Genomic DNA, 122,855 nt, shown 5'->3' on the forward strand with positions numbered 1-122,855 from the left:
CAGAGTTCAACATGAGCAGGTCTCATACGGCGCCACATTAAAACCTGCAGCTCCTCTCTAACCCTAATGGGATGGCACAAATCCCTTTGATACCCGGGAGTCCTCTGCATCTCAATTGAGATGGTCGATGTTGATGAAGCAGTGGATTGCAGAGCACATGCAGCTATGCATTTTGGAAGAAAATCCCCGCAATAAAACACTTTCTGACTCGCAAAGTTGTTTAAAAAGGAATATTATCTTTATGCTCTTCATTAATTGACGATTTTTGAAGAGGTGAAAAGGTTTGATTCTTTGGTTACAAATGATGAGACCATGAATAAAGTATTATTGCTGGCTTTGATTTCATTCCAGCTCTGATTAAAGTAAACATGGAATATTCTCAGAGAGCATATGAGCTGTGGGAGTGTAGGAGATTTTTTAATTTTTTTTTATTCACATAGATTACATTAAACTTGTGTGCTGCTTAACATGTGTACACCCTGTCTGCAAGGCACAAGAAGATGGTTGCCTTAAAGGTCATCATACATGTTGTTGCCCCTCGAAACAATAGTGATCTTTGAACTGGGTTTCTCAAACAAACACAGATAGTCTACTATCACCAGTCTGTATTTTTCTATAAACAATACAGAATCAGTACCAAAAAACACAACTGGGGAGATTTAAGAACAGAATTTTCCTCTTGATGAGAGGTGGACAACCATTTATGGACGGATCAATATTGGAGCATATGGAATGAAAAGTGGGAAATGTGATAGATAATTCCACTCACTGAGCACCCTGCATTGCACACTTCACACGATCCGCCCACCATTCACTTAACCTCACACAGAGTGACCAAACCAAGTGCAGAAAATGAGTCTGAAAAACCAAATGCAGTTAAAGCCACTGTGGTTAATTGAATCTGCTGCCAGGCCCGCATCTTCCAAATGTACATCAGAGGCAAAACCCCTTCATGGATTAATGTAATGATTTAGATGTGATGTGCAGTTGATATGGATGTAATACCAAGTCAATGCGTGTTCTTTGTGCAACAACGACTGTAAAAAATCAATGATGTGAAGTCACCCTCCTCGAACCCCCATGCAATCACGGAGCATGGGGCGGGTCATGTGCCTTCGCTATATGTCGTCTTGTCAAATCAATCGTGCACGGGTGAGTCCGGGTTTGTACAACACAGTCAAACTATTTTTTGGTATGACTACAACTACATTGTCTGCCCTTGCAAAAGCCACAACACTCATTGCACTGTGATCCATGTAAAGAAATGAAAGAAACTCCCAACATAATCAATATAATATGAGATTTATGAATTTGCTCCCTTACCAAACAGTAAAATAAAAGCACACGTCTCTACTTAAAGCTACATGGGGTTAAAGTGACCGTTTACTCACTTGACTGTGTTATTAATGAGCTTTCATTCAGCAGCATCCCACTGTGATCAATTCAAAGGAGTACCATTAATTATAGGAACATAATGAATTATATAAATGAAAGGCCCATATAACATCTGATTATAAGGAATACCATGAATTATACATTCACTGCATAGCTGACCACCTCTAATACATACATAATTTCATGGGGCGACAATATAAGACTACGAAAGCCAAATCCCTACTTGTGCTAACAGCTGTGCCATTTTTTAAGAGTTTTTTTGAGATTTAGTGCCATGCCAGTGCAAGAGGTGAAGGAAATGTTTTTGCTGCTAAAGCTAGCAGCAATTGTTTAGTTTTTTTTCTTATGTTCAGCATATAGTTGCTAAATGTGTCTGTTTATTGTTTGGTGCTAGGCATACTGCAAAGTGGGTTAATCAGAGTGTTTTAATAGCTGTCCGACGTGTCTGCAATGCCTATCCGACACTGATGAGAGCTGGGAGACTGAACTGAGTGAGTACATTTTGGTTGTCATGGTGGTCTGCATATCTAGCCGTGACATGTAGCCTACAGCCTAGGCTATATTTATAATATCCAATGGTTGAATGCTCTATAATAATAAGAAAATAAAGAAAGCAAATCCATTCACTTCTATTTTACCAAAAGAAGAAACCAAAACTATTTGTGTGGCATAAGGGTAAGGGAAAACATTTTCTGTTGTGTGAAATAAAGTGAATTTCTCTTAAATAAACCTTCGAATTATTGCTAGTCATTCCCACGGGAAAAACCCCAAGATGACCATTTGACCATCATCTTTGCTAACCATGTGAGCAGAAGGTGTGTGTGTGTGTGTGTGTGTGTGTGTGAGTGAGTGAAAGAGCAGGAGGAGGGGGCTTCTTCTTCTTCTTGGTTTATGTCATTGGTTTAAAACGACCCAAGACCCCGCCTTGATAAAAAAACAGGAGAGTTCTGACAGTGTGACTACAGCCAAACAGAGAGAGAGAGAGAGAGAGAGAGAGAGAGAGAGAGAGAGAGAGAGAGAGATGAAAAATAAAGCAGTGAAACAGTTGGAGAGACACCTACCTACTCGGCGTTTACACTCGGCCGATTTTTTTTTCTTCTAATAAAGAAGGACGTGTATCACACACAGACACACCGTAGGCTACTGTATCTAGCCTGTTCCCTGTAAGGTTGTCCAAGAAGCCGCTTTTTTCTTGTAGCGCGCGCGAGGAGGATTAATAAGGTGGAATCTGAATAACTCCAAATTCTTCACATGAAAAACATTTCTACCCCCCGAAGCGGATGATGCTGTCTCCGCTGCCGACGTGTGCTTAGAAAAGAAAAAAAAAGTCGGCTTCACCAACTTGCCATTAGACATCATTCCAGGTCCAGGTAAGAGCTGCATTTCAAACGCTTGTGTTAACATTTACATGTTTTTCTCGAAGTGGGAGTTATTGAGCTGTGTGTGGCAGACTGACGGACGGACGGACGGGGCTTTCAGGTCTGCATACAGTTATCTGACCATGTGGGTCCACCTTTACTGCGCCATGAAAATGGGAAGGGGGAATTGTGTGTAGTAGCCAACAGACGGGGTAGAGGACGTTATTTCTGACCACTTAAACACACTACGGTGGTTAACTGTCAAAATGTGGACACGAAAATAGCCCGCGTTTTCCTCTCCGACGCTGCCTTCAGTGTCCCTCACCTTTTTACAACACTATGGTAGCCTGTTCGTTAAAAATACGTTGGGGTCTTGCAACGATTTAACGGAGTGATATGAGTAGGCTACGTGCGCGTGTGTGTGTGTGTGTTTGTGTGTGTGTGTGTTTGTGTGTGTCGGTCCAAGGAAAATAGGAAGTGCATTATCCGAGTGGGTGTGTGTTGAATGGTTGAGGAGATGTGTGTGCAACTGTTTCTTGTGCTTTCTAGCGAAGCTAATACCTCACACTGAACTCGAATGAGTTTTTTTTGTATGCAAAACCTTGTAAAACGTAATCTTTTGTAATCTTCATCTGATTGCTGCTGCTTAGTCTTTTTTTTTTTTTTTTTTTTTTTAATAAACACAAGTCATCTGCTGTCCAAGCTACATCCTAGTGTCACTGACCCTTTTATATTTTCCCATTTATTGGTTTAGCCCAATTTTAAGACTTCTCTTGCGGAGCTTTAAAGAAGCTGCCATTCATCATACATCACAGAGGGAAAGCTTTTTTTATTCCTTTTTTTTTCTTTAATCACAGGGATCCACACATGATAAAAGCAGTGGATCTAACGGCTGCACTTGATGACACGTTTCGCCCCAAGGCAATCTCACCTGAAAGGATTTTGTGGTGTAGGCTACAGCCTAAAGACAAAGTGTGGAGAGTTGCATATCTTCAGGTGGGCAAAAAAACTAAAAGTGCGGAGATGGAAGAAGTGGTTGTTTGGCAAAAATGGTCAACCTTTTTTCTTATTTTTTCTTCCGGCAACTTGTTGTTGTTGGTCAAATGAATGTAAGTGACTGGCTGAGAAAAGTGGTCTGCTACTTCTAGCTCCCACACTAGGACACCTTGTTATACTCTGGCAAATTTAGCCTATCTTTATAATCACCAAGCTGATATTTGCGATGAGGCTCTCTCTAGCACTGCTGCTTGACTGTGTAACCTAAATATTAGTCAAGTGCTCATCCCATGTTTTTTTTACAGCCACTTGTTAGTTGAAGGCAGTGTATAAATGAGCTGCTAATTGCCTTGTGTTAACTTGTTAATTACACACACTCAAGTATTCCTACACATGATTGGGCCTAATTAATTCAGTGATAACGCTGACAAATATGACAACAGTAGGACATTCACAAAGAACCAGAGTCATGTCTTATCTGTCATCCTTAAAAACGTTATTCTCAAGCCATTTGTTCTTGTCAACAAAGATGATTTATATATCCTCTAGTTGGGTGCCTTCAAACATTATCTCGTGCGATCAGAGTGAACCTTTTAAAGGCTCACTATGCAGTTTCAGACGAGGGAGATTTGTTTACATTTTGCAGAGCCTGCAGTTCATTTAGAAACACTTTTTTTCTCTACATATAATTCTTAGTATTAAATAATTATTTCTCATAAATCAAGACAAACTTTTTTTGAGGCAGCTAGAGAACCAAACCTATGAGACTAGAATATTTTTGTAGACAAACCACTGGGTCCTGCTTCTGTAAACAACAACATGGAAACGGTATCTTTTAAGGTAGCTTTATAACTTCACACAGTGTTCTAGGGATCCAATTTTCTCGTAAGGAAAGTTTGTTCATTCAGTTAAAAGAGTATACCTTAAAACATCTTCACTTCCCTGACACACCCAAAGTTACAGTACATAGTGCACCTTTAAATGACTGAAAAATATGAAGTTGGACTGCTCTATACTAATAGTTAGTCACAACAACACAGCAAAAGTTAACAACAGGGGAATTTGTTTTTGACGCCTGCGAGCTGAATAGGGTGATGATGACCTTGGTAAAGCGTCTCTTTGTCTGTCTTATTGGTGCCCATGTGCATGTATTGGATGAGAAAGGGGGGGGGGAGGGCATGCCCGAAGGAATATAAGGCCACTATACAGACAGATGTGTGCAGCTCGGACATCTGCTCTGTTTGTCGGCCATTGTCAAGGAAGCAGTTAAGATGGTGGCATGGCTCGGCACCACAGAGCTCCCTTGTCAGAAAAAAAAGCTCCATTTAAAAACCGCTCCGGCCACAACTTGTGCAGTATAGTAGGGGAAGTGGCCATAATAATACCAAGCAGTGTCCTTTTTCCTCACATGATGCCAGGTACATTCACACAATCATTACTGGTCCACACACAGACACTGGGAGTTATTTTCTCCTCGGGACAATCCATCCCTTTTTTTTTTCTTAACCAACCAAACTGCCATAAGTTAAGAATGAGATAGAAATATGTTTTTACCCAGAAAGAAAACCCCCCCTTTTTTTAAGCCACTACCTTCCCAGCATTGTGAGACAACAGGCTTATCGTTTTAGAAGTGCGATTGTGGTTCTTCCAGAGGAGGAAATTGAACAGACTCAAGTTAAGTCGACCCCAGGAAGAAAGAGCCTGTCCTCTGCCATCCCGCTCCTGCGTTGCCGAGCAGCGCACTATCACTCAAGGCAATTGAACGTCTCTGAGGGGACCTCTGTTAGCCCCGTGCAATATTTATTACCATCCATCATCTAGGGGACTTTCGCTCTTCTTCAAAGGGGGAATAACAGCCTCTGCTAAGTTCTGTGTTTTAAATTTTTTTTTAAAAAAGCCGGCCACCTTTTTTAGAAGGGATTTCTAAGGGGCCAGCTTCCGTGGAAGTGCTGAGTAAAGTGAGGTGGAGCATGTCACAGAGTCACTGTGTATAGAACCAAATGTGTCATGGGCTAAATTGGTTGATTTGAGCAATTTTTTGAGAATGCTTGTGGTCAAAACACTTAAAGTCAAAATCAGTGAATATCTCCTCATGATCCACTAACTGTACATACTGTGTGTACAGTGGACTGGAAAAAAATCTAGTGTAATACACAGCCAGCCTAGGCTCTGTAAACGGGTTTGCGGGATCATGAGGAGATATTCACTAAATTTTGACAAAGTGATTTTGACAACAAGCGTTCTCCAGAATCACTGACTCCACCTTTGAACTTTCTCCTACAATGGAAGTTTGTCTTCTTCCGAACAGGTTTAAGTGCTCAAGTTAAGTCAAGTAGCGCAAAGTTAATATCCAATTTTGATAACAGAATAATTGTTAACAGCGGAAGCAAACACCTCCCCTGTGCAGTTATTTCCTTTTGTAGCGAGTGTTTCTCACAGCAGCGAGCGATATAGCAACGATAATGATCTAATATTCGCCAAGGTCTTTAATAAGGATCATCCAATCTTAATGTATGCATACTGTGCTACGGAGCGGGTAAATTCTGCCTTCATGTCCTTTTGAATGAGAGTGAGCGAGTGCGTGTTGCGTTGTGTGAAAATTAGTATATCCGTGTGCGCTCGCTCGTTGCTACCTCTCGATACAGTCTTTTGATCCTGCAGAGATGAGAGAGAGATTCACTTTTTTTTCTCCCCGCTATTGTTTGTTTGTTAGAGTTAAAACACAATTGGGATGAGTGAAGCTAGCTATACAGGGACGGGCGGCGGGCGCTGTAAAGGAACGCCAATGGGGTCAATTTGAATATGTGTTTTTAATTGGTCTCTGAAGGCTTTAAGACTTCTTCTCCTTCTCTGCCTTCCTCAAAAGTGTCTGCACGATGTGACTGAGGAGCCCGCGAGCAACGGTGTTCATTTGAAGCCCCGGCGAACATGCTCATTATCTTCCAACTAAAGGCAAGATTGATTTAGCTGAAAGCCGGGGTGATTTTTGAAAAAATAAAAAATAAAGTGAAGAAAAAAAACATGAAGGTTGAGCTGTAAACCGAACAAGATAGTAAATTCTTGCCATGGAATCACTGACAGTCAAAGGGAATACGTTTAAAACAGCACTACAAACTACTCGGTATCTCCTCTACACATGGCAACTAAAGGTGCCATCACTCAGCTATACTCTCATGGCTTTCAGAACTCCTCTAACCTTTAGAAAACGCAGTGTTGAAACGATACCTCAAAGAAACAATTTTTTCTTGTCATTCCAATTTCTTTGCTCCTGTCTTCTCCTGAGGCATTCTGCATGATCTTAATTTTTTCGGAAACACTGAAGAGCATATATACACTGTGTGTGTGTGTGTGTGTGTGTGTGTGTGTGTGTGTGTGTGTGAGTGTGTGTGTGTGTGTGTGTCTGTGTTCACATGTTGGGGGAAGACATGGGCAATCAAATTGTTTCCCCATCATGTCATCCCTTACATTGCTATAATTCCATCGACAGTGGCAGCGATTGTGTTTTCCAGAGCTACACAGGGCTAAAGGATAATTGGTGCAGTGAATGTCTTTTTCTTGGTAACTGGGGAAAGTGGAACCCTGTGCCGGCACTATTCTCCTCGCCGTACAAAGAGACAAGATCCAGCGATAGTGCTCGCATAAGAGATCTACAGTATTCCCTCACACAAACACATGTATTTTATTCAGGCTGCTGGAAGTAAAGTTGGCTAGTAGCAGATACGATTTTTTCTTTCTTTCTTACTTATTGAAATGGATGTAACAGTCACTCTGTGGGCTTTTATCTTGCTCCACTCTACATCTGTATAAGGGGGAGAGTGAGTGGGCCGTGTATATGTCATAAAGTGCAAGTACATTGTCTGGCAGTCAAGTAAAAAGGTCAAGTCACTCTTGTACTTAAGCCACCCTCTGGCGATGTCGAAAACACAGTCCTGTTAGCATTGAGGTATACCATCATGTCATCGGGCAAAGCCGCAGCACCGCAATTAGAGATATTAATTATTTTCTTACAACTTAATACTCTTTCATTTAATGCATATTAATTGATGTGCTCCCCCCGAATCCACGCTTGCATAATCCACCAAGGGTTTCTCAAAGGCGAGCACAAAAGGGCTTTTATTATCTTAAGGAGGAAGTGGTCTTTTGGGACACAAGAGTGCCCCTGCTCAATTGTGTATTACATTATGAAACAGACGTAAGTGAAATGAAATTACAACGTATCATCATAACCATGGATGGTGAAGGATTTCCTGTTGAATAATTACCTTGGTAGAAGAAGGCATTGTTGTAATGTCAGACTTGTTCTTATGGCGGAGTGAAAGCTTTGGGAGGGGGTGGGGGGGGGGGTTATTATGAAGTACTCATGCAAGAGAGTAAAAAGCACTTTCAAGGTTAAACTGCGCGAAGGCCAAATGTTTGGGGAGGGTGGATTAATTTCATGTCCCATAATGTGATTTGCGATATCTCCTCCTACGCTGCCTGCTGCCCTTGGTTTTTCCTTTGGAGATGTGCTGGCCTGATCACAGCTGAGGGCACGGTGGGGATGGGATGGGGGGGTGGGGGGGCTGCCGTAACTACCGCCTGCATTTATAAGTGTTTACAGGGACGACTAAATGGAATTATGGGAGAAGGTGATGATGAATGCTTACAAATTCAACCATCATTCCCCAGACCCCCACGTCTCATTACTGAATACAAATTCAGTGGCTGGCCATCCTTCTGGAGCCCAGTAGAGAGAATTGGCTTGCCTCTGATAAATGCACAAACACAGCCACATACATAAATACATACAAAAGCACAGCACAACACACAGGATGGAAGGGGGTGGTTCCAGAAAAAAAATCGCAGTGCATCGTTAATTGCAGGGCAGGCTATGAGGGAGGGTGAAGGACCACCATGACAACGGCAAAGGAAGATCCCTTTCTGCTGCTTGGATTGGCCCTAAGAACTTTACATCGCATCGCACAGTATCTGCAGCTTATCCTTGGGTATCTTCATATCGGCCCACTTAATGAGTCTGTTGGCTTGTCTCGCTTTCCGGCTTTACAAATGCCTTCATAGGTATGCATGCGTTGCATATAGCACAGCTGGCATAGATACATTTGAACAAGCAGAGGGAAACCGCTGTGTGTGTGTGTGTGTGTGTGTGTGTGTGTGTGTGTGTGTGTGTGTGTGTGTGTGTGTGTGTGTGTGTGTGTGTGTGTGTGTGTGTGTGTGTGTGTGTGTGTGTGTGTGTGTGTGTGTGTGTGTGTGTGTGTGTGTGTGTGTGTGTGTGTGTGTGTGTGTGTGTGTGTGTGTGTGTGTGTGTGTGTGTGTGTGTGTGTGTGTGTGTGTGTGTGTGTGTGTGTGTGTGTGTGTGTGTGTGTGTGTACACACACTATGGAGTGATTTAAAATCACTGATTGTGGAATGCAAAGGTTTCATCGAGGGGACATATTACTGGTAGCATTTCCTCCCCAATCAGTTTGTCAGTCAAAGACCCGCTACAATGTTAGTGATTGAGATAGGAGGGTGAAAAGCAAAAGATAACTACGGGTGCTACATGATGAATTCACAACAACTATTGGCTATATGCTTAAATCATCAACAACAGGCCAGTCTTTTTAAAAGTGTTTTCAATAGGGCTGGGTATCGTCAAGGACTTCGCGATACGATACGTATCACGATACACTGGTCACGATACGATATATCACGATATATTGCGTATCTTGATATATCACGATATATTGCGATATTCCATACCATAAACACGTTGCCTTGTCAAACATAACAGCACAATATAGTGATAATTGTACAGACAAATGAAGTCAAAACTATTTCATTCACAACTTCCTTTACTATTTTTCTTCCTTTTTTTTAGTTTTGGCAAATTATCAAACACTGCTGCAGCTGCCATAACATCAAAATAACAAATCCAATTCATTCTTGTACTAACTGTACAGGACACAATGAAAATGAAAACACATCAGTGTGCTTTTGTGACACAGTGAATCTTAAGTATTTTTATAAACAAAACTGATCTAACTTCAATAGTCAGTATCCTAGAGGCTCAGGCCTGACAGCAGACATGGGTTTGAATCTGACCCGTGGTTGTTTCATTCCCTCTCTGCCCCACATCATATCTGTATCTCTGCACTGTCAATAAAGCCTTGAAAAGCAAAAAAAAAATCATAAAAAATTAATTAAAAAAAAATATCGATATTTTGATATAAAAATCGATACTGATATCGGGAAACTAAGTATCGCGATATATCGATATTTCGATTTTTTGACACAGCCCTAGTTTTCAATATGTTAGAAAGTTATGCGCTTTCAATGACTTACAAAAAGCAAGAATTTATAATCGTATTATAATTTTTTTATTTAATACAGATGAGGATTAACTTCCCTGTATTTGTAATGTTTGAGGATGTAATGTTTCATAGCATCATGTCATGTGACACATGGATATATTTACACAGTAAAGTCACACTGCTTACAGTGCATTCCAAAATAACATTTATCTATTTGTAGGCCATGCCTGCTTTAGTTTCCCAGTGAAATCTCATCTTGTTCCCCTTTGAGTTTCCCATACAAATAATTTCCATGGTTTCCATTGCAATATGACGTAGTGTTTAAGCATACATTCTAAATGTGGTCCACTCAATGCCCCATGCATTAACATTGCAGCTTCAATCTGATGCAGAGTTTAAGTAAGGTTTGATCCACCTCTCAAGGACTTCCCACTTTGGCTTCCTCATTCATGTAATTGAGAACAATCAATGCATGACGAGCAACATTTTACCTTGATGCGATTTCTAAAGGTTAAGGACTTTTAGAAGCCATTGTCTGTATGGTGTTCTGCCAAAAAAAAACATTGTTCCTGGCCACGTGTGCATTGGAACACCATCCCACAACTACAAACTGGGCTTCTTGTTTTGTATTGTATCCTCTACCTGAACCCGATAGCAACACCAACCAACGTAGCCCTGCCCTGCCATTGTCTGCTTGAAAATGTGGTTATCAGGAGAGTGAAAGGACCAGGTCGGCTCTCTCACTCTTTTCTAATCCTGTCTCTCTCTCTCTTGCCTTTTCTCTTCCTTCTCCTCTTCTGCACGTATCCATCTCCATTTCCCCCTGTCCACCCTAGTGAAGGTCTCATTGCTTATGTAATGTCTCTAAACATTTGTGCAGCATTAGGGGCAGTCAGGCATGCCAAAACTGCAAAATGTCCCTCTGTGCGCCCCATAGAGGTGGGACAGATGGCAACCCTCGTTCCCAGTCTTGTAAAACTGCCTGTGACAGGAGAGATGGCACACACACACACACACACACACACACACACACACACACACACACACACACACACACACACACACACACACAGCCCCGAACTAGGGCAACGCTAACTAAGGCTTTTACAGACAGTGGTTGGACACAGTTGCATGCACACTCATCAGTGAGACGCTTATTATACAAAGCCGTGAAGCATCTAAGTTTGTGGTTTGTCACCCCATTGTTTTTGTCTGTTAATTACAGCATAGTGTTGTTGTTTATTGATTGCATCTTCATATAGAGAAAATAGATAATCAGTGTATATATGTGTAGCATTGCTCCACCTGTGGGCCAGGTTGTGGCTCACCTATAACAAGGCCATCAGATTCTGGCATTAGATCATCCATCACAATGTTGAGGAAGGTGACCTGGAGTTGCTTTTCTTAATTCAGTCGTTAATCACTGCCGCAGCACAGCATCGGGGCATTTTTCCACTAGTTTGTCCCCCCCCCCCCCCCACCTCACCCCTTTAACAACTCTCTGGGCAGACTCTATTACTGGGTAAACAGACAGTGAAACAGAGAAGAAATGAATGGAGATGGTCCAGCACAGCACCCCCAGAGGTGAGATCAAATGGCCGTGGCTGGTGATTATGAGGGATGTTTATGGCCCGCACTCTATTAAGAAGAGGCTCTTCCCTGCTGGCACATAATGAACATCTACCTCGTCAAACGCTTGTTCTGAAGCTTTTTTCCTAACACGGAAATTACCGGGGCCATTTTCATCAAAAAGTGCCCTAATTGCTCACAGGGGCGAAATTTTTTTTGGGGGAGGGGAACGGCCACTGATAGAGATAATTAGTTTTTTGGCTAACTTGGCAAGGTGATTGGTTTACATGACAACATTAGCCATGTTGATATTAATACATTTCCCAAATTTCACCCGCCTTTTCTATGCTAATGAAAGCTAGTTATGTCCTTCAAGGATGATATTTCAGGACTGAAGTCTTCCTTCTTCTTTTTTTTTTTTTTCCCCGTCTGTGTACACACACGGTAACGCCTCCTCCAGATGTCCTCCACTGTGGGAGGCTGTGAGGCACATGCAAAAGACTCACCGCCAAACACACACACACACACACACACACACACACAATAATTCCTGGGGGGGGGGGGCACTTCAGCTGACCTGTTACGAAATGAGCAAACAGCAAATGATAGCAGATATAAGACTGTAAGTTGTTTCAATCAAGCAGAGAGTTAAAAATTGCTGACAGAAATAGCAGTGAGTGTGTTGTGTAGTTCTGGGAAAACATTGTGAAAATGAGAATGTTTTCGGAAACCACAGACAATGTACCATCTGCACACGGCGGGGTGTATGAGCGACACGACTGGACTACTGCTGTGAGGAACTATTGCATTGTTATTAAATGGCTGTTGCCTCGCTGGCAGCCATATTCAAGCCTCAGATCCTGTGCCTGATGCAAGCCGACGAGGAAGAGAGAGAAAAAGAGAGTGGGGAAAAAAAAAACGTAAAAATTAAAAACAAACTTTAAAGAAAAAAATTCCCAAAGCAGTCTGGCCTTGTGGACACACGGTGACAGGATGTGCGGCTGTGATGGCACAGATTAAAAGTGGGGTAGTGAAAACTTCTTCAAAATGAAAATGCAGGCTCTTTTTTTCTCTCTCTCTTTTTCTCTCTCTCTCTCCTCTAACCTCTCTAGCTCCCTCTCCCCCGCCTACCACCTCTAATGGCTCAACATCTTATACAAGGTGCAGCGAAAGGACAGCTTTTTTTCTTTTTTTTTTTGCACTCCCGAGTTGTGTCTTAAGAAATGCACATTTTTTTGCAGCTCAGTCCATGCCAGGTCTGAGATTTTTTTCTTTTTTTCCCGTGAACCTTTTTTCTGTATGGATACCAAGACACTCGGTATCCCTTTTTAAACAGCTCATCATCTGCTAAATGAATTTTCATTTTGCACCTGCCAAAAAAGCTGTGTCTGTCTTTGCATGGCCGAGGAGTCTTGATCCACTCCTGCCCCGTATCCGCCTCGTGTTGACTTATTGATGCTGGGTGCCCTTTGTGCACACTGAACCAAGTACCAGACAGTGTATGCAATGCCACTGAGGAGCAAGGAGTTGATTAGCTACTCTCTTGCTCTCTCTCCCTCATCTCATTCCCTCACTCACTCAGGGCAGTAAAATGACTCTTGAGATTGCGCACTCTGCTAACAGTTTCTCGTTCACTTTTTCTTTGTGCCAGAGGTTATTAAAATGACGTAGAATATGAAGGCATAGGCAGACGCTGAATTGTTGTCTCCGACTCCTGCCTAGATTTTCTATGTGGTTTCCAGCTGTATTAAAGGAGGAAATATGCATTGAGAGCTTTTCTTTGCTTTCTTCCAAATGTTTTCGACCCTGAACAAACTGCAGGCTTTAACGATGATGGTTCTAAAAATGTACCTGTAAAACTGTCAAATAACTCTATTAGACGAGTCAGTCCTTTTCCTTCTCAAACACCTGTGTGAGGAATGAACTCCCAACGCCCATAAATCTGCATGTGTGCCCCGTACTCCTCTGTTTTCCTGACAAAGTCTCCATTTTAATTTATTTTTATGGAGGCCGTCATCCAGCTTGACGGAAGCTGACATTTGGAAAAAAACCTCCTGTGAGGAGCATTTGTTTGTGACTGCTTCAGATGACAGTGGCACAGAGGGAGCGAGGAGAAAGGGGAAGGGATGGCTGCTGGATCGGGGGAAGAGTCTGGCTCCTGCTTATTTAAATGTCACTTCTACACGGTGAATGCCTAAACTCTTCTATTTTTTTCTCTCCCTTAAGCATTGCAGGGGCATTTCTCACAATGGAGAAAGAAAAAAACATTTCTGGCCATCGTTTTCTTCTGTGTTGTCTCTTTCCGTCTTTCTCTGTTTGGCTCAGGCTGCCTTATTGACATCAGGCTTTAAGCCCTTTGTGAAGCCTGGCCAACATCTTGACAGTCTGTACAAACCATTTAGTTTGTTTTGTGTAAGTAGTGAAGTGACTGAAGGACCAGTCACTCAGGTCCATATTTTGATTGGAGGTTTGTGCTAGAAATATATGCATCTGTATAAAATACACATTCATTTTCCTAGGCTCTCCTACTTTGCATCCAAATGCAGCCAGGGAACAAGGCAAGTAAGAAAGAAAAATCCCTTTAAGTACAATATGGGGGTGGAAAGCAGCAGACAAGGAAAATAAACGATACGTGAGCTGCAATTTGTGTACGTTGCTCGATTTTTATCTTATGTAACAACAACAACAGTTGTTTTTTTCTACACAGCCTTTTATTTCTTGTCAGCACTCAACAACTACACCACTAATGAGTGCAAAGGGGGGGCCAGCCTGTCACTGACCTTCTTAACAAGGATGTGATGACCAAAATACACACTGTCCCTCGGTGATGATAGTCAAATGTCACTCAAGCTAAAGCACTGCAGCCCCAGCCTTTCTCACACTGAGCGTCCAACAATAGTCGGATGGAGGAGGAGGAGGTGGTGTTGTAGAAGGGCCCCTCTATCTCTTTCCCTTTGACAAATGGCTGATGACACCGTTGGATTAAGTCCTCACATGTCATGCCAGCTGCTGGAATCAGATGACAAGTACCTCCGTGATGTGTCTACGTGTCTTAATCTTCCTTCAGACGCTTCCAGACTTCACATAATACTGTACAACTGGAATATTTATCACGCCGACACTGCCTGCAAAATGTCAATAAATTATAGGTCTTAAGTGACTGAGCTTGACAACTGGTTACCTTAGAGGCACTTGCCCTTTTGCCTGCTTTTTCATTTTGCCCTATACTGCAGTGACATATTTTTTTTGCTGAGAAGCTGTCTACGAGCTAGGACTGGGAATAGGGATGTTGGTATCAGCTCTTGTATGGCTGCAATTCCATTTTCAGTTTAATTGGGTTCCAATGCATTTACACCTTTTTTAGAATATTTTTTGCTTTATTAAAATAGAATTGCCGTGTTGCTTAAGCCTTTATAACGTGATACATAATATCACCACTAACAAAACAAAAAATGTACAACAATGATGATATCGTACAGTATCGGCAATGGCATTGGCCGATATCCAAAACCCAGATATCGGAACAGAACTGAAAAATAGTGGATCGGTAAATATCTAAATGGGAAGGTGCTATATGCATTACCAAGCCGCTTCTTAAAAAAACTGAAGTCTACTACGCAACAAGTTTCCCGCGGTACCAAACACAGACCTCTAAACTCTTACTACTGCAAACAGAGCATATATTTTAACAGAGGCATTTCCCCATAATTAAACCAATGCATAGGAGAGTATGCCGGGGTGGTTCTCCCCTGATTAATGGAGCAATTACATAATCCATTACTCTGAATTATGAATGTGCTAATGATGAGCTTGTGTTGGGGTAATGATTCCTGGAGTTTGCTTGTGTAAAATATGAACAGAAAAGAGTGGAGTACTGTTTATGTGTGTGTGTGTGTGTGTGTGTATATGCATGCAGATGTTCCTCTAATCACTGGGAGGTAAGGGCTGAGGAGGGGAACAAAAGACATGTGGGACTTCCCGTGGAGAGTGGCACTTCCACCATCACAGGTCATTGCTTCCTGTCGTAGAGAGGAACGCCTCCCACTGTTCCCACGGAGACAGGATGTCGTAGATTTAAGGATCTCCCGCCATCAAAATACTAAAGGCCATTCAAAACTCAATGAATGTTTTCTGTGATTTTTCTTTCATGGGAACATAAAGTACGCCATTAGGAAAGGCAAGACGACAACATAAAGGATGACAGTTGGCGACTGAGCCCTGTCATAATATTTTCCGTGGCCAAAAACCATCATTGGCTGGCTGTAAAGCAATCATATCTTGTTTACATTCTTGTCTATTTGTTCTTGGACCAGTTGAACAGCAGACGTCTAGAAATAGCTCATATCTTTTTAGTGAAGATTAGATATCTTAGAAAAACAATCGTTTGTCTTGGAGTTCAGTCACAGTAGGTTGTAGGCTTATTCAAATTAAGGATTGATCCATTGGTTTTCTTTTAAATCATTTTATTTATCATTCACTTTGTATGTAATGTGGAAACATTTCGGACAGCTCTTTAACATCATCATGTAGCTTGTTTTGTACCAATTTTGACCAACAGTCCAAAAGTCCTTTAATGGCAATGACATCGTTAACATACTGAGCAGGTAATATTCAACACATTCACCGTCTTAGCTTTGCAGGTTAGCACGATAGCATTAGGAACGTAGCACTGAGTACAACTGCTGCTATAGCTTGGCTAACCATTTGCACTTGGTGATGTATATTTTTGGCTTCGATCTGCTTTGCACTGGAATAGTCAGCTTGTTGTAGACGTTAAGATAGCTAGAGATACCACACCAACATGGTGGGATTCCCGATCATTAACCAATCAGACAGCTTCCATGTCTGTGCATGTTTCTGCCAAATACTTTCCCATTATGCTGTTACTTGTGGATGGATGGACATGATCTGAGGATGGAACCTGTCTCTTATGATTTGAGCCATGTAGTTGTACACATATGTTTACAATTCTCTTAGCCTTTTCCTGCTATGTATATGTACTTTATATTCTCTTTTGTCGGCATTGTTTGGCAGAGTTGTATGTTATATTATTTATGGACTGAGATAGAGGTCAGCTAACACCTCAGACCCTATTACTGACTGCCACCTTTTGAATTCATGAATGTTTATATGGCATCTCTGGAGAACAACAGTTAATTGCAAAAACAAGTTTTAATTGGGGCCCTGTTTACAAAATGTTGCTTTCATGGCCCAGTTACACACACACAGGATAAATGGGTTTCTTTAGAGATATTTTTTTCCCCTCTTAAGTGCATTCTATATGAGTTGTTGTATATGAATAACAGAATATCTCTTTGTCTTGATGCAGCTCGGTTTGCATCAATAATGTCTTTTTAGTATATGTGCGCTTGGCTGGCTGGACCTCTTTAGCAGCGATGATTGACGTCCATTATTTTCAGCCCACGGTGTCTGCATTAAGCTCGCCGCAGTTTTGGTTCATTTGAAGTTCAGCGTGTGTGGGTCTGTCTTCTTAGGTAAACAAACCAACCAGGCACTATCGGCTTATCCCTGATAGAAAATCGTCTTCTCTTTCTTTTCCATAGTGTGAGCTTCCTCCGTGCTTTCTCAAGGGTTGTGATTTGTCAGGTAAGTGCTTGCCAACTTTGAAAAGCGGGGTCTTACGTGTTCTACCTAGTGAAAGGATAAAATCATCAGCTTTTTTAAGCTTGTAAATGGATTTTGTTGGTGTAGAATTGCTACAAGTGAGTAGTAAAATCCCTATTTAGTTTTAAGCAAAGCAGTAAAAGCTTGTAAATGTTGGAAAAGTGTATCTAGGTAGAGAGGGAGCATTGTTTATTACGTCAGAATTGCAAACATTATGAGTTTTTTTATGATGACTTTTGTTAGTTTTATGTAGGAGTCCATCCAAGCATCTGTATGCTATTTTGTTCTTATGTTTGTGTGTGTGCAGACCCACAGTCCCGATTTCTGTTCTGTTTTTTTTCCGTAAAAGTCACAATGGCAGTCTGACTAGCTAGCAGCTCCAGTCCAAATTGAATAACATGACGTTTTTGAAAGAAAGTACAGCCTGCCCAAGGTCAAATATATGTGGTCAGAGAGATCTTAAATGGGCATCTTATTCTGCTTTCCGAGAAGCACTCTACCGTACATTTGTCATTTTTTTGTGCACACTGAACAAAAAAATCAGTTTAATGCACCACAGCATTTTGTGATTATGAGCCATTTCAGATGTTCAGAACAGATTCTTCTGTGTCACATCAGTCTATGAAAAAAGTGTTTTCATTGATTTCCCCCCCCCCCCCCCCCCCCCCCCCACCGCTCGCAGTGCAGAGCAAAAGAGGATTAGAAAAACACAGAAAACCACATTAATCATCAGTCCTTCAGTATACTCCTCCCCCATAACGTGCAACTTTTCAGTCATGCCAACTTCTTACAGTATGAATTCAACTCCAGTTCTGCTTCTGGGGTGAAAAGGAAAAACCTTCCAAATGTTGAATGTTGGTCGTATTATGTTCAAGCAGAGCCATCGTGGATCATTTCTGTGACATGGACTTACGCTTTGAAAGCCAAGAAGCCATTACTTAAGCAGATACGTCTAAAAGAAGTGTATGTGTAGTGAAGGTTCCTCCCTGCTTATCCTTACACCACATTGTGCTTTGGTCTTTTTGGTGGGCCTCTCTGGGCTGTGGGCCACCAACTCAGCCCTGTTCTGCTCTGCTGGCTTCACTAGCCCCCCATGTGAAATGTGATCATCAGTCAGCTCCATTAGGGCTTGGACTGGGGTGGTGTTGTCGACGGAGACCAAATGGCCCAATTTGTTGCTGTACCGCCCAGAACTTGATCTCCTGTGATTGGTCAGATGCTAGCAGCGTCTGATGCCTTGCTACTTGGAATGCGGCCATGCTGCCTCGGTGCTGTTGTGGGATCACAGTCTTGTTTACCAGGTTCTCGACCCAGCTTATATTGTACATTGAACAAATTTGACATGTTGGATCGTTGTGGATTATGTAATTGCCGATGCAGCACACTGTTATGCCTCTGCAATTTTTTCTTTCATTTCACTCACTTTTTTTCTATGAATAATTTGAGCGAAATCAGTCTCCTCTTTTTATTTCCAAGTGCATTAACAGCCTTTAATGGGAGTGATGAGGAAACGGCTCTCCACCTCTAATTTACAAACCACTGCAGTTCATGAACTTAGGTCGGATAGACAGAAGCGATAGATTATGGATTGTTCTGCAGATGTGGTAAAAGACGTATCTATGGAGGATATAATACCTTTTGGTGCAACACTGGGCTGCCATTGTTGGAGTCCATTGTAAGACACTCGACAAACTCTTCAAGTCTATAGTGAGTATTTGATACTCAAAGATATATATTTTTAGCAGCATATCTCTTTAAGCCTTCATGCGACCCCTCTTTGCATCTCACTGTGAGCAAAAACTCTGCAGCTTTGAAGGGTTCTGGACTGTCAATGGCGATCTCCAATGACATAGATGAAGTTTATTTTACAGAAAAAAAATATAAAATCTGAGTTCTGATGTCTAAAACCACTCTCACGTCTTTGAGGTTTAGCTAATCTGACCGTGATATTTATTCCATCAGGGTTTTTGAATAGTGTGCATTTATTCAGTTTACAGATTTGAATTTTTTGTTGTGCCTTTTTTTCTTGTGAGTTTGATGTGGACCTACTTAGAGATTAATACCACTCAAACGTCCCCAATGCATCTGCAGGTAATCCTCTCATGCTGCTACCGGTACCCATCTCGCAAGTTGTTTATCCTCATCAATTTACCATTACGTTTTTTTATTTTTTGGGATGCAAGGGTCCGTTCAGGAAAAATGGATAAATGTCAGCTTAGTTGTCTACTGTAACGATTGGGACATACAAGGAAGCAGTTAGTGACTCCTGGGCAAAACCGTCTTTTTGTTTGTCAGAGAGAGAGGGAGAGAGGGAGAGGTGAGGCGACTGTAAAAGATAGCAGCCGTCAACACAGTTGAGATGCACGGATGAAATCTGCCACCGAAGGTTGTTTGCCCTGGTTTAGACACTCTGGTGCTGCCTGTGACCACTGTGAAGGATACAGTTCTTTGTGGTGGCTAACAACCGTGCCTTTGCCGCAGCACAAGTGTTTCTCTAACCTGCCTGCTTTGCATAAAAATCAACTTGGCCGGCCTGTCAGTGTGTTGCTCTGTAATTAACCTGCGGAGGCCCACATCGGGTGCCCTCTGAAAGGCTTCATTAACCTGTGCCTAGGAGGAAGCCATTGTCCTCTGGCTCCCTTGACCCGTACTAAGCGACCACACTACCCAATATTTTCTACTCTCGCAGAAAGCTATAATGGGAGAGACAAACCCCAGTCTTTTTCAGCTAAATTGAAGTTTGCTGTTGCTGTAATAACTGCTAGTGCTGAAATGATTAGTTGATTAAGGAATAATGATCATTTGGATGATTGATTAGTTGATTTTGTTCATTTCTATTCCTCCAGATCCTCCAATGGAAGGCTTTTCCTGTGTTCTTTATCGTACCATGGTAGATTTGATATCTTTGGGTTCTGAATCTGGCTCTTTGTCAGGGGGAAACAAAGGATTTGTAGATGTCAGCTCTGGGCACTAAGGTTATTATACAAATTTTTTTTTTTAACTATTTTGTGACATTTTCTATGATGCATAACATTGCTATAATATAATCCGCTGCAGACAATACAGTTTACTTCACTGCTTTGGACTTGAGGTAGAAAACAAAAGTCGGGCTCTGTCAGGTACGGACCTGTAACTTCATGGCATCACCCTCATGCCGCACCTCAACCCATCTGGTACGAAATAAAGCCATCTTCATGTTTAGCCTGACGTTTGAGCTGTATTTTTCACAACATCAGCACTGTGACCCCCAGAGACCATGTAGGTGTGTGTGTGTGTGTGTGTGTGTGTGTGTGTGTGTGTGTGTCTGTGAAAGAGAGAGAGAGAAGGGAGATACTGCAAGGCTTGTCTCCCGATGGTTGGAGTAGCCTGTATATGTGTGTCATCCCCCTGAGTGCAACACCAGCATGGCCCACTTCCGCCTGACCGACTAGACTCTACACAGCTCATCTGGGCTCTTCCCTCCTGTCTCTTTGTGTTTCATTTGCTCTCTCTCTCTCTCTCTCTGTCTCTCTGTCTCTCTCTCTCCCCCTCTTCTCATGTCTTTCCTCTAGACAGTATATGAACAGAACAACCTAAGCTTGCGGAGATGCCCCAGGTGAATCAGGCAAAAGGTATTGGCTCTTTGCCAGAACCGACAAAAAAAAAACAGACTGGACCACCCAGACGCACATTCACACGGTTCACAATCACATCATCCACACAGTCAGCGCTACTCAGTACGCACACACAAGTAGGTCACAGAGTAGGCTAGGGGAACCTTTAACCTACATTGTGGCCGGCCGTTCTGTTTTCTCTAGCTACAGGGGCTCTGAGGGCCCTGGGCTACACAATACGGCCCATCTTGTCTATAACTTAAAAAACACAGTCGCAGGTGATGCATGGAGCCTGACAAGCTGCGACGGCTGTCAAACCTTTCAAGCCTTTCGTCACTGACTGCATTCTCGCGTATACTGCCAAGGATGGAGATTGCACCAGCATTGCAGAGCGCTTCAGAGTAAACATGCTGTCAAACGTCAGGTAACCGAGCGTTGACAATCAAAATCTCACAGACTGGTGTGAGATTTTTTTTAGAGGCCTGAGCCTGAGTAGATAACACAAATAAATATTGATAAAATACATGTTGGTTTAATTTGAACTGTTGAATCCTTAGCATATTGAGGCAGCAGGAACAATTTGTAAACACGAAGATTGTCAGAGAATAGTTGGTTTAGGGAACTTGTTATCAAACATTTCCCTATCCACGCATCTGTCGGTAATGAAGCAACATTGTCATCCATTTGGAGTCATGTTTGTGGCCACCTGATGAATTCAAGTCAAGTATTCACTCTTCTTTTAGCTCTGTGTACGCAGCTACATACGGTATGTCTTTTCTTCAGTTTCAGTTTCCCAGTTTGACAATTCGAAGGTTACAGCGGTGATGAAAGCGTAGCAGGAGGTGTGTTGGATCAGGTGGAGGAAGGGTCTGTGTCGATGTGTCAGACAGCACGTGTCAGTCATTCGACGCCTTGACGTAGAGCCGAGTTGAGAGTGAAGCTGGTATCAAGGAAATGCCTGACGGAGCCCTGACAGACCATATTTAACAAAGCAAAATGTATTGCCTTTGCAAGACTATAGTGCCAGTCTTTCGCTGCCTAGAGTCAGGCTGTGTATGAAACGTCAGTACTTCTTCTTTAGTACTGACACAGCTATGTAGTGAACAATATAGTGAAACATGTAATAGAACATTTATTTTTAATACTGAACAATATTGAATAAACAGTTGGGGTATCATAAATATTATTGCAAAAATGTCATGTCTGGAGATGGTGTTAGCAGGCAGGCAGCTCACACATCACTAGTTAACAAGGATACAGTGTCGGAATGATGGACACTATGGTCACATTATCCTCATGCTTTGTGTGTGTATGTATGTATGTATGTATGAATGTATGTGTGTGTGTGTGTGTGTGTGTGTGTGTGTGTGTGTGTGTACGTACATTGCCTCCGTACAGAGCCTTACCCGTGCCCGTGGCCAAGAATGTCACTCCAGGCTGCCCGTGGGCTCATTATACCATTAGCCGCCTCATGCTTCACTCCATTTGCTGGGCAGGGAGTGTGACTGAGCCTTTTCACAGGGTCACCACTCCTGCATGAGGCCGGTCAGCTGAGGGGTGTGTGTGTGTGTCTTTGTCTGTGTGTGTTTCTGTATGGGTGTGTGTGAGAATAAAGCCAGTGTTCACTCCAAACTCAGAGTATCTATCTATATGACACTTATCATGATTTAGCACAGGATCCGATCTGTGTTACGTATTCTAACCACTCCAGTTATATGATTTGCACAGCTCCACATTGTCTGTTGTAATATCCCTCGCAGACAATGTACCAATCAAGAAGATGGATTTATTGTTTGCTCTGCCCGTGAGCAGTAAAAGCAGTAATTTTATATATTCAAAACATAGCTCTCCAAACCTCCTAAATCAAGTCTTACTCTTAAGTGGTATATCTATCTGTCATTTGAAGATGCACGTGCAGAGTGTCAGTGAGGTGATGTTTACCACTACATAAATCGGTGCAGAAGGGGTTAATCCATCAGAAGCTAGTGTTCGTGTGTAGGCGAACAGTATTCCCCAGGCTTATTTTTTAACTGCATATTAAAAAATAACGCCTTGAGAGGTGGCAGGCAGGCAGGCAGGGCCGCGGGATGATGGCGAAAAAGGAAGAAAAAAAAACAGTAAGACAGAAATTGGAGGGCAGAGGAAGGGTGAGGTCTTTTAATTTTTTTTTTCTCCAAATAAATGATTAACTAAATACATCCCCCCCATTCCTGTCCATTTGGAAGGAAGGGGCCAGCTTTGATCTCCTGGGCCCTTTGAAATGATCTGAGGAAGAGAGAAAGGGAGAGAGACAGGGACAGGAAAGGCCACACCTCCCTGTCGAGTTGAAACATCGCAGGTATACAGGCAGAGAGAGCAGACAGAGGGAGGGTGAAGTTTGCGCAGTTAAAGCCCCAGTAAACTCAAATCCACAAAACCCTTCTTATTATGTCATTTGGGGAGTTAAGTTGCGTGATGGGGAGCATCTGAAAAGAGTTAGGCAGTCCAACTTAATGATATTGTCATTTAAGTTTGATAGACTTTTTACAGAAATTCAGTTTAGATGAGGCTATGCTCTGGTTCTTATAACACAATATGTATTTTGAACCAATTACGGCAGTTCTCGACCCAAACATTCTATAAAGTCAAACGGTCTAAAAGCAGTTTTTGTAACTAAGTTTTGTAATATTTGGGAATAAATATTCCCAATCAGATTTTTGTAAAGGCTTATTACAACACTCAACTTTTATATCATATATTGATTTCTAGCATTTCAGATCAGTTTCCAGAGGCTTTAAGCTTGTGGATGAAAGCTGAGGTGCTACCAGGAGTTGCGTTGCGTCAGCGGCCTTGCGGTAAAGTGAGCTGTTCAGGAGGCCATCGTCGGCGTCGATATGCCTGGGGACAGATTATCTTCCCCTTAGCCCCCAGAAATCAATGGGGTAGCAGATGTCTCTTTTCCCCCCACTCCAGTAGCAAATTGGGCTTCCCTTTTTCTCATTGCAGCGGCGTCAAGTACTACTGTTGCAATGTAAAATCCCATATCTCGCTGGCTCTGCCATGCTCGGTGGCCCCTGTAAAGAGCATGTTGCCGGCATGAGGGGAGAAGGCACTCTACTATAAGACTGTCTTCTCTGCATATTTAAGTATTTTCCTCTTCCTCGCAGCATCTAGGTTTTCTTTACTTTACCGGCTGTGCCCAATGACTAGCCCCAGAGACATTCTTGGAATGTTTGCTGTAATTGGTAAACTTATTATTATTGAATTTTTTTTGTTCTAAACCTCTGTTTCATTCAATGCCGATTCAGAGTGTGTGTCTAGCTGCGACTGGCATCACTGAACTTAACAGTGACTTCCTCACCTTCTCCTGAATGTACTCACTCAGTGTTTAGCAGACTGTAGATTGCATTCAAGGACTTGGTTGTAAAATAATAGCACAAGGACATATCCATGTTTTTCCAACAATTGAGTACATTAAAAACTGGAATGTGTATATATCTACAGTATCTATAGGCATATGTGTGTTGCGCTGTAATGGTGGTAATCGTAATCCCATGCAGTTAGCGGTCCCCCTCCCTCGTCCCTACGTCACCACATTAATGCACTGCGGTCTTCAAACAGCGAGTTATCTAGCATCATCTCAGATAAGTAAGTATGATAAACCATGATACAAACTACCAAAACAGACATTGGGAAGGATTTTTACCTGCTCTGCCATTGTAGGCACGTAAACATTCACCCATCTGTCGCTCTGCGCATGCACCGGCAGTGAAACGGGTGCCGGTTTGTAGCGTTCTCTCTTGTGATTGCATATCAGTTTCGGGATCCCCGAAAAGTTTATTTGACGATTAGATGCAGAGCGGGTGACTGAGAGATCAGCTTTATTAAACGCGCACACTATTTTAGTGATCGCTGTAGGAATAAAGAGCGATTTAACTCTTATATTGACATAAATAAATCGCTTACTTCACCTTTTAACATGGGAATGCTGGGGAATGAGGGGTTTGTTGGTGCGAGTGTGTGAGTGTGATAGAGTAAACGAGAGAGAAGTATTGGAACATGCTGTGATAATATCACGTTATTATGCTTGTAATATTTCAGATTAATCTTAGTATAGCTGTGCAAAATAGCCATCAGCCACCTCCGTTGCAACACTGGTGTTAAAAGCAGTAACATTTTTCAACAACAAGGATTGACTTTCATTACCTCATCTAGAGACGATCATTTATTATGCAGTCGACGTCTTAAACTCTATAAACAAAACTCCTGCTTATCAGATGCAACAAAGAATGACACTGTGTCCTTTTTGTTTTTGTGTGAGCCGGGAAAAACTTGGGTACTTTACACAGAAGTCACCTGATACTTTTAATTTGGATTCGGTTACTCTGTCGGAACGTCGGCTTAGCGCATTTTGCTCCCACGAGGGACCCGTCGGATTCTCACTTTCATTAGAGTTGTTTGCAGAGTCTCTCAGCATTTGGTGCCTCATAAAACAAACTGCTATGATGAAAATAACTTAAAACCACACACACAACAACCCCGGTGCTGCTCCTCTGTTTTATTAGCCACACACATGCACACGGAGACAGACAGACACACACGCACGCACACACATACACACACACACACACACACACACACACACACACACACACACACACACACACACACACACACACACACACACACACACACACACACACACAACAAAATGCTTGTGTTTGTTGAGGTTTCTAATGAGTCCCCAGTAGTAGCAGCGGTTTGATTTACTTTTCCCTTTTCCTAATTTGACATGCTTCACTTGGGCTGAGTCTCTCTCTCTCTCTCTCTCTCTCTCTCTCTCTCTCGCTCCGCAGACCTCAAATCCTCAAATCCTCCACGCAGACAGATAGGCCTAATGAATCTTCTCCCATGTACAAAAAAACAAAAACAAAGGACAAAACAAAACAAAAGCAAGAGGAGACACTGGCTTCCTTCTGGTTTTTAATTGTCCCAAACATGTCAATCATACAATCGCCACTACGGCTTTGCACGGCGCATCCACACTGATAAAAGAGTTATTATAGCCCGTCCATGAGAACATATCAATCTTCACACGTATTGGGTTACGTCTATCTCAACTGACAGTTTTTTTCCTTTCACTTTTACTCCGGCGGCGTGAGAACACTTAACCGTTCTAACTGTCTGCTTAGCAAGGTGACATGAAGAACAATGAGTCAAACCACGGGCCTGGCGGTCTCTTAGGGCTCTCCTCCATGTTGAGTTTCAGCAGTTAATTGAATTGGGGGGGGGGGGGGGGGGGGGGGCTTTCGCTGGCCCACAGAAGAAGAAGGGTTTGAGTGTATTGTTCCGAGATAGTTTATAGGGTAATAAAAGTCCCCTCGGCATCGACACCTGCCAGCTGCTCTCAGCTTTGACCAAAACAGTCTTTGTTAACACCTCCCAGCCCTGTGCACCTGCAGCCCAAACCCCTAACGGTCTGCCCCGCGCGGTTCAATCACACCATCGACAAGACGTTATGATTATGTTATGATACGGGGTAATTAAAATCCCAGCTCAATTAGCCCTGTAGAGTTGACCTTGACTGCAGGTTAGGAGGACGCTGTATCTTGAGGCCAAATTCAATAACCCCAGGCAGCCATTTTGTCTTATCGGATCGCCTCTCATTTGTAAATACCGAAAATTGCTTTTTCCTGGACTTCCTCTTCTCTTCAAACACAATCCCCCGTCTCTGTTGAAAAGAAGGGTTGATTGGGAGTAGGCAAGTGGGTGCAGCCGCGATCTAATCTGACGAATGTATTTGTAGCGAACAGAGGCAGACGACTATCCATCAGGCAAAGGTTGGCAATAGCCAAAGGGCCCCAAGCTACCAAGTGGCCCCATAAAACACCTCATTAACTTATGGGTATGATAGTTTTGTTTTCGTTTGTTGGGTCTTCTGTTTCCATCTTGTTTCTAAAGCGAGAAAAAAATCGCACAAGCAATTAAGAGATTGATGATTGAGATGCAAAAATAATACAGATTGTAGTTGAATTAAATGCATGAATTTTTATTTAATTTTAATATGTTTAATGTGTATTTAACAACACAGGTTTTGAAACGTTCATGCTAAAGAAAATAATTTACTTGGTGTTTCTGAGATCAATAAGGGATGAAAAAGGGGGAGAGAACAAAGGACATGGAGGGCTTGTGTTTGCCTTTGGCCCCAAAACCACTAAGTCATCATAAAAGAGTCTTTCATACATTACAGTGCATGTTTACATTGGCCAGGTGTCAGCTTTTAGCTTAAGTCGGGGCTTCTGTAATGTCCCAACGTGAAAAATGTCACTGCGAATAATGTTAATTACATCTCACTGGCCAAACCCTGTGCGCTCTTTTAAAACGCTATCATCGGCCGAGTATGCATCTTTTTCCTCTGCTCTCGCCGGCCAGCTTTTTTTCGGTTTATTATTAAGGAATCGTGCATTAACGGGAGTCAGCACTTTCCGTTGCTGCAATCTCATTACATTTACAGGGAAGGGATGGAGAGCAACAAAAAAAAAATTAATTGGAGGCATGCGACAGTTAGGACAGGAGCTTGGGCAAGGGCAGTATAAATCAGAGGTCAGTTTGACAGCTTTATGGCTCGAGAGAGAGAGAGAAGTGGTTAACTTTAATGGGAGGAGATAGAAATGTTGAGTTACTTTATTTTTCCCTCTCCCCCCCAGCTGCGAACAAGCTCTCATGCCCCTTCCCCCCTCGTCAGCTGAGGCACACACAGCCCCTCACCCCTGAACTATTTAGACCCGCCTTGATATATAGAGTTAATTCAGCGCCCCCTCTGCGCAATAATTCATGCGATTCATGCATTTAATGTCGTGCAGACGCTGCACGAGGTGGAATTGTTAATTTTCTGCGCAGAGATTGCAGCCTCTCTCTCTCTCTCAAACACACACACACACACACACACACACACACACACACCTCTGCCACCTACTCTTCCCATCCCCCTTATCCTCCAACCGTCTTGTATTCCCCCCCATTCCTTTGAAAAATTATTTGGCTGAAAGAGTGTCCACTCACAGCAGTTTTTCTTTCTTTCCTGCAGCCTCAGGTTTCTTCTTCTTTAAAAAAAAAACTCAAAAACAGCAACACACAAAAACAACAACACTTGGTTTGCTGCTTCCACCACAGCCTAATCTTTCTCCCCATCCCCTAAACTGGACTCTCACCTCTTGGCCTTTTTGGTCACGTCGGGCCCTGACCCCCCCATTCTCCAAGTTCACTAAGGTCACCCTAACAAGGGGCCAACCGACCCCTCCCCCCCATCTCAACGCTGACTTTTATAATTGGGGGGGAAACACTGGCTAGTAAAGCAACCAGTGAAGTGGTTTTTCTCCAGGGTAATGGGGCCAGGGCTCTCCACGCACTTGATTTAATCCATGCGGACCTCTGTGTGTGGTGAGTGGGGGGTGTTCTAAGTGTGTGTGTGTGTGTGTGTGTTCTGGGGGGATTGTTATACGCTTGCTTGTAGGAGCAGATGGATGGGGTCACACCTCAGAAGACATTATGAGTTCCTGTTGGCGTATTATAGCCAAATAGTTTACACAAAAGTGACTGAAATATAGGTTCTTGCAACGATGACTTTTGTTACTGATTTGATCTGCCAGGCTGTTTTTTAATTTTTTCGTTTAATGTTCACTCAATAAATGTCACTATGTCCCACCCACGTTTACAGTGATCAAGGTAATGGCTTCAACTTGTATGTTTAAGTCCGACCAACACTAAATATATTTGTGCTTTATTGTTGGGACTCAACAATAAAGCGCAACTATATCTATTCTGTAAGAAAAAAAAGAGAAAATTCTCACATTTGCTTTTTGTCGGTTCACTGAGTAATTAAGCACATCCGAAGTCCTTTCATTTCAAGTGTATACAACTGAAAATAAAATGTAGTTACACATACATCTTTTGCTCTGACATTTCAATCTAGTCAAAAGGAATTACAAGTGTTGTAGCAGGAGCAGGAAAGTCTAATTAACCTCAATCTAGTGCAATTACCCTCTTTTTTTATCACGTTTGTAACTTGTAATTTAAAGAGACAATGCATCACTTTGAAAGAAGTACTACTTTCTTTCTCTGCTGGGGTTTGAGCAGATGCTGCGTTGGGTTTCTGCAGTGTTTTTTTTCTTGGCATTGGCTCTGAACAGCCAGCCAAAGATAAACAGTGAAAGAAAAGCACTTTCCCCGCAGGCCTTGAACACAACACGTATATAAAGTTGAAGCCGTCACCTTAACTATAACATGGAAACTATCTCAAGCAGAAGCAGATTTTTATTTATTTTTTATAGGCAGTATACTTCTGTTCCTGGCTTGGCAGAGTTGCCGAGCACATTGTTTTCATTTATTCATTTTATTTCGGTTGGCAAAGGTAGAGGTGATTTCATTTTTTCTTTTTTTTCTTCTTCTTTTCTCTTTTAGCCGTTGGAAGGGAGGGAAAAAAAGGAGGTCACATTTTTTGGCAGTGCTGCTGTGGGAGTGCGTTGATAGGAGTGCGAGGGCTTTGTTTGAGGAGACATTTTGTGGCAGGCGGGAGAGAGAGAACCTAGCGCTGTGACAGGGGGGCTTTTCTCTTCTTTTAAAAAAGGCGTGGCGACCCCCCGTGACCCGGACGAGTTGAAATGGAGGCCACTGCCGATCCTCAAGCCCTGACTTTTTTTTAACTAATACAAACAAAAACAAAACAAAGGACGATATCGGATTTTTAAGAAACTGCACACACTTTGTTTGGGTGTTTTTGGGTGTGTGCTGTTTCTGTCGTGAGTGTGTCAGTCACCGCTGTTCAGACAACACAGCTGACCAAAACCCTAAGGCCGTCAGTGTGTCATCAGTGTTAGGGGTACAATCCCATGATTCATTCCTTTTTTCATGGCATTTTTTTCCATCGTTGTGCACTGTAAGGGCCTGGGAGGAGATCTCATTGAGCTGTTTCGCACGCACACGCACACACACACCTTCATGTAACCCTATTCACAAATGACCGTGGACTTTAATGCATTTAAATGGCCTATCTAGTGGAGCGCTGATATCATACGGCACTTAGAGCAGTTTCGGGGGGGGGGGGGGGAGAAAGCTGATGACATTATATTCATATTAATGCTTTTTATTGGCCTCCTTCGATGTTGAGATTGTTGATAAAATTGTGCTTTGATTGGTCATTAAAAGGGAAGACACTAAACTTAAACAGATGGCAGCCTGTAGAGCAAGGGTTGCAGAGCTTCCATTCAGTATGTCGAAGCAGCAACGAGAAGTAGATTAACTTAATTGATAACCAATTAATTATTCGTCACTCATCACCAAGATGCCTGAAAAATTTGATTCCCAACTTTATTTAAAAAAAGGTACATTTCATTAAAGATCATATATACAGTATGTGTTGGGTTTGAACAAGTCATTTGGAATTTGTGAGTGGCATTTTTCCTTATTTTCTTCAACAGCGATTAAATTACGAGTTGGTAAGGCTGAAGAAATAATCCGCTAATGACAACCACCATTATTCGCAGCCCTAGCCCGTGTAGTCGTTTTGCAGATGCTTGCACACACTCAGGAGTGCTGCATGATAAATTCAAGCAATTACCATCCTCTCATGATGACAATGCCTCTGCCTTGATTTGAAATATGAAAACGACGCTGAAAAAAATGCTACGGCTATACGAGTTCAGATACTGTCTTTTGGCGAGGATGTCTTGAAGCCATTGCAGTGCAAAATCTTAATAGCAGCACGTAAAGCTAATGGTGTGAAAAAAAGATTTAAGTTTTCGATAGATGGCTCCCAATTTGTTTCCCCCCCAGGTTTTTTGGAGAAATGCAGGGGACAGCAGAAAATGCAGCGACTGGCGCAGCAGAGATCGCATTTGTTTGAGAAAACTGCAGTGGCTACTTGCTTGATGATCCAAAAAAAAAGGGAGGGGAAGGGGGAATCTTAGGCTTGTTGTTAAATACATTTTAAACGGATTTCCTCCCCTTGAGCACTGAGGAGATGCAGATATGTCTTAGGAAAAAAAGAGAGGACGCATATCCCAGCGCTCTAATCAATTCAGGTATAGGGCAGCAGCACTATCTGTGGAGCTGCCACCAGAGCCACACCGCACAATAACTCAAGGAGGGCATCTGAGAAGTGTGTGAGTTTGATCCTGTGCCAGGGTGATGAGTGTGTGTGTGTGTGTGTGTGTGTGTGTGTGTGTGTGTGTGTGTGTGTGTGTGTGTGTGTGTGTGTGTGTGTGTGTGTGTGTGTGTGTGTGTGTGTGTGTGTGTGTGTGTGCGTGCGCGCGTGCGTGCGTCCGCATCTTGCCGTCAATTGGAAGCTGCTCTCGCTCTCATACGAACACCTGCATCCTCCCCACCCCGCCCTGCACTGCCCGTCACTGGAGGCTGATTTAAAGGTGTGTGTGTGTGCGCGTGTGCTGACAGGATTGACATCTTGTGAAAAGTTAGCGAGTGAGAGTGGAGAGCCGGCTTGTATATAACATGTCAGGGGAGACGCTTGTTACCGGGGAGACGCCTGTTACCGGGGTGTGTCAGGTGTTAAAAGGATTGTCATGTTGTTGCAGATAATGCAGTTTAGCCACTTGATTTACTACATTGATGGAGGTGAGGCTTTACCGCTGCCTTGCTTGGACCTCCTATACGGCTGAAACCATGTCCACATTGAGCCGGTTCAATATGAAGACCTGTCTGTTGTTACTTGCGTTCACACTAAATTGCTCTTTCTCTGCAATTTGATTAACTTTAAAGATATCAGCTTTGCACTTTCTGTGGATCGATGACATAATCCGGCTCTGACCAACCATACAATGCTGTTTTGATTGACACAGTACAGCAGGAATTTGATAGCTTTTTACTTTTTTTCAGTTAAAAAAAACAATTAAAACTTACATTAAAGCAATAGTGCATAACTTATGTTAACCCCATGAGGAACTGAGTAATATGCTTAATCAAGTTTGTGTCAACTCGTTTAGAAATTGCTCGAATGTAACCATCATTCATTCAAATGAAAAAGATACGCACTATAGCTTTAAAATACATTGTTTTTACACAAAGGGCATTGTAATATCCAGTCGACCGACACAATCTCAACGTCGTCTACATTACGCTCCCCCCCCCCCCCTCCCAGGAATCATCCTGGCGGCTTGGATTAGATCTCTTACAGCAGACAGGTTACAGCTCGACTGCACAAACAAATGGTTAACGAGGCATAAGTGGAATGACCTGAAATTCTGTACACGGCTTTAACACCCCCGACAGAACGTCCCCACCTCTCTTCCCCTCTCCTCCTTTCCTCCTCCCCTTGTTTTCTCAGGACAGCTCTGATTAGGGAGTGTGTGTGTGTGGGTCTGTCTGTGTGTGTGTGTGTGTGTGTGTGTGTGTGTGTGTGTGGGGGGAGTGGGTCCTCGTGGTCATATTTTTAATACAAACCCGAGCACTCTGGAGCCCCTCCTTAGCCTGGCCACGTCTCTCTGCGCGGTGGAGGGGCTAACATTCCTCCAGAGAGCTGTTCTACATACGGCGGGCAAGGAGCACAGCTTCGCTCAAAAGCCTGCTGAGACTCCACACCATTTATCTCTCAGCTGCAAGGTTGGGCCCAGGACTAATTGACTGAGCTCTATACTGTACTGTGCTGTGTGTGTGTGTGTGTGTGTACGTGTGTCAGTCCCAGTCCCCTCGAAGCACGGCGCATTAGTAGAGCCCGAGATGATAGCACTTGGTAAAGGGAGAGAGGGGACAGTCTTGTGTTGGGAGCACATCAGACGGCACTAAGACAATCCACAAAGCCAATGCTTCATTTAAAAGGTGGAGTCAGCAAACTCTTGAGAAAGTGTTTTTTTTGTCGAAACCAATTTTTGGTCAAAATCAGTGCGCTGAAAAAAATCTGGTGTTGATACACAGCCTAGGCTCTGTAAATAAACAGGCATGTTGCTAGCTACGGTGGGCCCCCTTTGTTATCATACCAGTTTACACAGAGCTTATGCTATTTATTAACATCCAATTTTTCCCCCAGCGCACACACAGTAGACGGATAGGGGATATATATATATATTTAAGATATTTTTTTTTTTGCATTTTTATGCTTTATTAATAGTGTAGAGAGTAGACATAGTTGAAATTGAGCAGGGAGTGACATGCAGAGAACGGCCGCGGGCTGGAATCGAACCCGGGTCTGGTGCTGGCCGAGGCCCATGGGGGGGGGAGGACGCTCTACCAAGGTAGGGGATTTTTGACAACAAGCATCCTCCAGAATCGCTGGACTCCACCTTTTTGGGACTTTTTTCTTTTTTTTCCGCCATCATTGATCACTTATGAAAACATTGCTTTCATCAGAGCAATCACTTTAGATCTGGAAACATGTTGTCATCTCTACAATGACGTCTGATGGAACAAGGAAAACACAAAGGCCCCTCAATAACACAACTACCATCTGTAATCAGTCCTATGCATCATTGTATCATTTGCAGCCTTTTCTTCTCCTTCCAAATGAGTGTGACCAATTTGTAGGTTTGTTTTAAATTCTGATTGTGTGACCGTTCGTTGTTCTCTGCAGCCTGCCGCCTGCCTTCTCTCCAGCGATGTTGTCATGTTCCCAGAACTCGACTGCGATTAACTTGGGAGTGTACAATGTTTTTGTTCCCCACGATAGGACTGATGACCAAAACAACCAGATTAGACAAAGTGAAATTATTAGATTTAAGTGTTTCGGCATGTTTGAAAGTCCTTGTCCTCGTGTGGTGCTGCACACAGACCTTGTGCTTTCTCTCTCTCTCTCTCTCTCTCTCTCTCTCTCTCTCTCTCTCTCTCTCTCTCTACCGTGTTTCTCTCACCACTCTGCTCGGCTCTGGACTTTATCAACACATTGTTTAACTTGGCCTCCCACCAATGTAAGCCCCAAGTACAGCGCGGAGTTGGCTCTCTCATGGTCCACCGGGAGTGGGCTGAACGGTGTGTGTGTGTGTGTGTGTGTGTGTGTTCGTTCGTGTGTGTGTGTGTTTGTGGGCACCTCATTCTCCTGGACCAGGAAGCTTTGAATCATGCCTGCTCTTCCTGGAAGGACCCAGAGGGAGCCCGGGCCGAGCCAGGCTGGACTCGAGGCAGGCAGTCTGAGCTGGAGCCCTGGCCTCTCGCTGACACCAAGCTGGTGGCCAGCACAGTTCTCTCTCTCTCTCTCTCTCTCTCTCTCTCTCTCTCTCTCTCTCTCTACCTCCTCACCCCTTTAGCAGAGCAGGCCACACCTTCCCTATTACGCTCTCCAGGTTGGCACAATGCATGCAGGTGTTTTTTCCTGTACTAGGGAAGTGTTTTCAGCTTTGGCTTCCACTGATAACCTCAGCCTCTGGAACTTTTTGCGAAACAAGCGTTTATTGATCGGACGTAAATAGCACAAGAAGGTGTGGGCAACAGTGGCTTGGATTTCAAAGTGCTTCCCCAGTTTGGAATGTATATTTAAAGCTATAGTGAGTAGGTTTTTCATAACAAATTATGTCTGTTACATTCAAGCCATTGCACAATGAATTGACACAAAGTTAATTAAGCCTTTCAGCTCCACAAAACTATCTCTGTATTTCTCAGTATAGCAGCATTTACAAACAAGTGTCGCCCCAACCGACACTGGCGCAGGAGCTCAAGAAGCGACCAAGAAAAATGATTCTACTGCTTGATAAAAAGCCTGGACGTACAGCAGAAGGTATAAAATCCAAGCGTGATCACCGAAGGCTTACCTCAAGTAGATGGTGCACCGACATTGCTGTTGTAATTACTCACAATTCCTCAAGGGGGACAACAGAAGTTATGCATTGTAACTTTAAAAACTATACATGTACATTTTCCGTTACTAATTCTTCCAACGGTTCAACAATTGCAAGTAGTGTGAGGGCGTTCACTTGGGCGTGCTTCAACGGGGCTAAATATAATGGTGTCAAGCTGTCACCTGCCCACGCTGTCACAGGCTTTTCGTTTAGTTCGTGGGAAATCACACTCGATCCTCAGCCTGAGGTGCCGAGGATCCGGGCCATGTAAGTTGATATTAATAGTAAAGAGCCGGGGGCCGGTGTCTGCAGGGTGTCCACACACACACACACACACACACACACACACACACACACACACACACACACACACACACACACACACACACACACACACACACACACACACACACACACACACACACACACACACACACACACACACACACACACCTCTTCCTGTTTTCCCTTTTCTTTCGTATTGGTCCAGCGCTACTGACAGATTTACCTCTGGAGGAACTCTGGCATCAGGGAGAAATGGCCTCCATTGTTCTAATGGGGCTCTGGTGGAAAGAAATCAGGGGCGTTTTTCGAAGAAAATAACAAGGGCGAGAATAATGGATTCTAATATCAATACTGTAAACAAGCCTGTCATTGAGACTGGTGTTTGTTATTTCTAAAGGGGCATTTAGAGGAAATAAGTATTTATTTCCCGTCCTTTTTACCTGTTTTTTTGCTGACTTGCTGACATTTGGCTTTTTGATAGGAATGGGCTGTAAGAGGGGGATGGATGGATGGATGGATTTTGCTTGCTGGGCCTTCTTTTTACACACTGTCGGATAACTTTTTAACAGTTGTCTCTCTCCACACTTTTTATCCCTGTCAAACTCTGTTGGGAAATGAAGTCAGGAGAAGTAACGGCTGAAGTTATCCAACTCTATCTTAAAGCAACGGTTGCGTGCTTTTTAGAGTCTTTGGCAAGGCTTTCCCCCCCTCAACAAAAAAAAACTCCCATTGACACATTAGATGGAGGATTCAAAGAGGTCGTAAGCTTCAGCTGGGAACGATATATACACAGACTTCAGATGATCTGCAGTGCATTTGACAACGCATTGAAAGATTTCTTGAACAGCTTTCCTGAATGAGATATGGTTTAACATCTTACTCAATTAAACCAGTTAGATCATCGTAATGTGTCCATCCAATACAGATTAAAAATGTCCTGCCTCTGCTCTGACACTGTCTGTACTTGAACTAGACATTCCATTTCAGCACAATGAGGAAAAAGCGGTATGTTTTCCAACAAAAAGACGCAACACCGTCCAAATAGTTTTGGACTTTGTTCCCTTCTGATGATTGATAAAAAGTCCTCAATGGTTTCAGTGTGGTTGCTGTACTTTCAGCACCTACTAAAAATGTGGTTAGATTGGCTGTTAAAAAAAAATACTGTTTGAGAGAAAGATTTATGATTACATAATGCAGTTCAAACAGATCTTAATCACAAAAAGTCTTCCCATCTAATCCTTCCTCATTTTTAGTCTTTGAAGATTTATTACCGTGTCATATTATTTTGAGTGTGAACCATTTAAAAAAAAAAAAAAAACACAGCAGCTGTTTCATCATAATTACTAGACAAACGTTGAAATCAGCTCAGAAACTAGAAAGTGCTAATAGCTCATACCTGTGCCAAGCCTCAACATAATAATATGTCTAATAAATAATTGTGGGAGACGTGTGCCAGATTTATGCTTTTTTTTTTTTTTTTTTTACTCATCATGAGGTAATCAAAACAAATGGTTTCTTAAAGGGAAAATTCGCCGATTTTCAACCTTAACTCATCTACCATAATATCCTTTGGGTTGCATTATATCCCCGTGTATTTTTTCAACATCGTCCGTTTCGCGGGGGCCGAGCTTCAAAAATCCATTCACCGGTGACGTTTCTGTGACGTTTCCGTGTCAAGGAAGAGCTCGTGCAGACTACAGACTCTTGGAGCCGAGCTCACCAACCCCCCTCCCTGTGAATCCAGGGGGCGGGCTCTAAAAGCACGTGCGAACCAAAACAAACCGTCTGTCCATGCCCATGGTCCGTGACAGTTTACTTGTATCATTTCCTGCATTGAAAATTGCATCTTTTCACACGGGCACAGACGATATGGATGAGGATACTTTAAAAAGTGTGTTGGCTGACTGGAATGAACCAGCAGGGTATTTAGTTGGGCCAGAGAAGCCTACACTGCTGAAGAAATTCAGCGAGGAAATACAGTATGCAGAGAGGCCGAGGCTGCAGCTGTTTCAGCCTTGGTTAGGGTTAGCCTTGTAAGACAATACAACTGGACCACCATTAGAAACCGAGAGACATTTTCAATATCCCAAAAATAATTTGGAAAAGACAACAAATACCAGCAAGACCGGGAGGGCAGATGATCATTGAGTGAGTAACATTATTTTTTTCTAGCATGTTGTAACGTTATCTTTGTCACATTGTGTTGTCTGAGCCATTGCACTGATGTTGCACTTAGCATGTCTATAGCACTTTTCAGAAGAACCCTTTACAACAGGTCAAATAAAATGACCAGTCTTTTGTTCTTACATTGGCTGCTATTGTTACATTATAGCTTTGTGGAGAGTAACCACTTGTTTTGTGTTTTAATTCCTTTAGACATAATCGACTTGTCACACGTCGGTTCTTGATTGAGTGGGTGCTCCAAAGGGGAGATACTTGGCAAGGGGACCGCATCGTCTTACCTGATTGTGTCATACAGCGCATCAGAGCCAAATATCCATCTCCAAATGGTCACTACAGGCGACAGGCTGAAGAAGACGCTACGTAGAAGCTACGGATGAGCTATGATCAAATATTTTGACCTGTAAATACTGCTGCTAACTATGGACACTGATTGAGATTTAATCATGTGAAAATGTGTCAATTCTCCTTGACTGTATTTACAAATAAAAATAATTTTGTATAAACATGATTGTTTTTTGTCATTGCATAGGTAACCATTTTAATACATAGGTTTGACTTATCAACTAAAAGTGAAATAGTTTCAGAGAATCAAACACATTATAAGGCATAGATAGAGTTTAATATAACAAGCAAGTAAAACAGTGTGCATTATTCTACACACAACTGTAAAGTATGTACATATACAAATGTAAAAAAGAAAAATAACATTTTCAAAAGCTTTGAGTTTCCAGTGTGTTGGGAAAAACAATTGTAGCATAATGCTTCCTTCGTCAAGTTACTGTTGAAATATTGAGTGATGTTTAGCAGCAGCTTCTTCTGTAGTTGGTTTTGGACATGTTGTGAGGGAGGGCAGGCTGAGGGAGCTGTAGTGATGATGACAGCACTTTGCAGGCAGCAGTCTCTTCTTCATGTGATGACGAGTTCTACGAGGGATGCTCTGAAGTGGTGCGTGTGTGCGGGATGTAAACAGTCTTCACAACAGAGTGCGTGGTCCTCGGACAATACACCATCTTCCTTTGGACCTCACCTGAAATGACAAATTATGATTGTATCACAAGGCCAGCACTGAAGAGATGACAAAAGAAAAATCAAGGTGTTATACTGTAAAGATAATGTTGCTGTTGCAATAAATATATAAAACAGACAAACCACTATGTAACCATAGATAGGTCAGTCAGTTAGTGCACTAACACAATAGTAGTCTTTTGTCTAAGAAGACATCATGTTTATATTAGCAGCCAAGCATACTGTATGCCAGGGTGTGGCTATGCATTTGCATTAGGAAGAGCCAAGACGACACAAGACTAGGGACATCAGTGCTAATCACCCAGCCATCACCATCAGCATAGCAATTGTTTATGGTTTTGGAAAGCTGATCATTTTAACGACATCGCTAATAACCATGCACATGGAAAACAAACACACAGTCACACACAAACAGTCTTGCAAATGCAACTAAATCTTCCTCAAGGATACACAGAGGGGCCTACTGCCCCCCTCACGAGTTCACTTCTAACTGTAGCTTAGCGGCTAAGGTAACTTGGCTACAGCTACAACCGGTAGACTAATTCCTCCTTGCCCCATCTATCAGCCTTACACCGGGACACAATATTCAACAGCGGTGTGGGCAGCACAGTTATTAATGTAGGGGAAACACTGATACTAACTACAGTAGGCTACTATGCAATTTAGCTCACGTTAGCTTACCTTTATTCGGATTCTTTTTCCCGGGGCTGGGGCTATGCATCACGCCGGTGAATAGGCAACAGGTAGGGCCTAGTATCTTCAGCTTACGCTTACTCCTGCTTCTTTTCTGTTTCCTAAAGTTGGCGCATCTAGGCACATTATAGGACGGCATGTTTTCTTTGTGGTAGTAGTCCAACAGTGAAATAATACGAAGCGCGCTATTACTGTACTGCTTACACGGGTCAGGTCCGTGCTGTGTTCGTCACCATGGTAACGCGAGCAGCTCGGAATCTGGGCAGGCTGGCTGCAGAGCGTACCCCCCCGCGCAATGCATCCTGGGGCCTGTAGGAACTGTAAAAACGGCTACGTCAGCCCCGCGTCATCAGTTTAAATCCGAAATCATTGTGCTCTCTGCCAATTCGGATAAATTTTTGGGGGGCTTTTTTCAATAGACTACTAATATACTCGGCCCTGATATACCATTCACATGAAAATGGGCGAATTTTCCCTTTAACAGATACGTTATTTAAGAAGAATCATGGTTTATGCTCCAAAAAACTAATCACAGATTGGTTGGTCTATCGCCGTATACCTTGCACGCAAAATTTCACTTAAATCTCTTAAGTTTTTCGACATGGAACCACACATGTTTTCACCCCAAATGTAGACTTCCGTGTGGCACTTTGTAGTTTAGTTTATTTGAAGCTATTGTACTTAGGTGTTTCCTGTTGTTCTGAGTTTGTACCTTCATGGTTGAATGCACTTAATGGAAGTCGCTTTGCATAAAAGCGTCAGCTAAATAAAATGTAATGTAATGTAGACATTTGTGGATGAACACACCATAGGGTCAATCTGCCTCAATATATCAACAAGCCCTAAATGTCTCCCCCATCACCTGAAAACTCTCTCTGTGATATCTCTTAGCATTGATATTTCTCTTCCCTGAGGATAGCAGTATAGCCAGGTGTAGAATCCTAAACCAGTAATACAACCTTACAGCCCTGTTATGGCTTTGATGTGGATTGACAACGTGTCGAGTATCGATTCATCTGTCACTAAAATGTTTTACTGTGTAAAAAAATAAATAATCTAGGCCTTCATTAAACTATTCCCTGGGAGTGAATTGACATGTGTGAGGAAACGTATTGCTGTTAGATATCTCTCTAAATGTCAGACCCTGCACTGTGGAACGTCGTCAAGAGCAAGAGACAGTCTCCCCTTCAGCAGCGAGCCCCAGGCTTTCACTAGCACTCGCTCGCATCCTTAGAAAGTGGTAAGAGTCTTAGTGGAGCAGACCCGAAGGCTTAATGTCAGCAAATTAATTATGGATTCACCCAATTAGTTCACAAACTACACTGTGTTCGAGGGAAAGCGATCATTCCCCCCAAATGACTTGTCTCGCCCGGTCTTTTCCCCAGTGTGCTTTGTGCCTGTTTCTCAGTGTCGAGTATATGTGCATTCAGTGCAAGCTTGCCTGCATGTGTGAATCAACACACAGCAGGCAGGTAGCATGACCTTTTTAATTATTTAATCCCTTTAACTCATCTACTGATGCTCTCTCTTCGCCGGCTCTCGCTCTGTTTCCAGTTTGGCTTTTCAACAACAATGTCCCCTCCTCCTGTCCAAACATATTTCTGATTTCTGGAGAATGCTCCTTTGTCAAAATCACTTTTTAGTCAAAATCAGTGAATATCTCCTGTTGATCTGCTACCTGTACGTACTGTGTTTGTGCATCTACACATAATGCAGCATAGGCTATGTAAACAGGCATGTTGTTAGTAGCTACAGTGGACCCCCTTTATTCACAAACCTGTTTACAGATCACGCACTGTACGGACATGTAGCGGATACTGCTGAGAATTTCACTGATTAAGAATTATATCCAGAATTGCTGACTGCACCTTTTAATTGCCTCAGATCACCCCCCCCCCACCCACCACCAATTGTCTATTAAAGTAAGTAATCACTGCTTTCTAATGAGAGCCTGTCAGGGGCTGGTATCTGTTTACCAAAGCAAATAATTTTCATATCCAGAAAAGTCAATTAATCACATCGGAGACAATTCTGTTTGTGTTTGCCTCTCAATAGGATGAAGGATCGCAACAATGTCATCATTAAATATCAACACATTACAAGAATATGCTGTCAGCAATTAATTCAATTTGACATTAGGGTGTGCACACTCTCTCTAACGGTTAAATTCCTAATGAATGTACACTAGTGATTCTTTCAATCTTTAAATTTTTCTTATGAATTGATGAAATTAAGTTAAATATAATGTAAAGTGCCCATCACAAAATATAGCCCAGAGTGGATTGTTTGTTTTTGTTTCTAGAAGAGTTGAAATGTTCAATATTTTGTGACATAAAACTGAGGAAAACAGCACTCATTGAAATGATGTAATCAAACTAAGAATGAAAACAATGAGAAAATTACAAATCTCTTATAGAATTTATTGTTCCACAAAAAAATTAATCAATTATTTTGGAAAATGACCTCCTCCATACCAGCTACTGTATGTAACCTTTCATATACAGGTTACCTCCCATTAGATTGACCCTGTCCGTGTGCGTAGCTAACCTAGCTTCATATCTAATGTACTTACTGTATGAGGGTGCTTCATCTAACTCTTGGCAAAAGATCATCGATCATCTGACTTTTAATGCCTCTTAAATATTAAGATTCATGTGTGTGACCTTTTGTGTTTGGATTGGGAGTGCCAAATAATCCCATGCCTAAATACCCTCTCTCAAGGCCCTGCTCGCTGCTGCACTGCCGGCTTTGTTTTAGGTTTTTTTCTAAGGAACCGTGGAGAAATGTGTGTGTGTGTGTGTGTGTTTTTATACAGTATATAAAAGCATGGAAGTTATGCTTGGTAGAAGGTCATGGCGGGAGATTTTTTTCCCTAGGTTTTGGGACCACATCTGTCCTTGTAGCTGTCGGAGGAAATGAGTGCAGCGGAACTAGAGAGAGAATGGGTTAAGAATAGGGTATGGTTTGTCCTCCGTGTGGGTCTCCTCCATGAGTGCTTTTTCTCTCCACTTCCCGCCCTCTGTCACTCTCACTCTTTATGACACACACACACACACACACACACACACACACACACACACACACACACACAGTGGACAGTCCTGGAGGAGTGCCCAGTGATTGATGACTCTGTGTGAGAGACCTCAGAGGCAGCAGCACTACAGAGAGATGGACAGATGAAAAAGGAAGGAGGAGCGATGGAGAGAAGAAGAAGTGGAATGAATCAAGTAACAGGGCGAGGCCTTTCTTCCAGCAGCTCAATAACATACTGGAGGAGCCAGCGGGCTGCCTTTTCTGGAAAGACACCATAGGAAGTGATCTGGTCTGTGTAGCTTCACGCATGTCAAAAGTTTGCTTTTTCAGACTATGGAAAAAATGTGAGTTTTTTATTTTTTCATGAAAAGGCAATTTAATGAACTCTACTGTTCTTTGGCAAGAAGTTAATCTTTTAACCATTTCCTTATGGACCAGACATACATTTTAAAACACATTTCCACACCTTTTGAAAGTGTCAAATGTCTAAACAAATACATTTGCAGTCTGATGAAATTGCTCGACGCGACAGAAAATGTATAACAAATAACCGTCTCGAAAAGTCAGATTGTAAATGTCAGGATTTCAGTGTCAAGAGTAAAGGCTTCGTCTCTTAACATTTTGTTATGATTCCCAACAAGAGAATAGACTAAGACCATTTTAAACAACAGTCCATTTGAAATGCTTAATATTACAAGCTTTTGAGTAACATTTTAGCCTGCTCAAATTCCTAGCCTTTACAATTTACAGTCATGTCAAAAAAATTTAAATCCCTCGCTAGAAATATATAATTTGTCCTTGCTTTAGAAGTTGTATTTTTGAAGTTTGCAAAGTTGTAAGCTCAGTGGAGAAATAGGAAGGTGGTGAATTGGCACTATATTGTATGAGGTGTAAGTGAGATATTGTGCTCATTTCCAAGTAGATTTTAACTACCCTCTATTGGCCTGTATGTGTCATTACATGGCAGTCTGTCGGCCCTCAGGTGCAGCACATTAGCCCAACAAGCTGCATTTTGTCAGACGCCGAATCTCTCCTCACAAAGTCCCATATGCTTCTATCACATTATGATCAACTTTTGAAATGGATGAAAAGGGAATTCCTGTGCTTGCTTTGTTTCGAATGGCTTTGAGAGGCACACAACTGGATTGCTCTGATTGAAACACTTCCAATGGCACCGCGATCAATAAGGAATGTGACAAGTGACAAGTGAGATTGAGCTTCAGATGAGTGTTTGTCTCATAAGAAAACACACTTTAAACAGGCGGAAAGTGGAGCTTTTAGAGCAAGGAGGATTTGTCACTTTTCAAGAGGAAATATGGTACTTTGTCACCTACAGTAGCTGTGTGTGTGTGTGTGTGTGTGTGTGTGTGTGTGTGTGTGTGTGTGTGTGTGTGTGTGTGTGTGTGTGTGTGTGTGTGTGTGTGTGTGTGTGTGTGTGTGTGTGTGTGTGTGTGTGTGTGTGTGTGTGTGTGTGTGTGTGTGTGTGTGTGTGTGTGATTCAGATTGGTTTGTATCTATTGCCTGCAGCTTCCAAGGCTCTTTGTAAGCAAGATGCTGAGTGACTTTGTAGTCAAGGATTCTTTAATGCCTTCCCGTGTCACAAGTCTTTTTTTGTGCTTGTACATCAATAATGTGTGTAAATTCAGCGTGTGCGTGTTTGTGTGTGTGCCAGTGTTGTGTTTAACCAATTTTTTTTTCTTTCATTCTTGTAGGTGTATGTGCCGAGGCGGTATGCCTTGGGGAATAGTGCTGACAGTGCACTAGGATTGTGAAACCTTGTCAGTATTAGTGGTCGAGGAAGGAGAGGTGCCGTGCCGTGCCGTCCTGTGCCGTGCTGTGTTTGACGCTATGTCCCTGACTGACAAACACAAAGTGAAGAGGCAGAGGCTGGACCGGATCTGCGAAGGTAAAGTGACAAGTACGTCTCTATCCTGAACTTTTTTTCTCTTCTTTCTTCTGTGATCATTTCCGCCTAAGTAGCAATTGTTTTTTCTTTCGCACTTTCCCGACAACACACACTTAAAATTCCAAGTGCTCCTTTTTTTCTCTCAGTACAAGCAGGGCTGCAATTGCAAAGTGTTGATAACAGCAATAATCTACCGTCGCAACTCCTGGATTTTACAGTTAATTAAACCTGATCTGGGCGTTTAGATATCGATGCTTTGTGTTTTTCGAGCTCCAGTGCATCTAATCAAGTGCTCATCTTCACAGCTCAATCAGTCTGATAAACTGCTGGATTACAATGCATGGAGGAAGTAATTGTAGTTGTTTTTTGTTGCATGTTAATAAAAGTCCAAGTGTAAAATCTATTTTTGGCCCCCAAAGACGGGAGAAAAATTTCAATAAATAGACATGGTCTTAGAAGTGAGCAGAATCATTTTCATTATCATTTGAGCTGTAATCCAGTTAAGCACTGATTTAAGTGCACTGATTTAAGTGCTTAACTTGGTTAAAACTAATTAAAAAATGTTTTTAACCATTACATAGCCTACAAAAAAAATTGTTAGATGCTTTTCAAAGACTGTATTCTATTTAATATATTTCTAATGTCAAAAAGGTGGACATTTCCATTCAACAAAAGTTCAACCCAGTTGTAACCTAGAGATCTACATGTCTTTTATTTTTACCTGCAAAATACTAAAACCATCCTTTCTTTAACTATACAAGTGATGTCTTGCATTATAGCCCTTGTAGCCAACCATCTCTATTGTTAGTAGCACAACCCTAAGACCTATCGGTGATCAATACCCATTGATTGCTATAATTTTCTCCTGGCACACAGCACATGTCCGATAGAACAGTTACCAGTGTATAAAAGTCGACCTCAGCACGGCAAACGGTCATCTGGCGGATGTCAATAAGATTATCACTCCACTCTGGGCCTGTCTGTCTGTTTGCCGCTGTTTGTTTGTGTGTTTGTGTGTGTGTGTGTGTGTGTGCGCGCGAGTGTGTCTGCTATGTGAATTATGGTCATGGAGAATCTCTAAACATCTCAACTGGAGTTAGATTACCTCAGGGGATTGGATGTTTTTCTATCCTGCGTTCGTGTGGCTGTGTCTGGAAGCAGCCAATTTTACACCATGAACTGCAGTGATTATTAGGGCTTAAGGTTGTGGATTATGGAGCGTTGGTGTTGCATTGAAGGGGCCTTAGCATAGAAGAGAGAGGGGCCCCCCGTTGCGCACATAGCTACAAAGTCGGCCCCGGCAACAAGGAATATGAGCCGTGTGTGGGTGTATAAAACTGTGTCTGAAGCCTTGTGGATGTGCATTTTTTAAACCCACTTGTTTGCCTTTGCCCAGCGTTTGTGTGCGTGTGCGTGTGTGTGTGTGTGTGTGTGTGTGTGTGTGTGTGTGTGTGCATGCAAACGTTATGTGTGTGTGTATCCGTCAGACTGTGTCCTGAGGTAAAAATCATCTCCTCTCCGGCTGCCTGGGTCCCCGAGAGGCTTGTTAAAGCTGCTAGGCCCTCCTGGAGCCAGCGCAAGGGGGGGGTGGGGGGGAGGAGAGGAGAGGAGAGAGAGGCAGACATGACTGCTGGAAAATGAAGCTAGACGCACCATTACACACAGTGCCAGCATATTTGTTTTGCAGGCATGATGTAAGCACCTCAGTGTTGTGCACATGAAAAAGAAGGACATATCCTGTTAATAGCCCCATCGTTATAGGGCCGAAGAAAAACCCACTCCTAGTTTATGGTCCTTGCTACTGCCATGGCGGAGAATAATGTAGTCGCAGCTTGTAGCAATTAGAGATGCATTAGGAGAAGAAATTACAATACAGTGAAATAGTGCAAAAACTGAAATGATCAGAAATGTTTGACTAGCAGACTTCCTCTACATATTTGTTCCCCCATAATTTATGTATTCAGTTGCCTTCTAATGATATCGTCTACTACACATTTGTTCTCCCTACATACTGTATAAATGTTCATTCAAGTCATCTGTGCTCCCACCTTTATACTGGTGAAGAATACTAAATACATTTTTTTTTTTTTTACATTTGGATAGGCTCATTTATTTATCTTCCAGAAATGGTAAAATTACAAGCAGTTTAGTCCAAAGAAGTAGGCCAACCGGAGTCAACCTTAAAAAAGCCCCCAACATGTATAGTGAGACTGTAGCAGAATGTTAACCATCTTCAGGAATGCCATAAATGCAGGAGAGAAATGAATCAAATATGTATGGAACTCTATTAACTATGTTCCACTTCTGCTTTGCATCTGACCAAATTAGTCACACGTGTAAAACAACTTAAATTCATATTTTGACATATTTTGTTTGGTTGACGACCTCATTCAACGACTTTGCCGAGCGTCTGTTTCATGTCTTGTAATGTAAGCTAGCAGCAGCTGTTTCACTTAGCACAAAGACTGGAAACAGCTAGCCTGGCTCTGTCCAGAGATCAGCCTGCCCCCACCTCTAAAGCTCATGGACATGTTTTTGACTATAAACCCAGACCAGTTGCCAGGCAACCAGCGGAGACTTCAGGAAGTGGTCTCGGCCAAGAAATGTTCATTACATAACCCCTGTAATATGCTGAATTGTGTTTTTTACACCTTTTTTGTGGATTCAATAAACAAGATACCACATGTTAATTGGTTAGCTTCGGAGGGGCTGGTATGGGGGGATTTAGTTACCTCAGTGCAGAGCCAAGCTAGCTGCTTCCCCGTTTCCAGTAGCCTATGCTAAGCTAAGTTAAACAACTGCTGGTGGAAGCGTTCCATTTAGACATGTAAGTGGAATCAATTGTTTTATCAAACTCTTCGCAAGAAAATGTATTTTCAAAAAGCCATGAAGCTTTACCTATAATATGATTCAGTTTTGTTTTATCAGTTTATGATTAGAAATGACAGGATTTTGTGAAATAATAATATTAACATTCTGGAAATCCATAAACACTAATATTGAATTATCGCCCATCACTAAATGCGGGGGTCTTATTTCACATCACAGGTGGGTCGTTCATTGGTGGAAATCCTCCCTGATTAGGGTTGCGGTCCACATCCAGCTGTTGCATCCGTGTGAATCAGACAGCTGAGGTAGTTAGTCATCCCTGAGGGAACAACAGTTAGTCTGCTCTGCTGGGCCCGAGCTCAAAGCCAGCAAGAGACACAGAGAGAGACAGTAACAGGTGTTGCTGTGATGCATGTAGAGTCTGCCTCGTGGTGAGCCGTACCTGCAGACCTTCCTTAGGCCTATATCTCACACACACACACACACACACACACACACACACACACACACACACACACACACACACACACGCGCGCTTTCCAGATGGCCATCATACAGGATCAGTGAATCAGTCCTCTCTGGCGGCCATTGTGAGGGCGAAAAAAAAAAAACAGCTTGTGATTTGTCCATGAGCCAATGACCAGGCAAAGTTGTCCGGCTGATTGCATGTAGCGGCGCGATAAGGCTGTCATGGTTATTGTCTCTGCCGCGCAAAGGAGGAAAACACCCACAAAGCAATGCTCTGCTGTCTCACACACACTCGCAGGTTAAATCCTCACAGGCTTTATTTGGCTGCTGTCGGTAGTTACTCATCTTAATCCAGGTTCACACTTCAACCAGGCCCACAATTGTTGGCAAAGGGATACAGACCAGATGAAGCCGTGATTCGTGCCGTCTCCCCTCAATCTCTTTCAATGGAAAATGTGGAGCGCTTCCTCTCAAAACCGTCTGCTGAGACCACACTCTCTCTGCACCGTCCAAAACACAGCCTTGTGCCTTTGTTTCCATTGTTTTCCACGACAACTTTAAACACAACTCTTGTCTTCCAAGACAGTTCCCAATGCCATGCAAGGTGTACATTGTATTTAAAAAATGTTTTTTAGATTATACTAAAAATATTATATATATTTTAGATTTTAGATTGTTCATTGAATTTTTTGTTCTTGCTGCTTTAACATTGGGATTTACGGCAGGTGGATAAGACATGCCAAATCTAAGGAAACCCAGTGGGGAGATGACAAGGCTGATTAAACCATAACAGACCTTGATGTGTGTTTAGCATAATCTGGCCTGTCTGCAAACAAGGTGGCAGGGAGCGGGTTGCGACTGTTTTCATCAAAAGCTGCTAGTTAGCTCAATCAAAGCAGCTGCTGGGAAGCATCAGCTTTAATTCAGCGTTATGAAGAATAGAGAGACGCTCTCTCTCTCTCTTTCTCTCTCTCTTCAGCTTAATTTTAGCTGAACCAATGTTTATCATTCTGCGACAACTGGGCCGAGTGGCTCGGAGAGAACCTGTTCTTCTCTCTCTCTCTCTCTCTCTCTCTCCCTCTCTCTCTCTGTGTTTTTTTTTAAATTTATGTTATTGTTGTTGAATAGATTTCTGTTTTGCTCGTAAACAGCAATACTGTTTTCCCTCTGGGTTACATTAGAGCCGTTGTAATCTAGTCGGATAATGTTTTAATCAACATCTTCATTTCATTAATGTGATACATGATAACAATAATTATGGTTGCATAATGAATCTAACATAACAAAATTAGTTGGTGAATAAATGACACCACTAGTTCAGTTCTGGTGATGATTACATTAGCTTATAGCCAATATATGAGTACAACAGGGGTTAACCTTTATAAACCATGCCCACCACAGGATAAGTAGGCTACATACAATAAGTAGCCTATAGTTGCCCTTAGATTTTTCAGTATACTATATCTCTGATTAGAACACGGCTTTGTTGAGCACGTTGTAAAAGTGTTCTCTCGTTTAACTAGACCCTGTATCTTTTCATCAGTGATTAGAAGGCAAATTACATTTCCTTTTCTATCCTTTCTTCTCTCTCTCTCTCTCGCTCTCTCTCTCGCTCCTTCCCTCCCTCTTCTCTCACTCAGCTGCACACCCCTTTGCCTCTCCAAAAAGCAAGCGGGCTGTCGTCTCTCCCTTCTGTCTGTCCCATCTGTGGTGCAGTATGGGCCACTGGCTTGGTAATGATAGGCAGGCAGGCAGGCAGAGCGCGTGGGGCTGAGAGAGTATAGGGAAAAAACCAACCTGCTAAAATGGAAGACAAAACTCCACAATCATGTTTCCCTCACCAAGTCTAGCAGAGTTCTCGCATCGCTGATAAAAAGGTCATGCAGTGGTGGCTCTCGCTCTGCCCCAAGTTCCACGGCACCCACCCATGCAAAATATGTGAGATGCTGTGTCATACACTGTGGAGATGCGAGGTATTGAAGAGGCGGTGGAGAGAGTGTCTTTGTAACACAGCAGATGTAAACCCATCCGAAAGCCAACGGAGCAGAATTGGTGCCATGTGTTTTTTTCATCTTTCCTCATTGCCCCTCCAGCATAGGGGAGGAGGAACCCTGTACTTGTGTTGGACTGAGGGAAAGGCCCAGAGGCTCGTTAAAACTTTTAATATACTGTACAATCACAGTAATTGAGTGGGATTTTCAAGTTCCCCCAGTCATGGCTTTAATTTATGAAGTCCCCTATGAAAGTTTAATGGATCAGCAGTTGTAGAGTTGCAGCGATCTAAATCATTCCGCGGCTATCTTTGCCCCGCGCTTGCCTGCCAAGTCCCGCCGTTAGCGTCCTGTGCCCTAGAAAGATGGCCAGATTGCTCCAAAGGCATGACTGCTACTGGACGTCTGTTCAACACATTGTACCTAGAGGTGTTCCACAGAGCCGTGCGATTGGCTGCGAGCTATATAGCAAACCGAGTGTTGGCATTCATTCTGACGCTGTTCACCAAATCTCCACTGTGTGAGTTTGGGGGTTGCTTTTCTTCTATTGTATTATTCATGCTAGCAAGTACAGGGTCCCTGTAGCTTGATGAGTGTAGTATAGCATGCTCACTTAATTATGGAGCGGCTCTCATGAGAGGCATATCAGAGAGAGATGTAGACAAGATGAATATGGTACCCCAGCTTCCCTTGCTTATGGAATAGTGGGGGACGAGCAATTTGCATGCAGGAGATATGATTCGCTCTGTCCTTGTTTCAGTTTTAGCAACAGCAGCCTGACCGTGCTTGAGATGTTTATTATTGTTATTAATATTTTGTCAGGAAGCGGGGGATCTGAGTGACACACAGCCCTGGAAGGGGCTTATTAAAATAAGTTATTGTCAACGATTGCCCCAGAGAGATACAACACAGTGATTAATGGTGTGTTTTACAGCTGACAAGAAGAAAAAAAACAGCCCAGGAAGACTCAGACCTTGTTGGACAGCGCTGAGAAATCACAGCAAGGAAATTGCTAGGTATGCTGTACCTCTAATGAAAGAAACCATCCTTCAGATGTGCATTATCCTGGTCCGCTAAGGGGCCATGGGGAAAATAAAGCTCTTCTGAGTGATTTATTTTTGTTTTGACCTACTTAATCTCCTCCCATCAGGATGTTTCATCATGAAACAATTACATTTTTGTTTTTGATATTATATCATGATTTCATCATCCTAGCTCTAAAATGAAAAGAAGCTCGTTATAGTATTTTCCTCAGTGACTTGACGGATATTCGGGACAACATGTAAAGCAATAGCGGTCTGTTGTCACCTCTAAACAGTACTAAAGATAGCACATCTCAGTCATGCTATGTGAGACTATTTCCATTAAAGAACGGATTTAATTGTCATTATTTGAATATCTGTAAGAGCTCATAAATAAGATGGTAAATTCATAGTATAGCAGTTTTTATGTGAGTTGATATAAATGTACCAGGTTGTGTTGAATAGGCATATGATATTGTATCATACCAATCGGCCCATGAAGTTGTGTTGTGGCAGACTTTGTGATATCAGGAAATATTGTATCGTGAATCAATGAATTGAAACCAGCGAAATTGACCACTAAGGTTCCCTTTTTCAAACAGACATAAAGCATACAGCAGAAAAGAGGCCTTGAAAACAGGCTTGTAGCTATTTAGTTGTCAGTGCATTTCAATCATACCCCCGTGCTTTCCTGTCTTCTCCGATCCCACACTGTCTGTCTTGGTGGTGAAGTCAAAACTGGCACCCCTCATGGCTTATCAGCTTTTTTCCCAGCAGACACTTATGAAAGCGCCCCTTTCTTCTCCTCCTGTCCCTGTTTTGTGTTTACATTGCTCCTGTCACAGCACGTAAACGCCGGTAGTTTATCTCTCTGATGCCAACGTTTCAGATAAGCAACATCTGCTCTGTTGTATTTCTGCCGTATGCAGTGTGAAATAAGAGTCGTCTGAAAAGGTGCAGTTCATGCTCAATCATTTTGTCAATCAAAGTGTTGTAAAGGAAACATAGCATGGTCTTCTTATGACGAGTAATACAGGACAGTTGTCAAGATATAAGATATATATTTTAATTTTGCAACATTTGAATCCTGCTGATTTGAAATGATAAGTCGATAAAATGCCTAGTTGATTTGAATGGAAAAGGAGCAATGATATAATTATTCATTAATATATATATTATTTTTTTTACTAATTTTGAATCAAAAATGTAAATCTCTCAAACATTATGATATAAAAGGATTAATAACAAAAACACTGCATGGTTCTACTATTTGTAGCATGCATGCAGTTGTCTGTATGTGGGTATTTGTATGTGCATTGCATTCATATATGTGAATCTGTAGTTGCCCAGTAGGGGAGGCTGTGCTGTCTCCATGATTTGAGTTGAGCATCTCCTGGCCTTCTTCTAGTAGCTGCATGATTAAATCTGACCCTCTATAATACTTGAGCTTACGGCCTTTACAATCGACCCCCTCCCCCTCTCTCCAGGGACAAACTATAGCAATCATGTCAGTCCCCAACCTCCCGGGTCCCTCTGGGAAGATCCATTCATGTGCAGAGGGATGCCGGTTGTAGGTCATCGAAAGGGGTCAGTAGTAGTAACCTCTGAGCAGCGTAAACATTGTAGCTTCACTATCTGTGAACACATCTATAGGGGCCTCAGCAGCATGCTGGCTCTGCACACTATCTGGTTCAAGTGATGTCACAGGGGCCTGTGGATTTAAGCAGGTTTTAGTTCGACACTAATCCCCTTGTGGCAAACGCTGTAGAGTAGAGGACTGTCCCTGCCAATGGCGTGCATCAACCCCATTGGATTAGTGTGTCGTCCCCTCCTCCATTCTGTCGGCATTGTCCGGCATGTGTTTTTACCCCAATTTCTTTACCCTCAGTCTTAGTTTGGAATGTGAGCGTGATGCCCAGCACAAGCATGATCCCTGCTGTAGAATGGAGTAGAGCCTCGCCCTAAAGGTGTGTTTATTTTTGTCTGCATGTGTGTGTGTGTGTGTGTGTGTGTGTGTGTGTTTACTCTGTATCTACGTGGTTGTCATGTTGTGCCTCTATCCTTATCGATTTCTAATGTTTCCAGGGCTGAATTATTTAGATAGGCTGCCAGCAGGGAGCTACATGATAGCACAGACTTAAGAATGAGGGGATGTAAGGAGGGGGAGGTGGGGGGCTCCACAGCTGCAGATCAGGTAAAAAGGATCCCCATGCTTCACCTTTTCTCCTCTCTCCTCCCTTTTGATTGGAGGGTGAGTGTAACTGGAGAGTTGAAAACCAATACCCAGCTCTATTTTCCGCTTGTATACCTGTCCCCTTTTTTGTCTTCACTGATGCCTAACTCAAGTGAGCAGTCGCATTTTGGTGGCTCTCTGGGCCAGCGTGGTCTTGAATGGACAGAAGGCCAGAACGACAGGGCTGCAGGTCTCTGTCACTACTGTGGCACCATTGCAGGTCATAGGAATTCTTTGCCACTGGGTGCGGAAAACGGTGGAGTGTGGTTTCACCAAGACCTAGACCTTGGTGAGAAACAGGATCCACTCTTCGAGCCTTCCTGTTACAGGCATATCCATCAGGACCGGCATGCGCAGCAGCTACAAAGGAAGAAGTCCATACCCGATCTGAGCAGCAGCCTTTACCTTAGACAAATGATGGCAGGCCGGACTTCTGCACCACCTCAGGATTACTACCTGGCAGAAGCTACCTTATCTGGTCAGGCACCTGGGGAGTCTGGGTTTTATAGGGATAACCAGCACCTGCTCACCAGATCATCCTCGCCTTATGGGCCCAACGTTGGGGGGGTGAGGCCTACCTGGGATCAAGGACATGCGAGGGCCACACCTTCCGTTCTAGCTTCTGCCTCTACACCTACCCCCGCGCCTCCTCCCCTTCCCCCTCCTCCCCCGCCTCCCCCGCCACCTCCTCCCCTACCTGTTCATGAGCTGAGCCGTTTGTACAGGGAAACTCTGGCCTCTAAGATGATCCCAGACATCCAGCGTATTGGCGGCAGATCTCCCTCTCCCGCAGTCTACGGGCTTCAGCCCCCTTATCCCATATACGCTACTGATCCACCGTCTTTCTCTGCGTGCCAAGGGTATAACAATATCAACAGCTTGTCCCTGGACCACTGCCTGTCAGCTGCCCACAGTTCAATTGTGGACCCAGCTTCTCAGGGAATGGACGGAGCTCAACCCCGGGGTTATGGAGCTTTAGCCTCCCAGAGGATGCCTTATGACCCAAACTATGACCCCAGCTCAGCTATGGTGGCTTCCACAGCTGGAATGTCCGGGGGCCTGCCTCTTTACCATCCCAGTGCTGCAGACCCGAAGAGGATGGTGGACCCTTCCTTCTTAGGTTTCCTGCGAGCTGAAGGCTTGGCCGAAAGCACTATCACACTGCTGCTACAAAATGGTTTTGATTCGACTGGCACGCTGGGAATGATGGAGGACCATGATGTCCGCTCTGTGGCCCCTAATCTGGCCCAGTCACGCGCTCTGTCCCGTGTGGTCCTTGGTTGCAAGACAGGCGCACCGGCGACACGTGCCCGATCCAACAGCTTTAGCCACCGCACCGACCTCTACATGCAGCCCCAGGGTTTGACCATGGATCCCAATCTGATGCAGCAACCTCCCATTGCCATGTCCCCTAGAATGGGAGAGTTTCTTGGTAGAAGACCCAGCAGTGCACCCTCCCAACACCTTCTGGAGACCGCTACCTACCAAGGAGCAAGGTCCATGGCAACTGGAGCTTTTCCAGGAAGCTCTGGAGGATATAGCAGTACTATGGCCCAGGGAAGACCACTTTCGTTGTACAATGCCCACACCGGTCTTGCTATGTCTGCTCTTGGACAACAGCCTTCACCTGTTCCAGGCATGCCTGGGGCTGCACCCAAAACCTTCTCTGGCTCCTTTTCCCCCATGGAGCTGATGAAAAGACCCCATAACCTTCCCCCAGCATCACCAGTGCTAGCGCAAAGCCCCCTTCACAGCCCCCAACTTCTCCGGAAAGGGATGAATGCTGCCACTGAGAGCAACGCTGTTCCTGTAAATTCTAACTCCAATCTCCAAGCTCAAAACTTTATCAATAACAAGATTGTAGGACGTCGCACTGGTCCACCTGTCATAGTCTCAACCATGGCCACCACACCTGACTCAAGTAATGTCAAACTTTACCTTTTCCACTTACTTCTTCAAACCCTCTCCTCTCTGTACTTTGTTGCTAATACCTAAGGTTTTCCCTAGGTATGGTAATAATTACATGGTAATAATTACATATGTGTGATTGTGTTCGTCATAGATTAGATGCATTGAGCTTTAATTCTGTATATATTTTGGAACACTAAAAAAAGTGACAGTCAGTGAATGCAGGACTAGCATGAAGGATGCATCTGACAAGTTAAGCAGCTTTGCTCCAGGAGAGATAGGTTTTGTATTATGCAACTATTTATACATGTATTGCAACATAGTTGTGTCATTTGCCGGAGGGGATCCTGTCTCGTCACCGAGATGAAATATTTCTTTGGAGAAACACTCTAGTTATTGAGGTCAACATTTTTCTGTCTTTTTCTTTCACCAAGTTTAATGGCCAGGGACATTTTAAAAGCAACAATGTGCTTTTGGATTTGCTTTGTAGCTACACCTTACGATTCTAAGGTTTTTTTGTATCCTTTGTTATTTTTTTGTGGTGGGAATTGACCAATAAACATTGGTGAACCCGTTTATCAAGCAATATGGCCAAACATCACTTAAATACAGGATAGTGTGTACCAGATGTTCTCTTCATATATCAACCTCTTTTTAAGAGAGTTAGAAAATGTCAAAAACACATAAAACATCCAGCTTGTGTTTAGTATGTGAAAGTTTATTTCCTTGTATGCAGAGTATCTGTCATTCTATTTTACATAGTACTCTCTCCTAATCAGGGGCTTACGTGCCTCAAATCCAATTACAGTAATTGGATGTATTTTTTGTGTGGACTATAATAGATGCATGTTTTTTAGACACCCTGTGTTCCCTTTGGAACTGTGCTTGCTCTGCAATGCCACTTAAATGTTTTCCTTTATTTATTTGTTTGCTACTACAAACTTAATTGTTCTCGCCTCGGACAGTAGGTATGTGGAAAGGAGATTTGCCCCTGATCGGTTCAAACTGAAAAGTGATTTGAAAGTAGTATTTTAGCTAACTTGCCAACGTCTTTGCCTTGATTGTGAATTGTCCAGAATTGATTTGCATTTGTATAGAGTGACGAAAGTTAACAAATAAATATTTCCCTTTTTGAAGGTATTGTAACCAAGATGTTGCATGCATTATGGAACTACCAAAAGTACTTGTCTCATTTGACTTTAATACAAGTAGTTTGGGAGCGATTCCTGCCCTGTTTACTATGATAGTCAAATCTCTAGCAAGTCATCATCTCATCTTATTCATATAAAGGCCTTAATTTCCCCCCTTTACAAGTTGATATATTCCCCTGCTGACGAGAGCTGAAGAGCTTGGGGAAGAATAAAGTAATTTAACCTTGCTTTTGACCAAGTAACCCTGTATCTTGCCTGCCTCTCTAATGAGTCTGTGGGCTGCTGCACTAGTTATCAAGTATTGACTTTTATGACGTGCCTTCTCTTTATGTGCCTTCCCTTCATGTGCTCATGCGGAGGAGGAGGTAGGGGTGGGAAGACCCTTTTCGAGTTTCATGCAAATATATACGCTGCCTGTACACACCCCACCCCCTGCACCTTAAGCACAACAAACTAATTTGCATGTAGCTGACATTTGTTGCTTCAGTAACTTCATCTGTTAACGGGCAGCCCTTGCTGCTGATCGAAAAGCATACTTCTTAATTGTGTGTTGCTAGGCAACCTAGGTTTCAGTTGTAATCAGAGATAGATAATCTTCACATTTCAGGAATTGGAAGAAAGTGGAACCCTGCGTGCCGTATTGCACACTTATTTTGAGCACTTGTTACTCTTTTTTAAAAGCCTCAAGGAGCAAATTGAGTAAAAAAAAGAAGATGTTACAAGGCACTTAATGAAAACATTTCTCTTTCCCTCTCTCCGTCTCTCTCTCTCTTTCTCTGAACAGTGTATATCTCAAGAGATTGCTTCTCATATTTGTGCGAGGGCTCTAGCACACCAGTGAAGAGCCTCTCTTATTACATGCGTGGTGTTTTATGTTCAAACATGCATACTGATGAAAAGTTGACAGATTATTCCTTTTGCACCTACTGGATAAATTGGTTGTTCTTCAGTCTTCTCTTTATCGTCTCGCATCAAAGTGTAAATTTACACATAGCCACTGAGGCAACCACATTTCCATATACGTAGTTGAATTCTAATTTATTCTCAAAGCTGGGAGATTCTAAAGCAAAGATGTGAACAGCAATGTATCAGTGGCTCCATCAATATATATATTTTTTTATAAAGGGTGCAGGTGGGAGGGCCCTGCCTGTGTACTCCTCTCCAGAGCCTTGGTTGGCTAAAGCCGTAAGTAGTGTTAGTAATGGCATTAAACGGTTGAGTCGAGCTTAGTTGCAACAGTTCCCTTCCACTCAAAGTCGGGAGAGCGCCTTGCAGGACTCGCATTGGCCATGGAGTTGTCCGTCAGTGGCATCACACAGAGCAGCACAGGTGGGTTGAACTAACTTCAATGTCACGTGAGGCAGGCTAGCCAACCCGCTAGCTAGAGATACGATTGGTGAGTTGCCACCATTGTGTACGTGCTGCTTAGTAGATTAGTGTAACTAAGGTGGACACTTGCATGTTGTCCACAAATGCCAGCACGTGGTTTTCCTTGGGGAGATAATCCACAGAAGATCTTCGGCTGTGCTTTTCTGGGCTGGAGACTTAGGAGATGATGCGTTGGAGGGGCAGGGCTTGTAGCTTACGGGAAAGGAAAGATATACCAGAACTTGGCAACAGTCACTCATAGCCATATGGGTATGTGTCAGCTGATGTCTTCACCTGCATACTTGTTTCCAATTTGCCCAGGTGGTATCATGGTAGTGTTTAATCAGATGGCAGATCCCCTTACCCCTCTGTTTGACAGGAAGCCATCCACTATTGCGACTGACAGTTATGTAACCTTCCAGTGCATGGCTCCCATGGGGATCAGAATGGGATTTTAATGTCCCTGACTGTATTTGGAAGGACATCCACGAGGATGCACGCTTAATGTGCTCTCTCAGCTGTCCTTGGCTAAACTGCTTTGTTTGGGTGTCTGACATTGATTTAGCTGTGCACTCCTGTTTTTTGTCAGGGAAAAAAAACATTCCCTGTGTGGCAGCGTGGCCTTAAGCTTTGATTCTACCTACACCTGTATTTCCGTGCCTGTTTTAGAGGCAAGTTAGTGTCTGCATGAGTGCTTTTGCTTTTGAATTTGTTTTTTATATTGCCTCAAATACATAACAGCCAAATAATTTGAGTGTGTGATATTTGGGCGTGTGTGTGTGAGTTTGTGAAACACACAATGCAGGTGCTGCAGCCCCCGCTATCCTGCTGCACAACACATGCACACACACACACACACACACTGACAACAGATGTCCCTCTCTCAGCAGCAGGATGTGTTTGTCCGCATCTTAGACCGGCTGGATGTGACAGCAGGACATGGGGACAGGACCTGAAGTTTCCTCTAGCGTTCTCTTTCTTCCCTCAACGAGTACTATATTTAATGTGCATATACTGTAGATAAAGTGCAGTCAAAAGGTGTTAGGACAGTCATATGATTGTACTGTATGTGGATTGTATTTGAAACTAACAGTGGCTAAAAGGCCTTAGGGCGCGCTGACATCCACATTGAGTGAACACTTGCCATTTGTTATACGTAGGCCAATTCCACCAATTTTTAGATCAATGCATTAGCGCATTTATCTAAGTTATGGAGAGAGGAAGAAGAGAGTCCATCTCTACCTCATTAACTTGACCTCAGTCTGGTGAATTGTGTGTTTTAATTTGCGGAAGTCCTCAGTGAAGACCCTGAAACAAGCAAGTCCTGAAGATGGCTGCTGTTCAGGCATGTCAGTAGGTTTGGAATGTCGCACATTTTTCATTCACTGCTCAAATCAAATATTACATTTAATGACTTGAAATGTATTTTAAATAGCCCAATAACTTTTTGTACCCTAAGATGAGGTTTCAATGAATGTGTTCTCATAGTCCTTATATTGGGTCATATTGTATTCTGATTTTAATTCAAATATCTTGCAGTGCAGACATTACACAACAAAACTGTATCGCTGTCCTAATACTTCCTGGCTGCACTGCATATGACCCCTTCCTTACTTGTTGGTGATGCGGTAATGGGTTAGGGGCTCTTATGGTGGAGGGCTAATGGCTTACGTTATACCTGTCTAGGAATAGGCTGAGAATCAGGGTGGGGGAAATCCTACTGACCATCTGTGTGTGTTTGTGCTCGCTCGCATGGATATTTTTGTGCATGTGTTTGTTTGTGCCGATGCTACTACTATACAGGCATCACGTGACGGGGGGAGTGTGTCATCCCTACTAATCCCTATGATATGAATGAGTGGAGAGACAGACCAGGGGGGGTTTCGGATCACATGGTATCTGTCAGGGGTCATGTAGCCATAATATTAATCCGGCTAACTCTGCTCTTGTATCCTTATTGTACAAGAGCACGTGTATGCATTAATGCACTATGCAAATTCCATTCCTGTTGAAACATCATGTTCAATCATGTATTTATAGAGTAACAGGGACTCCTATTTTCTCGTGGTTTAACTGCTATGTTGCCATCAATAATTGTCTGAATCCACAGATATCAGCAGATACTTGTTTTGGGTGCTGTTTGCCCTTCATTGTGGTCATCAGCATGTAGAACAAATGGCCAGTTGGAATGGGATCATTAGACTATCTTGCAAGCACACCCCTCGGTTTACGCCACCAAAAAAAACGTAGGCTGGCACGTCTGCATCATTCTCCTTTATTGCCTTAAATGTGGGGACTACGTATACAAAGGGCTAGAAGCTATACACTGTTAATGTTCACCCCTTCAAGTTAAAAGTTGAACGTGAGCACTCAACCCTATCGACATTGCTTGGTTTCAAAGTGAATGTGCTTAATGTGTAGTGCAAAAATCAACTGAAAATAGTTCTCTTACTTCACTGTATATAAACCTATGATATGATGACTGTGCTGTTAAAGGCCACTGTTCACCCAATGATGCTTAAACGCTTATCTGTCGCGCAGTCCTTCTGTCATGTGTCTCCAGTTTCCCGAGAACCTGGTAAATGTTACATGAACTATCTGCTGCTCCATCTCCCCTCGCTCTCTGTATTGTTTGTGTCCCCGGGGAAATATGGCCAGGAAAATCTATTTTTCCACTGCAGTTGTGTGTGTGTGTGTTTTTCCGAGTGAAAAAACAAAAAGAAAAAGTGTTGTCAAGCCCCTTCCTCTCTCTTTCCCTTGCCACCCCTCCCCTAACACCTCCCTTGGCTGTTTTCCCATGGTCCATCTTTCCAAACCATCGCTTGCGTTTCACATAGGGATTAATGGTTTCTGCAAAGCCAGCCAACCACGTAGAGGGAGCGGAGCCCTTCGAGCGAATGAGGAACAGCTGGTCTACCCCTGCTTGTGACAGCTTGAGTGTTTTGAGAGTGTGTGTGTGTGTGTGTGTGTGTGTGTGTGTGTTTTGTGTATGTGTGCTTGCGCGATGGCAGCAGCTGACATCCGCACAGGGTCAGAAGTCAGTCCCATCCCTGGTCACAAAGTAGGCCACAAGTCTTAGGTTTTCTTAGGTGTGTTTGTGTGTGTGTGTGCGCCATTTCTGAGCCATGTCAACTTTCCCTCAGTTTGTGATGGTCAAAATAGTTTTCCCGAAATTACATTTCTGAGCTGCTGTGTTATCATACTTAAGAATGCTGTAAGAGTTCATTTTTTTTGTTGATGCACTTTCTAATGGAGCATTTTTGGATGAAGATTACAGCGATTCGGCCCTAAATTAGATTTGAAATGACCAACACATCCACTAAAGGAGTATGAATTCCAACTGAAAGAGGCAGTTACATCATTTCCATTTGTTTCATGTTGCGTTGCGATGACTGGAGTTCAGCCGATCGGATATGAGCTGCTGTCAAACTTGCCCCTTGCATCTTGCTCCTCCACAGGCCTAAAGGTAACTGTTAAAGTGCTAATGATGACAAGATGTGGGTTTGGATTGGTGTGTGAATGTGCATATCTGTGTTGATGTGCTTGTGTGTGTGTTCATCTTGTGTGATTGGTGACCGGCTAATTCGGGAGGGAGATCGCACTGTCATGTTTATTCTTCTAGTCTCTCTCTCTCTCTCTCTCTCTATCCCACGGCTGTTTAGTTTACAAGATAGTGACGATGTGTGCTCACTGCTCGCGCTGTAAGTATGGCAGCTCTTTGATATAATCTTCCCAATTATCCGTCGTCAATTTCTGCCGTATATTACTCCCATCTCCAACGCAGCTGAGGGGAAGAGATTGGTTTTTGTGCATGTCGAACTACAACAGCTGCATCCACTAAAAACAGACAACTACCTCTGCACACCTCCCCGGTTTATTTTTTTGTGTGTGTGTGTGTGTCTCCCTCCCCCTTATTTCTCTCTCTCTCTTTCTCTCTCTCTCACTCAGTGGTGGGCAGGTCACCCTGAATTATTCATCAGTGTGAAATGAAAAAGCTCATGGATATTGAATATCCCCTCTGAAGTAGTGGCCAACCTTGTGTGTGTGTGTGTGTGTGTGTGTGTGTGTGTGTGTGTGTGTGTGTGTGTGTGTGTGTGTGTGTGTGTGTGTGTGTGTGTGTGTGTGTGTGTGTGTGTGTGTGTGTGTGTGTGTGTGTGTGTGTGTGTGTGTGTGTGTGTGTGTGTGTGTGTGTGTGTGTGTGTGTGTGTGTGTGTGTGTGTGTGTGTGTGTGTGTCCCTTCCTTTTTTTTGCGACTGAAATGAGTAAAGAGTAGCGGATCCCAATGCCAGGGTATTTGAAAAGGTTAACCGATTTGCTTTACCCTTGTGCACATATTTACTTTCATCATGGTCTGTGTGGCTGAAATGGAGAGGATTGAAGAAGAAGAAGATGATGATGGAGGGAAAGTAAGGAGATGAAAAGGTAGCATGGGTAATCTCTATCTCCTGGAAGTATGGTCATTCCTATCATCGCCACGGTGGGCCCACCTCGCAGCTGATTGGCTAATCTTTTGTTGGTTGAATGTTTTGAGGCCTAAGTCCTTTTCCTGGAACGAGTGCATACACTGTGGTCGGTTGCGGTTCGCTCGGAAATCGACCGGTTGTCATTCGCTTTCCCCGTTGCGGCCCCCACTGTGTGTTCCTCCCATTGTCCTCCTGCCCAGTCTTTTGTCCCGCGGTTTGATCTGCGGCCCACACTGCAAATCAATGCTACCGGTCGGCCATTCATTCAGTTATGCGGCCAGCGAAACACAGCAGGGACCTCTTAGAACACATCTCCCATGTGGGAACATACAGAGAAAAACGGGCAACGAGAATGATGGGGGGAAAATAATCCTTCAAGCTTCAGAGCTCTGTTTTTATGTTGTTTTTTCTTACAACTTAAGAACATTTGAGTCACATCAGTAAGTATTTGTGTGTTTGTCTTAAGTAGCAAGCTGAATACCATTTCCCCAATGGACAAAGACTTTAAAAGAGCCTCCGTCAGAAAGCAAATGCTTAAGGAAATTGAATAAATAAAAAGTACTCAAGTGCCTAGCCCCCTTTCTTCTCCATTTCGTATGTCGTTCATGCTAATAGAGAGTTTTATTCGTTCAATAATATCGACGAATAAAACTCTATAATATAAGGGAACAGTACAGCATTAACCCTGCGTTGCTCTCATCGGCCATTAAGTTGCTACTACTACCTCGTACCCTTTCAGTCATTACAGTCCATTTTCCTCCATTCCCAATTTGTACTGCAGCATAGACAATCACTCAGGAATCCTTTTAAGAGTATTCCCAAGCCGTGCACAAAGGCCTTGAATGTGCCGGCAGGGAAGCAGCCAGGGGTTTAAATGGCTAACCTTTACCAAAAGTAGTCTAAACAGAGACGTAATGACTGACAATTGGAAAGCTATTTTATTTTCCGTCTGAATTGGAACAAGTCGAATGATTTGTCTTTCCAGGAAAAGGGGGCTTTTGAGGCATATTTCAGACTGGTTAGGTGGAGGCATTGGCACTTCAGCTTAACAAGTGGACTAGGTGATTCTCAAGAATGCTTTTTGTTAGCAAAATCTATTTTTATCCAAATCAGTGAATATCACTTCACGATATGCTACCTGTGTGTGCGCTGAAAATAATCTGCTGTTAATACACAGCTCTGTCACCTGGCATGTAAACAAAACGGGGTCCACCGTATATCAACATGTCTGTTTACAGAGCCTAGGCTGTGTATTAAGTCACTGGATTTTTTTCAGCACACACACAGTACGGATAGGTTGCGGATCATGAGGAAATATTAACTGATTTTGAAAAAAAGACTGGACTACAAGCATTCTCCACAATCTCCACCTTTTTAAAATGCACCGCCTCATCGGCTGACCTGCATACAGGAATTGGGGCTAGCGCTATATGGTGGCTTTGGGAGGTGTCAGGTTGTCCAGGTGTAATATCATGTGACTGAAATGCTCACGTTACGAAGGGAAGGGGGAAGTGTGAAATATCATCTGCCAATGTGCAGGGATGGAGGGAGGGAGGGAGGGAGATGGATGGATAGATAAGTAGGTGGGCAGGAGTTTGTTTTCCAGAGGGGTGATGGAGGGAGACGGAAGGCGAGGGCGTGTGTGATTCGTGATGATGAAAATGGCTGTAACTCTTTAGCAAAGTGAGCTTTAAAAGGCTGTAAGTGGACACCTCAATAGTATCTGAGGGCTGACTCCTGGTTTCAACAACACCCCACGACCCTGGTGTATTTATCATAATGGAGCACAGCTGGGCCACGGCTTCTATGGGCTAATAGCCATGTGACAGCTTTGGGGGGTTGAAAGTGGGGATGTGTGTGTGTGTGTGGGTCTCTGCATGCATTTTATTTACTTGTGCACTCTGCTGAGTGGTACGCAGGGGACACACTTGGGGAGGGTGGGGACTCTCTGCTGTGTCTCTCCGATCTCTCTGCCAGGCCAGATGGCTCCTGTCACTGAGAGGGAGAGAGAGAGGAGGAGGAGGAGGAGGAGAAGAAGGAGGAGCGATGGACGGAAGGAAAAAAAGGAGAAGAGAGAGGGAGTTTTGAGTTGCCCTAAACAGCGCCAGAGTGGCCCGTCCCCAGAGGCCCTTACATCTGGAGACCACCTGCAGCTGGCTCACCTCGCTTCCTCCGTCCCTCTTTCTCTCTCTATCGCTCTCTCTCCCCCCCCCCCTCTCTCTCTCTCTCTCTCTCTCTCTCTCTCTCTCTCTCTCACACTTTGTTTTTCCAGATGGGGGAGGTGGCGGTGAGCAGCGGTGGTGTGTTTGGTCAGGCTGTGATTTGTGCCCATATTGCAGCAACTTTAGTGCTTCGCTGGAGGAGGGAGGGAGTGAGTGAGTGAAGGAGGGATGGGAGGAGGCGGGGTGTAGTCGGCAAAGTGAAAGCGAAGCGTAGCAAAAAAATATCATTTTACTTTATGACTGCGCCTGCCTCCGAGAGAGTTGTGGGTTTTGTACTTGTTATACTGTGCGTCTCTCTTTTTTATTTCTCCCCAAGTCAAAAGGCATGAGGGTATTATAAGAGTGTTCGCTTTTCTTCCCTTTCGCTGTTGCTGCAACTGATCCAGAGGCCACGGGGGGGCTGTTCCATGCCCTGGAAAATAAAGCCTGCTTGCTTGCCCTCCTTGGCGAGTCCCCCCACCCCAATGAAATACACTGTAATTTGCATTCCAATGCTGTAATTTAGCTCTCCTCTCTCTCTCTTTCTCTTTCTCTCTCTCTTCCTCTCTCTCTCTCCATCTATTTCCCTCTGTATTTCTCTTTCACTATCTCTCCGTCCCCTCATCCCTACGTCCTGGCGTTTTCCGCAGGGATTGGAACGTGGGAGGGGAAGAGAGGCAGAGAAAACAAAAGCAGAGAGGCAGTGTTGACTCAGGGTTGTTATCTGGACTGCTGGTGGGCCCCCCCCGTGTGTGTGTGTGTGTGTGTGTGTGTGTGTGTGTACATACATGCCTAGTTGGGGGGGGCTGGATTATTTACCCTGGCTGCAGGTGCCTCTCAGTGGATAAACCTGGGCCTCCTTTATAAATATTCACCGTGGGGAAATTAGACTTGCGTCACCAAAAAAACTACATTACCAAGGCCTCCCTTTTTTTCCTCCCTTTCTCCACCTCTTGTCACACCATTTTGTCCAGCTCAAAAGAAGATCAGCCCTCTTACCCCCACATTGTCACACACTGAGCATAAAGGACAAAGAAAAAATCCCAGAGGACTTTTGGAAGTTTCTGTGAAGCCAAGAGGATAAACTGTTATCAGCGTGTATCTGGTGTTGTAACAATGTGTCTGTGTCATCAGGAGCGACTCCCCTGATGTTTTGGTTGGATGCCGTTTTGCAGTTTGTCTCCGTAGAGGTTTAGGCTGTTAAACCCTCCCAAGTTTGTTTTGAATCAACAAAATATGACCTTTGGCTAAGATGATGTTGCACTATTCATGTGCCATGTGCATTTGATGTGGAGCTGAAAAAGAGATACATAGGGTTAGTTAGGGTTGAAGAAGGGTATGTGTCTGTATTTAATTTGCACTGGTCAGAATCAGTGGAGGAAATTGCTGCTTTTTCCCCTTGGTTATAGGTTTCTTTTCACACTGAAAAAAATGTAAGCAAACCAGAAATCTTCAAAGGCAACGTGAAAACGCCGACTCCGCTCATTGGTAAGATGTGTCTAGGCACGGGAGGGGCTAAACGATTCATCAATTTCGAATCAAATCTCATTACTCCATAGAAAACACAGTCAACAGTTTTTTGTAGACTACTATTTCTTTGGTAGAAATGCATGAAAATGAAAACTGTTCACAGCGAGGTCTGAACATTTTTCTGGGGCAGGGTATATTCAAACTTGAGCAGATCTAACCAAATCCATCCATATATTGATATCACTAGCTGTAATGGAGAACATGTCTTTTGTTATGTGGGTGAACTTGACACTTTTAATTACAAATGTACTTAAAACTTAAAATATGAGACGGTTCATAATCCTGATACCAATTCAAAATATTTGAAACATCAAAGCAGTGAGTAATACACCACAAGATAGAGTTCATAAGAACAACGGTGGGGTGGGAAATGAATAGCAAGAAAAAAACTATTATAGAATCTGGTAGGGTTAACACACAACATCTCAGCTGACCCAGGTTCAGTGATCTGAAATGGACGTCCTCAAAACCTCTGGGTCGCGATGTGGTCTGCTGAATACTTGTCTCACTCATAGCGGCAGCAGGTTGGCATGGCGTTCTAACCATTCGCTTTTCCTTAAAATCCCTTTAAGTGCTTTAGGGGGATTTAACAGGCCTCTACATCCAGCCTTGCTCTCGGCAGCCAAGTTCCAGCGCTTACAGTATAATTAGGCCTGGTTAAAGAAGAGAGCTCTCCTCTCAGCACTAAATCCACACGGACTTTAAGGAGGTTCGGGGGCCATTCAGCCTGGGTCTTCTAGAGCGTGGCATGGCTGGCTGGCTGCTGCCTCTTGATGTCTCACTGTGCTAAAGGTCAGGCCTGTAAGAAGTCATGCATTAGGAGGTAGACTCTGAACTTTCGATTATTTTACTGTGAATTTAAAATAGAAGAAAAGTGAAAATGTGTTTTATGAAAAAAAAATAGGCATTTCTGCTCTTTTGTCAGCTGTATCAGTGTTAAGGTTAACGTCATAATCATTCATTGAACCGTCCCAAGTCCTTGTGCACACCAAAGCACCCATAAAAAGGCTGTGTAAACAATCACCATGGTTTACACAGTGACTGCTCAGAATATCTTCATGTAATAGCAAATGAATGAAATGAAATGCAACAATTATGAAAAAGGTCAGCAGTACTGTAAATTGTACTTTTTAGGATTTCAGCTTTTATTTTCCAATTCAAATAAACAGTTATTAATAAAATATGAATTAGTTTTTTCTATGATCATAAATGCACTTTCACGTTTGTGTAGAAATCACCGGGTCTGTGTGCGTTCTCTCAAGCTTGTGCTCTAAGGTGTGGTTGTGGTGGCTTTGCTTTACGGGGGCAAACAGATGTAACCTTCAGTATCGGTTTAGACCCAAGTCTGGCTGCTCTACATCTGAAAGTGTGTGTGTGTGTGTGTGTGTGTGTGTGTGTGTGTGTGTGTGTGTGTGTGTGTGTGTGTGTGTGTGTGTGTGTGTGTGTGTGTGTGTGTGTGTGTGTGTGTGTGTGTGTGTGTGTGGGTAGAGGGGGGGGCCTGCTGTGCCAATCTGTTCTCATTAGTGTTTACTCGCCCCCTCCAAACATGTAACGACATGCGCCATCGTCAACGAGCGGAGTCAGGAGTGTATATTAGCTGTTTGTTCGCATCAGGCCTGTGGCTGCATGTTATCCATGATCCTCTCTGCCCCGGCTTACCTTTTCCCACTGAGACCTGCATCTTTCTGGATACATCAGCGATCACAAGCCTTCCTTCAAGTCCCTTTCAGGAATTTAAGAACATGTGATCACCAGAATTGATACTAATTCAAACAGGTCTTGTGGAATTTGAAACATTTAGCAAGTAAAGTTAACAAATGAATGTAACGAATCTGATAATGTTGCTGTTTCGTGCACATAAATCCGGGCTGGAACTCCTTTCATGAGCCAAGGATAGATTAAAGTCAAGCCTAAACCTACACTACAGTGAAAATGGCCGTTACTTTTTTTAGCCTTGAATTTCTCTTTTAAGGTGGCGCTCGTTATTCATAATGCTCAGAAGAACAGTCTTTTGATTGACCTTATTATAGGTCGCAAACATCTTAACCTTCTCTTGTCAGATACCCAAAACTCATTGCCTGCTGACAGCTCTAAATGGCGTTCTCAGAAGGTTACTGACTGTAGACCACACTATACTAGGTATGAAGTGTGTGTGACCACTGCTTTAGCTATTTGTACAGGATAGCAGCAACTAAGATCCTTCAAAATCCCTTAAATAGTTTTTACTCTCACTGGAACTTACTGCATCATTTGCTCATTAACAAGCTAAGCTGAGATTTATTGCAAAAATAAAACCAAAGTGGTTACACGTTTTTGAAACAGTTTTATGGAAAAACTGTTGAAAGTCTGCCATTCTGAGCCAAGTATAATCCCCACAGAAAAAAAAGGTGTGCAGAGACTGAGCCTAAACAATACCTGTAGTGGTTCATAAAAACTTGATGAACGGGCAAAGGTTAGAGCTCAATTACTTATTTGACCTTTTGACCTGTGGAGCTGGCATTTATCAGAGGCCATCTACAATAACTTTATCCTCTTTATTCTCCTTCTCCTTCTTGAATGTCTCTGTCTTTTCAGAACCTGTGATCCGCCACGTTCTATATTAACATATCTCTTGTCAGTCAGCGGCCCCCCTCCTCCCGCACGTCCTCTTATGTTATTGAAGAAAGAAAGATCAGAGGGGCAGGCGTATCCCCACACTCCATCAAGTGTGTGTGTGTGTGTGTGTGTGTGTGTGTGTGTGTGTGTGTTTGTGTGTGTGTGTGTGTGTGTGTGTGTGTGTGTGTGTGTGTGTCTGTGTGGCCAACTGGCAGGAAGTGCGGGCTGCTGCCTTTGATGGTCACACTCCCTCAGATGTGTCATTGCTACAGACTGCGGCTCTCCTGACACGTCTGGTTGGGCCCTCGCCGCTGACGAACAACAGCCATGATGGTCACCTAAACACACACACACACACTCGCACACACCAACACACATAAAAACACACTTAAGGTGAATGGATAGTATACACACAGTTATTCTGCCCATAAAAAGAAGAAAAGTGGCATCACACAGGGATGGACACGTCCACCATACAAAAGTGCTCGGGCCGTTCCACCTTTCCAGTTTACTGTCAGTGATAATCGGTTGTGGCGTGTGACCGCGCCGGGCTCTTTGTCTATTGGTTGCGCCTGTCACCCAGCCGGTGAGGTGTGTGTGCGCATGGCATAATGTGTGTGTGTGTGTATATATTTGTGTGTGTTCGTATATTCATGTGTATGTGCGTCGCCATGCTCTGGCCGTGCGGCAGAATTGCAGGGAGGCTCCGGTTACATTGTTATTCTAAACGGGGTGTTTTCAGCCCACTCGTCCTCGCAGTCATTCAGCGGCGCGATCTGTCAGCTCTCTCTACCCCCCCCCCCCCCCCCCTCCCTCCAGGGACCAGACTGTGAACTTAACACACTCCATTCTGATGACTTCCCTGATGGTGCGAAAAAAACTGCCCGACCCTCTGCAGCTGTAATGTAATGTTATTGCTGGATTGCCTTGAATGTTGCATTGTTCTTCTGGTTTAAAAGTGTGTGTGTGTGTGTGTGTGTGTGTGTGTGTGTGTGTGTGTGTGTGTGTGTGTGTGTGTGTGTGTGTGTGTGTGTGTGTGTGTGTGTGTGTGTGTGTGTGTGTGTGTGTGTGTGTGTGTGTGTGTGTGTGTGTGTGTGTGTGTGTGTGTGTGTGTGTGTTACATATTCCGAGGCACAGGGAGGGGAGTGTGAGCGTATATATGTCACTATTCCCATCTCTTCCCGGTAACCCGCAAAATGCCAGGGTGGGGTGAGATTGTGCTTTTTTCTGTGTAGGGGTGGGGGGGTGTTGAGGTCTAGATGAAAGTGGAAAAGCAGAGGAGGAAACCAAATAATCGAGAGGGTGAGGGAGGTGAGGCTGCGAGCAAACGAAAAGTGTGTGTGTGTGTGAGAGACAGGGGGAAAAAGGGGGCAGGCGTTCTTAAAACACTGTGGAGTCCAGATCAGAAATAAAACATAAAAAAGGGGAGAAGAAGAAGGAGGAGGAGGGAAAGGGGAGGAGGGATTGTGCTGCGAGTGTGTGTTATGTGTGTGCGTGGTGTGGATCCTATGAAGTGAAACGCAGCCGGGGAGTGAATTTTAGCGAGCCTAGCAGAGAGGCTCAACTCTGGCGTGTTTCGCGCTGGCACTCTTGATTTAGACCGATTTTTTTTCCACATCTCCTTCTGCTACAATATCTTTTTATTTTCTGCCCCTCCTAGTTTATTATCAGCAAAGACAAAGGCAGGAGAAGAGAGAGAGTGAGAGAGACAGAGAGAGAGAGACGCGCAGTGGATAGATGTTGCGCAGCTGACAGCAGAGTAAGCGGCAGTGAGACTTTCCAGCCATCGCTCTCTCCGAACCGACCGCAGCATTTTTTTTTCTTCCTGGGGAGATTAAGAAAAAAAAGGACAAAAGCGTCTCCCTCCCCTCTAACCCCCCCCCCCCCCATCCCCACCTCCCGCCTTCTCCGAATCCGCTACCATCCGAAAGCACCAGCCTGCACGTCGCTGTGTGTGTGGTTGTGTGTGTGCGTGTGTGTGGACATAAGGACGCCAAAGGGGGTGTATGGTGCCTTTTCTCCCAGCCCCTCAAAGGCATGGACTGAAGATGATGATGATGATGATGATGCGGCCGGGGGCTTAGACCAACAGGGGCAAGACCAAGAGGAGCAAGTCCAGAGGGGTGGAAAGGGGGCAGGGGGGGCTGAAGGAGTGAAGGAGGAGGAGAAGAAGAAGAACAGAGAGAAGGGTGGGGGGGATTGCTCTCATTGGATTATTGCTGAGGGTCTTCCTCATCCCAATTTTTTTTTCCTGTATATTTTTTCCTTCTTTTTTTTCTCAATCATCTCCTTCTTTTTTTTTTTTGCTGCTGCCGCGATGCGTCGTTTTTAAAAAGCCCAAGAATGTGGAGACAACATTTTCCAGGCAAGGAGCATGTTTCCTGTTTTCTTTTCTGGATGTCTAATAAAGTCTGGCATGTGGGAGGTGGTAGGGGGAGGGAGAGAGGGAGGGAGGGATGGGGAGAGGTGGGGGAGTGTGGATAAGAGGAGGGGAGAATGAGAGAGAGAGAGAGAGAGAGAGTGAGAGTGAGTGTGTGGGTGTGTTGTTTGGTGTAGTGGGTAAGGTAGGCGAGTAGTAGTCCCAACTGCGATGTGGTTTTCTAGGTCCGCCCGTCCTGCACTGCTGCTGCTTGCTCTTGGCTCTGTGTTTTTTGCGCTTCCTCTGCGGTCTTTTGGGGGTTCTGAGTGTGTTTCGTAGCTCGGGGCAATGCCGAAGAATAAAAGAGCGGGAAAAAGAGAGGGGAGGGTAGGGGAGGGGTGGGGATGGGATGGGATGGGATGGGAGGTCCGGTTTGGTTGTGCTATAGATGCTGCTGTTGACACCCGCTTTTGTCCCGTGCTGGAGTGTGAGCCCCGGGCCCGCCCAACTGCACACAGAGGGTGCCATTTAAAAAAAACAAAAAAAAACAGGCGTGTGCTCATTTTCTTGGCAGGGGATGGATTGGTGTGGCAGGGCAGCCGGGTGGTGACAGGGGTGGGGCACTGGGATGGCAGGACAAGAGTAGCCTTTGTGTGCTACTTTTGGGGGAAGTGAAGAGAGGGAAGGGCAAAGGGAGGTGGCTGCCAACAAAGGGGGCTTATACCCCCCTACCTACCCCTACACCACCACTACATCTCAGCCAGTGACCTCGTGCTGTCACCAGCAGATGAAGGGTCTGTGTGTATTTTTGGCAGGTTTTTGTGTGTGTTTGTGTGTGTGTGTGTGAGAGAGAGAGAGGGAGGAAAGTAGTAAATGAGTAATTCAGCCTCAGTTAAATCAGAAGTACAACATACCCTGGCAGAGTTCCATACAAAAGGGAGGAAACTCCAGCGTTGAAAACAAAGTGTTGTTTGACCCAATGGCACATCTGTGCATTATGCCAAGCCTCTCCGTAACTCCACAGTCAGGCTACTGGCAGTCCGCCAAGGTGCTTGCCACATCCATGCATGCAAGTGCATTCCTGCTCGCAACTTGTGCCTCCAAAAGAACACTTATTTATTGCTGTCGTTGCACATAATCAGGGTTAACATTTGATAGCATTTTTCTTGAATATGAATATATTTTAGAATCTTCTCATCAAATACATTCGTAAGTTACTGAAGTTGGACTAGCTCAACTACTTATGCACACTATATTTCCTCGTGCTACAAGCTGCAAATGCTACTGAAAGTTACAGGGTGATGCCATCGTGATCGCTTCAATAGATACAACTCAGATGTATGTTGGTCTTGCTGTAGAGTTATGCTAACTTTTTTCTTCTCCTTTTTGTTAACACATTATCTTTAGTACAGCACAGATGCCAAATTGCAGAGAGCACATTAGCCAGACAACAGCTACGTTTGAGTTTGGCCATTGTGCAAGTTCCTTGTTGGAGAATAAGCATTAATTAGCCACAGATGATATAACTGCCACTGCTGGTTTTGATTTCTAACGGAAAGAAAAAAATCTGCATTCAATGAACGTTATGATCATTCATAACTGTTCAGTGATTATTATGAGAAGACTGTGACATGGATGTTGGTGATTTATTAGAGAATTGATCCATCGTGGAACAGCATCCAAGGTGGAACCGGGTATTGGAAGGAAAACCCCCACACAATGCAAAGGCATTTTACCTTATTCTCAGAGCAAGTCTGAAATTTGCTCAATTTACAACACAGAACACAAAACAGAAAAGACAAATAAACAAGAGAAGACAAGCATAAGAGAAGACAATCATAAAGACATCAAGACAAGACCCCCAAATTACATACTTATAAAATGACATTCCAATAACATAGCACAACGTTTAGGCCCATCAGCATGCATTTGATTTGATTGATAAGTGCCTTTGGATTGACTGGTGCACAAAACTTCACTTCTATCTAACAGTCACACCCTATCTCTCCGGTTTGGTGGCTAACACATTGTATTCACTGTTCAGGACATGGTTGTGGTTCAGTCAGAGGAAATGTTGTTGGCCATCCTCAGCAGGTTTTTATGGTAGGCTGATTCATACAATTTGTGAACACACACATGTCCATTTTACAACCCCGCTCTCCCCCTCCGTGGGCACGTTCCTTCAAACAGGCCTCCTCCTGTTTGACTGGCGGCCTGTGTTAACCAGAGGGCTTGTGGCTCATATTTCAGCACAGTGCAGCTCACAGTGGCACACAGTAAATGGCTGTAACTGTTGGCGGTCAGCAGCAATAGCAGCAGCAGCAGCATCACCCCTACCCACCTTGCCCTGCCCTACCCAGCCAGCCAGCCTTGTTGTCAAGAAGGAGCCACCTGCAAACAGCAGCTTGGGGTTGCTAGGTTACTGGTGGGGGTTGTGGCAGATGAAGATAGTATTGTTGAGGGCTTGTATGGTCTCTCCCATTACCACCAAAGTGACTCCTGTTGACATTTTTCCATTCGTATTTTACTTGCCCACAACACTACTGCGTTCCCCAGCGGTCCCTCTTTTCCCTGGCGGAGGCAACATAACACCAGCAGTGGAGGCCAGCCAGCGCGGGAGGAAGAAAAACTCCCAGCTCTCATTTTCCCACATAATGGAAACTCTGGCCTCAGCTCTCCCGGTGTGGCGCTCTACTGCGTTCCTGTTTGCCAGACTCTGACTAAGTGTTGCTGGCTCGAGGAAACAACGGCAGCAGCATCCAGTTTTAAGTTCCAGAAGTATTTGTTCGACAGGAATGATTAGAATTGAAATACTGATGGGAAATTTGGGGGGAAAAAAGTGAAAAATACTGATCTTATAAATGCTAGAAATCAAATGGTTTTTAATCCCTTTTTTTCTTTCTTTTTTTTTTTACCTGAGACCTAGATTTCCAAAATAATTTTCATTGTGACCCAGTTTCCTTCTACTTTTTTTTTGCTGACTGTTGTTGCTCTAATTGAGAAAAGATGTTCGGTTTTTGAAGAAGGCTAACTGATACATTTTCCTTATTTCTTTTGCAGGGACTTGATGAGATTTTCGGAACATAATATCTAGCAGTAATAGACACCGATTTGAAAAGTAGTTTCCATGCCCCATTTCCATCATCCTTAAACCCAGATGATAAATCTTTCTGATCTTTTTTTGGATGTAGAGAGGATTCTTTTGAAATTACCTTACGTGGTACATTTATTCCTTGGCATAGGTGTAATGAACATATGCTTTAAGATAGGATTTATTGCTTGTTTTTTGGGGTGTCTCAATGTTATTGTTTCTATAGTGTACATTCATTGAACAGTGGAGGAGGCAGAGGAAATTTTGCCTTGTGGCTGATTCAAGATGTGGAACCCACCAGTCCTCAAACACCTATTTAATTAATCAATCAATAAATCAGTAGAAAATTATTCATCTCACGTCACGGTAAATGAAATGCTTTTGGATTAGCCGTCAGATTAAATAAGCAAATGTCACTTTGAGCTCGGGCTGATTTGTCGCAATCATCTGACATTTCATAATCCATGTAATTAAATAATTAGGAAAAAAAATTATATAAAGATTAATTGCTAATGAAGAAAACCATTAGTTGCAGCCCCACATCTGACAGGGTGTATCATTACAACAGACAACACCCAGCAGGAGGGGGGTGTGTGGAAGTGTGTGTACGTGTGTTACATGCATTCATTCCTTTTGGCAGGTAAATCCACAACAGCTGCCTCCCTCGGTGAAAACACACTCGTCCAAAATCCACACACACACACACACGCAAACGCACATACAAACACGCTTGCAGCCTGGCAACAGTTTAGCAACAAGCAGAGGAAGCGAGAACACGGAGGCAAGGAAATGAGGGGGATTAATTAATTGAGGAGTGAAATTAAGAGCACTCTGCCTCCTGCAGTTCTGGTTTTGACGTGAACCCCCCCACCCATCACAACACTCCACAGCCCCCCCCCCCCCCCCTGCCCCACATCATGAGCATTTGTTGAGATATGACACTCTGTCTCTCTTACTCTCATCTCTGCACTATTCAAGGCCCAGTTTGGATCCCAGTGAGTATTGATTTGGTGATTTTGCTGGTGAAGAAATATCTTTTTTCACCACTTTGGAAAGATCAATGAACCTTGATTGGGACTTATTTTCTTTTTAAGCTATTTATTTATTTATTTTTATCAGCCACATTTTGCAGGTCTACAAGTATTCACATCCAAGTTAAAACATGGCTTTTGGACGGTTATATGTATATAGTTTACAAAGTAAGCTTTAAGATGTGCATATCAACATATAGGTACAGGACCTTTATCATGGTGGCATATTTTGCTATTGTTGCTTTCGAAATTGAATATGTAACTTAAACGTCTAATACATTTTGCCCAATTTGAAACTAGATTTACTGAGTTTGTTTTTGCATTTTTGCGTTTTTTTGTGGTTGAAATTAGACAAAAGCTCAGAGAATATCACTTCCAGTCTTGGGAAATCATCGTCAGTAAAGGCAATTGAAAGTGCAAAATCCAACAGTAGAATAGCAACCGACCACAGGGTGTCACAATAAATCCATCTGAACCGGTGTGTGTGATGGTGGTATATTGTTCAGCTGTCAGAGCCGTTGGTTCTGTTTTACGATTGCTATGATGTACATTTGCTGTCGATGTCGCCCGTCACCTCCCTGCTTTTCCCCCTGTCTGAATACATCATCTGCTCTCCGTCAAAATCAGCAGAGTGAGAATCAATCTGTCACACGGGGAGGAAGAGGACACAAAATACACACTCAGGCAAAACGGAGTGAGACAGACGGAAAAAAAACGATAGACTAGGATAGAGAGGAAAGGAATGGATGGGAAGAGGAGGAAAAGGAAAGGGCTGCGATTTACTGAAAGACAGCTGAGGAATGATGGTGGCAAATTTCCGTGAAAAGGGAGATAAAGGAGAGTGGGAGTAGCAGATACATGGTGAGCAAACAAGAGATAGCAGCGCTTCGACATTGTCAGAAAAGCAGGAGCTGTCAGGAGAGAAAGATGCTATCACACAGGCAGAGATCTGGGAGGGGGAAGAAAAAATAAGGACTATATGCCGACGATAACGGGGAAACGGAACGGGAGAAGAGTGGCTGAGAGGGAGAGATGGAAAGAGGAAGAGACTGAAAGGTCAGAGAGACGGAGAGAAAAACCGGCTGGGTGATTCATGGAGTTCAGCTTGTCTAACTTCTTCTGCCCCGTGGGTTCTGCCATGTCTGCCAGCGTTCTGACACACACACACACACATGCACACACACACAGCGTCTCTCTCTCACCTGCTAACACCCACTCCTGTCCATAATCTGTGTAAGCCAGTAACTAGTGGCTTAAATGAAGCAGTGAGAAGGTTGCAGGTGTTGTTGTGCGTCTTTCCTCTAAGTCAAGGACACCCTTGCTAGAATGCAGCAAACCCTTCAATAGATATTTGCATCGAATGACTTTTTGGGATGGTTGTTGCTTGTAGTGCTGAAACCTGGCAACTCTGGAGACCTACTTTAGCCTCTTTTAGCTCATTGCTTTGGCTTTATTGCGCATTTTTGATTGAGCTTAAGATAATTATTTAGCATTTATAATAAGTGCATTACTTTTAATACGAATGGTTTAGTATATGAGACGTGGGAAATAGTAGCGAAAGCCCATTGCAATAGATCAAAGCTCAGTGTGATTTGAATGTTTTTAGTTCAATAGATAGTCCAAAACCTAAAGGAAACCTAATCCATCTATTACCAGAATTTTTTTCAATGGAATTGATCAGGACCTGTGTGCAAGTGTGCACGGTGGCAGATATGGTCGGGTCAAACACAGTATGGCATAATGTACTCAGTCTGTCCTGGCCAGCTGCTTCCATTAATATTCAACGGGCTGTCAGTTGCAGATGTGTGGCACAGACAGCCGAGTCGCTCCGCCTAACCCTTCCCGCCACTATGTCACCCGTCTTGAGCGTGTGGGGTGATAAGTAGGCACAGAGGCGGAGACGGTGGTTGGTGGTGCGCTGCTGTTGAGGAAGTGTGTGTGTGTGTGTGTGTGTGTGTGTGTGTGTGTGTGTGTGTGTGTGTGTGTGTGTGTGTGTGTGTGTGTGTGTGTGTGTGTGTGTGTGTGTGTGTGTGTGTGTGTGTGTGTGTGTGTGTGTGTGTGTGTGTGTGTGTGTGTGTGTGTGTGTGTTGGGGGGGATGGGGGCAGCTGTCTGTCTGTCAGGAGAGAGAACATGTCCTCTGCCCTTTGCACCCAGAGTGCGAGGAGGATTCAGGCGTTTGTAGCTCAGCTCTTGGCACTGCCAAAAATAAAGTGCATTAAAACTGGCAGCCACTGCCTGGTAAGTGATCACCATGACAATAGGCGGGAAGGCATGGGGGAGATGACACCTCGGCTCAGATTCCCCTCATGCCCTGAGAGTCTGCACTGTTGGACTGCTCACTGTCTGTATGCTAGGCTTCTTCTGTGTGTGTGTGCGTGGGTGTGTGTGTGTGTGTGTCTCTCTCTCTCCCTAGTCTTTTTTGTTTGTCCATGCACATTTTACATTTTAAAGCTATTGTCTGTAACCTCTGTTGTCCCCATGAGGAATTATGAGTAATTACAACAACACTGAATGGATTGTATACCTATTGCTGTAAGTCCAGGTTTTTTCTTAGCAGTAGAATCAACAACTGAAACATTTCTTGAGATGCGCCAGTGTTGGGGGGGGGGGGGGATGGGCGTTTGTAAATGCTGACATCCTGAGAAATACAGATATAGTTGTGAAGCTGATAGGCTTAATCAAATTAGTGTCAACTCGTTGGCCGATGGCTTGAAAGTAACCAACATTCATTTATATGAAAAAGTTACGCACTGTAGCTTTAACTTCAACCTTCTGTCTCGCAGTTTTTCTTCCCCTCCTTTCCACCACCTGTTTGTTTCCCTCCTCCCTCCTTGCGTTTCAGCCTGTTTACAGCCCCCCCCCCCCCCCACACACACACACACATACACACACAAACTACTTTCTCAATCCTAAAACAGTCCTAATCTCACCTTCATCTGGCCTAATCAGCCTCCTCTACAGCTGTAATCCCTCGGAGCATGTCCCTTATGAGCCCTTCCTCCAACGCGCTCCTTATCTCAACCCCCGGCGTATGACGTCAGCGTAATCTTCGGGGACAACTTTAACAGCACACACACACACTTACACACATGCACACGAGTGAGGTCACGCTAAAGCATCCAGATGCCGATCTTTTTGCAGCATAGGCCTAGTAGAGGGGAGCAGCTAAAACATTAGATAAGGGAAGTGATGTCATTAAAAACACACAGAAAGCATGCACAGGGGTATTGCTGTGCTTTAGTTCTCTTCTGCAGTGACTTTTGGCCTGTTTAGTAATATGTACAGATCAATAGCTGGCGACTGTGAGAGTGAAGGTCATGACCTGTGCAGTGTAAGAGCGCTGATACTGTATGTACTCAGCTGCGTTGATCGCTCCACCGATGCACTGGGCTCAGAAGGCAGCATGAATATTGATGCCTCTCACGTCGCGTCTTAACATTTTATAAAGCAGGGGGGACTCGCAATGGCTTGTCTTCTTGGCCCTAACACCTCGTCTGTGGTGGGATGTGCGAGTAAGGTCAGCCCACAGGGGATCACGCTAGCAGCATGGTTTTTTCACGGCTTTCTTCATTTTAAGTGAGAAGAAAGTGGCAAAGGGGGGTGGGGGGGGATAGCAAGACAACAAGAGCAGGACTGCTAACACAGACTTTGTCGGGTGCACGCTAAAGTGCATATGTGATTTGGCTATAGGTTTGTTTCAGGCTTTGTAGCGTTGTACAATTCTTATTTTTTTCCTTAGTTTTGGTACAACAGCAATTTTTTTACAACTAAGTTTTTTTTACCAACTAAAAATTATTTTATTTATTTTTAACAAAGTCATGTCCATTCAGCATATCACCTATTTGGCTTAGGACAGGCTGTCTTAAGAACTTTTGCTTTCCTTCTGCATTGTGAAGTCAAACACCTCTGGTCCATTGATTGAGATCCACATAAGATGTCTAGTAGCAGCATAGCTAATGTTAGCATCCTCGTCCACACTTCACAAAACAGAGCAGAGTGGTAATAAACACTACGATGTGCACATTAATTACATAAATATTACAAGTGTTTAAATAGAACCTGATATATGAAAATAGACTGTAGCTAGATGAATTCTGTTGTAATTTTGCACAAAAATTGCACACAAAAAAAAAGAAAATATAGGCGTAGCTTGCAGTTTTGTACCCCTTTTTTTCCTGGTTCCATCTTTTCACATCGAGGCAAATGTAGGATCCTCTCCCTTGAACTGAGTAATGAGTTCAAGCAAAGAGTGTGCACGTTCGGTGTCATACATACTGTACAAGGGAATGTATTCCTCCTGGTATGATGGAGTGCATGCGTGAGTGCACCTGCAATACAGTGTATGCTGTATTCTAATCCTCTTCTATTCCTGTGTTTATGTATGGGAGGAAGGAAGCCTTCCTGTATGTGATACTGTGTGAGTGTGTTTCGGAGCAGTGAGACCGTGAGGGGATTCCTGTAAAGTAAAGGCTGCGGTCTAATCCAGTCTTGAGTAGGCACATTGATTTATCGAGCAACGCTTGGTAGTAGTTGGTAGAAGGCCTGCTCCCTGTTACATCCTAATCACCACATATGCATGGACACACACACACACACACACACGCGCGCACACACACACACACACACATGCAGGTTATAAGCATCAATCAATAATTTACTTTTCAAGGAAATAGTCATGCATAGACTCCAGTGTGTTTGCCTTTTTAATGTTGCGAGCGCAACATGGTTAGACACACTATGAGTAAGTGGAACAACATAGTATGTCTGTCTGTAAGTCGACCGAATGAACCCTTTAGTGATAATAGCTCAAAGGCTACAAGCAACCGCTTCAGGTGAAAACAAATGAATGCTTCTGTATTTTAAAATAATCTTCCCTCCTCCTTTTCTCCACCTCTCCAGGTATTCGGCCCCAAATCATGAACGGGCCCATGCACCCGCGCCCCCTGGTGGCCCTGCTGGACGGGCGCGACTGCACCGTGGAGATGCCCATCCTCAAAGACCTGGCTACTGTCGCCTTCTGTGACGCTCAGTCCACACAGGAGATACACGAGAAGGTAGGGGGGAAAACACACACACACACACACACACACACACACACAAACTGTCTCAGTCACACACACACACACACACACACACACACACACACACACACACACACACACTTCAGAGCAGCAGCATCAGCAGCAAGTTGATGGAAAGATTGAGCCTGTCACTCAGTCTCATGTCTTTTCTTTCCCTATCACAGCGATGATCTGTGAAGCGCGTCTTATTGGCCCCCCATATAAGCAGTCGCCAGTCGGAATACAGTGGCTTCATTATGATTTAATGTCAATTTGTTGGCACTGAGTGAAATGCCTATATCGGTGCCCATTGTTCTAATAGAAAAGTCTTGTATGGCGGGGGGGGGGGGGGGGATGCGGTGTAATTACATTGGCTTGTAGAGAGTCTTTATTGCTTTTTATGCAGCGCTGTAGCCACGGAAAAAACAATATATGGCCGCCGAGATGGGTATCGCCCAAGTGCTATCTCTCCCATCTGCAGACGGTGCGAGAGCCGCTACTACATCTTTCCCTCTCTGTGTTTTTATGAAAATGGGACATATTAAAAAACCAAGCATTTGCATAGAGATCAATTCAATCAAAGACCTTGGGCGGTGAGACTAGGGGGTGGGGGGGGGGTAGCTTTTTGTTTGTTTTAACACTGCCTTATCAGAGACAAACATGATTGTAATGTTCACCTTGTCGGCATATTCAGCAGTTCACGGTAATAACTTTGGCAGTCTGGATACCCAGAGGGGGCGGCGTAGATTGAAAAAATGTCCAATCTCTTCTTCTTTTTTGTGTGGATGCGGAGATGTGCAGTGCTTGCTGATATTTCGGGGGGAAGTTTCACTATGATTCTGTTGTTGTCAAGGCCGGGGCACCAGCTGCTACACTCTCAAATACTCTCAATACAAAAAGCTCACGGGGAAAGGGCTTGTCTTGTCAAGGCTGCAATATTAATATGGCCCGGGGTTGTGTTAGTTCTACTTCTAATCCCTGTATTTCTCTAGTGATATGGGGGGGGGGGGCATGAAGTAACACACACACACACACACACACACACACACACACACACACACACACACACACACACACACAGGCCAATACTGATCGAGATCCAGTTACAATAGCACTTCAGGCCTCACCTGTGCTCCGACATCATCATCCAAGGTTGAGTCTTTCCCACAGTCTCATAGTAACATGTGGCTTGATAAAAGTTGGATGATAGCCCATATGGCATGGAGACAACATTGGCCTTTCACATTGTCCACTGCCTTGGTTCATCCAATAGTGCTGTCAAGATTAGGGCTGAAACTTCTGATCTATTGATTTTTTTTTTTTACCATTAACTATTAACTATTGAGTTTTAGGACACTGCAAGGTTAGCTGTGTCCTCATAAGCAACCGTAATTGATTTTTCTTTATAACATACTCCACATTATTGTGTAATGGTGTTCTGCAGTGGTTCATGCTTTGTCTGTGTTGTTTAATGCTGTTCTCAGGGCCATGTCACCCTTTTAGTGTCGCTAAATGCTAAAAAGTAAACATTTACTTTCAACAGCCCGTTTTCCTTGCCAGGTGTAGAAAGTCTGTTTTCTCAACTCTCATCCACTCTATATTTGCACGGCTCACTTGCAGTGCCATGACCTCATAGCCATGAAATCCCTCCCCAGTAAGCCATAGAGTTAGATATATACACACACACAAGCTACACGGTACATGCATCGTCTCTCACGCTCGCCCAGGCCAAAAGGGGAGCCCAGTCATCATCGGAAATGACAGACGTCCGCAGCAATAACGCCTTGGTTACTTTGTGGAAAGGGGGATATGGATTGGGTCAGAGTTTCCATTTAAACAAACCACATTCAGAGTAAATTTCTGCTTTTCAAAAAAAGCTCCACTGCGCACTCAAAACAGACTCCTTCTCCAGCTGAAAAACAACACAAGACCTTAAGGTTCAGCCCAGAGTGAGGGAAGAAGAGTGTGTGTGCATGTTTTGATTGGTCATGTACGCATATGTGCACGGAGTGTTATAACCTTGAGCCAGTCTCTGGGAGGCCTGTCCCTGACACGGCTCTAATAAAAGCAGTATGGAAATTCAGAGCTAATCTGCTAATCACAGGAAAGCTAATGTAGTTTGGCTGGAGGTGAGCGCAGAGCTGTTATTTAGACGCTGACAAGGGCTGATACTAGTGTGTGTGGGGGGGGGGGGGTAGTTTAGATCTACATCAGAGTGAATCACAGGCCAGGTCACCTTGTACATGTCAAGTAACAGCGTTTCACACTGGGAAGCAGTTTTTTTATTTTTTTTTCTACCTGCGGTGAATGTTTGACTCAAGTACATTATGCGATTAGGGGAAACTTGTAAAGCCAAGGAAAACAGTGAGAAAAAATGTGCAACAGAAGAGGAAGATGGACAGGCAAGCAATTGTAGCAAGTACAGATATTACAGTAATAGATTTATAATGTAGAGAAACAGAAATACAGTATACTAGCAAAAACTGCAAAGCATCAACACTATGCTGCATGATTTTCATTTCATTCTGGCACAAATTATAATTTTTTTGTTTTGTCTTTTGTTGAAAGGCGTGTTTTCATTATTATTTTGTCATTTAAGGATGACAGGTTAAGGTTTCATTCTTTATTTATTCAGGTACATGTTGTCATCTTAAGGGGGTATGTCCTGCAATAAGCCTTGACCTCTCCATCCAGTCAATTGCCCAGATCCTTTTCTCATGAACATCCTTGGGACATTTGTGTACATTTGTGATGACCATGCAAAAGCCCAGTACCCTCCCAAGTCAATATAATGGCTCAGGTCTGTACAAAGAACAGTGTGCACTGTGTCAATGCTACTGGTGGTGGTGACCATGTGATGTCAATAGTTAACCCTCGCCGTTATGACGCTCATGAAACTTACCCCACTTATTAACATCAGTCATGCAAATATACCCACCAAAGGATTTGATTCTCGGATGAAGAGAAATCAATTTTGAGAGGGGGTGCATTTCACAACAAGCCAGTCCATTTTTGGGCTATTCACATTGAATTCCATTCATTTTCTGTAGGTTTGGGGTTGCTATCTCCCACATGGAAAGTCTGACGCTCATGAAACTTACTCCACTTATTAACATCAGTCATGCAAAGATACCCACCAAAGGATTTGATTCTCGGATGAAGATAAATCAATTTTGAGAGGGGGTGCTTTTCACAGCAAGCCAGTCCATTTTGTGGCTATTTGCATTGAATTCCACTCATTTTCTGTAGGATTAGGGTTGAGCTAGGGTTGCTATCTCCCACAAGGAAAGTCTGACTCAAAATGTAACAAAACATTCTGTGCTCAATCTTGTCAAATGTCTGTCTGCAGGTTCTGAATGAAGCAGTTGGAGCCATGATGTACCACACCATCACCCTGACCAGAGAAGACCTGGAGAAGTTCAAAGCTCTACGCATCATCATCCGCATCGGCAGTGGATATGACAACATAGACATCAAGGCTGCCGGAGAACTGGGTACGAACTCCCTTAACATCAAAATATAACGAGTAGCAAAGTCATATATCAAGTAATAGAATGATAGGAATCAAGGGCTTACATTTTGTTCCAACACTTCATTTCCTGCATTTTGGGGGTTGTGTCTCGTATTTTCTTGAAGGGGACAAATTTACCTCTTCTGAATATTGAGGGGGTCATGCACCTAAAATGTACGCCTATAATAGAAAAGGTATGCGAGTAAGTTAAAGCGTAAAAAATGTATTGTGCCTAGCAGAGTATGTGCATTTTTTCCTGTTCCTGTTTAATAACACAAGGATTTTCCTGTTCCATGTCTGAGCGAGATCTTAGTAGATTAGCTTTGCTTTGAAGTTTACCTTCTCCCATGTTGCATTGATTTCTTCATAGGGAGAGGTGTGGATCATTGTCTGCTGATACGCTCGTTTGATGGTTTGTTTGTTCATTAATCACACATGACGCCTCGGGCTGGCGCCAGCATTCCAATTTAAGTGAATCTTGATTAATCACGCCATTGCATCGTGGCACGGCCAAACATTTCAGTGATTGGGCAAGTGTCTTTAGAGGTCAAAACAAGATCGCACACTAGATGATTTTGCCGAAAGCGTGACTGCTTCATGTTTACTGTATCCATTTTATTGTATTTTTAATTTTTTTTACGTTATGGATTTTCACAATGCTATCAAAGGCTTAATTAAGCACCGACATATGAATGGCGGACATCCCACTGTGAGGCAGAATGTTCAAAGGGACACACACGCACACACACACACACACACACACACACACACACAAACACACGCGCACACACACACACACACACACACACACACACACACACACACACACACACACACACACACACAGAAAGAGGAGAGTTCAGTCTTCTCTCTGAACTACCACCCAGGCTTTATATCAGCAGGCTGGTGGCTCAAACAGCCCTTTACAGTTGACAAAGCTGCCATTTCCCTGCCAATACCAGATACTGTGTCTTACCGCCGCCCACTCACCGTTAGGCGCTCTCTGCCTCGCAACGCAGGAGTCAAAAAGCTATCGTGCCTGGAGAAGGCAGCACTGATATGACGGCTGTTCTCGGGGAGAAGAAAAAAGGGTCCATTGATTGAGAACGCTTTGCTCTGGCTATTTTATGTTTTTGCCGTACCACAGACAGAGACGTCTGCTGGGCTGTTAGACTGAGATACAGAGTGGGGTGAGGACATTACAGGAGAGCTGAGGTCAGGCACAAGTGCTTAAGTGTCTATAATGGAAATCTTTGAGTTGTTGTTGGAGGTTAGGCAAGGTAATACCACAAAGGTCAAGGCTTTGAATTCCTGAAGGCAACAAAATTGTGAAGAGAAGATCTTGACAGAAAGTTCCTGAAACTTACATTAATATGCTTCAATGATAAAATAACGGTTGCCACTAGTGGAACACAGTTCATTACAGTGATCACCAATTTTTCAGTTAGACAGCTGGACAATAAACCGAATAAATTTTTTTAGTATTAGCAATTTTATTAGCACCTTTTTCGAATCTCTTAATAGCCTGAATTTAGTCATGTCTCAATTTTCACGATGATATGTATTCAATGAAAGCAAACAATCAGTCAAAACTCCGGTATCTTTAACTAGTCATACTGTTGTCAAGCAGGTCAACTCATATTGTAAAAAAGATTTGAATTAGATGATATCATAAAACAGTTTTTAGGGGGGATGGGGGGGGGGGGGGGGGGCTCGTGGTGTAGTGGTAATTAGAGCGCCCTGCCCATAGAGGCTCAGTCCTCAGAAGCTGCACCATTTCCACTCTGTCCAACCTGTCTTACCATATAAATAATAATAATATTTTAGCCCTATATTCATTTTGTTCACTGTTTCTTCCCGTAGGCATCGCGGTGTGTAACATTCCCTCGGCGGCGGTGGAGGAGACGGCGGACTCCACTCTGTGTCACGTGCTGAACCTGTACCGGCGGAACACGTGGCTGTACCAGGCTCTCCGGGAGGGCACGCGGGTCCAGAGCGTCGAGCAGATCAGAGAGGTGGCTTCAGGCGCCGCACGCATCCGCGGAGAAACACTGGGCCTCATCGGCTTCGGTAAATACCATTTTGAATTTGTTTATTTACTCTTACCCTGCGTTCCAAATTTGCATACTCTTTGTTTTTGTTTCTATTCTACATACTACATTTGACCATAAAAATAATCTAGTTAGCATGCAGCAAGCAAGCATACATTTGGGACATACTTTTACTTGTTTATTACATCATAACATTGCGCCTTGATCTTGCTGCCTCTTGTTTTTATATATCGTCGTATCCCCGGTTGTTTTCATATGGAGGCTCCGTCATCGTCGATGTGACTTCACTTCCGGTGCACATTTGAATTGTGGGTCAGAATCGCCCCAAATAGCATGCTGTTTTTTAACACTAAAAATCTCGGCCGGATGTAGTAGACATCCTGGTATTTTTAAGCATACTAAATTTGAACACAAGAATTGGGACATCCTAAATCTTTTTTCTACCATACTAAATTGCTCAAAGTATGGGTATTGGAACGCAGGGTTACTTTTCTACTTTCTTCCTCAAACTTTTTTATTTATTTTTTCAATCTCACCTTCCCACCTTACCTCTTATTTCTTTTTTTCTATCTCTCCATTTCCTCTGCCTCCCCTCTGTGTGTTCATATCCTCTCAGCGCTCCGCGTGCCTTCTGTTTCCCTGTCCTGATAAGGTTCTTTTTCTCACTCTGCCCGTACCACGGATTATCTCAAGGTTGTCTCTTTTGCCTCCGTCTGGGCTGCCTTCCTTTGCTCTGCCACACTGTTCTCTCACTCCACCACTCTAATACTCACCATTATATCTTCATTATTCTCTTTCTTTTTTTTCTTCTACCCTTCTTCAGCTCTTGTCACTGTGGTCCCTGCCATTATCCCCCCCCCCCCCCAATGGTCAACCTGTGTGTGTGTGTGTGTGTGTGTGTGTGTGTGTGTGTGTGTGTGTGTGTGTGTGTGTGTGTGTGTGTGTGTGTGTGTGTGTGTGTGTGTGTGTGTGTGTGTGTGTGTGTGTGTGTGTGTGTGCGCGCGCGTGACAGACAATGCGTTTCCCTCTCTGCACCTGGTTTAATGCTGATTGTGTGTGTTATGCATCATTCTGCCCTGTCTCAACATCAGTGAGCTGACAGAGGCTCTGTTCCTCTCACAAACCTTTCCAGAGTGCCACCTTATCTCTTAGTCCACATACGCTCCCCACACACACACACACACACACACACACACACACAAGTGCACAGCGACAGCCTCCTATACTCACCGTGCCCAAACAGCAGGTCTTGGCAGTTACAACCCCCCCTCACCAATCTCTCTCCCTCTCTCTTTCTCTCTAACCCAATCCTCCCTGTCTTTCTGGCTCAAGCTGTTTCCATAACATTGTGCATTGTCAGCGGGAGGTTGGGTACAGCGGAGGCCTCCCTCCTGCTGTTTGTTTGCAGCTGCACAACTCTGGATTGCTGCAAGCACACAATTATGAAGAAAACCTCAGTAGACTCAGTACCATCCATGCCAGCCTTGTTTAGCCCTTTTACATTCTAAGAATTGTTAGGAATGTATTTCTTCGTAACACTATTGATTTGGCTATCACTCTTCTCTCATAAATTAGTTTTACAACATTACCGAAATGGCGCCGTGAACGAGATTATTTCTTCTGTGTGAGTGGTCACAGAATGATACCTTTTAAATGATGCTACCTTTTCACCTGGGCATAGCAACATTTCAACCCGCCTTCCTTTTTTTCATGTTTTTTGTTGGGCAGAGAACAGCTGCAATGGAGCTAATATTCTTTATTGCATTTTTTTTTGTTGCATTTGAGATATCTGCTTAGTGTGACATACAGTATATCAATAATGGGAAAATATTTCAAATAATATCATGTTACTGACACTTACTCTTAATAGCAGGAGAATGAAAAGAAATTCACACAAAAAGCATCAGAACTCAACCAGCAATTTTTTTTTTGAGATGCCAGATGGAGAAAAAAACTGAATGTGCTGTTTGACAAAAGCAACATTCTTTCCTTCATGTCCTTGACCATTCGCCAAAGCACATCTGCCGCACCGCCACTTGGGTTGGAGTGAGTTGATTTCAGGAAGTGGTGTGTGTTGTAGCCTCCCATTTTAAAGTGTGTCTCTCTCTCTCTCTCTCTCTCTCTCTCTCTCTCTCTCTCTCTCTCTCTCTCTCTCTCGGTGGCATTGATTGGTGTGGGAAGGAAAGGGAGAGGGAGGCTTATTACAGACACACAGAGACACAACTGTTTTTGATTCTTGGGTTTCTTTATATTGTGGAGAGAAAAAATCCACACAAAACCACGCTCAATAGTTTTCTTAGTGCAGCTACAGCCGGACAGAATTGGCAATTAGATATATTTTCTGCATACAGGAAAACAACAACTATATAAACATATAGACTTCTTTTTCTTCAAAGTAAATGCCTCATAATCAAAGAGATATCGTTTTTCCTCTCTAAACCCTTTCCACTTTGCAGCAATTTTCCGACAATCACACTGGGCAGAAAATCTTTGCGGAAGAAGCAAAGAGATGCCGATTTCCACACACACACACATCCCGCTAGCAGCCTCACACTCAATCGATTGTGCTGGTCTGTTTAAAAACTGACTGGAAAAACTCATTCCATCGCTGCTTGCTGTCTGCCGTCTTTATCGCTCCTTCAACCTGTACTTATAAACCAGCAGCCGAATGCAACAAGGCTGCGTCTGTGTGTGTCCAAAGGTGTTCTGGGAAATACAGGCAAATTAAGTAACTGAACTAGGGCTATTTGAGGAAAAAGTGGACACGCCAAAACAAATGTTTTTTTTCATTTACCGTAATCAAAGCCGTGGTAATCCATCACCATCATGCTTAAGTTGTCACTGATCCTTTTTTATTCCACTGCCTCTTATTGGCTAAGAATGAAAGAGAGATGGAAAAAAGAGAGAGAGAGAGAGAATGATTCTTCTCGCCCATTGAGTGTGAGAGCAGGAGGACATATTACCGCGCTCCATCACAAAGAGAGGATCTTGAGAGTGTAAAGGACCTCATATCGATCGGTTTCCACGAGCAACAACATCCAACTCTCCATCACTCCGTTTTCTCTCTCTCTCTCTGTCTCTCTCTCTCTCACACACACACACTCTGTCTCGGCCCACACAACAATTGGCTGAGAGACGGAGGGAGAGGATGATATTCTACAGATTCACTTTCCGATTAGCTTTCTCACTGCCTCAACTAACAAAAACAACTCTTATCTCTCAGTTAAAACCTCATGGGAGGAACTTTTCAATGTTTTTTTTCCCCTTTTTTTGTACAACAGCAATGCTGTACAACTAAGTATTTTTTTTTTTAAATACGTTTCTTTATACTTCATATAATTTTACAACGATCTGTCTTTTTTTAACAATTCAAAATCTCACCTATTTTGCTAAGGACGGGCTGTTTTGAGCACTTTTCCAGTAGCCTACTTTCAAGCAGTTTCTTCATCTCATGCATATAAATTAGATTATTACTATTCTATTAAATTAGAATAGCATAAGTGAATATTTATTTAATAAAATAGCACCTGATATATTTGAAAAATGACGGTAGCTAGATGACTCCTGTTGTTGTTTTGTGCAAAATGTTGTGAATCGTGGCACTTTCATCTCTAGTCCCCAGAATGTTCTTGTGGGAATTGTATTCACATTTGCCCAGTTACATAATCTGTCCTTTTCCCCTTTTCATTCAAAGTCATTTGACCTGTCTCCATTCAGAATAAATGATCCAAACACATGATCCAAAAAGGTTGAGAATGCCTGTTTGACATCACAACATCAAGATAATCCCCCAAATGTCAATGTATTATAATCTGCCCCCGTTTGACTGTGACTGTGCCTGTGAAAAACCTAATTTCCTTGTCTGTGTGTGTGTGTTCGTGTGTGTGTGTGCGTGTGTGTGTGTGTGTGTGTTGTCAGGTCGTTCTGGCCAGGCGGTGGCTGTGCGGGCCAAGGTGTTTGGCTTCAACGTGATCTTCTATGACCCGTACCTCCAGGACGGTCTGGAGCGCTCTCTGGGCGTACAGCGGGTCTACACCCTGCAGGACCTGCTCTACCAGAGTGACTGTGTGTCTCTGCACTGCAACCTGAACGAACACAACCACCATCTCATCAACGACTTCACCATCAAACAGGTACGCTGGCACAACGGTGTGTGTGTGTGTGTGTGTGTGTGTGTGTGTGATATCCATGAGTAAGAAATGTTTACCCTATCACCTGCAGTGTCTGGCCCTAACCTAATGCAATGCCACCTAGCAGGTAAATAAGCAGAGCTGTTGCTTTTCTCCTCTGTCAACCTCGAGGGTAAGATCCTAAAGAACATTACGGTGGGTAGAAAAGATAGAGGGGTACAAACAGAAACAGAGAGGGAGAGGGAACGGCACCAGCCTTCCTTCCTGCCTGCTCTTTATCTTAAGCTCCACCAAAGCTGGACACAAATTCATTCCTTTGCTCTGTCAAATGCAATTAGCGCCAGCCCACGGCTACAGCAAATATATCGACTGCGCCGCACAGCAGGCGGGCCGAGAGAGCACTGCTATGGTGGAAGTACTGTTACTGTTGATCATTTATTCTTGGAGTCACCGCCTGGGGTGACACCTACAGGGGAGCCGGGGAACTGCACAGGCCTTTACAAGCGTCTCCCTTCTGTCCATATCTCACCATGTTGCCACTCACTGTTTTTTCCGTCTTTGTCTTTGACTGTGCCTCTCGTGTGAATACACTTCTTACAGTAACAGTGGGTGCAGAGATAAGACTGAAGTGGGTGTAGTAGTGTAATAGCCCTAACCTAGTTAACTGGGGTGTCTCTTTCAAAAAGCTTCTTCTTGGATTCTTTCTCAGCTTGCCTCTTTTTAAGTGCTGCAATGAAAGAGCACTTTCCTCTCTCTTTTCCTCACCCCAAAAATCTTGGCAGTCGCTCGCCTGCTTCTCGAGTGGAAACTTGTGTGTGTGTGTGTGTGTGTGTGTGTGTGTGTGTGTGTGTGTGTGTGTGTGTGTGTGTGTGTGTGTGTGTGTGTGTGTGTGTGTGATTGCGTGCGTGCGTGTTTGAGTGTGTTTCTATGTGTGTCAAAAACCACCAAGGCCCTAATAAAAGACTGCCTGCCAGCGTAAAGGCTTTTCATGCCCCTGGATTTCAGCTTTTTGTCAAGATTAAGGGATTACTTTCTTCTGAGCATATTCATTAGATTTTTTTTCGGTTTTACACTTTTTTTTGTTGTGCCTTTTTTTCTTTTTCTTTTTCCACCACAAGCAGCAAAAGGCTGGTGATGGCACTGCATAATCCTTCATTTCATCTCTGTTTTTTTTTTGGATAATAACGACTGTTCTCTATCCCACATCTGACAGTATTTTTCCACAGCTGCTCTCTGTCTGTCCGTCTCCTAAATCTTTCAGGTGTCAGGCACAACAAAGGTGTCGGCCATTTTCGTTTTATCTCAATTTCTATTGCGTGTAAGATCTTTTAAGAGCCTTTAAATGCAGACATCTGATACAGACTGATGTTCCGCTTGAGATCAAACAGATTAATGTGGCCTGTAAATAACTGGCGGTGTCTCTCTGTCATTCTGTGTTGATGTTGATGTGCTTGTGTTGTCTGTCTATGTGCCACAGATGCGTCAGGGTGCGTTCCTGGTCAACACAGCTCGGGGAGGCCTGGTGGATGAGAAGGCCCTGGCCCAGGCATTAAAGGAGGGCAGGATACGTGGAGCCGCCCTGGATGTTCACGAGACGGAGCCCTTCACGTAAGAGCACTCACTCACTCTCACTCTCTCACACACAAACACACACATACTCATTCACTCTCACACACACACACACACACACGCATAAACAAATCCCTCTCAGGTCCACATAAACACTTACCTTGGAGAGACAGATCGGCTATGGATAAAGAGATCGATGGTGTTGCAGGAAGAGAAAGAAAGTAACAAATTGCGCACAGATAAATAGACAGAGACGCTTTAACAGCTGAAGAGAGAGGCAGTCTGGCAGCCATAGGTGAAACCATGGCAGATATGACCAGTTAAAAGATATCTCATAACCTTCTAAAAGGTTCCTGGTGGAGAGTTTGCTTGATTCCCGCCCGAGGAAAACTAAATGCAAGAAATGGAAAGGTGCAACAAAGAGTGTATCATCATCTTCTTCCTTTAGGCATCGTAGCCCAGTGACTCGACTATATCGGGACAGATTGTTTGTTGGAAACTGTGTAGTTGAAAACCTAATGTAAAATCAGTCACAGTGCGTGAGCTTTCCAATGAATTTCCAGCTGGAAGGACCCATGTAGAAATGACTTTTACTTCCAAAATCAGTAACCAATTCAATTTGTTTGGAAATGCTTGCATTTTTATCACGACCATCCTAACCTTTACCACAAAAAAAAATCACCCTTTTTTCCCAGTTATTCCAGTGTTTGGTTTACTGGATTGCCTCCTTGAGCTATAATCTCCATTTCCTGTTCTCACCAGAGGGCAAAAAAATAAAAAAATAAACTCTCGACACGCCTCCCAGTTTTTCACCTTTCTAGGATCCGTGTTCCACAGTCTCAAGGGGGTAATGTGTTGATGTGTTGTTCACGCATCAGTTAGGGAGTTATGTGGAGGCTGCTGCAGCTTGTTTCTGCCCGGCTGATCAGCTGACTGGCTGCTTGAAAACGACCCGAAACTCAGACCAATGAAGCTGGAAACTCGTGCTCCACTGACCCGATATGTCAACAACTGTGGTCCCTCCATCCCACATGACATGACACTTATTCAGGGCTCTGCTGAGGCGTTACACACCCCATAAACACACATGCGCGTGCACAAACACACTCACACACACACACACACACACACACACACACACACACACACTCACACTCACACTCACACTCACACTCACACTCACACTCACACACAACCAGGCGAGGGGGTGAGGGAGCTGATCCGTTCTTCAGTGCCACATGAGAGGACAGGAATGACAGGAGAGAGCAAGTTTTGCAAATGCAAGATGAAGACTGTAGCACATTGTCATGCAAATTGTACACAACATTTGGCGTCTTAGAGAAAAATTTAATGGGAATTATTAGTCACAATAACAAAACGAGCGGATGCACATGGCCGGACTTTGTGATGTCTCCAATAATGAATAAATAATTGTATGTAATGTAATTTCTATAAAAAAATTATCAATAATTTAGTTAGATATTTCATTGACATCTTCTTCTTCACGCAACACTGTGACGCTCAAACATCCAAATGAATTAACAATAAGCAAACCACATTTCATAAATGAAGACTTTAGGTCATGACAATGTAGATTTCTGATTGTATTCATTGTAAACCACAACAACACAGCCTTAGTTCCCAATCCTTAGCTCCTATGTGCTCTACTAAATGTTATTTTTTTCTATAATATGTCTATCTTACTATTTCTTCTCCTTTGTGTGTGTGTGTGTGTGTGTGTGTGTGTGTGTGTGTGTGTGTGTGTGTGTGTGTGTGTGTGTGTGTGTGTGTGTGTGTTGTGTAGTTTTGCTCAGGGCCCACTGAAAGACGCTCCCAACCTGATCTGCACACCGCACACAGCCTGGTACAGTGAGCAGGCCTCTCTGGAGATGAGGGAGGCAGCCGCCACAGAGATCCGAAGAGCCGTCACCGGTACGCAACTACCGAGCAGAAAGCATCCACTCAATGAACAAAATTTGCATTTGGGTTTCCAAAGCCCGATCCGTTTGTCATGTTGAACTCATTAACACTTTGGTGTTGACCGGTCACTCGTCCCCCCCAACAAGTTATGGCCTTTTAGAGTGTGTGATTTATGCTGGAGTACTAAGATCAACCTCTAACTGCGTGTGTGTGTGTGTGGTGTGTGTGTGTGTGTGTGTGTGTGGTTCAAATGACAGGCCGCATCCCCGACAGCCTAAGAAACTGCGTCAACAAGGAGTTCTTTGTCACCACGGCCCCTTGGGCAGTTATGGATCAACCAGGAGTCCACCATGAGCTCAACGGCGCCGCCTACAGGTAGGTAACTGAACCTGAAGACGGAAATCATCAAATAAATATAATGTTAAAAGCTGCCCTGCCCAGCCCTGCATTGTTTTTTGTTTTTATTTCTGTCTTTTTACATTGGTAGAAATTTAATTTTTTATTTATTAGTATATTGACAAAGATATATTATTGCCTTTGCCCTCCAGATATTATCCTTTTTTTAATATGTGAATGCGCTTATCCAAAAAATGCCATGTTTATTCCCTCTTTCCCCTCAATATTCACTATTTTAAGATGTATTTTCTTAGATTTGAGTAGTAAAGGCGTTTTTTTTTTTTTTAACATACATTTCCTGCAATGAAGTCACTGCCCTGACCCCTGTAGTATTAGTAGTATAACGGCTTCCTGATCTCAGCATGTCCGCCTCCATGTGTTTCTCCCACGCAGCCAAGTCAACCAAACTGTTGCAGTCGGTCTCCCCCAAGACAAAATTATTGCCTAGAATCAGGAACAGGTAAATACGACCATCCGGGGCCCCTGACAGCCTCTTGTCTGAAGGCCCCTGGAGAAAAAACAACTGTGTGTCCCCTTCCTTAATCCTCCCAGTACTCACCTGTTTGACTGAGCACAGAGTAGAGAGACGGATGGCAGCGAATGTGAAAGGTTTTGAATGTCCCCGTGAGCATGACATAAAAGGGCATTCAGATCCTCTTTCATTGATGGGGAGTCATGCCTTCATGGTTTTCATTTCTGTGGGCTTTTTTGGGGCAACATCTGTTTGGATTAAACGTCTGAACTGTATTATCCTTTCCCCCCCCCCCCCATGGCTGAATGGTCTTATTGTACGGTGGCCCAGAGGGGTCATGGTGGAAAGTCTTGCCTGAACTACTTTTGCGTTCCTTTGCGATACTTTTTTGCATTCCCCCTGATCCATAGGAACAGTCAATGTGTTGGTTTAGTCCAGTGACAATAAGCTTTCAGTTTAGGGTAACGCTGTGCAGATACTTCATAAAGAAGAGATAATGCAACACTTTAAATTATTCATTTATTGCTTGTTATTACTCCCTTTGAAAGGCCGAGCTTGGACTGTATACAGCCACCGGCTAGGAGCAAAGCTGGTAGCCGCTCTGCCCAGCTTTGATGTCTGAAGCTGTGACTATGGATATGATTATTACTCCGACCAAAGGCTGCATTTGTGGATGAAGCTATGATGCTATGGATACGGCAACGCTAGCTGAACTCTTTACTGCTCCCATTAACATTAGAAAAGACAGCATCGTTAAGCCCCACAGGGTTTGAACCTTGTGTGCTTCTATCATATATGACAGATGTTTTATACACTGCAGGAGTTCAGTAAAACAGTAGCTTCAATACCAGGCTCAGCCAACACAACAGTTGTTATGTCTGTTCAGCCATTTTGTATGGATCAGAGGAAATGCAAAATGTATTACAAGGTAACGTAAAATATTGCAAGGGAATGCAAAAGTATCTTGGGAAAAATAATCTAATTCAACCATGAACCTTTGGGTGCTCCACATTGTGAAATTTCCTTACCGTATTTCGGCCAAGATATAAGTAACATGATGGCTCTTTTCTACCAAATAGTTCCAGAAACTTAATTGGAAAACTGAAAGGCCCTTTAGTGCATTCCTGTTAGTGTACCATTAAGTGATTAAAAAGATGTAATCTTTTTTTAGCACTGAAATAGCAATTTTTCAAACCACAAATGCCAAACATTTCAAGGTTTCTTAAATGTGAGAATTTTGCAGATATCTCTGGTTTTAGATCATTGTGAGCCGAATGTCTTTGAATTATGAGCTGTGGGTCCGACTAAACAGGCAAATTGAAGTCTTCACCTCGGGCACTTTTGTGACGTTTCTGACAGAACAATTAATCATAAAACAACAGTGGTCAGTAGCTGCAGTCCGACATATTTCACATGGTGGGACTAAGCAATATGTTACGTGATCGTGTGAAATGTTTCTGGGTTTTGAAAAATACCCACCGCGGTTAACATTTCCAGATATCTGATATATTTGTCCAACCAACAGTTCAACACCTTAAGATATTTAGTTTACTCTCATAGAAGAAAACAGAAAAGAGTCACATTTGAGAAGGTGAACTTGATTTTTTTAAATGTATGCTTAAATCACTTACATTCGGTAGTACAGTAAAACTAACTGTGCACCACTTTTAACTGGTTGAAATGCAGCTGTTAAAGGTGGAGTCGGTGACTCTGGACAATGCTTTTTGTAAGAATCAGTGAACATCACCTCACGGTCGGCTACCTGTCTGTGCTGTGAGTGTGTTGAAAATAAATCTGGTGTTAATACATAGCCCAGGCTCTGTAAACTGGTACATAAACAAAGGGTATGTAAACAAACGGGGCCCAACGCAGCTAGCAACATGCCCGTTTACAGAGCTTAGGCTGTGTATTAACTCTAGATGGGGTTTTTTTCAGCACACGCAGGATACTTACAGGTAGCAGATCATGAGGAGAGGTATTTCAGAGAATCCTTTCAAGTCTTTCACAGTGTTGGGAAATGTGTGCTAATAGAAATACCCCTTACAACACCGTCTGCGACACTAACTAACCTCTGATATTCCCCTCTCCCCCTGCAGATACCCGCCGGGCGTAGTTGGAGTGGCTCCGGGCGGACTTCCGGGGGCGTTGGAGGGTATGGTGCCCGGTGGGGTGCCCATCGCCCACACCATGCCCTCTGGTACACACCCGTCCCAGGCCCCGTCGCCCAACCAGCCCTCCAAACACGGAGAGACCAGAGAGCACCTCACCGAGCAATAGCAGCAGCAAGCAAGCAAGCAGAAAAGGGAGATTTCAAAAAACGTCAAAAACATCTCATTCCGAAAAATCCGTCGACATTTCAACCAATTGCGAAAAGCTAAAACCGACCAACTGGGACCAAGAGACAGTGGGGAAAAAAAACAACACAAGCGGAGGGGGGCTGCCTGTTTGAATCAGTCAGCAAACCCGGGGAACTAAAAGAAGTGTTCCCAGGGGATATTTGTACTTTTAACGTTTTAGTTTTTACTCTCTCTCTCTCTCTGTCTCTTTGGGGTTCAGTACCGACTTTACTCTTTGATGATGATTTGTTTTTTTTGTTTTTTTCTTCTTCTTCTTCGGGACATGCCTATGATTGTGGACACCAGAAGTCCAGTGTTTTTAGCGCTCCGGGACTTCCCCCCGATGATGAGACTCTGTCCCCAAACCCGACCCCCACCACCACTCTACACCTCAGAGCTCATGGGAAATGTAGGCCCACACATCTCAACACACACCGATGGGCTGACGAGAGAGAAAAAAAAAACTTTTGCAATCGTGTGCTACTGGACCTTATCTCCTCCTTTCTCCCGATCCTCTCCTCTCCTTCGCCCTGCTCCCACCCTCTCCCTATGTAACTAAAGTGTGTTGTTTAGGCCCCCCCCTCCCCATTATGCCTCAGAAGAGAATTATTATTGTTTTGTTTCCAATCTTCAGTGTGAATGACTAAAATGGATTATTGACTTATATATATTTATCATTCGTCAAGCAAAATGGGAAAAAAAAAGATTGCTCATCAATTATCGTGATCTATAAGAGTGGGTTTTAACCCTTTCCTGGCAATAATACATGACAACTGTCACGGTTGCAGTTACAGGACCTCACCACTTGGGGGCAATTCTACATCATAGTGTGTGATTGTTCAGATCTCTTGGACCTGGGATGACTGAGAACATAAGTTGCTTCAATTTATTTTTGAGTGGTGTTTTTGTTTAGGTTTTTTTTTAGCTGTTGGCAGTAAACACTAAAAGGAAAAAAAACATTACATTTATTAATTTGATTGTAGTTGAATTTTGAGGTCATATCAATTTAGAGGGAGCTGCCAGCTAAGTGATTAACTTCTCTTTATTTTATTTTGTTAGTAAGAGTTTGTGACGTGTCGGTGTAACTGAGCTGTGTGGAAGGAAACTTTTTTTTTTTTAATAATCATAAAAAAAATGAATAACTATGAAGTTAGTGTGACTGCATCCGATTCTCCTGTTGACAAATGGTTGGCCGGTCATATCTTAAATCGGCAGCGGCGCACACATTCCTTTCTTTGAGCACATCTCACACTGAAGACAGGAAAGGGTTAAAGCAAACTTCATTTCTTAATGACTCAGGAAAAACACCTTTTTGCAGATATTGTTTTATTCCCAGAATGTTGTCTTTTGAGGAAACAAAAAAAAACGATGAAAAAAAAAGACTCATCTGGTTAGTCTGGATATTTTCTCTCCTCCCCTCATCCTCTCTCCATTGTGGTATTTTTATATACAAGGCGCATCCCACGTTTTTTGGTGTTAAAAAGAGTTTTGAAGAGTCCTGTTAGATTTGTATTGCCTAGTTAAATGTTCCTATAACCATAGTCCTACGTGATCCGCCCCTCTCTCTCTCTCTTCTCTCCCCTTCTTATATTTTTTCTTTGTCCTATTGAAGGCCAGGTTCTTTGGGGCATCCTGTTCTCTGTAAGAGCAATAGCAGAAACTCCTACTTTTAGTGTCCCGACAATAGCAGAAGAGGCAGCCAGCAGTATGTTTTTTGTTTTTAGTGTGAGTATTTGTATTCGTTTCTTGTACAAGGTGAACATTTAGCATTCAGTGCAGTTCAAATAAAAGATACGATTCTGAGAAACCACCCGTCTGTACTGACGATTCTTGTCCTGCATGTGTCAGAGATGTGTGTGTATTTTTCTTACTAGTTACTTCCCTTTACTGTGACCATTTGATGTGTGGGTCATCTTAGTGTTTCATCCTTTGTCACAGGGGGGCGCCAAACATAAGACAGAAAATGTACTGTCACAAATATGGCAGCAATAAAATAAGATTTATAACATTGAAGCCAAATATTCAACCATCAAAATGTTGGCTCTCAGATGTAAAATATAATCTTATTAGGCTGTGAATTATTTCTCATTGATGAGTTTTTTTGTCAAAGAAAATGGGGTTTTCCCAGAACTTTGAATCTCCAGAGAAAAAGATTTACTCTTGTGAATGGTCTGGATGTTTCCTCATCTTATGCATTTGCTGTTCATTGCATATCCCATTTCTACCACAGTGTAGTTAGTTACAAAATGAGAAAGTAATTGTGTGTTTGATGATGGAAATATAAAAAAGGAGTGGTTTTAATTCTGTCAGGCTTCGACTTCACACTTCAGGAGGTGTCCATCCTGCGTTGATCTTGACTATATTTAGATAGTGTGAGCATTAATGACTTTTTGACAGGAAAATCCTATTCACCATCACCTAGTGTGTATAAACAGTCATTTCAAAAAGGAAGAAAATTGCAAACTAATTTCTAAATTCCAAGTCAAACAATGTTTTTTTTTTTACTCCAACCCAAACATTACAAGAACACGATATTTTGAAAAACACAAATGGCAACAGAAGGGATGCAAGTGAGTCAAATTTAATATTAATTGCACACTCTCGAAAGAGGCAGAAGAGTGTTTGGTTCTCTTTTTCCCCACCAGCGTCACCATCACCCACTCTTCAACATGACAATGAGCCTACTTTAAATCACACGTAAAAATGTCAGTAAACTTGTACGTCCTTTCCCCCCCCCCCTCCCTCCCCCTCACAGAATGTAGGTATAATCTGTGCAAAATAAAATACTTCAAACGGAACACAGATAAAACTGGGGGAAGAACAAAGGAATCGCCTCTGCGCGCTAACGCTCCTAAACAAACAAATAAATAAATCCAAACATCATCGGAAAAGGGGATCAGCAATCGGGAGAAAAAAAAACAGGTGCTCTTTAAACCTTAACACACACGCGCGGTCACACACACACACGAGAAATAGCATCCTCTCACTTTGAAGCAATTCTGTAAATGAAATTTCTTAACTAGTGCAGCTTCAGGATTTCCTTAAATACAGTATATTGTCCTATTATGTCCTAGTATTTTTTTTTCTCTTAGGTTTGAGATAATTATCTTGATAACAAAACAAAAAAAAAAGTTAATCTGTGGGTACAGGAAAGGCAAAAACTAAGTGGACTTGATGTGCTTTCATAGGAGCAGTAATCAGGATTCTGTTTGTTGGTGCTGGTATGTTTTTGTTTTCTATCACAGAGCTCACAGAAAGAACACATGCATTATTACAAGTTAAGATTTTACATTTTGGGAGAAAGAAAGAAAAAAAAAGAAATGTAGATAGTAGCATACTCTCCCAGAGCACTACAATGTCCAGTCTCAAGGGTTTTAAGAGCTCTCCTTCTTTTCCTCCTTTAGCTCACTCACTCACTCGTCTTCATCCTCATCTTCCTCTCCGTCGGACAGAGAGGCACAGGGGCGGATCTGTCGGTATTTGTCCAGCCACTTCTCCACCATCTGGGTGACTAGCGGGTGGTTGCGGCGGCGCGAGCTCTTCTGCATGGCCGCCAGCATGCCTCCCTCTGTCACACAGCAGTCCAGCCATTCCCGCAGCAGCTTCTCCTGCTGCTCCTCGTTGCCCATCTAGGAGTTCACACACAAAATACCCAACGCAGTTAACTCAAATTGGGACATAATAACATTTTAAAAAGGGGAAAATACTAGCGAGCCGCAGTCGTGTATCAATAAAAGTTAACATTCAACTGCATGCTGGGAAAAATGTGTGCTGACCTTACCTGACAATAAGCGGCATATAATGTTCAATGTTTTTATTTGCTCTTTCAAATTATTTGCACTCAAAAGTACCCTCATTTTTGTGAAAGAAACGTGCTGTGTTTTCTTCCACATGAGGACAGATTACTGTATTGAGTAGTGAACAAGGTGACTGAACAAAGCTCAGGAAACATTTGGTATGAAATATCTGGTAAATGGGGAATGTAGCAGTTAATAATGTAAACACAACCGATAATGTAATAAATAAATAAAGTAATCATTTTCGCCAATATGTAATAACTTGCCAATAACGTAATAACCTTTTTGCCCATGATGTAGAGTGGGGGTGTTTATGTGGTTAGGCCTTTAAGCGGGTATATGAAAAGATCCAATGTTTTTTATTATTATTAAATGTTTCAAAATAAACATGCCTATTTTTGAAAATGAAAAACTAAATTGCCCTCCACTAAAGCATCAGTGCGTACCTCTTGTGCAGACAGGAAGTGAACGTGCAGCAGCTTCCTGTCGCTGTCCACCAGAGGCAGGAAGGTGACGGTGACGTCGTCGTCAGTGTTGAGGTTGGCGCCCGCACCGCGATTGTCGTAGCCGTCGTTCTCCATGGCCACCAGGGCCGAGAAGTGGCCCCGCGTGTAACCCAGGGCGATGGGGCTCTTCCAGCAGAAACTCTGCTCCCATAGCAGAGGCAGGTACACACCTAAACAAGGCGCACAGCAATAGACAGAGCCAGTCAGACCAGCTGGGAGCCTTACTACTGTACCATGCAGAGGAGCAGGCCCTGCAGCTGTGCACTCAAATTACAATGTGTGCGAATGTCAGTCGGGGCCAAGCACCGTTCGTCTGACATCACAAGTGGCTGCGTTTCAGCCGACTGAATACAACCGGGGCCATTGTGAGCAGGATGGTTCAGCCTGCCGCCCTAGCTGCTTTTCTCAGGAGAACACACCCCCCCCCCCTCCCTCTGCCCTCTTAACTTCTGCCAGGCCCTACTTCCTGCTCCAAATACACAACCAATCACCAGACACTTAGCTGCAATGTAGACTCCTCTTCAACACCTAATATCTGGTACAGCAAATAACTGGTGAAACCCTGCCGGACTACACAATGATTTAAATGTTTATTTACAGAATCACGGGTCATCATAATCACAGGCAGGTCAACAGACAGAATGAGGTCATATGTAGATACTATTTATTCCCTTTTAAATGCTGCTATTTGGAGTGGTGCTACAAACAAATTTGTTGAGTTTTATATGCAAGTAAAAACCTAAAAAATATGCACCACCACGTTGCAGGCCCCCTGCATTGTGACAAGCAAGATGCCATAAGAGGTAAAAGAAAACATTCATTTATACCTTGTGTGAACCCAGTGCTCAAGCATAATATAATAACTCACCCATAGAGTATATAAATTGGTGTCAAAATAATTCATCCAAATGCTGCCTCACCTTGAAAACGAGTGTATCCTAACGTTTCCCCACGGAAACTTTTGTAGTATTTCACTCCGTAGACTATGATGGGTCTGCGAAGAATGTGTGCCAGAACAAAAATGTGGGTTTGCTCCAGGCTGGCCCCGGGCTGAGGAGAAGAGAGAAGAAAAACATGAACACATCATTCAAGTGTTCATATAGAGTTCCACAATAGTACACAACACATTTACAGAAGTAAAAATAGTGACGAGGGCTCAGAATGTCTAGTGGTGTGATGACGTTGCAAAAACAGAGTGTCCTGCACACTGTGAACTTGGAACACTGCAGCTGCATGCCACCCACTCATCTCTTAAATTGTACCATGCGAGTAAGCACAGAGCAGCAGACTGCATAACTGCTGTTAAATATACTACACCTACAATAACATTTCATGTGGAAAATAAAACATGGCTTCAAAGTCGTCCACATCTATGGGGCGGAATATAAAAAGGCTGATCTTATCCTTTGACAGTTATGGGGAGATGAGGTTATCACATGGTGGCTTTAGCCGTGTTTGTTTATACTGGACGTCCCATGGAGTGGGTTAAATGCCTGTAATCCCGAGGTCACATGGGGAAAAAAAAGAGTGCAGCTTCAGCAGGAGTGCCAGCCAAGCAGATGAGCCGTCTGTCCATCTACAAGTCCATCTTAGGAGGGGAGGGGGGGGGGGGGGGGGGTCTAGAATAATTGCTTATGTCCTCCGTATGTCATTCAAAAAGTCATCCACCTTCGTCAGTGCTTCTCTCCCAATGGGGTCTTCCCTGGGTCTACCCCAAGTTAAATTAAAGACTTTTTTAATGCCGCTTAAAATGAAATGTATGACAACGTCAAGGCCATACTGGCAAAAGTAAGAAGGATATTATGGTCATTTTAAGATTTGTTTTACAATTACTTTTAGTAAAATCTAAAAGTGCTTATTTGTCACATTCGCCCCCTCTCCAAGTACGGTATGTAAAAGGCCAATCAAAACACGTATGACCCCCGTCAAGTAAGTTCTATACTTTGCAGCGGGATTCTATACCTTTAAAATTCAATGCTCTTTAAACGCTTTTAAGACCCTATGGGTACCCTGTTAATCCAACTCCCAAAGCAGAGCTGATACATACTGTGGATTAAATTGCTCTTATGCATTATCATGAATGTGTTTGTGAGTCCATATTTAGCCGTTCTTCCTCACAGTGTGGACTAATAGTTTAAGTAGACAAATGTTTACAGAGATCAAACAGTTCAAACGTGTATCTGGCTCCAAAGGGTTCAGCTTCCAAAACAAACATGGCGTGACATTTTAAAGAATGTCATTCCAAGATGCAAATCGCAGTGAAAAGGACAAGACAGATTTCAATGTGGATATTAATTTACATTTCTGACCTGGTCACAGCTGCTGTGGACTTAGTTAAATGAACCTTGTGGAGTTTTTGACCGCTAGCGGGGCAATGAAACAATGTTTGATTGAGTAGGTACCGCTTTTGCTTCCATGTATGTACAGTACGGACCTGTGCATCCTTATTTGTACAGCAGACATTAATGCAAATGTGAAGTACATGCCAGTCAAGATATTCCACTGATGGACTGGTCAATGACAACACAGTTTTAAAAGAGAAATTACATTTACAGCATGTGTGTGTCTGGCCTTAATATTAAAAAAAATATATGTTTTTGGTTTGAGATAATGAATGTATAAATAACCGCTTGTTTATAAGGAAAATCGACATTTAAAAACAGCAGAAGAAAGGAAATAAGCTAAACTAGAAAACCTAACGGCAATAATGGAAACAGAAAGGGTGGGCCGTGCACACTTTGTTCTTTAAGTGCCACAGATTAGGAGTTGAAGTGAGGAGGCTTAAACTTCCTGCTACTTTCTAAATGTGTGCCAGGCAGTTTAATGATTTTCTAAAACGGTCACTAAATAATTAACTTGGTGTCATTTCTGTCAGTTGTCATTTTCCAACACATTTCCAACAAGCAAACACTGATAATTACCTGGCTGGCCAAAGACAGGATGAAGGCCCAGTCCTCCTGCCACTGCTCCTCTCTCAGGCTGAAATGCAAACCGAAGCTCTGCGAGTACCACGACTCCCACTCCTTCCAGCGCGTGTAAAACCTTAAAAAAAAATGATTTAAAAATATATATTTATAAAGTAAATTAGAAACAAATGACATACTGCTTTCAACCTGCGTGTATAGCATTACATTATTCATAGGCACTGCAGTTTATGTATCCTTAACAGTGTTGCTCAACAACCACATTTTTACAACAGAAAGTTTAAGCTCTTTAAAAAAGGTAGCCTGACAAACCATTTTACAGATAAGGAACACAATCTTTTAACATTCCAACTGCAACACACATTAAAAAGAGAACCTCTCTTCCTTGTTTCACCTTTAATAAGTAATCAAACACCTTGCCTGTGTGAGGAAAGCATGTAAATATCCTGAGGCAATGCTATTACACAAAGTCTCCCAAGTCAAATGATCAAAACCACAGAAAATGCCAGCAGCACGCCACACGGTATGACAGCTGGTTGCAGACAAGCAGGGAAAAGCTTTTCTATACTTTTATACTCATATTGGTATACTGCAATATTTTTTTATTTTATTTATACAGGTGAATCCCATTGAGAAACGGAGACTCTTTTTCAAGGGAGACCTGTTAGTATTCCCACGTTACCATTCACACATATAGCTAGCCAACTATCGGGGGTGATTTGGGGTTCAGTGTCGTGCTCAGGGACACTTCGACATGTGGCGGAGAGGCGGGGGATCGAACCTCTGACCCTGCAGTTGAGTGGACGACCGCCCTACCCACTTCGCCACAGCCACCCCAAGTTACAACATTTCAAATAATAAAAATGTTTCCCCTGGATTTAGTTGATGTGTGTCAGGGCTGGGTGTCTCACCAATGGGAGCAGTCGTGCAGGCTGTCGTGGAGGGTCTTGCGGAGCACTGAGTCCTTGTCATAGATCCCCCATGTGGCCTGGAGAACAGAGTCCAGCAGACAGTCTCCGGCCGTGCGATTCCACAAGGCGTACAGACGACTGTCCAGCCGTGTGCCCAGCTCCAGAGACCAGTTGATGACAGGAGACTCCTCTTCCAACTCTATACACGGAGACAGAGAGAAACGCATGAGTGTGGGAAGGAGAGGCCGCTAATAGGTGGGCAAGAGTCAACAAGCCATGTTGAAAAGCCAATCCGTTTTTTGACAAACTTTACAGTGAAACACTAGAGGAGAACTACCGCCTGGTTATATGCATACACGAGGCATTCAACTGTCGAACGGCGAAAGTACAGTGGTGGTTCTAGTCAATGCTTTAAAAAGTTAAAAGGTCGGAAGAAGCTACAATATGGTACAAGATCACTCATGATATGTCAGTAGCAGTTAACCTCCTCTCCAAAATCTATTCAGTTCATCTTTGAGTCAGAGTCGACATGTGTGCAAACTTTGAAGTCAATCCTTCAAAGCGTTCATGAGATACTGTGTTCATAAAACCCAAGGTCACAGTGACCTTGACCTTTGAATTCCAAAATCATAATCAGTTCATCCCAGAATTACAGTGGACATTTACTGACCAATCAACATTCACCAACTGGAAAAGCTGACAGTGTTTTATCTGTTCACAAGGAAGCAGCGTTGATGCACCTGCTGCAGTCGATAGCAATACATTGTACATTGCATTACATTTCAGCATCTTCCTGTGCTGCTGAAATATTGTTAAACACACCTTCACTGATTACTCAGCCACTTTTACTGCAGAAGCCAAAAAACAAGAGCATGTCTCTGTAGTAACCCAGTTTATAAAGGCTTAAATAGGTCACAAGACTCCTCTGATGCGCTCAATACAACACACACAGACTATAGTGTGTGGGATTGTAATCAGTGAGCTCAATTAACCTAATTACAGGGGTAGAGAAGACGAAGCAGGAGGTGGTGGACAGGTTGAAGAACACAAGAGCAGATGTTGTTTTTTTTAGACAGGCCCTTCCAGGACGCCCAAACTCTCCATGTCATAACATGTGTGCTTGGACTTAGACTTAAGTTAATGCAGACATGGGGATGTGTGTGCAGATACCAGATATGAACATTAATTAAGTATTGGGTACCTTTCTGCACATCTCGATCCAACACCTCATCAAACAGCTTCTCTTGGACAGCGGGCGGCAAGTCCTCTATATCTGCATAGACACACGGGACACATATTATGTTTTCACGCTCATTATAATCTAGTGGCACACAGCACCGAGGGCAACAGAAAAGGCCATAGTAATGACACACAGAGGGGGATGTTCTTTGCCATTCCATTCACCGGCTGACATTTTGTCAATGGCACACTGTAAGCACACACACACACTCTGTACAGCATGTTGGGTTCTCTGTGTGTATTGAACTGTGCACACACAAAAAGCCAGAACACTGGTGGCTATTCTCTGGCTCAATAGTGAATGGCACTGGCTTTGACTGAAAGAGAGAGACACAGAAACAGAAGGAAAAAAGCGTCCTGCAGCCGGCTTCGGGCCAACTTCAGTCTGCATAAGAAATACTTGGCATAACACACAGAGAGAGAAAAAAAGGTCAAATCTAACAGTGGAGCCACGCATAATCTTTCATCCCAGCTCTGAATCACAATACAACTGGTAGTTCTGAGAAGCAGAGTGCACGTCATTTCACCAAAGACATTACACCAATGGCACAGGACACTGTTACTCCGGACAACAAGCCTGGCCGTCATCCCTCCAATTCTCCAGTGAGGGAGAAAAACATTCAAGATCACTCAATGAAATGTGGTAAATCTGTACTGATTCAAGAAAAATATCTGAGATGCACGTACATTCAAGAATGAGTATAAGGCCCCCAAATAAAATAGTAAAATGAATTATGTATCCATTCTAAGTATATTTATCCTGCAGAATTCCACATCAATCTTCATCAAAGTACCTCAGAAAGCTAGTTTTAAAAAAGGTAGATGTTGTTTACATTGAGGGTATATTGATTGAGACTACAGAAGAAAGAAATGCTGTCAGTCGAGTTCAATAGAGCTACATTTTGTGGGCCGATCACCAGAGAAGATGTTAAGTTTCCTCATTTGTGAGGCGCGGTTCCAATAATTAAAGTGCTGTGATGACTAGGGGAGAGGTGGGTTACCAGCAGGCAGGGTAAAGGTGACCAGGTCAGTGAGGAAGTAACAGGCAAAGTCTCCTTTGCGTTGATGTAGCGAGGCGGCGATCTCCCTGCGGATCTGTTCTGTCAGCTCAGGACACACCATGGAGGGGATGCACTTGGCTGCCTGCTGGTTCACCTTAAAAAAACACACAAGATTCATTGAAATTTAGAGGTATATACACACTGAAATTGGCACAAACGGATGCTTTTGATACATGTCAATCATAAAGAATGATTCAATTTCTTTAAAAAAAAGAGAATTTTGGGGGACAATTGTAGAGGATATAAACCGTCATCCCGTTTCATGACCTGCATATTTATAACATAAAATGGACAACGTGGTGTAAATGAAAACTAAAAATATATTTTATTGTATATGCCGTGTGCATTTGGTATATTGCAGACACAATTCTGTGCCTTCCCTAATCGTTGCTTGCCCTCCTTGCAAACCACATCAGCTCTGTGGCATCGCGTCCATTAGGGCCCAGTGTCAGGACTGCAGCCAGGCTAATCCCACTCCCACGTAATCCTCAAAGTGCACTTGTGCTGTAATTATAGGCATTACAGGCCTCGGCTATAGATCGTCTATTGGTGCAGAACAATTAAAAGACTGCCGTGGTTGACAAGGAGAAGCACAGAATAGTTTAAAAATGGACTGCAACACTTTAGACGTTTTCAAAGTCTAATAAATCCATTGTCAGACTTTGTATAATGCACAATGTACAACGTGCTATGAATTAAGTCCCAAGACTATTACCTAGGGGTGGGAAAAAAAAATCGATTTTCCGATTAATATCGATTCTCTCTCGGACGATTCTGAATTGATTCAGAAAAGTTATTTTTAATTATTTATTTTTTTTATATAATTTTTTTTTTTTTTTTTTTCTGTAAATACTAATACTTCCTGCGCCATTGCGCATGCACACCACACATGTGCGAGTTGTTTCCAAAGTGGCTTCAAAAGGGCTGAGAGCAGCAAACCCATGACCTGCACCGGCTTTATCTCTGTTTACGTTTTTGTATGAGAGCTGAATTCCAAGCCATACTTTTTGTACAATGTGTTGAAATGACATAGAAAATAATAGATAATAGAATATAAATCCTATAGAAACATGATTTACGAGATTAGAAATAAAATAAAACTGAATCGGTTTAGTTTTTACATACTTCCATATTGTGTTGAAATGCAAGCTGCATTGATTATTGCACTGTTCATAGAAAGTCATATTTGTGACAAGAAAAGCTTTTCTCTTAATACAATATTAGAGAAGGCAATTCATCTGTTGATTGTCGATTCTCTGAATCGGAATCGAATCGTGAGGTGCCAAGAGATTCCCACCCCTACTATAACCTATTATTTACCTATGAAACTGTATAAATCTTCAAACAAGTCTTGTTACAGGACAATTAACAATCTGACTACACTACCCATCATGCCGTTGGGGTGCTCATTTGCAGAAGTGTGGGTAGAGAGTCCGGTGGGGTGGCGATAAGAATTATGTAGCAAAACCTATCATGTAGCATACCTCCGTTAGCAGGATAGCTAGCATGTCCTGCCTCTGGAAGCGGATGGCCAGGTGGACCAAGGTGAAGCCCACGTCAAAGGCAGAGGAGCGGCTGAGCAGCTGCACCTCGTCAGCCGTCAGCTGCCGGGCGATGTCACCGCCGGACGACTTGTAAGCTTCTACCGCGGCCAGGTCTCCTTCCACCACGCCTGTAGCACAGAGGAGGAAGGAAGGTTTAGAAAAAGAGGACATTTCGGCATTGAAATGTAAAAAAAAAAAGTATTCAATCCATAAGTATTCAATCCATAATATGTATTAGGGCTGCAATTGTTTTGCCAGGTATTTATGTACATACCATACTGAAAGTTACAATAAAAAGGTGAAACACTTGAAATTGCAACAATAAAAAAAAATGTATTGCTAAATATGAAAACAATTTAAATGAGTACAAAATTTACAATGAAACAAATAAGAATTAAAAAAAAATTGGAAAATACCAGTGGAATTTGCAAACAAGGTAGATGTGTGACACATCTATCTTGTTTGCAATGTACGTTTAATGAATGCACCTGATAAAAACAACTCAAATGCCAGCCTGTACACAATCACTCATAAGGCATATACCGGTACTGCCAGTTCATTAGACACCATCAAGAAAGGAAGACACTTTATTATAAAAATGTCATAGTACATACACTCTACTGCACCACATAAAAACTCTGTTTACTCTTAAGTTGAATCAAAGCCTCCGTAAAACTATTTCAACTGAACATGATAACCTTCATGCTGCTACTATTTATTGATCGTCATGTGAATCAAGTGAATTTACCATGCAAGACACTACTGTCTACTGTCCAAATACTACTGCAAAGAAAATAAATTACTGTGGACGGACATGGGAATCCTTTTAAAACAGGCCTATTCTTTGTAAATGGATTAGACTGGGCTGTTGGAGCGGTTCCAAACCCCCCCGTGTCCTTTGCACGTAATAGAAGCAAGACAGCTTGCCACGTCCAATAAAAGAACTACAAAAATATCCATCAAAGTGTGCTAATACATCATCTTGTACATAGATCCAACCAATTAACATTAAAACATTGAGGAATTTAAAAATCCCAAATTCAGCTGCAAGAAGAATTCAGAGTGAACAGGGTCGGTGCTCTAGCGTTTGACGTCATTCTCCCCGGTTCAGATGACCTCTGGATGTAGCCACTAGCTACAGCAGGGTGAGAACAGTTATCACACTGTCGGGGGGGCTACTACATTAGCAGCACAGTACAGAGCAGTGTTAGCTCATTATGCAGTGATATCAGTGAGCTGTATCAGACAGAGGGACAGTCTGTACAGATTAGCGTCCAACCCCCCCTCCCCTTCCTTTGGACCCAGCAGCAGTCTCAACATCTGTTACGAGTGATCTGAGCGATATAGCTGCTAGGTAGTAGCACACTGAACACCAAAAAGGCCGGGCTAATGGAAGACAGTTACCTTGAGAGAACCTGGGCTGGGTTATGCTCAATATTGCTTGCTCTCCTTTTACACATGCTGAGTTTCAATGCAAAACACTGACCTGTAAATAAATGCTAGCAGTGTAAGCTACCGACTAGCCGGACACCTTGTAAATAAAGTGTTTTGCAGCAGCGTGGAATATCAATTTGCTTGGTTTTGGGTCAAGTTGTCATGATAAGAAAAAGACTGGAAACCTGTGTCCCAAATGCATTGGTGAAATGAAAATGATTCTTTCAGTGTTAGTGAGCCAGTGTGAATGCTGACTTGCTCTTTTCCACATTTGGTCCTTTGTTACCCAAACACCTGGTTGGCTGATGAAGTTACGACAGCGAGCGTACACAAAAAGAGAGAGTGTGGTGTTACAGTGCACAATAGAAATGCGTCCCGAAAAGCCTGATGGTTAAGGTGCATGCATACCACATAACCACAGTTCAGTTCCAGCCAAGAACCTTTGTTGTGTGCCACACGTATGTCTCTTACTCATTTCCTCTGTACCTTTAAAAATGGTGGAAAAGCATCTGTGGAAAATATATGACAGAGATGTCAAATAGGAATGTTCCAAATACACTGTTTGATTGACAGTTCTCTTGCCCAGTATTTTCTTCTTTAAGAGCACCGCAATGTTTCTTTAACTAAAGAGAATGTTCAACTGTTTGAGGACTTTGTCTCTGTTTGTATCGTTTTACATGTAGCTCTCATTTGGTGACTGCCACAACAGTATCCTGTGATTAGTGGTACTTTACATATACTTCACAGTATTAAGGGTGTGGAAATGGAACCCTTGCTAAAACCCTGTTATCACCCACTTATACTATCAAGATTATGCTGCGATCTGTCTGTGCAATATCAGTCCCTAAATAGACCAAAGGCCTAGAAATGGGGCATCCTAAACATCAGACATTGCAGAATGTTTTGCTTTCTCTCTCTCTCCAGGTTGGGCGTTCCGGATCCCAAAAGTCTGTCTCCGACCCCACCTGTCCGATCACCTTTGCACAGCATGCGAGTCTGGACCAGTACTAGTCAGGGTTTAGCAAATAGTCTGACAAGTCATGACAAAGTACACGGCAGGACCATTATAACCTATTGTAGCCTTAAATAGAGCACATGGCCATCTTGACACTGACAGACATTATGATGTGTTGTTTGAACTCATCAAATCATTGGTATCGCTAAACATTACGGAATATCTGCTCACGGTCCGCTAACAGTCCGTACACAGTCTAGGCTCTGTAAACTGGAATGTAAACAAAATGTATGTAAACAAAGGGGGCCCACTGTAGTTAGCAACAAAGCTTAGGTTGTGTATTAAAACCAGATCTTTTTTTTAAGTGCACACACACCCAGTACGGACAGGTAGCTGATCAGGAGGAGATATTCACTGATTTAGAAAAAAAAAAAGATTTTTACAACAAGCGTTCTCCAGAATCGCTGACTCTACCTTCAAAAAGGTTTCATTTTAACGTCTTGGGTGGCTGGAGTTTTTCAGACATTCGGATAACAGAAAATGTATATACAATGTATTTTAATAATCATTCTAACTGTACATTACACCGTCCATCATGAGACATTATATGCTAATACAGACAAACGCTATGTGCCTTTCCATGACTCACCTAGGGCTTTCAGTGAAACAAAAAGAATATTACACAAACAGTCTGCTTCCTTTTGTGGGCCATGTAGAGGTAGCCGGATCAACTGATTTTGGCTAAAAAACAAAAGCTCTGAAAAAACATCAGAGCAGAAATGTGTGGGGGGGGGGGAGAAACAGTAGAGCAAAGTGAGATCAAGCTGTGAGACCTGAGGAAGTGCTCGGCGTGGCCATAATGTCCTGCTCCACTCAGGCACTTCCTCCACCGACTGACTAAACCCCTTTGAAGAGTCCAAGCTACACAACTGAAAAAAAAAAGTCAGCTGACAGGGTGTGGATTTAAAAGAATCACAGAAGTGCTCAGAATATAGAGAACTTATGTGTATTCACTATGAGTTTATCAAAACAGACATTCGGCTTCTCTCACCGACGTTATCTTTCCCATGGTGGTTATTTTGGTATTTTGGGTTAGACAAACATTGTCAGTGGACTATGAGGGCAAAAGAACAAAATAGTCGAAGCAAGCTGTTCAAATAATTGTGTAATCTTGTTGCCAAAAATCAGTGAATATCTCCTCATGATCTACCTGTGCATACTGTGTGTGCGCTGAATTTAAAAAAAAACCCGAAAACTAAAATGTGGTGTTAATAAACAGCCATGGCTCTGTAAACAGGCATGTCCCTAGCTACAGTGGGCCCCCCTTTGTTTAAATACCAGTTTACAGAGCCTAGGCCGTATATTCACACCAGATTTTTCTTTCAGGGCACACAGAGTACGGACAGGTAGCAGATCATGAGGTGTAATTTAATTCACTGATTTCGACAACAAGCATTCTCTAGAATCACTGGCTCCACCTTGAAATAAAAAACGGCTAGAAATGTGTTTCAGATGTAGGACAGGGATGAAACATTGACCTGAGGTAGACTGATGTGTTCTATTCCACAACAAGCTGACAACAAGGGGGCAATCAGTGCAAAAGGTCAGAAGGTTTCTAAGGCTAACTGATCATGTACTGCCGTCGTGGTTTTTTTGTGTTGTTGCCGGGTGGTGTCCATGTCTTGTCAAGGCTATTTTTTGCTTCCTGCCCCCCCACCCCCTACCCCACCCCTCTCCTGCTCAGCACATAAGAGCCACTGTTTACACAGAGTGTGTTGACTGGGAGCCAGGAGAGAGTCTCTGAGTCCACAGGCTCCACTGCCCCAGACGGCCCATTCATCGCCAGCGGCTGGGCAGCACTCACACCCTCTCACTTTCTCAAAGACGCTCTCTGAGTGCCACTGCTCAAAAGGCAGCTATGGGCTTCAGCGATGAGTCGGATCAAATTCCTCCGAGCCATTTAGCTACACTTCTTCATTACGCTATACCAGCCTGCATCTTTTATGCTTTGTTGATCTCACTTCACTACAGCCGGATATGTTTCCACCTGAAAGCACATTCTTGTGAAATTCAAGCCTTCTCTCACAAAGCTTGCCAAGCCCGTATCTTGCAAAGAATTCCCGCTGTAGTACTATAACTATGTGTGGAGTCTAAACAACGAGGCATGTTGTCAATCTTTAACAAAACACCAAGAGAATCACAATACTACGCAACCTTGGAGGTGCCATCTGCGTGGTAATAAAATAGAACTGAGCGGAAACTGAATTGTTTTGCCACTGGGACAAAAACAATAAAAACATTCGCCTCTGACTGGAGCGTTTGACTTTGTCATCACTGAGCATGACATCATTGGAAGGAAACAAAAAGCTGCTGTGACAATAGAAGTGTTGTTGTTACAAGGAAGAAAGTGGGACCAGACTGTGGATTTCTCCTTGTTCAGGAGAGCGAGTATTCTACCACATAATTAAGCAGAGCCCAATCAAATTCTATTTATAAGGCTATTTTCTAGCATTATTACAGCATGCACTGGACATTCTAGGAGCCAAAAATGTAATACTAAAAAGGCATACATTTAATAATAAATGTGTTGTTTTAATTATCAGGGCTCCAGAGTGCGCCTAATTTGGGCGCACGTGCGCCCAAAAATCTGGTGAGTGCGCCCAGATATTTTCACTGGTCGCACCAGTGCACCTGAAATTTTTAACGTCATATTATGTAATATTGGGTGCTGTGCTGCACGATTCCTCTAATCACGATGTGAGCTAGAGCGATTACATTCCTCACAAATGGCTGCGATTGCGATTTAATGTAGGATAAATGTGCGCACGTGTGTCTAAACGTTCCAACCGCTCCTCTCGTCTTTATGGTAGCGCGCCGCGGCTCCTCTGACAGTGAGTGTGTGTGTGTAGCTGAGCGCGCACCTACACGGCGTGCAAGACAGATGCAGACTATGGTGCAGACAGCAGAGTAAACAAACAAACATGGACACCGACGCGCATCAGCATCCACGCTGAACTGTGACGGAAATCAAAGCCAACGTCTGCTATATGGAGATTTTTAGGATTCAGTAATGTGACGTTGAACACATTGAACTGCTGTCTAAAACTTGGAAAGTAATAGTTGCTATATGTCGCGTGGCAACCGGTGGCAACTCGCCCAGTCTATCAATTCAGTGCGGAGAAAAGTCGAATGCATGAGAGTGAAGGGCCACGCAAGTTTCAGTAAATTGATAGAGACTATTGCCTTGAGGAATGCCTTTATTTTCATGGGGAAATTATGATAATTTTTTTAATTAAGTGTTTTATTATTTTGAAAACAGTGTAGGTAAGGGGTGTGCACGAGTACACGTGTACTCGTTTGGTAAATCATAAACGTTTAGGAAAAAATCAATAAATGAAAACCGTTTTTTTTTTTTTTTACTTTGGGAAATGATTATATTTCCAGGAGTGGAGGGCGATGTGATTTACTGTACTAAAGCAGATAACACAACACATTATTGTGTTTGGTTACGATATTTATTAATTTAAATATTTAACTGCACGCTCCACCTTCAGTTTCACTTTTGTTTTCATCTCCGTCTCAAACAGCTGGTCCGATCAGCTGTCCGGCTTGCGAGCCCAACGGCCCGACAGCGGGAGTCAGTCTAATGACAGATGATCACTAGGCAGTTATGATCACTTAAGTCAAAAAGCAAAATCATGAAATTACTGCCTCTCTCTGTCTGTCTGTCTGCTTGTCTTTCTCACTGCACACTGTCACTCCAACAGCCTCGGCAAAAAAGTTGACGCTGACCCCCCCCCCCCCCAAAAAAAAATTGCTGACTGTAACCATTTAGACATTTTTGTAAACATTCACACCCCTAGTGTAGGCTGCTAGCCTAGTACAAGCTTTATTTTCTATATATTTTCAATGATTCTTAATATGCGTTTGTTTTAAATTGAGATCAAGTTTCAAAACTATCAATAATCCAAAATTTTCCTTGAAAACCAACAATCATAATACCATTTATTTATTATATTGCATCGCAAATCGCAATATTAGCCACTATAATCGCAATCGCACAATTTCTCCAAAACGTGCAGCACTAATTTGGTGCACCCAAAATATATGCTGGTGCACCTAGATGAAAAAGTTAGGCGCACCGGTGCACCCAATGAAAAAGTTAGTCTGGAGCCCTGATTATGGAGCAATCCATTGATTTCTCACAAATTCCAAGAACCTAAAATGATCCCTAGCTTGTTTTGTCTAATCTAATTTGTAATAATAAATAAATAAATAATTCAAAAACAGAGACAATCGTCAAATCATCACATTTAAGAGGCTGGGATAAGGCATCGATTAGCAAAATTGTTGTCGATACATTTTTCTGTGACTTGACAAATACCTGAATTGCCCTCGTATAGAATGACGGATAATAACAACATATAAAACTCACCAGCACACGCATTGAGGAACAGCCAGTCGGTTTTCCTCATTCGGTTTCTAATCTGCTTCAGTTTCTTGAAGTCGACCACCTGCTCCTCTCTGCTGCTCATGGCTCCAGCTGCCAGCTCTATCCTCTGGAAGTCCATTTGGACATTGTCCTCCCTGTTGGGCATTGGAGGGGACCTTCTCTGGCCCTGACCCCCACTGCAACTGCCCCTCCAGCGGGCCCTGTCCTGCTGGTTGATCACAGGCGTTATCTCCCCAGTGTCTTCCAGCTCTATGGCTTCCAGGTTGTTGGGCTTGGGGTGGGCGCACACCACACACTTTGGAGTCTGGGGCCAGTTCTGGTAAGTGCAAGCCGTGCATGTCCAGTGCTGTTGATGAGTGTTGAGTCTGTTTCGGTCGTTGTACTCCTCACAGGTGTCCACGGGAGAGTGGACGGCGGGCCGGCAGCCTGAGGTGTGGGGGGATTCTGTGGGGCTGCTGGTCCGCGGGCGCTGACACAGGCACTGTGTACAGCGGACTGCCCGGGGCCAGTTCATGTAGGTGCATATGTGGCAGGACCACTTGTTAGCCATCTCTGCCACACCAGCTGGCCTGACTCTGGGCCTAGCACTGGAGTCTGGGCAGATGAGGAGGCTGCTGCCGCTCTCAGTTCTGCAGTTTTCGGAGTCCAGACCAGAGTCCAGACTGGGGCTGCTCATGTAAGGCTCCTCCGTGATGATGGGACCCCTCGACTTATGTGCACGGCACATGGTGCACTTGATGGCGGATGGCCAGTTTTCATAAGTGCAGTAGTCACAGACCCACTTTACCTTCTGTTCCGTCATTGTGGATCACTTTGGATGGCCAAACTGAACTGGGGTGATGAATCTAGTTGAGTGTGAGGCATAAACAAATGTTTTGAGAGTCATAGCAAAGGGAAATGAATATGATTAAATATTATTGTGTTTTAGATGAATTGATCCCCCAAGTATGTCGTTATTCAGTTTGTAAATGTAGATACATTTGGACAAGGTGTCTGCAATAACACTGGCAGACTGAGAATGTAGTGATTGAAAGAATCCACTTTCCTGTCAGCTGTTCATTATCAGTAGACAGTATGGAGCGTGGTTAAGAGTCTGGGTTTGATTCACATGACTGGTGGCTTTTTTTTTTTTGCGTTACCACGTAATTATGTTTCAGTGTTTTGAGTTAGCTTGCTAGCTGAAAAGCTAACCACTTAGCGTACATGGCTATCGTCAATTGTAACAGGAAACGAACATTTAATAAAGTACAACCATTGAACATGTCATTGTCGGGAATATTTGGAGAAAAAAAATGTCAAAGTCTTACCGTTTCGCGGCGGCGCTCGTTCTCTCAAGTGCTGCTGTAAACCACAACAAACCCTTCTTGTACGGTCCCCCCTCCTCCTTCTGCTCTCCAAACCTTTCCCGAACGGAGTTATTTTGACCCCTTTGGTCTCTCACATGTTTACCTCTATGGTCATGTTAACGGTACGCAGAATACCCCATACCTTGGCAAAGCCCCTGTGCTCCCTGAATCATGGTTTAAATCCGCAACCCTCCATGGTTTACATTGCCTCCGTGTTGTTTAATGGCGGCGACACTGAGACAAATGAGTTGCAGAGCCAAAATAAATGCTGGCTTGCCTTCGTCACCAATCATCTGGCTCAGCGCTCAACGCGATTGGATGAAAGGGAACTACTGTGTTGCCTTCAGGGTCTATCGGAAATATCTAACACTTCTATAAACAACAATCGATAAGAAGTTCAAGAGAACAGGGAGTTGAAAATAAGAGGCAGAAGTCATCACAATGTAATTCAAATGTTTTCCTTTATTTACAGACGCTGCATCCCATCATATTAGACCTGTTCACTGAACGTTTTTCATTATGTCATGTAACAAAAAAAATATATATATACAATTACAAAATATCCGAGTTTATTGAAAGTAAGTAAAAGCATCTCCACTCATGATGGTTTTGCATGGACATATAAGTGGTTTTGGGATAAAAGTATAGTTTTTTCATTTTCTAAATAAAACATTATCAAGTTGTTGTATATAGCTAATGCACAATTGTATTTGCCTAAAATGATGTCATAAATATATAAGAAAAAGTAGCCTATATAGGCCTACACACTTAAATTGATAGAGATGAGCTATATTATGTAGCTAAGAAATAATAACATGGTTTCATGTACAGAAAACCACAAATGTAATCTGTTTTTACATTACATAATGTGTAAGCCTATGGTTGTGAATCACCTTTTACTGACCTCTTGGTTACTTGTTTGTTATTTTAAAAAAAAGCAATATTCAATATTCTATTAGGCCTAATCACACAAAATGTAATTAGGCCTGAGTATGCTAAACATAGATCTGTGTAAAATTAATATAAGGCCTACATAGATATGTGTTTTTCTTTTTTTTTTAGTCTATTTCTTCTCAATGTGTGGACACGCCCCCTGTCAAAACGTCACGTTCAAACATGGCAGCTTACTTGAGTCGGTTACACCACATTTCGCTCCACGTTTCCAACGTGGAGAAAATAGCCAACGACCTTGTTTCTAAATTCAAGTTTAGCTTGTTCGCTACGAGACTGACGGACAGATCCAGGCAGCTGGCTTTCAGGAACGGATCGGCAGTTTTAGTCGTGAACGAGAGATCCAACTTGAACAGTGTGAGATTGAATGGAGAGCTGCAGGGCGCCATCACCACAGACAAATATTCACCTGTTCCGCACGGGATCCAGGTAGATAAATACAACCAGGATTACTCTACGACATGTCTCTACGACGTCAGCCCCAACTACTCGGTGGACACTGTGAGCAACGTGTGTTTCGAGGTGGAGGATGTGGAGAGGTCATTCAATGCTCTGCGCCAACTGGGCTGCAATTTCCTGGTGCCTCCCACGACAGTTCGGGACGAGGGTGGGCACGTCACCTACTCGGTGGTTAAATCTGTGGTGGGCAATGTTTGCCACACGCTAATTGACAGGACAAAATATGAGGGAAGCTTCCTGCCTGGGTTTGATGTCATTGAAAAAAACGAACCCAGCTTGGAAGAGGAGGGTGACATGTCTTGTCAAATCACACACTTCGATCACATCACTTATGCCTGTCCCAGGAAAAGTACCCACCAGGTCATGAGGTGGTACGAGAAGCTCTTTGGTTTTCAGAGGTTTTTCATTGAAAGGTGAGCAAAACTATTGGGAATTTTACTAGTGGTATGGTATGCATCATGCATGGTCTATTTCGCTTACTTGATGTCAGTATTAAAAGTGTCAGTTTCGTCCTATAGCAATGAAGATGTGGACGAAGGTTTTGTGGTAAACCAGGAGGGCATTGGGCTACGTCTCACTGCCATGGAGTACTGGAAATGCAGCAAAGCAGGCATCACTCTTCCTTCTGCGGATAAAAAAGAACCGGACTGCAAGTTTGTCATTGCAGAATCGTTGCCCGAACAAGGTAACAGCAGCCACACACACTCCACCTTCCAAGATATTTTGTTTATTCCATGACTGATGATGATTGGAACTCCTGCATCACTCTATGTAATTATAACTATCTGCAATTATTTTCAGGGAGGAATCAGGTTGACACCTTCTTGGAGATGCACGGGGCCGCAGGGATCCAGCACATCGGGCTGTACACAAAGAACATCGTCTCTACGGCACACGTGATGGCTGAAGCTGGTGTCCAGTTTTTCTCCCCTCCTTCTGCCTACTACACTGAGGTTAGTCTTACCTGTATAGAACCACACACACACTGAACATATCTTCTAATCTAGTACATGTGTCATACGATGCCAAAATGATCACACTGATTGGTTTGACAAAGCTACGGTTCAAACATGACACAGGTTTACGCCAGACTTACACCCCAGAGCAAATAACGGTTATTCTTTCAAATTTGAAGTTGTAGCTTCACCATGTAAAATATACACACAGACTGTCCAATTCATAGTGAATCACCAGGCACCAAAGATCAGTCCATATCAAACACTTAAAGGCCTACTTCACCGGTTTGAATATGAAGGTGTATTGAATTCTGAGATCCTATGTAGTATAAATGTGCAAAAAAAATTGAAATCGGTTCATCCTAGCCTGAGAAAAGGCAGAAAGAGTGTTTTTTTAACCCTATATTTCTCTTTCTCGTGACATCACAGAAAGAGATTTCACAGAAACCGATTTCAATTTTTTTCGCACATTTATACTACATAGGATCTCAGAATTCAATACACCTTCATATTCAAACCGGTGAAGTAGGCCTTTAACAATCGCTGATTTTGGATAAAAAAAAAAAAAAAAAAGGTTATGTTGCTGATTGTTACATTATTATTTTGCATTTTACTGATGCTTTTGTTATTTGCACCATCCTCTTTTTTCTGCTGTAACACTGAAAATGCCCCCACTGTGGGACTAATAAAGGGATTATCTTATTTTATCTTATCTTGGAGTATAACAGGCATACTGGTCATATGTGTGTCCCCTTCTGTCGTGCTTATCATCTCCCTCACCTATCCTGTGTGTGTTTGTGACAGGTGGGGAAACAGCAGGAGATAGAGGAGTCGGGACACGACCCACAGACGCTGGCGCAGCATGGCATTCTCCTGGACACAGACCTGCACCAGGATCCCTCATCGCTGATAGCATCCAGTAAAAACAGGAGGTGAGAGGCAATTGAGAACTGTAATCAAGACAGTGTATTTTCTTTATAATGTTTATTTTGTTACTTTAAAACTATAGTACATAACTATGTAACAGGAATTGTTGGTCTCTGCCATGTCTAAATATAATCACAAGCATAGTTATCCAAGCGTGATAAGTAAGTCGCTACTATAATAATAATACATTCCAGATTTCACGTTACTTCCTGAGTGCCTGCGTTATTCTGGCGCAAACATAGGGGGCAGACAGGAGAGACTCAAAATAGTATTTGGAGAAGAAGTAAAGTCTAGTCGCAGTCAACATTGAAATGGAATGGTTATTGTGGACAAAATAATAAATGCAAAAAATATATACTACAGCTTTAACACAACACTAAACAAAACAAATGTTAGCTGCAAAAAAAATGACTTTTTCCATTAATATTGTTGAGTTGTAGAATCACTATGTTCTTACCTTGTCTCAATTGTCTTTTTTCCAGATACCTCCTCCAGGTGTTCACTAAGCCTATCTTCTCAGAGGACACCTTCTTCCTAGAGCTGATAGAGAGAAGAGGGGCCACGGGGTTTGGCGAGGGCAACATCAGGGCTCTGTGGAGGTCGGTGCAGGCGCACATGGAGAACCAGAGGGGGGAGGATTCACATGCAGAGGGATCCCCAAAAACTGTGCAAACTGCTCAATATTAGCCACTCCAAACTCCATTTTTAACTGAGGTTGTTTCATGTCATGTTTCTTGTATATTAATGTGAAAGCACTTATGAGTAATATCAAATATGTCAAATGTAAAGAAAAAAAAGAGAAGAAAAAGATATAATATACTGTATTTATGGAAGAGTTTTCCACTGGTGCTCTCTGTTTCAGAAGTGGATTTTTAGTCGTAAATCTTGAGCTACATGTTGCACTGCTGACAAATTACATATTGTATTAATATCTAGCTTTGAACTTGACTGATCAGATTAAAGACCTTAAAAGTGCACTGAGAACCGCATGGTGCATACAAACAGATGTTGCTTACTGCGCTTGAATGTTACAACCCGAAAATGCACTTATAGCAGTAAGAGAATGTCCTTGTTTTTCACTGTGTCATCATAGCAAAGCAACTGACCGACTCCAGAGCAACTGTTCCTCAATAAATCTGTTACTCACAGCACACCGTGAAGACCGATTACTTTCCTGGAAGTAATGTTGCTCGCTGTTTCTTAGAAAGAGGGTGATCGAAACTCTATAATAATTAATTCATTATAAAGCCAATAGAAAGTTTGCATACAAAACCTGTAATCAGGTTGTAAAATATGATCTATTTTTTATAATATTATGTTATAATATTATGTTATGTTATACAGTATACCGAGTAGAAAAATAAAGTGGGTAAGACATGACCAACCAAAACAGTAAAACGCTACAGTACTTACACAATAGTGCATCTGTAATAATAAGCCATGAATATAACGTGCAAAAATACAGTATAATACTCTTGGTGGGTATTTTTCTGCATAATGAGTACCTTGGATTTTGATGTGTCTCTTGAGAATAATAGTGTTTACATAGCCTTCTTCTATAACTGCCTTTATCCTTGTTGTAGGTCAAATTATTAAACATTTATCAAAATAGGTTAAATTGGCTCCAGCTTGACCTATAATGTAAATCTCACGAATAATACTGTACTGTCAGTATGGCACTGCTTCTTAGAATTGTGTTAAAAGTGTGCCTTAATGTATACTTATTCCACCATGCATTATCAGTGTCCATATCCCAAAAAAAGGAGGAATACTGACCACTTCATTAGCAAGTTGGGCAAATAAAGCTGTTCTGAGCTCAATGGCATTTTTTTTCTAAATACATCTCTCACACAATCACTCATGGACCGTTACTGGAAGAACAAACAGCTGCACGTTTGCGAATGCTTTGGCAAAAAAAACGTTGCTTTTGAGCGTCTTAGAAGGGATCTCCAAGCCCGCAGAGATGTGCCAGTTCAATTAGCTCGGCTATAAACATTATAGGCGGGGATTAGCGGGGAAAGGGAAAGATGAGAGGCAGTGAAATCTAGACAGAGTTCCATGAAAGCCATATGCTCTTCTTTTTTTCTGTCCTGACTGAAGTTACAGAACCCCCCATTGAGTAAACATCAGATGATACATTCAACAGCACGCTGCAAAGAGTCAGTTAGCAAATGCATGTACTTCTGCATTTTGACAAATGGTGTCAGTGTTTTTCTTTTAGTGGAGTGTCACCCTCTTGGCCAAACTAAACCTTGAAACAGTTGACTGTGTATTTGGGATTTTTTGCTCACCCATAAAAACTTAAGACTTCTAAGGATAACCAATTCATATTCTGCATATAGAATAGGTTTTTCTGTGCAACTAATTTGTTGTACAACATGAGCAGAGTTAACTTTGTTAGCTGCATTTTGTTTATAAAAAAAAAAAACTAAATTAATAAAACATAAATCATAAAAGGAGGGATTTTGTCAGGGATGGAGAGGATTAACTGTTCGTTAAAGTTGAGAATGGATTGCTCCTGTAACAGGAGTCCTTTAGCCATCTGTCTTGGGCCAGTGTGAACCACAGATGGCAAGCAGCATTCTGCATGGGGTCTCAGTCCTGGGAGTTGGAAGCTCACTTCCTATTTACTGTCAACCATATGCTAGCTGCAGTTCCATTGACCAAGTTAAAGAGAACAATTAGAATAACAAAAAAGCACAAAAATCAAAGCTTATTATTTCTAAAACATGTAGAAGCTATTAAACTTTAGTGCAATCTTGCTGCACTATGATTGGTGGATACTGCCCCCTATGGCTTTGATAGTCATGACACACACTGTCAAACCTGTTGAATTCAAGACTCTTTCCTCTGTACTGTGAGCTATCTTTAATCATGTGTTCCCTAAAGAGTCACCTGTGCCTTTTAGGACTACAAACACACAACATATAACGTTTGGCCATGTCCTATATTCTGCATTTGTTTACTTAACTGCTAACTTAGATAACTAAGGGGTTTTTGTTGGGGGAAAAAACAACATGTCACCCCCATACTGTAGTGGAGGAGACAAATCCTCTGTGCCCTTTAACACAAAGGGGGCAGACAGTCTAAAACCGAGGAGGACAGTCTGACAGTCTGGGGGAGATTAGTGGCAAACAGCAGATGTTACTCCTTGATTAACAAAAGTGTCTGCCAGGGGTGAGATTCAGCACCCCACCCATTTGAGGCCCAGTGGGTTAAAAAAAAATCAATGAACGAAGTGTTGCATATGATGGGATAGGATAGGATAGGAGAATGAATATATTTGTACATTACTACAGAAGCTTTTAATGTCAAGTTGTTTTACTTATGTGCTGCACTTGAACTCTCGTCAATGGTTTTCACTCAAAAAAACAAACGCAAAGCTATCTTATGTGAACAAACTGTATTGGAAGTGGTTACCCAACCTCAAGGAGTAAAGAGGTTGCAAGATGATTGACAGGACAGGACAGAAAATAATAACCTGTCTCCCATGTTTGCCTTTCTTTTGTGAAATAGCCTACTGTTTGTACCTTTTCAGGGTTGCAAAAAAAAAAAATATATATATATGTGTGTGTGTGTGTGTGTGTGTGTGTGTGTGTGTGTGTGTGTGTGTGTGTGTGTGTGTGTGTGTGTGTGTGTGTGTGTGTGTGTTTGTTTGTAGACAATTACATGCGTAATGTTGAATAATAGCATATTACATGCCGGTGTACACCGTATTTAAGCAATAATTTATGTCCTGGAAGGAGTTACATCAGTTTGTAATAAATGCATTTATTTAGGACTAACTTATCACTTGTTATACAGGAAGTCATTATTCGAAGGGGAACTATCAATGCATGTATATCACCCTCTCACCCTTCCTCTATCTAGCTTTCCAAGTCACCCAGTTGAAAAGTTATCATGTTACACCACTCTATATTGTGAAAGCTCCTTGTCTATATGCACAGCTCAAAACTGTGATTACTTTTCATTACTGCAGGGGCGTACCACTAGCTACAC

At 43.0% G+C, this 122,855-nt stretch overlaps 3 protein-coding genes across 5 annotated transcripts; 2 read left to right on the top strand and 1 right to left on the bottom strand.

Moving 5' to 3' along the window:
- The first annotated feature begins 2,468 nt into the window (after window positions 1-2,468).
- On the top strand, window positions 2,469-97,201 carry ctbp2l (C-terminal binding protein 2, like). 3 transcript variants are annotated; one of them, XM_080049342.1, is made up of 10 exons: window positions 2,469-2,765; window positions 43,514-43,719; window positions 78,848-79,002; window positions 82,358-82,502; window positions 84,383-84,589; window positions 88,489-88,703; window positions 90,178-90,308; window positions 92,074-92,201; window positions 92,447-92,564; window positions 95,154-97,201. In XM_080049342.1, the coding sequence occupies exons 2-10, from the start codon at window positions 43,650-43,652 to the stop codon at window positions 95,332-95,334; spliced, it is 1,350 nt and encodes a 449-aa protein (XP_079905468.1). In that variant the 5' UTR covers window positions 2,469-2,765; window positions 43,514-43,649; the 3' UTR covers window positions 95,335-97,201. The 3 variants fall into 3 exon arrangements, with proteins under 3 accessions (XP_079905468.1, XP_079905469.1, XP_079905470.1); XM_080049343.1 differs by having other exon boundaries at window positions 43,514-43,707; XM_080049344.1 differs by lacking the exons at window positions 2,469-2,765; window positions 43,514-43,719 and adding an exon at window positions 69,730-69,831.
- Window positions 97,202-98,731: 1,530 nt separating this feature from the next.
- Window positions 98,732-115,786, bottom strand: zranb1a (zinc finger, RAN-binding domain containing 1a). The gene is made up of 10 exons (XM_080048894.1): window positions 115,525-115,786; window positions 114,200-115,062; window positions 107,316-107,503; window positions 105,772-105,925; window positions 104,733-104,804; window positions 103,532-103,730; window positions 102,618-102,738; window positions 100,617-100,746; window positions 99,637-99,866; window positions 98,732-99,022 (listed from the first exon to the last, which is right to left on the bottom strand). Exons 2-10 carry the CDS (start codon window positions 115,017-115,019, stop codon window positions 98,807-98,809), a joined length of 2,130 nt encoding a protein of 709 aa, XP_079905020.1. The 5' UTR covers window positions 115,020-115,062; window positions 115,525-115,786; the 3' UTR covers window positions 98,732-98,806.
- An 893-nt stretch (window positions 115,787-116,679) lies between these two features.
- hpdl (4-hydroxyphenylpyruvate dioxygenase-like) lies at window positions 116,680-119,959 on the top strand (the record flags this gene model as incomplete). The annotated part of the gene is made up of 5 exons (XM_080048694.1): window positions 116,680-117,386; window positions 117,492-117,658; window positions 117,775-117,926; window positions 118,734-118,861; window positions 119,339-119,959. The coding sequence occupies 5 exons, from the start codon at window positions 116,680-116,682 to the stop codon at window positions 119,541-119,543; spliced, it is 1,359 nt and encodes a 452-aa protein (XP_079904820.1). The 3' UTR covers window positions 119,544-119,959.
- Window positions 119,960-122,855: the final 2,896 nt, after the last annotated feature.

This window comes from Ammodytes marinus (assembly GCF_949987685.1).
Source record: "Ammodytes marinus genome assembly, chromosome: 20".
Classification (NCBI taxonomy): Eukaryota; Metazoa; Chordata; class Actinopteri; order Uranoscopiformes; family Ammodytidae; genus Ammodytes; species Ammodytes marinus.

Excerpts from the sequence above, each read along its gene's own strand:
- ctbp2l (XM_080049342.1), top strand. The coding sequence starts at position 43,650 with ATGTCCCTGACTGACAAACACAAAGTGAAGAGGCAGAGGCTGGACCGG. Across the intron at positions 84,590-88,488 it reads ACTGGGCCTCATCGGCTTCG|GTCGTTCTGGCCAGGCGGTG; the intron begins GTAAATACCATT and ends GTGTGTTGTCAG. Across the intron at positions 90,309-92,073 it reads CACGAGACGGAGCCCTTCAC|TTTTGCTCAGGGCCCACTGA; the intron begins GTAAGAGCACTC and ends TGTGTTGTGTAG.
- zranb1a (XM_080048894.1), bottom strand. The coding sequence starts at position 115,019 with ATGACGGAACAGAAGGTAAAGTGGGTCTGTGACTACTGCACTTATGAA. Across the intron at positions 103,731-104,732 it reads GGATCGAGATGTGCAGAAAG|AGTTGGAAGAGGAGTCTCCT; the intron begins GTACCCAATACT and ends CTCCGTGTATAG. Across the intron at positions 100,747-102,617 it reads TCCTGTCTTTGGCCAGCCAG|CCCGGGGCCAGCCTGGAGCA; the intron begins GTAATTATCAGT and ends TCTTCTCCTCAG.